The sequence below is a fragment of the Nicotiana sylvestris genome, chromosome 7 (genome assembly GCF_000393655.2).
Source record: "Nicotiana sylvestris chromosome 7, ASM39365v2, whole genome shotgun sequence".
Lineage (NCBI taxonomy): Eukaryota > Viridiplantae > Streptophyta > Magnoliopsida > Solanales > Solanaceae > Nicotiana > Nicotiana sylvestris.
The window spans coordinates 106,165,688-106,309,866 of NC_091063.1; the positions used below are offsets into that span (position 1 = coordinate 106,165,688).

General features: G+C 39.5%; 3 protein-coding genes across 7 annotated transcripts; 1 reads left to right on the plus strand and 2 right to left on the minus strand.

The window, feature by feature from the left end:
* Positions 1 to 17,886: 17,886 nt before the first annotated feature.
* On the minus strand, positions 17,887 to 43,857 carry LOC104221876 (DExH-box ATP-dependent RNA helicase DExH1). 5 transcript variants are annotated; one of them, XM_009773013.2, is made up of 16 exons: positions 43,542 to 43,857; positions 43,138 to 43,283; positions 41,683 to 41,782; positions 41,315 to 41,530; positions 41,114 to 41,209; positions 24,315 to 24,590; positions 23,453 to 23,656; positions 23,209 to 23,364; positions 21,973 to 22,065; positions 21,586 to 21,800; positions 20,047 to 20,206; positions 19,653 to 19,926; positions 19,379 to 19,571; positions 19,082 to 19,268; positions 18,440 to 18,808; positions 17,887 to 18,342 (listed from the first exon to the last, which is right to left on the minus strand). In XM_009773013.2, the coding sequence occupies exons 1-16, from the start codon at positions 43,821 to 43,823 to the stop codon at positions 18,211 to 18,213; spliced, it is 3,099 nt and encodes a 1,032-aa protein (XP_009771315.1). In that variant the 5' UTR covers positions 43,824 to 43,857; the 3' UTR covers positions 17,887 to 18,210. The 5 variants fall into 5 exon arrangements, with proteins under 5 accessions (XP_009771315.1, XP_070006547.1, XP_009771318.1 ...); XM_070150446.1 differs by having other exon boundaries at positions 41,624 to 41,782; positions 43,542 to 43,801; XM_009773016.2 differs by lacking the exon at positions 43,542 to 43,857 and having other exon boundaries at positions 41,683 to 41,786; positions 43,138 to 43,260.
* An 852-nt stretch (positions 43,858 to 44,709) lies between these two features.
* LOC138873575 (uncharacterized) lies at positions 44,710 to 45,066 on the minus strand. The gene has a single exon (XM_070152047.1). The coding sequence runs from the start codon at positions 45,064 to 45,066 to the stop codon at positions 44,710 to 44,712; it is 357 nt and encodes a 118-aa protein (XP_070008148.1).
* Positions 45,067 to 108,708: 63,642 nt separating this feature from the next.
* Positions 108,709 to 115,524, plus strand: LOC104236987 (ribonuclease 2-like). The gene is made up of 9 exons (XM_009791044.2): positions 108,709 to 109,178; positions 109,872 to 109,900; positions 109,994 to 110,067; positions 110,865 to 110,966; positions 111,080 to 111,083; positions 111,946 to 112,037; positions 112,650 to 112,811; positions 113,604 to 113,688; positions 115,187 to 115,524. The coding sequence occupies exons 1-9, from the start codon at positions 108,931 to 108,933 to the stop codon at positions 115,219 to 115,221; spliced, it is 831 nt and encodes a 276-aa protein (XP_009789346.1). The 5' UTR covers positions 108,709 to 108,930; the 3' UTR covers positions 115,222 to 115,524.
* The last annotated feature ends 28,655 nt before the right edge of the window (positions 115,525 to 144,179 follow it).

Here is a 144,179-nt window from a genome sequence, read left to right on the forward strand (position 1 = left end):
TGAAACTTTAATGATTTCAAACTAGGAAGTGCGTCTCCTATGCGTGAACCATTTCCTTCTTCCTGAATTATTTACTTACCTGTGTTGTCTTCCCTCGAAACTGCTGGGGATTATTTTGATGGGGATGACTTTTCCTTTTCTTCCTTACCCACTCTGGGTTGCCCGAAACTCTGTCGAGGATGCTTCTACATCTCGATGATCCGCTGGGGATAACACTGCTGAGGATAACTCTGCTAAGTAAATATATTATCTTACTCCTTCCAGAATTACTTCCTTTTGAGTTGGATGTTTCATTCCTCTGCAAATTACTTCCCTCTTTTTTTTTCTTTTTTTTTTCTTTTTTTTTCTTTTTTTTAGCTTCTTCCTTCGAAGACTAACTCCCTTAAGACTCGTTTTTCCTTTCCTCAGAAGGAACCGCTGAGGATACCGATTTTCACCAAACTTATGTTGGACTCCTCGAAACTGCTGGGGATACCACTGTTGGGGAATTATTTACTTACCTGTTGGGGGATAAAATGTTATCAGCTGTGGATAACGCTGTCGAGGATAACACTGCTGGGGGATTCTGATTCTTTCAGAACTAGGGCTTCACTCTTCAAAAGGCTGTTGGGAATAATGCTGGCCTCCTGCTTTTTCTGAGCTCAAGTTTCATCCCTTTGCCGGGGAACAACTTCCTCCTGAAACTTATTATGTTGGTGGCAACATTGGTTCTTAAGACCACTTCCCTTGAGACTGGTGTTATCTTTATTCTTCCGCGAATAGGTACCTGACTTCCAGAAAATTTTCTAAATGAAAGGAAAATTTTCTGCCCCAGTTTGACAATATCCCTTGTGGCATGCATTTTTGTCATCAATGCCATTTCCTTTACCTGTTTCAAATCAAACAAAATTTGTTAGTTTAAAACGCGGTGGTTGGTTGTGATACTCCTGCTGGGATGGTTTTCCCTTTCTCCTTCCTTGCTCTGTGTTCCACAACTTGTTGGGGATGATATTATTTGCTGGGATAATCCCTTTCTGCTGGGGATATCCCTTTTCTTTTGTGACATAGCCTGGAAACTTGCACTTCACCGATCTTTTAGTATCGTATGAATTTCCCAAATCATGCTCATTTCTCTCCTTTCTTTGTCCACGGGCCTTGGTCTTGAGGTTTAACAACCTTTGATTTCGGCTGGGATATCCCTCTTGACACTCGTCAATCCTTTTGTCAACTCCCTTTTGCTGGGGATAATTTTTCTTGACACTGCCCTCGCGCTTGTTCCTTGCTGACTATACCACTTGGATGTACTAGTCAGATCTCATCTTGCATGATTGGAGAGTTGATGGCCCATTTTGAAGTCATTTCCCACTGGTTTTGACCAAACAGGCTCTACTGGGGAATTTTTCTATGAAAGGAAAAAGATAAAAGGAACAGAATAAAAGACAAAGGAAAACGATGACTCTTTAACAAAAGAAACTATAAATAAAAACCTATCAAACGCAGATACCGACTCTAATGGTCATGACATGCACATGTGGCCTATCCTCCACCGTCAATCGTCTTTCAAGACCTTCAATTGGCAATTCCTCATCTGGTTCTCAATCTTATTCGACTTGTAGTGCCCGAAGGGTTTTCACTATCAAGCCTCTCTCATTTTGGTTTTTCTCTCAGCTTTCATCGCCTTATGGTGCCTGTGAAGGTTTTCACCGATAAGACTCTCATTTGTATCACTTTCCATCTGGGGATTTGGAGTGTTGCCGGTATGACTTTCTCTGCTGGAGATTAGAGTCCTTTCTATTGTGGAACAGAGTGTTATGTTCACCGGTAAGACTCTCATTTGTCTGACTTGGCATCCTTTGAAAACTGATCAGAAGGTCTTTCTTTGGACCGTAATGTGGTTTTTTGGATAGGCTTAGAAAGAAAGGGTATTAAAGGCTCAAAAACAAATCAATTTGGGGTTCAAAATTACAACCTTCGAAATCATATTTGTTTACAACAAGCGCAACCCTTGCCCCAGTTTCTTGCTTGGGGATTATTTATTATTATTATTTTTCTTTTTAATTTTTTGTTACACTATGCACACCATGCACACTATGCACACTATGCACCCTATGACCGAGCCGTGAAGCGCCTACGTATCCTCTTTGAGGAATCAGGTCAAACGTAGTTCCCAATTCCTCTGTTTTCTTCTGACTTTCTTTTGTTTTTTTGTTATCATTTTTCTTTTCTTTTCTCTTTTTTCTTCTTTTGTCGTTTTGTTGATTTTTTTTTCTTTCTTCTTTTTTTTCTTTTTCTTTACCTGTCATGCTTGTGTTTTCTAGTCGTTGCTAATGATTCCGAACGAGGGGTATGAAAGAAAAATAAATAAGGCTCAAAAGAGGTAACGAAGGATAAAGTGTTTAGGTAGCAGAACAAAATGCCTTCGTCATTCTAGTCTTCAAAACATGCCAAATGCAAACAACATAGTTAAACGAAGATTTGTAGCCTCTTCTGATGGTGCTGGACTTGACAATTATATTCAACATCTGTTTGTTCATTTGTCACTTCTAAAGCACCGTTGGGCGACACTCTTACTCTCATTATCATGAAAGGTGAATCTTGCTTTTAATGGTTTTCTTTATGTTTTACTTGCCCCAGTTCCATATGACTCGAGCTATGAATAATCTCAAACCGTCCTTATTTTCTTTAAATGTTCTGATCACCTTTTCGGGATTTTACGACTAACTTTTAAGATTAGGCCCAAACTATGTGCGCATATCATGTCACTCGAATCGGCGCTGAACAAAAAAATGATAAAAGGACTAAACCAAAAGATGACTGGAAATAATAAAAAACCGGATTTGCATTATATTACCGGTGAAATGGTTTGAATAACAAGACAAACAAAACAAACCAGAATAAAATCCTAAAACAAACTGGACAAAACTTAAACAGACCGCTATGACAAAATGGAAAGATAAGAAGGTTTGACACAAGACAATATCCGGATTACAACCTTAAGAATTATCCGGACAACAGAAATAACAACAAAATAAGCCACCAAAAGCTTCTCTCTTGCTAACCAAGGAACGGAGCGTCCTCCCATTTTATCAAAACCGGCATCTCAGCTACTGAGTTTTGTATCAGTATTGCCTAGACCATTGCCAACTTCAATATCATCGACCTTAGTCAACAAGTCCCAAAAGGATTCGAGTGCTTCTGTTATCAGGCCTGATCCCCGCAGAGTGTGTATCATGAGGTGCAAACAAAGGATTCTGGGTGTCATTGTCCGGCTTACCACAAACCAACCACCTTAACTTTCTTTGCAAAACAAACAGGTCAGAATGGACTCAGTCGGTCCTCATTATTAACAACATTTTTTCATTTTCTTTTTTTTTCTTTTTTTCCAATTTTTTTTCATTTTTTCATTTTTTCTTTTCTCTTTTTTTCATTTTTCTTTTCTTTTTTTTTTGTTGTGGTCGAATCTTATAGAGACTGCCTACATATCATGACCCCGCATGAATCAGACCTTGCGTAGTTCGGACAAAATGAAAGGTAAAAGCAATGAAACATTTTTTTCTTTATCAATTTTCATAATAAAACAAACTGGGTTTCAAAGGTTGAAAGATGACCAACACTCAAAAAATCAAACAACCCACATATTCTAGTCAAAAGATTTACAAACGGCCAGTTTCTTTCCCCGTTTGACAAATGCAACCAAACGGCTATTTTGCAAATGTGGCCCCTTCTAAATCTCACATGAATTTTGAGGTCGGGGAGGATTATTTTGACACTTTACAAACTTGTCCGTTCTTTTACGAAAATAGCCTTTCAACAACTGAAAGATACTCTAAGGCTATTTCGGCAAGAACGGTTTAAGACGTGGCCGGAGCTGGCTCGGCTTATTATGACAAAATTCAAACGGTATTCACCTGACGGTCGACTCTTTGTTTTTTTTCTTTTCAAATTACAATAAAACCCTGGTGTTGCAAACACGGCCCTTTCAGCGCCTCGGGGACGAAGATTTTTAAGGCTGTGTGGGTCAACTAGACCAAAATCCTAACATGACCCAAAAGTGGCTGTTTTATGCAAGGTCAACCTTCCGGCGTCCCTTTCGGGAACATTCGGCTATTTATGACAAAACAGCATCACCTGACTTATTTATGACTCTTTTTATCTTTTTCAAATTAGAAAACTCAATATTGCAAACACGGCCTTTCAACGTCTCGGGGACGAAGATTTTTAAGGCTGTGCGGGTCAACTGGACCAAATCTTAAAAAATGACCTAAAGGTGGTTGTTTATGCAAATTCAGCCTTCCGGCGTCCCTTTTGGGAACATTTGGCTATTTATGACAAAACAACGTCACCCGACTTCTTTATGACAGAATTAAAATTTTGACATGTTTTTATTTTTTTTTTATTTATTTGCTTTTGGCTATTTTAGCAAAAGGTGGGGTTGGACCCGATGAGGGTTGCCTACGTATCTCACATCCGGTGAGAATCAAACCCGCGTAGTTCGGGCAGATTGGATACGGGTGAGAATAAAAATAAAAATAAAAATAATTCAGAGAAAACATATCTTTTTTTTTTCTTTTGCTTTTTCTTAAAAGGTGATGAAACATGTAAAATCTTTTGGATTTTCTTTTTCCCTTTTTTTTATTTTTGATTTTTCAAAAATGATAAAAAGTGCAAAGATTTTTTTTTTTGAATTTTTCATTTTTTTTTAAAAATTTGTTTTTTTAAAATAAAAATGTAACAAAACATAACCGCGCCCTATTTGCTTTATCTTCGCACTTCACCCTCTCTTTTTTCTTTTTTCCTTTTCATTCACTCTCAATTATCATTGGTCCGCCAAATGACTCTTTTACCCTTGAAAGAATGCAACATGTAACACATACGATGCATCAAGATGGTCTTTTTCATTTCAGGTTGCTAGCCCTAGACAGACCCAACCACTGTATTGAGTCCCCTAAGTCAAATGCAACATGATGCAAATAATCGTTCCTACTAGGGATCCAACATGAAGTCATGTTATTTTATGTTCAAAACCTGAGACGGTGTTCTAGACTGTGTACCCGAGCGGACAACTCAAGTCGAGGTTGGGGCAACTTACCGGGAACCAAAAGGCCATCCGGCTTCGTAACTTGTCCGAGCCTCTTTTTTATTTCAGGGTATGACACTAACAGAATAGGGAGTCTCAACCAGTAAGCACATCCCCGGAGGTGAAGAGAGAAGGGTTCGGCACAGTTTATATATACAGTCAAATAATATCAAAGCGGTAAAAGCAGCATTTAGCACATTAGGCTCAAACATGTAAAAATCAGATAAAGCCAAATATAACAATTTATCTAAGCTCGAATTTCTAACCCTAAACCAGTAGTTCTGAAGGAATTAAAATTCCCCAGCAGAGTCGCCAGAGCTGTCGCACCTCCTTTTTCCGCCCCCGCGGGGGTCCGAATGAGTTTTTTCCAATTAAAGAACAATCAAAACGGGATTGGTTTATTTATTTCAGAGTCGCCACTTGGGAGATTTAGGGTGTCCTAAGTCACCAATTTTAATCCTGACTCGAGGAAAAAAATGACTCTGTATTATAGTCCGCGAACCAGAAATCCGGATAAGGAATTCTGTTAACCCGGGAGAAGGTGTTAGGCATTCCCGAGTTCCGTGGTTCTAGCACGGTCGCTCAACTATAATATTCGGCTTGATTATCTGATTTTTATACAAATATGAACTTATGTGCAAGTTTTATCTTTTTACCGCTTTTATCATTATTTATTTTATTTTTACAAGAATGTGAACATTGTTTAAAACATGTCTTTGGATTACGTCACATGAAATGCACCCGCAATCCGGAACACATTTTATTCAATGTTTTGGGATTTGGATTTGGGTCGCATGAATGCGCACCCGTGCTTAAGAATGTATTATTGTTAAAATCGTGCCTAAAGCGATTAGCGTATTATTATTTATGGGTAAGACCGTGGAATTCACTAAACAGTCTATCCCGAATTCTAAATACTCAATTAAACATTTATCGAGGACCCCGCAATTGGTGCATTTTATTGGGCGAGGCTTATCTCATTTTATTTTATTTTTTAAAAAGTCAGTCCTAAAATGCCTACATTTTTTATTTGAAATTTGTCTCTACAAAATAAAAGAGAAAATATCTTAATTTATTTACATGTTATTACCTAGTTACATTATACTAGCATGTTCTCAGTTTGTCAAATTAAAAAAAACATAGCAATCTAATTTTAATCCTAGACCATTTACATGCTGAAATTAACCAATATTATTTAACTAAACAATATTTCTGCCAAGTTCCTACTAGATGGCCTATTCGTTTGATTTTGACTCGACGGAGTTACTACACCATTTATTTATTTTTAGGCAATATATGTAGATAGTTCATCTGTTAGACTATCGTCGGATGTTCCACTATATGTATTAAATAGCTACATGATTCTGATTTTTGCAAGCTAAATAATTTGTACATACAAATAAAATTCAGAATATAATTAAATATAATTCAGAATTTCAATTCTTCATTTTTCGTATTCATGCTTCATATTCGGATTACAATAACCTGTGTGTCAGTTGTGTACCTGATATTGGAAGCAAAAGAAAATGAAGATGAGAATCAGCAGCAGTAATAACAGTACAACACAGCAACAACAGCCCAGCAACAGTAACAACCCAGGAAAAGAGTTTGCAAACCGGTGGAATAGTAATCCCAAAACAAAAGCTTCAGACTTCGATCAAACAACAACAATTAATGCTGATTTCAAACAATGAAAGAAAGCAGAAGATTTTTTCTTTCATTTTTTTTTTTTTTTGAAAGTTTAAGTATTTTTTGGAATTTTCTTTCTCTCTTAAATATTCAGCCTTTTTTTTTCTCTATCTTATTCTCCCTGTCCGTTTTTTCTGTTCTCTTATTCTCTCCTCTTGTTATCCCCCTCTTATTCTGATTCAAGACTTCTATATATATCTCATCCCAGAATCCTTTAATCAATTCAAATCAACCCATTTTCTCCTACCAAACCCATTATCTTCCCACTCATCCCCCACTATATTAAACTAACATATCAAACCAACCCATCATATTTTGTCCCCCATGCCTAACATAAATAATTACCATATTCCCCTCCACTACATTTTGCCTTGTCCCCCATTCAATTAAACAATAATATCAAAACCCACCCCATTACATTTTGTCCCACATGCTTAACATAAAGAATTACAAAATGTTCAATTACCAAACTACCCCTCCGACCTTATTGCAATTATCAAACAACCCATGAACGTACTGCAAATTACCAAACTACCCCCATCAGCTATAACAATCAATTAATCATAACTTAACCAAAATATAGCCAAGATGACCAATTTCTCAACAATCTTCAACAACAAATCACATGAACACGATGAACAACACAACTCAAAATTAATGGAAATAAATTAACCATATTGGGAACCAATCCTGGTTAATTTAGACCATCAATGGATGAGCAAGGATACAACAATACAAACAACAAAATACATGATTCAAACTAAATCAACAAATCAAAAACAAACATAAACTCACATTAAATCACTGGATTAAACATGAACTTCAAACAAAGATGAACATGAACTAAATCTGTTTTTAAGCAACAAACATGACGGATTCACATGATTAAAACAACATTAATAATTTCTGGAAAATACATAACAACATGAAACAAATTGAAGAAATAATCAATTAAATTTCAATTTGAATCTACCAAACATTAAACTAACAAATTTTTACCTAAACAACAAAACAAACATGAAAGAAACATGAAAAACAACTAATTAAATTTCCATTTGAAATCTGAAAATTAATTCAACAAAACATATGAACAAACTAAAAAAAATCAATTCAAACGATAGACATGAACAAAACAAACATTTGTCGACTTTAGATTCGAGAATATCAAAACAAAATACGGACAAAATAAAACTCAAAATCTACTAACCGGATCGAAACGACGAACAAACGACTAAACAAACGACGAACTTGACTAGCCTCGACCAAAGCTCGAACCAACGACGACGAACACGAATTTAGGAAGTAACTGAAGCAACGCCGAAGCAGTAGCAATGGCGCGGGCAGCAGCCATGTTACGTGAAGAAACTGGGGTGCGTTTGGTTCGTTTGAAGAAGATGAAAGCAGCCACAACAGTGTGGCCTGCTTGGTTGATGACGACGCAGCGGCGACGGGGGATTAGGAGCTCAACGGTGGACAAGACAAGAGCAGAAACGTGGTCGATGCAGCAGGGCTTGGGAGCTCAACGGTGGACAAGACAAGAGCAGAAACGTGGTCGACGCAGCAAGCAGAAAGCTCAACTGGTCAAGCAGCGTCAATGGCGGGAAGGTAGTGCCGCCATGGACGATGATGGCAAAGCTCAGAGACGACGGAGCAACAGCAGTAACGCTGCTGGAGCAGGCTGAAGAAGATGAAGCAGTAGCAACATACCAAACATGGCATCCATGGCGATGGGTTGACGCGCGACGGAGAGGAGCCATTGACGTCGAACGCAGCAGTGATGTTTGACGCAGCAAAAGCAACTTGGTTTTGGAGTGACGAGGTCTGTTTGGACGTAACAGAAGTAATCAAGAAGCAGAAACTAGAGCAGTAGTTGCTCGTCGAGGAAGGAGATGAAGCAAGCAGCGATTGGGTTTTCCTTCCATTTTGGCCGAGGGTTTTCCGGCGAAGCAGATGGGGAGGTCGACGTGGATAGTGGTGACGTTGGTTGTTCTGAGTGGACGAAGAAGAAGGTAAGGGCAGCCATGGGAGGTCATTATTTTGGAGATGGAGAAGAAGAAGCCAAGGTTGGGGGGCGGATGGTATTTTGTGTTTTTAGGGTTTTTTGGAAAAATAAAAAAATGAAGAATAGGAAGTGTTAGGTCATTTTGGGGTTAATGGGGCGGACCGGGTCATGGGGAAGGTTGGGCAATTATTTGGGCCTGCGGTTTGAAATTGAAGAAGTGGCCCAATTCGATTTTTCTTTGTATTTTTGCTCTCTTTTCTTCTTTTATTTTTCTAAACCTAAATTATAAAAATACTTAAATTATTATTAAGAACTAAATTAAGTTATAAAAGCGCAAATTAACTACCAATAACAATTAACGCATAATTAAGTAATAATTAAGCATAAAATTGTATATTTGGACATTAAATGCTAAAAATGCAAAAGATGCCTATTTTTGTAATTTTTTAATTTTTGTAAAACAAACTTAATTACTAACAATTGTAGGACCAAATCCTAAATGCAAATGCGACATATGTTTTGTAGTTTTTATATTAATTTAACAAATAAACATGCACAAACAAATACAAATAATTATCCAAAAATGTCACAAAAATACTCAAAATTGCACACCAAGAAAAATCATTTTATTTTGAATTTTTTGGGAGTAATTCTCATATAGGGCAAAATCACGTGCTTACAAACTTGACCTTCCTCAGTACCAAGTCCCCGATATTAAAATATCGAAGGTTGGCCCTTCGATTGTAATGCCTTTTGATCCGTTGTTTCTGGGCAACCAATCGAACAAAGGCAGTTTCACGTTGTTCATCTAATAGCTTCAGGCTCATATTCATGGCCTCATCATTCAATTCCTTCGTCGAATATTAGAATTTGATGCTTGGCTCCCCAACTTCGACCAGTATTAAAGTTTTGGCGCCATAAACCAAAGAGAACGGGGTAGCCCCGATACTGGACTTCGAAGTTGTACGATACGTCCAAAGAACTTCGGGTAGGATTTCTCTCCATTTTCCTTTGGTGTCGGTCAACCTTTTCTTGAGGTTTTGTATTATGGTTTTCTTGGTCGATTCGGCTTGCCCATTCCCACTAGGGTGATAAGGTGTTGATAAGATCCTTTTGATCTTGAGGACTTCGAGAAATATAGTCACCTTGCTACCGACAAATTGTTTTCCGTTGTCACATGCAATTTCGGATGGTATTCTAAATCGACATATGATGTGGTCCCAAATGAAGTCGATGACTTCTTTCTCCCCTAACTTTTTAGTAGGCATGTGCTTCAATTCACATAAAGAAATAGTGAGTCATAAATAAAATAAATTGAGCCTTACCTGGTGACGGTGGAAGAGGGCCGACGATGTCCATCCCACACTTCATGAACGGCCATGGGGATAAAACCGAATGCAGTAGTTCCCCGGGATGATGAATCATCAGAGCATGTCTTTGAAATTTATCAAATTTTTGCACAAATTCCTTCGCATCTTCTTCCATATCAACCCAGTAATAGGCAGCTCTGACTACCTTTCAAACCAGTGATTCGTCGCCTTAGTAGTTCTCGTAGGTGCCTTTGTGGACTTCCCTCAAAACATACTTGGTATCTCCTGGTCCCATACATATTGCTAGCGGACCGTCAAACATCCTTCTAAGTGAGGTTCCATCTTCGAACAGGTTAAATTGGGTTGCCTTATGGCGTAGGGCCCTCGATTCCTTTAGATATGAGGGAAGTTTTCCATTCTTCAAATACTCTATGTATTTGTTTCTCCAATCCTAGGGCAAGCTTGTAGAGCTTATCTCAGCGTGGCCTTCTTCGACCACTGACCTCATGAGTTGTATGACAGCCCCCGAATTGAGTTTGTTGTCTTTGACCGATGACCCTAGGTTTGCGAGGGCATCAGCTTTGCTATTTTGATCTCGAGGCACATGTTTCTAAGTCCATTCCTTGAATCGGTGTAGAGTTACTTGTAGCTTATCTAGGTATCTTTGCATTCGTTCCTCCCGAACTTCAAAGGTTCCGTTAACATGATTCACAACGAGGAGGGAGTCGCATTTGGCTTCGATCACCTATGCTCCCAAGCCTTTGGCTAGTTCGAGAACTGTAATCATGGCCTCATATTCGACCTCATTGTTAGTCAATTTTACAGTTTTAATAGATTGTCTAACCACGTTACTTGTGGGTGGTTTTAGCACGAGACCGAGTCCGGAACCCTTTACGTTTGAAGCACCATCCGTAAATAAGGTCCAGATCCCCGAAGATGTACCCGAGTTGACTAATAATTCTTTTTCAACCTCGGGCACTAGGGCCAGTGTGAATTCATCCACGAAGTCTGCCAAGATTTGAGACTTGATAGCTGTTCGGGGTCGATACTTAATATCGTACCCGCTGAGTTCTACGTCCCATTTGGCCAATCGTCCTGAAAGCTCGGGTTTATGTAAAATATTTCGAAGAGGATAAGTTGTTACAACACATATGGGATGACATTGAAAGTATGGTTTTAGTTTCCTAGAGGCGCTTATCAAAGCAAGTGCTAACTTTTCTAGATGAAGATATCTAGTTTCGGCTTCACCTAGGGTCCGACTAACATAATAGATAGGGAATTATGTACTTTGTTCTTCTCGGACTAGGACTCCACTTACCGCTATCTCCGATACTGCTAGATATAAGTAAAGTTGTTCGTCTGTCCTCGGCGTGTGAATCAGCGGCGGGCTTAATAAGTACTATTTAAGCTCTTCCAAGGCTTGTTGGCATTTTGGAGTCCATGTGAAGTTATTCTTCTTCTTTAGCAACGAAAAAAATGATGGCTCTTATCGGAGGACCTCGAGATGAATCATCCCAGGGCGGCTACGCGCCCTATTAACCTTTGTACGGCCTTTACGTTGTCTACTACCGTGATGTCCTTGATAGTTTTAATTTTGTCGGGGTTGATCTCGATTCCTCGATTGGATACAATGAAGCCGAGAAATTTGCCAGAGCCGACCCCGAATGCGCATTTTTCTGGGTTGAGCTTCATGTTGTATTTATTTAGTATACTGAAAGTTTCCTGTAAATGCTTCAAATGGACCTCTGCTCGTAGGGACTAACTAGCATGTCATCAATATAAACTTCCATATATTTCCCTGTTTGTTCTTCGAACATTCGATTTACTAGGCGTTGATAGGTTGCACCAGCATTTTTTAATCAGAAGGGCATTACATTATAGCAGTAGGTACCATACTTAGTAATGAACGAAGTCTTTTCCTGGTCTTCTGGGTTCATCCGTATTTGGTTGTACCAGGAATAGGCATCGAGAAAACTGAGGATCTCGTGGCCGGTCGTGGCATCGCTCATGCGATCGATATTAGGCAAAGGAAAAGAATCCTTGGGGCATGCTTTATTTAGGTCTTTGTAATCTACACACATTCTAGGTTTGTTTCCCTTTTTAGGGACTACTACTACATTCGCTAACCATTCGGGATATTTTACTTCCCGGATGGACCCTATTTTGAGAAGTTTGGTTAGCTCTTCTTTGATGAAAGCATGTTTGACCTCAGACTGGGACCTTCTTTTTTGCTTCACCGGACGGAATTTCGGGTCCAAGCTCAGTTTATGGGTGGTAATTCCGGTGGGATCCCTGTCATATAGAAATGGGACCAAGCAAAGCAATCCATGTTAATTTTAAGGAATTGAATAAGTTTTCTCCTGAGCTTGGGGGCTAGCCCCGTGCCTAGATATACCTTTCGCTCAGGCTGATGTTCGGCCAGTATGATTTGTTTCAGCTCTTCGACCATTGGATTGGTGGCATTGGAATCATCGAGGACTATGAAGGATCGAGGAACCCCATAGTCATCATCCTCGTCAGTCCCCTATTTCTCTGATTGGGTCGAGGCTAGTATCTGTGGTTGCTATTTTGGCCTCCTGTTTTCCCTTCAAATTCAACCCTTTCATTAATGAGAGCGCCAATATCGGTATCACTTCGTCGACGGCAAACATTTCCTTGGTGGTAGGTTGCTCCCCTTAGAATTTTTTGACTCCCTCTAGTATCAGGAACTTTAGAACCTGGTGAAGGGTCGAAGGCACTGCCCTCAAGTTGTGGATCCACGGTCTCCCGAATAGGGCATTATACCTCATATCGCCCTCGATCACATGGAACTTCATTTCTTGGATGGTCCCAGCCACATTTATTGGAAAAGTTATCTCGCATTTGATAGTTTTACATGCCATATTGAAGTCGTTTAGTACTCGGCCCGCGGGCACAACCTGATACTGTAGGCCAAGCTGTTCTACGACCCTCGATCGAATAATGTTGGTCGAGCTACCTGGATCAATTAAAATAAGTTTAACATGAGTTTTATTCATAAGTGCAAATATTACCAATGCATCGTTGTGGGTTTGTACGATCCCTTCTGCATTCTCGTCATTGAAAGACAAGGTTCCTTCTGGTACATAATCCCGAGTTCGTTTCTCCCTTGTGATCGACACCATGGTGCTTTTAAACGCTAGTCCTTGAGGAATATCGACCCCTCCAACGATCATATGAATCATGTGTTATGGCTCCTCTTGCTCGTTCTGTTTATTTGAATCTATGTTTTTAAAGTGATTCTTAGCCCGATTGCTTAAGAACTCCCGAAGGTGTCCTTCGTTGAACAATCGAGCTACTTCCTCCCTTAGTTGCCTGCAATCTTCTATTTTATGGCCATGAGTTCCATGATACTTGCACATTTGGATGGGGTTTCTCTGGGCCAAATCGGTCTATAGAGGTCAAGGTCATCTAGTATCCTTGATACGTTTGATGGCTGATATGATAGCTGATGCATCTATGTTGAAGTTATATTCCGACAATCACGGTGCTTCTTTAGGCTCGGCATCCCTGTCGAAGCCGCTCTTTCTCATAAGCCCCACTGAATTTTAACCTCGATCATTTCTCCTCTCATTCCGTGCAAAGTTTTGCCCAGATCCGCTGCCTCTACGGTCTCTATTATACAGTTGATATCGATCTCTATTCGACATTGGTTCTTGGTCGATATCCCTCTTGATTCTATCTACAGGACTTTTAAGATAAATGAATCCGGAGGGAGCCCCCCCTTGATCATCCTCGACCCTAATCTTTGATTGATACCGATTGTGTACACGGCCCAAGTTACAACTGGATATTCGATCAAATTTTGCTTCAACTACTGTGAAGCTATGGAACTCCGAACGTTGAGACCTTGAGTGAAAGCTTGAATAGCCCAATTGTCGGTGACTGGTGGCAAATCCATTCCTTCTATTTGAAATCGAGATACGAATTCCCTGAGCATCTCGTTGTCCTTCTGTCTTACATTAAAAAGGTCTGACTTTCTTGTTGTAACCTTAATGGATCCGGCGTGTGCCTTTACAAAAGAATCTTCAAGCATAGCAAACGAGTTAATAGAATTAGGCGGTAAATTATAATACCATATTATAGCACCCTTCGGTAGAGTCTCCCCGAATTTCTTCAGCAATACGGATTCAATCTTGTCATCTTCCAAGTCATTTCCTTTGATGGCGCACGTGTATGAGGTGACGTGTTCGTTTGGATCAGTCGTCCTGTTATACTTAGGAATCTCGGGCATACAGAACTTCTTGGGGATTGGCTTCGAAGCCGCACTTGGGGGGAAGGTTTTTGTACAAACTTTTTAAAATCTAGTTCTTTCAATATCGGTGGTGCCCCCGGGATTTGGTTGACCCTAGAGTTATAAGTTTCTACCTTCTTATCATTTTCCTCGATCTTCCTTTCCCTTGTCTCGATTCGCTTTATTAGTTCCTCGAGCATCTTTAAGATAGCAGGATCGGTCTCCGACTCCTTCTCATTCGATTTTTTTGAAGCCGATTCGACCTTGTATACAACTTCCTGGGACGGCTCGAGTTCGATCCTGCCTGGCGTGTGGTTCTGATTTTGGAGTTGAGCTATTGCTGCCTGTTGGGCCTGCAACATTTCGAAGATCACCCGCAGGCTGATCCCGCCATCTTCACCGCCATGTGCGTTCTGAGTAGCTGATCGGGTACCCTCACGAATGCTGCTTTCAGGATCGATGGCCAAATTTCTATTGATGGCTACATGCGAACTGACGTCGATTGGATCTACAGCCAGAATTCCATCGAGGCCAGCAGGGGTACAACGTTTCCTAGTGCAATTTTCTCATTTTAATTGTGGTTGCTGTGATTATTGTCAATGTGTTGAGGTGCTGACTGAGAGTTTGACATTTTTAAATCCTATAATCAAAGACACTTCAAAGAACAAGTGTAAAATAGTGTGTGTTACGAAAATTTGTACCAGGCAATCACTATTATCCTTAGCCCCACGGTGGGCGCCAAACTGTTTACCCTAAAAACAGATAACAATTGAATTTATATTGTGATTTTAAGGATACATGATTTTACTTGGTACAAATTGAGCAAAGCCGTGAATTGATATTGAAATTGACAGTAAATAAGAATTAATGCAAACCAAATGAATCAAGTAGCTTTGGCCCTCTAATTTTATCACCCTTGAACCAAGTGAAGATTCAGTTTATACAAGAACAAAGTAACAGAGTATTGAAAGCTTAAAAGAAAAGTAGTATATTTCTTTATATAATGTGAATATGATGTCCTTTACAAATGATCAGACCCCCTTTATATAGTAGGTGAGTCCTACCCTTAATACAATCCTAAATATGGTAAGAAATCTCATGATTAGCTGATTAATCGGTCTCTTCTTGATACGTGCCGAGATTTCCGCCGTGATCCTCGCCCGATCGCGGATATCTTGGCTTTTCGTTATTCGGCTCGGCAGGCTTCCCTTGATCTTGCTCGATCTCTATCTCGCTCGGTCTTGATGGCTGGTCTCGATCTCGATCGGTCCCTGAGTCACGAGCTTAGCCATCTAACTTCTTGTCTTGGTCCGATATAACATGGGGTCGAACCCTGGCCTGTCACACCCCGATTTCGATTAATCATAAAAAGAAGTAAGACCGTACACAGAAGTAAAGAATGAGAGTTGTGGTAAATTAAGGATCACCAAAATAACTAGTCAATATATAATGAATCTTACATTATTGAATACGTCTGGAGATATTTTCCTAGACACGTCTTACATTGATACTTCGGCGTGACGAAAAATAAACAAAAGGTTTCATCACGTTGATGTCTCAGACATATGGGTAGATATAGTTATTGTTTAGCTAATAATTACTTTGAAAAGAGGAAAGGGATTTCTTGATAGCTTCTGAGAATGGAGGTAACTATAACCGATTAAACTTCATTGTACCTAAAGATGTGACAAGACCACACGTTAGGATTGCAAGCTTATACAAGGGGAAGCACTAACTACTCAACATTGACTAATAGTCCTGGTGAAGTAAAAGATTTGAGCAAAAAAGGAGAAAAGTTGCGTGCAGTGGAATCTGATTATGTACATTAACCGGAGCAAGCCAAATAACATTTCCGACAAGCTATCGAATGAGTACATACCTAACGAATGGAAATGACAACTAGGGGTGGCATAATACCGACCGAACCGAAAAAACCGGCCGAACCAAAAATTTCGGTTTATCCGGTTTCAATTTTTCGGTTTATTCGATCGATTTGCAGTTTATAATTTTAAAAACGGTGTTACGTTCGGTGATCGGTTTTTGGTTTAACTGAAAAACCAAATTTTTTTACCAGCTTTTTGACTCTAGTTTAACATATAACTCCACACACTTACTTCTCATTGTATTTAACATTTCCGTACATAATTGATATATTAATTGGCCTCTCATATCATTCCGTATCTAAAGTCTAAAAACCATTAGAAGAGAAAACGAACTCATGCTATAAGAGAAACCTTTACTTTAGCAGCTAGAGAGAAGATAGTAAGAGGATAAGTTGGTAAGTAGAGGCAAAAGCAAATTACAGTAATATGTATAGCTCCACCCCAGAACCTGTATCTAATTATCTTGACGAAGGAATAAATGGATTTGTCTTATGCTAAGGAAAAGACCAAAAAAAAAAGGAAGAACATTCATAAAGCATGGCATCAGTTGTTGATTAATCACATTACTTCGTGAATGAAGTATATATATTGCCGCAAACTTTTAAATTCTTTATATGGACAAACATAAATGAAGTTTACTTTATATTGGATCATTCATAATAAATAAAATTAATTAGTAACCCCAAAAAATAAATCATGTCTCAAACTCTTTAGTTAAGTTGGGCTTCCATAACTCTTGCATAAAGATTCTTATCATTTGTGTATTTGATGGGATTTCTTATTTTTTTTATCTTTTTCTGTCAACAGGTAATCTATTTTCGTTATTTCTTGAAACCGAAAAATCGAACTGATTAAACCGAATCGAACATGAATAAAGCAAACCAAAGTTATTATGGTTCGATTTTGGTTATTAAAATCACAAACCGAAAACCGAATCGAAATTATATAAAATCGAACCGAACCGATCGATGCCCACCACTAATGACAACCTGCACTAAAAATGTAGCAAACAGTTTCCTAAGTGTGTCTAAAGGCCTAGGACCTCGACCGTGAAAATCATGGTGATAGAATAGGAAGATGCAATAAGCTAGTTAAGCAAAGCAGTAGCTACACAGGACGAAGCTACCAAAAGCTGAAGATATGGAGAAGCCTTTGAAAGGAGACGAGAAAGCTAATAGTAAAATCCAAGGTAAGTAAGCCTCAGATGCCCTATACAGATAGTGATAGTTAAGCAAAAAGGGAAGAAAGAAATGTACAAACAAACATGACTAAGAGATAAGATGGGTAAATACTACTTGAGGTTAAAGTGTACTAAAGAACATTCCTAACAAGTTTTGGTAAGAGAGTCAGATCAAAGAGAGAACAATGGCCTCTTTTGATCAATCGCTCTAACCACACGAACTATTTTATAGATATCCTTACTTTCTACAGTACACAAACTTCTGTTGTCGAATTAGATCTGCAGAAGTAAAAGATGCCATGAAAATATGAAGGTTAGAAAGGCACCTTTAATATAGTATTCCATGTATAAGGAGTAAAAGAAGCCAAACGAGTAGAGTGCAAAATGGTAACCAGAACCACGATATACCTAGCAATAGAATTCTGAAACCAGGCTTTCGATATTAAAGTGACAAAATAACTATGTGGGAGAATGTGAGCATATTGTCTCAGCAAAAAGTCATCTACTCTTCGACTCATCCACCAAGAAATAACTCTTAATACATTACTGCGATTGTTGTACAAGAAATACACAATTGCACCCTTCCTTCGAATGTAACAGCTACATCATTTTTGCTACTGTGAGAGCTATGGGTGATATTTCACAGCCAGAACTATGGACTTATGGCGAATCAAAGAGTGAACTCATTGAAATAAATACTCTATCTTTCTATGCTAACACTTCTACAACAAAATGGGCCTCAAACTGTTGTCAGATTCTTGCTGCAATCAAAGCCAGAATCATCTACATATGGTTGGTCACTACTAGTTATACGATAAATAAACGGGTAATGTCCCTATTAGTATCGTATGTCTTGACTATGAAGTAACTCAACCACAGCACCAACTACACCCTTTCCCTCGACCGAAATGTCAAAGCCGGGCTCTTCGATTTTCCTTTTTAAGATTTTATCCAGTTCCCCTCGAAGTTTCTGCAAAATTTGGTTGCACGAGGAAATAAGTTTATTTTTGAAAAAATAAAAAATGTACACCGCAAAGATGAAAATGTTGCCCAACCGAATGTCAAACCTTTATCAAATCTAACACACTTTTTGATGCAGAAAAATGAAGATAGCCTCCTAGCATTTCAATGCCCTCTCCACTTTTGCTTGGACTGAGATTACCCCCAAACATAAGGAGAGCATAATCTGATATGTTTGTTGAATCTCTGATATAAATGCTTGTAGTCTTGACTTTCTCACTGTAAACCAAGTATGGAAGAGGGAAAAGATGAACACCAGCATTAACAGATGCAGGGTGAATATCAACTTTTCCAACTTCTTTCGTGTAAAATGCAGTACGCTTTCCTCTTCTTTTACACTGCACAACATTTGGGTAGAGACCCGCACAAAGGATAGCGCATACCATCTCTAAATCGTTGCTATACTCATTGTATGCCTGCAAAATCAGATTACTATCTTTCAATCTTGCTAATGAATGGGTGCAGTACTGCTATATGGACTTAAATCAGGAGCTAAATCTTATTTGCTTCTTCCACATCATGATATATATGCTTTCTGTATTTGTGTTCCCACTCTCCCTCCCAAGGGCCACTCATATGAATAGTACCCCCTACGAATAATAAACATTTATGACAAGACATGGTTAAATTAGACTGAAACAGCATTAGAGCAGAGAGATCTTCAAGGAGAAGAAATTTGGAGACATCACCTTAGCTCCTCGTGATTTATCCACAAAACCGATATCTGACAGTAGGTCTACAAACTGATTTCTCATGTCTTCCAACATCTGCAACGTTACAGGAGACAAGAAATTTTCCCAACAGAATGCTCTTTCTTTTCTATAATGTTTAGCATCTTTCCATCCTTCAAATGCTTTAAGAAGTGCAATATGGTCACTGCATCAAAGAGAATAGTGTTTTCACATGAATAAAGAAATATTTCATTTCACAAAATGATGCCCTCTTGGAAGCCAGAGAGTCATATAAACCATTTTTTCGGGTTTAACCTGCAAGAATCACCAGCAAATGATCTTTTGGCAGCATCTGCTTCCTCTTTCCTGTTTATTGGAAGGACAAAAGGATCACGGTGCGCAAGAGCAGCAGCAATAGTCAGTGCAGGGTTTAGACATTGGAAGATGGACCCCATCAGAAGCATCTTTCCAATATTTGGGTCCACAGGTAGAGTGCAAAGATGGCGGCCTGTAAAGCAACATTCAAAGTAAACGCTCCCATCTGGAAAATACAGAGAAAGATAGATGCAGTATACAGCAGTATACAAACCAAGATGAGTAAGCTCTTCTGTATCATCCAGAGCTCCAATAGTTTTGAGAAGTTCAATGGCATTGTGGACAGAGAGAGGATCTGGAGGTTGAAGTGCCTTGGCCAGAAAGGATTCAATAGCGCCAAACTGCAAGCTCTTAATTTGGAGACAAAGCTCCTGTAATGGTGTTCGAAGAATCTCAGGTAGTTGATATTGAGGCATTGCATCATATATTAGTTTCGGATACAACCTATAACAAACTCCAGGTTGCACACGCCCTGCACGACCACGTCTCTGCAGAAAATAAAAAAATCACCAGTAAGGCAGAAAACTAAGCCAAATGAAATTGAAAGAATTGGGATGGCAATGTGCTCCAAAAATATCAATCTAATTTCATTTTGCACTTTTAATTACCTGATGTGCCGAGGCCTGTGAAATCCATGATGGTAATAAACAAGCTAGCTTGTTAAGAGCATCGTAACTAGTCTCTTTCGCCTTTCCACAGTCTATGACGTACACGACATCATCTATAGTTATACTGCTCTCAGCTATGTTGGTTGCAAGCACAATTTTCCTGCATGATCAGACAAAGATGTTAATTTGCAAAAAAAAATACTCTGACTGATTCATCATAAATTGGCTAATTTACATTGGCTGCCAGCCTACCGCAACCCGCCTTTATCCGAACTTGGGACCAGCATGGTGGAATTACTTGAGGTCCCATGGTGTATGGTATTTGTTGACGACATTGTGCTCATTGACTGCAAGGGTGTGAACCAAAAGCTTAAACTATGGAGGAGCACTCTAGAGTGTGAGGGTTTTCGATAAGTAGAAGTAAGAGTGAATATATGCTCGTATTCCAACAGAATCGAATAATAGATGAAGATATTACACAGAATCAAATGCGGATGATTGAAATGGAGAAGCGCTACCAGGGTGTGATAGGAGGATGCCTACAAAGTGAAAGATAAGTTCTAGAAAACAATTATAAACTTATATTACCAGCACTGTTATATGAGAATGAATGTTGAGCTGCTAAAGTCCAACATATCCACAAGATGAAATTCGCAGAGATACAAATGCTAAGATGGATGTGCGGTCATATAGGTTAGAAAAGATTAAAAATGACCACAATCGTCAGAAGGTGCATGAAGCACAATTGAAGATAAAATGAGAGGTCGCTTGAGATAGCTTGGCCATGTCCTATGTTGACCTCCACATGAACCGGGCAATAGGTGCAAAACCATGATAAGCGAAGGTGTTAAAAAGAAACGATGTAGATCTGAAACCGCATGATAGTTGTCTCGAAATGCCTACAATCTCTTGGAATCACTAGAGACTTAACGAAAGATTTGGCACAATGGAAGAAAAATATTTATAATAGGATATACCAATTAGTTGGGAATATGGTTTAGTGATTTTTTTTTAGAAGTTATATTTTAGTTATGTTAATACGTATACTTTAGTTCCTATGTTTTATTGTAGTCTTTTAGCTCTATTAGAGGTTCTTATGCCAGTAGAAAATATAGAGAATTTCTAGTATTCTTCATTTAAATTCATTTTATATAATAATTAATATTAGCTTGAGATGAATTAATTAGGGAACGTGGTCAGTGAGGATTCATATAGCCGACCCAATTGTTTAGAACTGAGGCATAGTTATACTATGACTAATGAACTATTAGGTTAAACTATTATTCTTAGCAGCTCTTTAACTACAGCTGAAATATGAGTTCTTTGATTCAAATGAAGCAAGGATCATCCTGATGTATTAGTTTATTCAATTGACATTGAAAGTCCACCATAAGGTTACAAGAAATAAAAGAAAAAGTAATGCTACACCCGAAATATTGAATGCTTGAGTAATGGTACTATTGCTAAAAGGTAGTTTTAGCTAAAAGATTAAAGTACGCGAATTCTTGGACATCCACCTTTGCTCAACAAAGAACGCACCTCATGTTAGCAGATGGGCGATCAAATATTTCTCGCTGATTTATTGTTGCCATTGAACCATGAAGAGGGAGGATCAAAAACTTCCTGGTGTCTCCAAGAAAGTTGTTAGCCTTAATTTTATCAAGCAGCTTAGAAATGTCATCCCAACCAGTCAGGAACACAAGAATTGCACCTTCACCTTCACGACGACAAATATACTCAATCGTTGCTTCCACCTACTCAACGATAAAAGGAATAAAAAATTTCAAAGTTAGGAAACACGAAAACCTGTGCAACCAATGCAACAAATGTGGCTTCGATAAGACCCCACGGTCAATAAGGAGCTATAAATCAAAATGATCTGCCTGAACAAAACTCCTTTCATCTGTGAACATGTAAAGTACGTACAAGACCCAAATCAAGCAGTGAACCAGACCATGCTTCAAGAGATTGCCTTGTAGTCATGCTGTAGCCTTTAAAATGGTAACCAATGTCCACATCCTACAAAACAGACATCTTCAATAAGCGCCTACTTGGTAAAAGAATAAACATATCATGTAAAGGAGTAATTGTCGTTTTCAAATTGCAGTTACAATAAATAACTCACTAACTAGTCACACATTTCGCTTGAAACGATCAGATAACTAAAGGATGAAGAACATACAAGTTCTGACACAACACAATTTTCACAGTACAGAGTCAAATGAATGGCTCAAACCTAATTAATTTGTTCTTAGAATTGGCTACTCAGTTCGAGAAAATAGATGCCCTCCCAAAACCTGAACCTTCTAATTTAAAAGGGTCAGTCAAGCATAATGCTGGCAACAATTCTCCCCTCAATGTGAACCACCTGACACACAGCCTCACATCCCCCAAACAGCAATTTTCTATTAGGAGGGCAATCTTTATAGAAATTAAGTTCAATAAAAGCAGCTTCTAACTGGCTAAGAGATACCAGCATTTTACTCAAGTTACGAGGCTATTCAAGGCATCCATAGGAGAGGAAGCTCTAATGATTGACTCGAATTCATATCTTGCATCAAAATAAAATGTTTCCTACCATTAAGGAGGTAAAGCATACAAGGAAACACAATCTGTGTTAGTCATTCACCATTTCATCAAGACAATAAATATCTCTTCAGTTCATTTACTTATCCTTGTCAAAATTTTAACCTTCTGAAATGCAAGCAATAGCACCTGCTTTTAAAAGTGAAATTACATGGCAAATTCTTATATTTGCTCCTCGGTTGACGAATAAGATGACCACGTATGAAATAATATAGCAAGTATGCAACAGTTCATTTCTCTCTCATTCACTCTCAAGTCTCCCCCAGACAGGACAAAGTTCAGCAAATCTGGCTAGATAAGCATGTTTTAGAGCAATGAAGGTTTGATAAGCAGATCGACCTATAGATACTAAATGCTTGTATGTCACAATTTACAAATATTACGCAACTGCAAAGATAAAGATTTCTCAAGCATTAATATAGCAAAAACAAGCTGAATTAAATCAATTTTAACTCAACAGGCAAGTCCATTTTCAACTGCATTAATTATAACAGCAAGAACAAGCTGAATTAAATCAATTTTAACTCAACAGGAAATAATTCATCAACATGCAATAATTCAAGGCAGAAACCATGCCTCGAAAAGCTCAGTCAGAGGATCTCTTTTAGAATCTTGTTGCCTCTGCCTTCTCCTTGAGCTTCCCTGGAAACTGTCTGCTTCGGATTTTATAAGGTAACGAGTCTTCTCTAACACGTCTTCAAGAAACAGCTCTGCCACTGGATATGTCAAGCCCTGGAAAAATAAACCTAAAAAAATTAGATGCACAACATCATATTTGAACTTGTCTAATAACATGGAGATACACAAGCTTCCACAATACCGGTATATGAATTTTGGGTGCATTTCTGAAGTATTTGGAGAACAACTCAGCGTTAATAGTAGCACTCATCAGAATGAGACGCAAATCAGGTCGTCGAGGAAGGAGGTCACGTAAAATTATTAAGAGAAAGTCTTCATTCATGCCTCTTTCATGGATTTCATCAACAAGCAGATGGCTAACACCAGTCAAATCAGGGTCCTGAACCTACATTGAAAAGGAACGGAACGAAAAAATCATCTTTCGTTCAAATAGATGTAAAAACTTTCATTTGTAGTTTCGTACTAATCCAAGATAACTACTAGATAATTTTATAATCTCACTGGGTTGTTGTTGTTGTAGTATCACACCCATCTTAAGCAAACAATATATTAAGTTTTTTTTATGAAGTAGATTCATTGAAGGCATCAAAAAGATGCGAAATAACAGAAGTTACAAAAGTGATTCTGTTAGCTCCAATACATGAGAATTAGACTAGGGCTAGGGAGCACACAAAATCCAAAAAGATGATCAGTGCTATTTACAGAAGAGAGTTTACACCAGCTAAACAGACTCATAGACATCTAGACTTTAAGGAGTGATTTGAAGTTGAGATACCATCAAAGCATCTAAGGTTCCTCTCTGTCCAGATATATTAAGACAATACATTAAGTTTCCTTCATCTTCCATTGTTGAGCTTATATCGGAGAACATAGAAGCCGTGTTAATTGACTCTCTGAATACACAGCAGCTTAGTGCTAAAGATGTGAAGAGACAAAAAAATAATATGTATATGAAGCATTGCAAGTAGCAATCTGCCCTGTGCTATTTCAATTAAACAAGAATTACAAAAGTCTTGGCAGAAAAGAGTTGCAGAGCATAATACCAGCTGCCGCAGTAACACTCCTGTTGTGCAGAATAGCAACCGCGTTTGAGCAGAGCGCTTTGACTCCAGTCGGATCTGGTAACCAACAGTATCAGCAAGATTCTCTCCTCTTTCAGAGCATATTCTAGCTGCAACTGATATGGCAGATATACGGCGAGGCTGAGCGCATATAATGTTACAGTCAGCACCACGGAGGGATGATATCTCCTCTTCTAGAATGAATTGAGGGAGCTGAGTGGTTTTGCCACAACCAGTTTCTCCAGAAACTACCAAAACCTGTATTGACCACATAGTGAGTATACTCTCCCTGGAAAAGCCCTAATATGCTAGTAATGCGTTTCAAAAGCATGGAAGCACCAGAAAGACCAGGAAATTGAATTAGAATCCAACGATAAGAAAGATTATTGCAAACATGCCAATTGACCTGCAAACAGAGATTCCTAACAATGAATGCTTTTCTAGCATGGGAAAAGTTTTCGGCAAAATTTCAAAGTGACCCCGAGAAAATAAAACAAAGTGGAAAGTATGAAGCATAACGAACGGAAGAACATAAAACAATTATGCCGGAAGAGGTAGTCTTGACAGAGCTGCTTCTGGGACTCTTCCTTACCATTTTATGACAGATTCTCTCCAGTGTGGTTACAAATTCTAGCATTTGAAAACCACAAAAATCGCCATAGTTCTAGGTTAAACAAAATTCACACATCTCTGACCAAAATTGACAGATGGTTAGATCAGTTGGTTGTGCAGGGTTCCTCATACTAAACTTCGTGCACTTCAGGGGATGAAGCATTGGTATCCTAAATTGATTGCGTTAATTGATGGGGAGGACAAGATGGAGATTGAGTACCCATTCTGTGATATTATAACTAGAAAACTCACTGGCAATTAGAGTTGGCAATGTTAATATTGTTATTGATGCTTCTCTATGGCGGTTATAGTCTACAAATTAATTACCTTTTGTAATCCATTAAGCATTCAATAGTAAGAAAAATTGAGACATTAGACATTGCATACTCGGATTATTTTGGCAGGCTGCTTAATTCTATAAAGTAATAACGTTGCAGTTAGTGTTGATGTCTTTTTAATGGTGGTTACAGTATATAAATTTGTTCCCTTTATAATTCATTGATTGTGCAGTAACAAAAATAGGTGAGATGTTAGTATCATTGCATGCTCAGAACATTATTGCGAGTTGTTTAGTTCTGTATGAGTTGCACGACGAACTGCTTTTTATTACGGTGTGTGCACTTGAACATTGAAGGTTTAAAATCTCAAAAATCTTTTTGAGAAATGGTAAGAGTATTATTAAAAAATAGCACCATGGAGGTGCAGTAAAAGTATTTACACGTTACACAAAAGAAAATCCCTTCCTATTCTTAAAAGGATCCTATGTGACCACGCGATCGGTCGTTTTGAGCTTTAGCGTTCTGTTCGGTAGTTTGAGACTTTGAGTAGCTTCATATGATGTATTATGACTTGCAAGTATGGTCGGTTTTAGTTTTCGAGTGGTTCGGGATTGCTTTGGAAGAATGACTCTCGATTTGGAAGCTTTAAGTTGGAAGAGTTGACTTTTAAGTAAACGTACTCGGAATCGAGTTTTTATGGTTCCAATAGGTTCGTATGATGATGTTGGACTTGTACGTATGTTCGGATTCTATTTTGGAGGTTCCTAGAAGGATTCGGCACTATTTGTTGAAAGTTGGCAATTTGAAGAACTTAAGAGTTCATAAGTTTGACCAAGAGTTGACTTTGATGTTATTTGACTCCAATTGGTGTTCCAAGACTTTGGATAGGTCTAAATAGTTGAATTGAACTTGTGTGTAAAGTTTGAAAGTAATCCGAAGTGTGTAAGAGTGATTCGGACACTCTTTCGAAGGAATGAAGATTTAACAACTTAACTAAAATTCTATTCGGTTTGAGCCTCGGTTGTGATGTTCTCGGGGTGTTTTGAGCCTTTGGATAATGTATTTGTACTTGATGGTATGATTGGATGGGTCCCGAGGGACTCGGGTGTGTTTTGGATCATTGGTCGAGAGACTAGATAAGTTAAGGATTTAGAGTTTGACCACGGTCAATATCAGGTCAAGACGACTTCGTTTCGGTGTTTTGAGTGCGCGAGCAGGTTCGTAGTCTATTTTATGATTGAAATGCATATATGGTTTGCGTCCGGGAGAATCCGAATGAGAATTGGGTGCTAAAACGAAGTTTGCCGTTGCTGATTTTTCTGGTGTAAACAATTCCAAAAATACCGATTATGTCCCTGAAATTTGCAGACTTCCTTCAAAAATTCAAAACATCACATCTCCCTCATTTTAAGGCCAAATTGGGTGATTCAAAAGGCTATCTTGGGTGTAATCTCGCAAGGATTATGTTGGGCTTATCAAATGTGAATTCCGGGGTCACCTAGGATCTGATTCGAGCTGAAACAGCTGCCGCATTTTTTTTACTTGTTCCGAAATTTAGTCACATTTTCTCGCAAGGTTTTGGAGCTAGGATTTTGGGCAATTTAAGAGGGGATTTTCACAATTTGGACTAGGGTAAGTAATTTTTACTCTGATTTGTTTATATTTCATGATTCCAACCTTGAATTTAGCGATTGTTTGATGAAGCAAATTGAAGAAATTGCGGATTTTAGTAAAAACTTTTCCAAAACATAATTGTTGATTTGAGGGTTGATTTGAGGCCGGGTTTGGATGAAACACATATTTGGACTCGTATTGGAATGGGTGTTCGGAATTTGTGAGTTTTGTCGGGTTCCAGTGTGCAGGCCCGGGGTTGTTTTTATTAAAAATCGAAACTTTATTATTCGGAATCATTTTCTATGGCTTTTATTTATGATATTAAGTTATTTTGACTAGATTCGAGCCGTCCGGAGGTTGATTTAGGCGGGAAGGTTTCCTTAGGGTCGTTTGGTTGGGAAACAAATTATCCCATGATGAATTATCCCCCGAATTAGTTATCCCACCCTCCCATGGGGATTAAAAAAAACTACAATCCTGGGACAACTAATCCCGGGATTAGTTATACCACGATTTTATTCCAACCAAACGTGAGATAAATTCATCTCAAATTTAATCTCGGGATTAATTATCCCTTATCCCTCGTACCAAAGGAGCCCTTAGAGTGTTGATTTTGCTTATTTAAGGTAAGTGTATTACCTAGCTTTGTTGGGGGAATTTTTCCTACTAAATGATATTGTTTGCTACATGCGGGAGTGATGCATATACGAGGTGACAAGCATATAGGCATGTGCCTAGGGTTTCTATGCTCGAGAGGGGGAATTATATGCTTCTTTGTGCTTCGTTGAACTTGGTGATCCCTTGACTTATGCTTTATTTAATTCTATGACTAATAAACTCAATTATTTGTGTTAGAAATCATGCTAGAATATATGACATCTTAAAAGGATTCAAATGTGTTGTTTTTCGAGACGGTTTACATACTTGTATGATCGTAGCATCATGAACACTCATTTATACATGTTATTGTCATGTTACTTGAGCTTTTTTATCCGTAATAGGAGATTATGATTGGGGCCTTAGGGCTATGTTTGGCACGATGAGTATTTCCGTGCAGTTGATAAGATGTTGGCACGATGAGTATTGCCATGCAGTGTGAAATAAGACTGGTCGATTGGTTGTTACCATGTGAGAGGAATGGGAGTTAGAATCTTGTTATGATTACTCGCTCGTTAAACACTTACATGCCATCTACTTTGATTTCCATTAATGTTTTGTTGTTTTGTATATTACTTTCCCTTTTGTGTTCCTTATGTTGTTACCTCTGTGTGTTCCTATTTGGCAATGTTACTATTATATCTATGTTTCTACTTTGCCTGTTACCATTACTCCAATGCTTGTACTTGACTTACTTTTGCTACATGTCCTTTCGAATTCATACTTTTACTTGTTACTAGCCCAAACATGACACATGTCGCTATTTGTTACGTGATTTACTTATTAGATGTCTTGAATTATTACCTGCCTTCATTTACTACCTGCCTTCACTTGCTATATGCCCTTACTTGCCACATGCATCCACTTGTTACATGATTTCACTTATTACATACCTCTACTTGATGCATGTTTTTACTTGACGTACATCTTTCCCCGTTTCATGTTCTACACTTATTTGCTTAGCCGGATTGGGTTACTTTTGGATTGATTGTGTATTTGTGCTTTGTGGAAGCCTTGTCTTTAATCTTTATATGTGGGAGACTAACTCTTGGATATTGTGTTGCTCATCTTACTTTGTTGAGTTTGTATTTCCTAGTTGAATTTCGCGTGTTAGTTTTCTTGGCATTACGTTGTAAATTTCCCCGTGTTTGGTTGTTGTAGAATAGTTATGTATAAATTTATTATATATGGGATCGGGTTGCATGCCGCAATGATATTGATATTATATGTGGGATCGGGTTGCACGCCGCAACGGAGAAAAAATTATATATGGGATGGGGTTGCACACCGCAACGGAAAAGATGTATTATGGTTATTCTTGTCTATTTATTTTTGTTATCATATTGTGTTGTGAAACTAAAAAGTGGTGATATTCTGGGGGCCTCTGTCGGTTGTATTTTTGTTTCATCTATACGTGATTATTTCGTGTCTCTTTCTCGTATGCTCTCTCTGCTTATCATCTGCACAGGTAAAATATTGGGTGAGTATCTTTTAACTTAAAACCTCGCCATTATTTCACCAAAGTTAGTCAAGATACATACTGAGTACATGGAGTCGATTATACTCATACTACACTTCTGCACCTTGTGAGCAGATCTTGGAGTTGCGTAGCTGTGGAAGACGAAGCCTAGCATTGAAGACGTTCCCGCATTCGAGATTCAAGCTACCTTTTGTTCATGGTAGTTCAGAATTTTAGAATTTTAAATTATGTTTATGTAAACTGCAAACAAATATTGTATTTATTCTTCATACCAATTTGTAAATCTAAATCATAGTGGCTCATGACTTGTACTACCAATCCTTGGGAAGTTGTATAGAATTCAGTTATTATCATTCTTGTTGTTTTGATCGTTCACTTGGGTTATCTATTTCTATGTTAGGCTTAGCTAGCACTAGTTAGATGCCATCACGACTAAGTGGATTTTGGGTCGAAAACATATATGAGTTCTATTACAGCTTCAGCATCATTTACGTAATTTTGTTTACCTCAAGAGTGAAACAAAAGTAAACAGTTCATCTTGATCTTCTGATCTTCTGAATGGAGCTTTCTTTATCTTCATAATACCTAGAATTTCTCTCCCTCTAGACTGTCCCACCATATGCTAGCTGGGATAGTTTGCCACCATTTCCTTTGATTGGTTTCTTGCCTCTAATGTTCCACAAGTGGCTTACAGGTACGTCCTGGCGTGCTGCATTTTGGTCCCAGCATATAAAAGTTGCCATAGCTGATTCGTTACTTGACAGTGCAAATAACAGGTTGATGCTCTCTCAGGCTTGTCTCCACATTGATAACATTAAGAGCACAGCTGATTCCTCTTTTCTGGAGGTTGCCACGTGTTAAACAAACCTCTCGGGAAACCAACCAAGCAAAGAAAGCCGCTTTGTACAGTGCATTTGTTTTACAGATTTGCTTCCATGGCCACAAATTCCTTTGTTGCCCACCAGAATTCAAATGGGAGCTACATGACTTTACTATGAGGCTGCCCTTACTATCATTCTTCCAAATATCTTGTCATGTTTATTGTTCAGTCTTTGAAATGGCTCTAGTATACCCAAAAATTCAGAAAACCTTCCCATTTCCCAATCATTAAGAAGTCTTCTAAAATCAAAATTCCACCCTTCTTGTTCTCTGTTGGTTGCCAAACTTGACCCAGGAAGCAAGGTGAGTCTGTATAGGTCCGTTAATGAGTCTTTTAGGGGGGCATGGCCTATCCAATTGTCTTCCCAAAAAGCAATTTTCCTTCCATCTCCCACTGTAAACCCAAGATTACTTGCAAACTCATGCCATAACGATCTTATTTCCACACGCCCACTCCAGCTGAACTAGTTGTTGGCTTTGTATACAGCAGCCTTGAAGACCAAATTTCATGCTGATAATATTTTTCCACAATGATTGTTCTTATGATGGAAACCTCCATAGCCATATCATCATTAAGCTGCTGTTGTGGTGGCTCAGTTTCTTGATGCCAAGTTCTCCAAACTTCTTGTTGTCTGTTAGAGTATTCCATCTCACCAAATAAAAAGATCTTTTTTCTTTGTTGCCCCGCCACAGAAAATCTCTTCTCAATTTACCTAACCTCTTCTCCACTTTAACAGGAAGGGGAAAAAAGACATTATATATGTTGGGAGTGAATGTAGAACATTGTTAATCAATACTAATCTACCCCCCAAAGATAGATATGGCTTTTCCATCTAGCCAAGCTCGTCTCACTTCTCTCTACTACCTCCTGCAAGATTTCTTGAGATTTAGGTTTTGCTTTCAATGGTAACCCCAGGTAAGTAGTTGAAACCTCACAGCCCAGGACAGAAGATAAACCTTCAATATTTGTTACTTTTTTTACTGGAAAATGCTCTTTCACTAATTAACATGAAGATCAGACACTACTTCAAAAAAAGTGAAAATTAGTCTCAAGTGTTTGCTCTAATGTTTCTGTGAGAAGGCACGGGAGAAAATATGATATATATTGATATTGTGTGTAATGCAATACAAGAGGTGCTATTTATAGCTACTCTATACAAAGGGGATACTACTCTTATTCCAATGTGGGACAATTACATAGCTATCTCTAATACTCCCCCTCAAGCCGGAGCATACAAATCATATGTACCGAGCTTGTTACATATATAATCAATGCGAGGACCAGTGAGGGACTTGGTGAAAATATCTACAAGTTGATCATTCGATCTCACAAACTTCGTAGTAATATCTCCTGAAAGTATCTTTTCTTTGACGAAGTGACAATCAATCTCAATGTGTTTAGTTCTCTCATGAAACACCGGATTTGATGCAATATGAAGTGCAGCTTGATTATCGCACACAAGTTCCATCCGACTGATTTCACCAAATTTCAACTCCTTGAGCAATTGTTTGGTCCAGACTAGTTCACATGTTGCCATAGCCATTGCTCGGTATTCTGCTTCTGCACTAGACCGAGCAACTACATTCTGTTTCTTACTTTTCCAGGACACCAAATTTCCTCCTACTAAAACACAATATCCAGACGTAGAACGTCTATCAGAAGGTGATCCTGCCCAATCAGCATCCGAGTACCCAACGATCTGCTCATGACCTCGATCCTCAAACAGTAATCCTTTACCTGGAGCCGATTTTATATACCGGATAATGCGGACAACTGCATCCCAATGACTATCACAAGGAGAATTCATAAACTGACTTACAACACTCACAGGATAAGAAATGTCGGGTCTAGTCACTGTGAGATAATTTAATTTACCAACCAGCCGCCTATAGCTTGCAGGATCGCTAAGCGGCTCCCCTGTCCAGGCAGAAGTTTAGAATTCAGATCCATCGGCGTGTCAACAGGTTTGCAACCTGTCATCCCTGTTTCCTCAAGAATGTCTAAAACATATTTCCTTTGAGAAATAACAATACCTGAGCTAGATTGAGCAACCTCAATACCTAGAAAGTACTTCAATCTGCCTAGATCCTTAGTTTGAAAGTGCTGGAAGAGATGTTGCTTCAGATTAGTAATACCATCCTGATCATTGCCCGTAATAACAATATCATCAACATAGACTACCAGATAAATACATAGACTTGAAGCAGAGTGGCAATAAAACACAGAGTGATCAGCTTCACTACGAGTCATGCCAAACTCCTGGATAACCGTGCTGAACTTACCAAACCAGGCTCGAGGAGACTGCTTTAGACCATAAAGTGACCGACGCAAGCGACATACAAGGCCACGAGACTCCCCCTGAGCAATAAAACCAGGTGGTTGCTCCATATAAACCTCATCCTCAAGATCACCATGAAGAAAGGCATTCCTAATGTCCAACGGATAGAGGGGCCAATGACGAATCGCATCCATGGATAGAAAAAGGCGAACTGATGCCACTTTAGCCACTGGAGAGAAGGTATCACTGTAATCTAGCCCAAATATCTGAGTGTATCCTTTGGCAACAAGACGTGCCTTAAGTCGATCAATCTGGCCATCGGGACCAACTTTGACTGCATAAACCCAACGACAACCTACGGTAGATTTGCCTGAAGGAAGAGGAACAAGCTCCCATGTACCACTTGCATGTAAAGCAGACATCTCGTCACTCATAGCCTGTTGCCATCTTGGATGAGACAACGCTTCACCTGTAGACTTAGGGATGGAAACCGAGGACAATGAAGATATAAAAGCATAATGGGGAGATGACACACGATGATAAGTCAAACCAACATAATGCGGATTAGGGTTTAGTGTGGTCCGTATACCTTTCCGAAGTGCAATCGGTGTACTAGGAGCAGGATCCGCAGTAGGAGCCGTGTCAGGTGCAGGACGAGAACCAGATGGGCCTGATGTAGGGCGCGAACGACGATGATAAGTCAAGAGTGGTGTTCCCGTGGCTGGGGAACTAGGAGGGATAACACTGCACTCCTCAAAAGTTGGCATGGGTGAAACCTCAGTGGTCGAAGGTAGAGGAGGATTGATACTAAACTCCTCAAAAGTCGGTATAGATAAGACCTCAGATATGTCATGGTGGTCAGCAAAAGTGACGTCAGTTGTGAAGAAAGGTTTAGACTCAAAAAATGTGAGGTCAGCTGACATAAGGTACCTACGAAGATCAGGTGAATAACAATGATATCCCTTCTAAACACGAGAATAACCAAGGAAGACACACTTGAGAGCACGAGGAGCTAACTTATCTTTCCCCAGGGCTAAGTTATGAACAAAACATGTGCTCCCAAAAACCCGAGGTGGAAGAGGGTATAAGGCTGACTGGGGAAATAATATTGAATGTGGAATCTGATCCTTGATGGGAGATGAAGGCATCCTATTAATCAAATAACAAGCTGTGAGAATTGCATCGCCCCCCAAAAACGCAGCGGAACACGAGACTCAATTAGAAGTGTGCGAGCAGTCTCAATAAGGTGCCTATTCTTTCTTTCTGCAACCCCATTTTGCTGAGGGGTATAAGGACAAGATGTCTGATGAATAATTCCATGAGAAGACATAAACTGCTGAAACTGAGAAGATACATATTCTAAGGCATTATCACTGCGAAAAATGCGGATAGAGACACCAAATTGGTTTTTGATTTCAGCACAAAAACTCTGGAATATAGAGAATAACTCAGAACGATCTTTCATTAAGAAAAGCCAAGTACATCTTGAGTAATCATCAATAAAGCTAACAAAATAACGAAATCCCAAGGTTGAACTGACTCTACTAGGACCCCATATATCAGAATGAACCAAGGAGAAAACAGACTCTGCATGACTCTCAACACTACGCGTAAAGGAAGCTCGGGTATGTTTCCCAAGCTGACACGACTCACAATCTAATCTAGACAAACTGGATAAACTAGGCACCATCTTTTGAAGTTTGGATAAACTCGGATGTCCTAAACGTCTGTGGATTAGATCTGGAGGATCTGTAACTAGACATGTTGTGGAAGGACTGAGCGAGTTAAGGTAGTAAAGACCTTCTGATTCACGACCTGTACCAATTGTCCGTCCCGTACTGCGGTCCTGCATAATAAAAGAATCATCAATAAAATATATACCACAATTGAGGGCACGAGTCAAACGACTAACAGATGCAAGACTAAAAGGACAACCAGGAACATGAAGAACGAAATCTAGGGTGATAGAAGACAATGGGTTGGCTTGTCCAACTCCTTGTGCCTTAGTTTGACATACATTGGCTAAAGTAACAGTAGGAAGAGACTGTGAATATACATTATTCGACAAAAGTGATTTATTACCAGAGATGTGATCAGAAGCGCCTGAGTCCATGACCCATGGTCCAAGAGTACTAGACTGGGAAACACAAGCAAAAGAATTACCAGCAACAGGAGTATCAATCTGGGCAACTGAGGCTACTTGTGGAGATGTCTGCTTACTTGCTCGATACTGAAGGAGCTCATTATATTCTTCTTTAGATACAGAAAAGTCCTGGTTACCTGTAGTCTCGCTCTGAGCAACGTAGGCATTTTTAGGTGGACGGCCATGTAGGGAATAACACATTTCACGAGTGTGTCCTAGTTTGTGACAATAAGAACACTTGGGTCTAGATCTCCCAAAATGACCTCCTCCTCGTCTATTCTCCATAGCTTGAGATGCCCGAACATCCACTGTCTGGGATGCAAGAACAGAGGAATCAAGTATCTGTGATGAAATCACTGGGTGACTTGGTGCTGCAGCAAGGCGAAGTAATCGAGAGAATAATTCATCAACTGTAGGGACAGTCGGACTCGCCAAAATCTGGTCTCGTACTGAATCAAGATCATGAGGAAGTCCAGCGAGTGTAAGAACTAGAAACATTTTCTGTCGCTGCTCTTGTTGTTTTGACACACTAGCAGAAACTGGCATCAATGTCTCAAATTCCTCCATGACTGCATGTACCTGACCCAAGTAAGTAGACATCTAATTCTTGCTTCTTTAAGTTTGTCATCCGTGATATAACATCATAGAAGCAAGATATGTCATTAGTGTATAAGGTACGAGCCTTTGCCCAAACCAAATAACATGTCTAGAATGGCCGAAACAAAGGCATCAACTTAGAATCAATAGAACGCCACAAGATGCTACATAATTGAGCATCAATTTTTGCCCAAAGCGCTATCGCCTTTTCATCTCCTTCGCTAGAATGTTTAATTAGATGTTGCATACCTTGACCTTTACACCACAACTCGACAGATGAAGCCCAAGCTAAGTAGTTTGAACCTCCCATTAAAGGTTCCGAGGTAATCATAACATTAGAGTTTCCAAAACTCATGCTTTTAGACCCAAAAACATCAATTCCCAAAGACATTTGTAAATTATTACCAAATAAGAGAGTAGAGTAAGGAACACTGAACCAGAATAGGAAACTACTGTAGCAGTTGGAAAGTTACTGTAGCAGCCGGAAAGTTACTGTAGCTGCCGGAAAATATTCAAAGTGGTCAGAATGAAATAAAAACAGTAGGGATAGGATCGGAATTACCAGAAGACCCAACTGTTCTGAAGGAACTTTTTCAAAAAATGGCCGGAAGTCTACTTTTGAAATCACTGTTCACGCCGGGAAAATATAAAAATGGTCGGAATTTGGTGCAACATGGATGGGTAGGCTCGGAATTGCAAGGGAAACAATCTGTCCTAAAGAGTCGTTGCCAAAAAATGGCCGGAAGATGGCCCACGCGACGTCGGAACTTCGCCAGAAAATTTTCTTGGGATAGCTACAGTACCGCCGGAGATTTTCACTAGGGTTTGGTCGCCGGCAGTGACTACTCTTGTGTTACTGTTGGATTTTTTTGCACAACACTCACGGAGACAAAGCAGACGCAAAATAACTTTGAAAGTCGCCGGAAAAAGGGTTCCGGTGACTGATTTCACTTCCCGGAATCGCTGGAATTTATGCGCAACGATAAATCTCTCACGATAGCTCTAATACCATGTGAGAAGGCACGGGAGAAAATATGATATATATTGATATTGTGCATAATGCAATACAAGAGGTGCTATTTATAGCTACTCTATACAAAGGGGATACTACTCTTATCCCAATGTGGGACAATTACATAGCTATCTCTAACAGTTTCATCACAAAATACGAGAGTGTCATCTGTATAAAGGAGATGTGAAATTATTAAGCTGTTATTCCTTCTTTGGACACCCTGAAGCCTTTACTAAAGTCACTTTGCTTGGCAATCTTCAACGTATGGCTAAACCCTTCCATTGCTAGAATGAACAAAAAAGGAGGTATCGGATCACCTTGCCTCAATCCCTTTATGCAGGGAAAAAACCCGCAAGAGATACCATTCACTAAAACAGAGTATCTAACAATGCTAATGCAATAGAAAATTCAACTTCTCCATCTTCTGTTGCTATACATATGAAAATGATGTCCATTCTTCACATCCAACAAAGTCGAACACATTGTCCTCGTCATGTGCTCACCATACGCTGAAATTGAACGCACCACTAGGTGTTTCATATCCCCGTCCAAAATCCATGAGATTTAACATAACAGGCTACAATAAATTAAGAGAAGTCACATACGATAATTTACCCTGCCAATTTACGCAAATCAAATAGTAAGAGATTAATGTGTTCAAATCTGAAAATATGCTTGTTAACTAATCCAAGCAGATTTTCAGATTTGAACACATTAATCTCTTACTATTTGATTTGCGTAAATTGGCAGGGTAAACTGTCGTATGTGACTTCTCTTAATTTATTGTTCTGAGTGTGCCCCCCTTCCCCCCCCCCCAAAACCAAACTCTCTTTATTTCTATCTCTGAAGGCAGAATAGCTTATTGTGCCCGTTCTTTAACACTTCCGAATGGCTTTTAGAGAGAGAGACAACATACCCCAAAAGCGTCAAATCCTCATGAAAGAAATGTTTAATGATATTGAGAAAGAGAAATTACAAGCCCAACAACAACCAAAAAAAAAACCAGTGTAATCTCACAAGTGGTGTCTATGGAGGATAGTATGTACGCAAACCTCACCCCTACCTTGTGGAGGTAGAGAGGTTATTTCCGATAGACCCTCGGCTCTGGAAAAATTACAAGTCCAAGTTAGCAAATTAAAGCACAAAGCTCTATATCAATTGTTTATAACTCAAATCAATATGGTTTACTCCTCAAGGCTTAAGGCCTTTATTTAGCTAACCTGAAGGTCTTATAAAAATGATTGTGAGACAAAACATCCCACAAAAGATAAAGATAGACAAGTTGATGCATCATAGATGACACGTTATTGCATCAAATATGACAAGCTACTGCATCATAAATGACAACCTCCTTGTCAAAGCCATATGCTCTCGTCGAAGTAAAAGTCAGGAATATGAGACGCACCATCAAACTTGTGACAAAATGAGCCACTGTTTAAGAATCTATCGATGATCACAATTACAAAGTCATGCTTTCATTGAATCTTTGGCAATCCCAAAATGAAATCCATGTTCACTTCTTCCCAAAGAGCTTCATGATTTCCCACCCCATGGAATATCCTACCATTGTACCAAACAACCCCTGAGGCCTTTATATAGGTGGAGAAAAACATCCCATTGAAAGACAAAAATGACAAGCTACTACATCATAGATGACAAGCTACTGTATCATTCTTCCGAGGTTGGAAGAGGCTCACTTTTAAGTATCTCAACCTGCAACATAAGCTCAATCATCGTCATGCAACTTGGAATGAGTTTCTTCAAACCTTCCCGTTCTTCTCAAGCATAAATCTAGTATACAGAATTAGGTAGTTGATGCCTTAAGTCACCTGTCTACTTTGCTTTCTATCTTACAAGTAAAAGTTATTGTATTTGAAGTTGTGAAAGATCTATAGGAAGAAGATCATGAATTTGGTGAGATATGAGAGTCTAGGTCTTAGCATCCCTAAAAGCAATTCAGTCAACAAGAAACATATCTTTTTAAAGGTATCTAGTTATGTATGCCCGAAAGTTTTTTATGTCAAATATATTATTTGGAAAGCTCATAATGGAGGATCAGCTGGATACCTTGTAAGAGACAAGACCTTAGCTCTTACAAAAGGGATTGGCCCAAGATGGAACGAGATGTCATTCCACACATATAGAGGTGTTGTACTTACCATTTAGCAAAGATTGGAAATCAAAACATCGGTGTGTAAAAGTTATCCCTGAATTAACTAATATCCCAAACCAAATATAGGATAAAGTTAATCCAAAACTTTATCCCGGGATTATTATCCTTATCCCATGTACCAAACGACCCCTTAAGCCTTAATAGTAACCATTTTAATTTTAGTACGGTTGATATAAAAGCTTTGTGCTTTAACGTGTTTCTTTCAAAAGTGTTTATTTTTAAGAAGTAGGTGAATTATCCCCGGAAATAGCCAACCAAGGTGGCCTTTTTCCGGCTATCGTGTCATAGTGGTGTTCCTAACCTCGCCAATATTGGTACACCTCGACGTTCCGGCGTCAACCTGCAACATCCAACCTGATAATAATCCAACAATTTTGGTAAAAACCATGGTGAATCCATTCGAGCTGGGTGCCTCGTCACTGTTGTGAATTCTTGATTGCCCCAAAAAAATCATCCTCAAAGGGTCTATGTAGCCAATTTTTCTCTTCATAGGTGATTGTTAAGAGGTTTTCATGTGACCAAGTATGTCTTCTTTCTTCGAATTCAGTGTACCGAGCTATGTACAAACCAAAAATCTCATTGCAGGTTGTTTTCTCATAACTCCTCCATGGCCCCATTAATCTCTTGGAGACAAATTTGATTAATATCATATGTGTGCATTTGTCATATTATGAAAGAGCTTAGTATTTTTATCCTCCTATTTGAGCCAAAGACATCTAGACTTTGTCTCCACAAAATTTCCTCCATTCTGGAAATTCTTTCTAGTTCTCAACAACAACTTGTCATCATTGAGGCTTCTTTCTTCTGTGATAATATCAAGAGCTTGAATATTATTGAGGATATCAGACTTGTCGCATTCCATATTAACAAAGGAGATCTGGTTCCATTCTTACAACTTAGCTTTTAACATCTTCAGCTTTTTTACATCATACCCCCTAGAAGTGTAGCCCTTCCTGGATCATGCATGCATGGGAATGCTTTGAGCACCGAGCTACCATTTTAGAATAAAATCTGGTTTGTCATGTAAATAAAAAGGAGGCCCTCCAATTCTTGGTTGTACCTTCAAAACCCTTTTTCTCAAGCCATATGTTTCTGAACTAGAAGTAAGGAAAGTGGTCAGAGCGATCTTTAGGAAGAAGGGGTTGTTTAATGTTGGAGAAAGTGCCATCCCAGCGTGTACAAAATGAAAACGGTCTAATCTTGAAGCGGCAGTACTATTGCCCCTCTAGACCAATTTTTTTAGGAAGGTAAGTATTCTAGATCAAGTTAATTTGACACTAGACAAAGATGGGTCTACAAGCTAAGGATACTCAATAAAATTAGAATATTCTTTCATGGAATTAGTTAATGTGTAGAGGCGATCTGATGTTGTTGAGATCACCGCAAATAGCTCGAAATTTTCAAAGAGACCCATAGTGGCAACAAGTTCGAGCCCATACTGATTCCGTGTCCGTTCTATCGGCTAGTACATACGTCATAATTAGTGAACGAGTGCAAACTTCGCTGCTCAATAGTATGTAGTATTGTTCACAAAGCAAGTTTAGGAATGAGTCTAATGGAAATTTAGGTCTCTATTAGCTTGGAAGATAAGTCTTTCCTCGAAAAAGGGTGTGTGAAAAAAATCAAAAACAATAGAAGATTTCATCCACCAAGTGGGACAGGTGGGACCCTTTACCTCTCTCACTTTGTTAGCTGAATTACATCCACCCTCTCCCTTTTGGGGAATGGCTGCAACCACACCTGAAAGTGAACCGTTAGTGAAAACTTATTTTTTGTCTAATTAATAGGAATTTCTTGCTTGATAAGGGATTAGTTTAAGCTGGACCGAAAAGTAAGAGTTTGTAATTAAAATGGGGAGCTGAGGAGTCTCAAACTTTCTATCTGAAGCAAATGTCGGAAGTCCAAGATGGTGGTTTAGAACATCCAAGAGGACACGCGATTTGTAATTGAAATGGGGGGCTGAGGATTCTCAAACTTTCTATCTGAAGCAAATGTCGAAGTCCAAGATGGTGGTTTGGAACATCCAAGAGGACACCCGATCCACGTTCTCTTCACTTGGTAAAGAGGAGAGACAATCAGAAGAGTTAACATAACATAAGAAATGATAGCAAGAGTTAATGTAACATTGAAGCTAATAAGATTATAATTACTGATGGTTGCTCCTGTACATATAGGATATAATTATTCTTTTAGTTATATGAATACCAGCAGCTGAGTGGCCGAAACACAAAAGCAATTCACCAGAACTTTCTAATTGATCTATTGTTATAATTGCCTGCTCCAAGACTTACATTCTGATATTCTGGTTTTGGGTAGGTTGTCTACGTTACACCTATTGGGGTAAGGCCCTTCCCCCGACCCCGCGTGAATGCGGTATGCTTTGTGCACCGGGTTGCCCTTTATTCTGCTTTTACGTCAGATATTATTGTACTTTTCTGCTTCAAGACTTGCACTCTGATAATCTGCTTCAGTACTCCAACCTTGCACTACATTACTAAACAAAGTTCTCTTTGAGTAAAATTCAGTATCAAGAAGTTGCGAGTCATTATAAATTCTAACTATGATCCCAAAGCCATAGTAGTCATGTGATAAAACATACTCAAAAGATTGTAATTTGAATTACCAGGCAAATTGCTAGAAATCTTGTGCATTCAGGTGTAGGTCCTTGTATACCTGATTCCTTTACTTCCAACCTTCCATAACTAATATCTCCATGACTCAAAAGCTAAGCAGATAACGATGTGGCATATTTTGCTCTCCTAGTCCAGCCAAATTTTCTATCAACTTCAACACCCACACACACACATATATATAATAGGGAGAAAGCAAGTGATGACTACTAAGACAGACCAATGCATCCGGTCCATGCACACTCTAAAACCACTTAAGATGAATATTGTACATTTAAACGCGTAAGTGTTTCTAAATACACATGGCAAGATCTAGAGTTTAGTAGAGTTGTATGTGAAACCATCTGCAAATTAGACAATTCGGAAATAAAATGAGCTGAAACAGCATACTTTCATGCAGCAAAAGTAATTATTACTGATATTGCACCTGATTACTTGCAACAGCTTCCAAAAATTCATATTTTACTTTAAATGCTGGAAGTTCTTCCCTGAATGAGATCATTGCCTTGACTTTTTCACTTTCCTACAAGCAGAATGATCTAAAAACAGTCAACTTCTGCAACTAAAAAGTACCATAAAAATAAGATTGAGGACAAATAAACCAGAGAGAGAAAGGTGTACGGTGTACCCTTGTCTTTTCCTGTTTCTGTTTAAGTTCATTATTAAGTCTCTGCTTGGCAGTATCATTCTCTACAGTCAACTTAGGTCTTGCTGTTTCTAGAGCTTTGGATGATAATTTGGCAGAACTACCAGATGTTGAAGAGGAAGTCCCACCAGATACAGTATCTTGTGAACTACTCAATAGATTTCCGACTCTTTCCTCAATCTCCGTAGACATCCTTATCTGTGACATAGTTACAGAGTAATTATATTTTTTATTAGTGTGGTTACAGTTAACTTACAAGTTAACAAATACCAAAGAACACAAGCAACCCACCAATGATGATAAGTGAAAGAACATTCTCACCAGCTAACACCAAGATGCCAGTATTATACCTCTTTCTGTGTAGATCCATGACGCTCGTCAAGGTCAACACGATAGCTTGGCAATGGGACTTTGCTTGCAACAAGTGCCTTTCCTTTGTTATAAGCATGGCTTTCTTCCAGCAAATACAAAAGGCATGGAAAGAACAATTAGGTAAATGCTTTACTTCACTATGACATAAAATGGTGCTTTTAATGGTGAATCCACAAGGAAAACCAACTTTTTCTTAAAACCACAAAGGAGGCCAACTTATTTTTCAAATGAGCGGATGGAGCCAATTTATTTACCAGGTTTAGTTTCTTCTTCCATTAATTTAGACATAAACACACAGGAAATGTCATATATCACACATGTAAGTTCCCGCAATTACCATACATTGGAAAGTGTAAGTAACACGTCTGCTTTATTGAGAATGAAACTTTTTTTTGGAGAATGAACATGTCTGCTTTTCATCTTCTAAGTTTGAATTACTTATAAAAAAGTAAAAAACTTATTAATTTGAGTTAGAGTAGAGAATATGTATACATTACATAATTTAAAATAACAACTACACTTCAATCCTCAGTTAGTTGGTACCTGCCATATGCATCCTCACCATACATTTTGCTCAATATTCAATTACATAGATTCTCTAACAATAGAAATTCCGTACACTTTCTACTTGCATACAAATCTCTAATAAGATTACAAGACTCCTAGAGAATAATGGACCAAAAGTAAGCTACCAATATGTCTAAGCCTTAATCCAACTAATTGACATCACCTATGTAGATCTTTTCTTTCTGTCATTTTTAATAGCAATTAACAAGATCTTTTCTTTTTTCCATTATACGCTGTTTTCCACTAAGTTCGCATGGGTTCTGAGAAATTGTACGCCTTTTGAGATAACTTCCTTCCATGTAATTTTAAATGAATTAATAAACAAAATTAAATGGTTTACATCTTAAATAAATTGTGCAACTACTACATTCTCTGTACGTTTGCAACTTATCTGAAGATTAACAGGTCACAAATACAAAAGTCATATTTAAGTAAGTTCATTTCCTGTCTCACAACCATATCTAATATACGGGTAATGTAACAATTCCTTTTCTCAAATTCCACGATGCACTTTTCTCAAATCTTCTTTTTACGAGTTTACATATAAATAAGAAATAGAGAATGTATGCAATGTTCGCAATTCTCAGTTCGCAAAGTTTTAGGACATGCATGGAGGAGAGAGGTAAATTTGTTTTGACACAGTAGAAGCATGTTTTAAGAATTTTTTCTTTTTGTGTAAATTCTCATTTCTCTGCATTTAAAAAGCAAGATTACTCGCATCTTCAATTACATTTGGTCTTTGCAATCTATGTTTAATTATAAATGTAAGTTCATAATGATGGAAATGGCAGCACATGCTCAAACCAAAATAAATCAAAATCCTAGTAGTGATAACCGCAGTTTTTCCTCATGATCAAACCACTTACAAGTAAAGCTCTAATTGATACGCCATATCAGCCAACTTCTGCTGGTCATCCCTACTAAAATTCCGCCTTATTACCAATTCCTGCTCGCCTCCTCTCTTAAACTGCTCCATCTTCCCCCACCACTCATTTTCATTCATCACCTCCATCTACAACCAAAGTTCACACTGTTAACTTAGAACACGCCATCAATCACTCGAATGTTATTCACAATTGCATAAACATACACATCACGAGTTCATATAAACAGTCAAAATAAAGGGTATTTGTTCGTCTGCAGCCGTACATCTACATTTCTAACAAAAGCACAAACAATGAACCAAAAAGCAGATTATGTATTATACATAAGAAGCCTTCATTTCTGCAAAAAGGAAAAAATGTGTGTAAGCTTGGCACAGGAACAGTACCTGAGCGGCTTGTTGCCGAAGGCGTTCGGCACGCCAAACAGGGTCCCACCATCTCTGTTCACCACCGCGTCCTCCTCCTCCACGACCACCGCCACCGCGGCCTCCGCCGCCGCCGCCGCCGCCACGACGGCCGCCTCGGCTGTTCGGACGATAAGACATAGCGGATGATTTTAACCTAAAATGTGAGGGAACGTAACTCCTTGGGGCTGATGAAGAAAGGGAGTTGCGGAAGTGAAAATGGAGAAGGGCGGAGGAGTAGGGGTTCAGAAGGCGCATTGACATCAGCGCGTGTACCAACTGAGAGTGGGGGTTTTATTTCGTGAACCCCATATTAATGAATACACCACTCTAAAAAAATACTATAAATATTTAAACAATGTATTTTTTTAAAGTTAAAAAATAAAAATAGGAAAATGCCACCAAAAAAAATATTGATCCTTTTAGCTAGCTCAATAATGACGAAATCTTGGCCAACTAAGTCCATAGATATCTTATTGTGATTTCTCAGGAACTTCTGCTGGAATATCTTATAAAAATTATTGTTATTTTTTTGACCTAAAATAAAAATACTTCAACCAAAATTTATCAAGTATAACAAACTGAAAACTAATTCTTAAAAGAAATATTTTACAAAATATAATTTAATATATAGGGAACGGTCGTTTGTTTAAATATTTGGGGAAAGAGTTAATGACAATTTGTTTAGAATAGATTTTATCAAAATTTAAATATGTTTTCTATTAAAATTAGGACATAAACGATGATATCAAGCAAATTACGACATTACCAAACCTTAAGTTTCCATTTTCTCATAAAAGGAAATACTTTGTTTGGATTCTTTATGCTCATACCATGTGTGAGTCCTATATATAAGGATTAGTTACATAAAATTAATTGAATACCCCGATCCGAGATAATAGATACAAGCACACCATGAAGGCGAACAATCTCGCGAATGTAAATCCGAGCCAGCTGCTTTAAAGAGTAGTTAGTCATGACTGGAATAAAATGTGCATACTTGGTTCGTTTGTCCACAGTAACCCATAGTGCATCAAATTTCTTCAAGGTCCATGGAAGCCAACTACAAAATTCATTGTGATACGCTCCCACTTCCACTCCAGAATGTCAAGCCTCTATAGCAACCCACCAGGTCTCTGATGCTCGTACTTCAGTTTAAACACCGAGCAACGTACTCAACAATATCTTTCTTCATCCTCCGCAACCAATAGTGCTGCCTCAAAGCTTGATACATCTTCGCAGAACTCAGATGAATGGAATATCGCGAACTATGGGTCTCCTCAAGAATCAACGCATGAAACCCATACACATTTGGAACACAGATCCGACCCTGTATCCTCAATATCCCATCATCTTCAACAGTAACCTCCTTAGCATCACCGTGTTGCATCGTGTCCTTCGGGACAAGCAAATGGGGATCATCATACTGACACGCTTTGATGCGCTCAAACAAAGAAGACCTTGAAACCACACAAGAAAGAACCCGGCTAGGCTCCGAAATATCCATCCTCACAAGTCGATTGGCCAAAGCCTGAATATCTGATCTAACGGTTTCTCCCCAACTGGACTATCAACAAGACTCCACATGCTCTCGGCTTTCCTACACAAGGCAGCGGCTAGCACATTGGTCTTTTTCGAGCGATAAAGAATGGTAATATCATAGACCTTTAGTAGCTTTAACCACCTCCTTTGCCTCAAGTTCAGATCCCTTTGCTTGAATAAGTGTTGGAGACTCCTATGATCCGTTAATACCTCACATGAAAAATCGTAAAGATATGCCTCCAAATCTTCAATGTGTGACCAATGGCTGCCAACTCAAAATCATGAACATGGTAGTTCTTCTCGTGGGGCTTCAACTAACGTAAAGCATAAGCAATGACTCTACGTTCCTACATCAATTGACATCCAATGCCAATACGTGAAGCAATACAATAAACTGTATAAGAACCCGATCTTAAAGGTAAAACCATAATTAGAGATGGAGCCAAATCAGTATTGAGCTTTTAAAATCTCTCCTCATACTGACCATTTGAATGAGGCACCCTTCTGGGTCAATCTAGTCAAAGGTGTAGCAATGGATTAGAAACCCTCCACAAAACAACAATAATAACCAGCCAAATCAAGGAAACTCTGGATCTTAATAACAGAAGACAGTCTGGGCCAACTCTAAATTGTCTCAATCTTCTTTGTATCCACCTTAATCCCCTCACTGGATACTACATGACCCAAGAACGCCACTAAATAAAGCCAAAACTAATACTTGGAGAATTTAGCATATAGCTTCTTCTCTCTCAAAGTCTAGAACACGATCATCTGATGTTACTCATGATCCTCCCGACTGCGATAACATACCAATATGTCTTCAATGAACACGATGACAAAAGAATCAAGATACGGCTGAAACACATTATTCATCAAGTGCATAAAGGCTGTTGGGGCATTGGTCAGCCCAAAAGACATCACCAAAAACTAATAATGACTATAATAGGTCCTGAAAGCTGCCTTCGAAATGTTTGAATCCCGGATCTTCAACTAATGATACCATCGACCTCAAATCAATCTTCAAGAATACTCTAGCACCTTGAAGCTGATCAAGAAGTCATCAATACGCGGTAATGTGTACTTGTTCTTAACTGTAACCTTGTTCACCTGCTTATAATTAATACACATCATCATAGTACCATCCATCATATTCACAAATGGAACCGGTTCACCCCAAGGCGAGACACTGGGCCAAATGAAGCCCTTATCAAGCAACTCCTGACGATGTTCCTCCAACTCCTTCAGCTCTAATAGTGCCCTGCGATACGTGGGAATGGAGATGGGATGAGTGCCCAGCACCAAGTCAATACCAAAATCAATATCCCTGTTGGGTGGCATACACGGTAGGTCTGCAGGAAACACATCTCGGAAATCTCTCACTACCAGAACTGACTCAACGATAGGAGTATCAACACTAACATCCCTCACAAAGGCCAAATAAGCCAGGCATCCCTTATCAACCATCCGTTGAGCCTTCAAGTATGAAATCACCTTACTCGGAACATAATCTAGGGAACCTCTCCACTCAACCCTTGGCAACCCCGGCATCAGGACCGTCACGGTTTTAGCATGACAATCAAGAATGGCGTAACATGGCGACAACCAATACATACCCAAAATTATGTAAAAATCAACCATGTTATACAATAAAAGATCAACTCTCATCTCATAATCCCCAATAACCACCACATACGACTGATACACACAGTCCATAATAATAGACTCACATACTGGTATAGATACACGAATATGCATAACTAAAGAATCACGAGGCATATCCAAATAACGGTCAAAGTATGATAACACATATGAATAAGTGGAATTGTGGTCAAATAACACTAAAGCATCCCTGTGGTATACTAAAACATTACCTGTAATCATAGCGTCCGAAGCAACTGCCTCTAGCCTAGCAAGAAATGCATAGAAACGGGACTGACCACCGTCTGAATGACTTCCCCATCTAGGGCGACCTCGTGCTAAGTGAGCCCCACCCGAGCTGGCTATGCGGGTGGTGTAGTTGCTGGTGCTGACATCATATGCTGAGAGCTCTGATGCGGAACCCTACTCATCAATCTAGGGCAATCTCTCTTGAGATGACTCAAGTCACCACACTCATAACAACCCATCATGTAAGGCCGTTGACCCTGATAACCCGAAGAACTACCTATGGAAACCTGAGCAGATGGAGCACGGTAAGAACTCTTTGCTGGCAGCGCATTGTGTAGGAATTGTGGCCAACTAAAAAACTACAAGGAATATGACGAGTTGCCTGAACGAGTCTAGAAAGATGACCTCTTGGATCTTGGCCTCCCGCTCTTTATGCTCAAGCCTGCGAACCTACTCAAAAGATCTAGCAATCTCGACTGCCTGGTCAGACCTAGTATCCGTCGTAACCTCTCGAGCCATACTATAACGTAAACCATAGTTAAGGCTATCAATGAACCTCCTGATCTTTTCCCTCTCAATGGGTACCAACCATATAGCATGACATGCCAAATCTGCAAATCTCATCTCGTACTAGGTCACAGTCATACCCTCATGGCGTAGATGCTCAAAGTCCATACATAACTCCTCTCTGCGAGTTTGTGGAATAAACTTCTCTAAGAAGAGAAGTGAGAACTTATGCCATGTAAGCGGCGCTACGCCAGGTGGCATGCCTAACTCATAAGTCTGCCACCATAAAATGCCCCTGTCAGCTGAAAAGTAGTAAGTACAACCCCACTGGTGTAAATACCCATTGTATGAAGAATGCGTTGACACCTGTTTAAAAATCCTAAGCATCCTCTGACTCCCTTCACTGAACTCTGGAGGCTTAAGCCTCCCAAAACGCTCAAATCTCTTCTGCTCCTCATCACTCATAGGTGGACCAACCTCGGCCCGAGCAATAACAACCAGCTAAACTGGTAATACCATTGGTGTCTGATGACCCTGAGCTAGATACTCTAGAGTGCGGGCGACAGGAATCTGGGCACCTCCCCCATCCTGTGAGGTAGCTGGTGCAACTGGAACCGATACCACCTGAGCCAAGCTCGTGCACACAATCAAAATCTAAGCCAAGGCCAGGAATAACAATAGACACTGCTAGTGCCTGAGCTGGTCCCACCAGCTCAACGGTATTTGAAACTCGCTCCTCAGCTGGAGCAATTAGTGGCTCTGCAGGTGCTGCCCTAGTTGTAATGCAAGCCCCACCTCGACTTCTACCACTTCTCCGATCTCTCGAGGGCCTAACTGGTGGTACTAGTGCTTGTCCGCCTGATCCGGCTGCATGTGTCCCACCATCTATGAGAGAATAGAAGAGTCAAGGTTCAAGCTTCAAAATTAACAAATCCATACGATAAGAATGCAAGAAAGTGAAGTTTTTTCCTAACAGTTCGGTAGCCTCTCGAAGATAAGTGCAGACGTCTTTACTGATCCGCAAGACTCTACTAAGAGGGTGTTTGGATTAGCTTTTTTAAGTGCTTATTGACTTTTAAACACATTTCTAGTTTGTGAGATGGTTGGAAATGATAAAAAGTGTTTAAAAGCACTTACTTTTAGGCATAAAAAGTACAAAAATAAGCCAAAAGCCAAAAGTTGGGTATTACCAACTTATGGCTTTTAGCTTAAAAGCTATTTTTTGTAAGCCGATCCAAACACCCTCTAAACTTGCTCATGACCTATAATACCTATGAACCTGGGGCTCTGATACCAACTTTTCATAATTCAAAATCTCAATTAGTCGTGATGGCTCCTAACACACTTGCTAGGCAAGCCAGACATAACAATCATGATCAAAATAGCATAAATGACAGAATTAAAATCAGTCTAAAACATCGACATAACATAATGATACCAATACATGATAAATCCCCCAGAACTGGTAAATACAAAGTCATGAGCTCTAAAACAGAAAATACAAGTCTGAAAGCTAAATAGCTACACTGTCTAAAATAAAGACAATATTACAATATGGAAAGAGATGCCAAGACTGTGGTCGAGAATGCAACTCTACTTCGTCTCTCGATGATCAACTCATCTAGCAAACTTATCTACCGGTGACTGGGTCCGACACCTAGATCTACACAATTAAGTGCAGAGTGTAGCATAAGTACAACTGACCTCATGTACTCAGCAAGTATCATAACTAGCCTCAGCGAGGTAAAAACAACAACAATTATAAATAATACTTGCTATAACATGTACAATTCATAAATTCAACAAATACAGAACAATAACATGCTCAAGTCATAAAGCACACAGTTTATCAAGTACTCTGCTCAGTCAATAATCTAGCATGTAAAGATGATATACAAGTAAATCAGGTAAATAATTATGGAAATTGCAAGTAAAGATGAAATGAAATAACCAACAACACTGGCCAGATTTTCCTCCGAATTTCCAATACAGTACCAAACCACTTATCAGTGTTTCCTCAATCCGCGTGTACACCATCAAGAGAGAAACATGAGAGGGTGACCCTAGGGGATGGACCCATATCCACACACTTCACAGTGTGGTCACGTGCAATAATTATACTCTGTCTAGCATGGTCACAAACTATATATCATAATCCTCCTGGTGTGGTCACATGCTCAATTTCACGGATCCGCCTGACGTGGTCACAGGCATATCAACATAATTCGCTAGGCGTGGTCATTGGCATAACAAAAGAATCTGCCCGACTTGGACGCATGCATCCAATCCAAATCATATCATATAAAAGAAAATGTACAAGAACACATGTATATGATTAATGAATATCATATTTCATGTTCCTAGATTGGTATAAGTGACACGCTAAAGTGTATGCATGTGCGCAGTGTGCTATCATAGCTCAAATCGGCAATTTCATCACGAAAATAACAAATATCAAGTTCAATCAGGAGATTTGCCTCTATATAACCTCTAAATATGGATCAAATAGCTCACAATTGAGTTACAACTATGAGAAACATCACAATTTAAAGCTAACAATCAATTCAAGGTATGTCATAGCCTAAGCACTACCCCGAGCATAGATAAATACCCTGATGCTTGTACATGGGCTCAACCCCTGCACATATGCTCAACTATAACACGTAGCAATCACAAATAACTCAAGCAACTAGTGCCTCTACCAAGTTTAGGTAAGATACTTACTCAAGCAAGCCAAATCACTCCTCTAACAAGCCCTTCCTTCTTGAATCAACCTATGGACGGCTCGAATCGAGCCAAAATAACTTAACATAATCAATAAAAGCCATAGGAATCGATTCCAATTGATTAAACTAAAATCTTTAACCAAAATCAAAATGTGAACCCAAAAAGTCAACCTGGGCTCGCACCTCAGAATCCGACCAAATTCACAAATTTCGAACACTTATTCGATTATGAGTCCAATCATACTAATTTCATCCTATTCCGAACTTAAATCGACCTTCAACAAAATCCTCCAACTGCCAAAACCTCCTTCGCGAACGCAACATCCTGAACGCGAACACGATTCCCAACATCGCCATGCATACGCGAAGGCGTCCTCTCTTCTGCAAATGTGAAGGCTTACACTGACTTACCCCCTCTAGGCTCACCTTCTACGTGAACGCAGAGCCTTTTATGCGATCGCGATGCACTTTAGCGAGACTCGCTAAAGCTCTGCGAACGCATAAATAAAAAATGCCTACCACCAAAATTCCCTTCGCGAACACGTCCCTAGTGTTGCGATCGTGATGAAGAAGACACCATACATCAAATCAGCAATCCAACATATAGAGAAATGATCTGAAGCCCTTCTGAAACACACCAGAGGCCCCAGGACCTTGTCCAATTAAATCAACCAATCTCAAAATAGAACACGGACCTACTCGAGACCTCAAATCACACAAAACAATATCAAAACCACGAATCGCACTCCAATTCAAGCCTAATGAACTAATGAACTTCCAACTTCTAAAACTCATGCCGAATCATATCAAACCAACCCAGAATGACTTCAAATTTTTCATAAAAGTCTCAAACAACACAAAAATCCTATTCCAACTTTCGGAACCAAAATCCAAACAAGATATCAACAAAGTCAACTCTCGGTCAAACTTCTAAACCTTCCAAGTCTTCAACTTTCCAGTTTTACCAAAAAGCTTCAAATCAACCTACGGACCTCAAAATCCAAATTCGGACATATGCCTAAGTCCAAAATCATCGTACGAAGCTATTGAAACCATCAAAACTCCATTCTGGAGTCGTCTGTACAAAAGTCAAACTCCAATCAACTCTTTCAACTTAAGGATCCAATCTTGGGACTAAGTGTCCCAATTCACTCCACAACCTCCCGAAGCCAAACCAACCACCCCAGCAATTCACGAAACCTCAAATACACATAAGTAAAGTATCAAATAGAGGAAACATGGCTAAATACTCAAAATAACCGGTCGGGTCGTTACAGAATCTTAGTTGAAAGCTCATTATTTTGAAAAGAGTTGTGTGTTTACTTTGAAAAGAAGGCTATTATTTGTTTGTAACTTTGAAGAATAAGAGACTACTTTGAAAATATACTTTTAAGTTGGAAATGAATATACCTTATTTGAAGCAAACTTGGTTGTGTGTTGTTTTTACTTTTTGAAAATAACTTTTGCATTATTTGCAATTCAGGTGACGATTTTCCAAAGAGGATTCGTTTTCTTTTTTGAATCTACCAAAGCTAAAAATTTATTTAAATCGTTAGTGATAACATAGATAAAACTATTCATTTGTTGAAAATATCAGTTTAAAATTAATAGTAATCAAATGTCAGAGTAACTAAGGTAAGCAAAATTGCTAATTTAACTTTTACCTACAAGTCTTGGTTTGCCTATGTTCTTAGACAATAAAAGTATAAAAATATTCTAATAAAACTATTTGTCTTTCAAATATACATATATAGAATGGCAAATAACAACAAATATTATTTAAGGTAAAAGAGAAGAGGGTTGGACTCTTTGATAATTGGGCTGGTAAGCATGCCTAGTAGGATTTAGATCAATAGCGGCAGACTCCTCTGTGCAGGGAAAAACAGCCCAAGTCTGGATGCAAAGAGAACAAGGGATTAGTATATAGAAATAACATCACGACAAGCAATAATAAAGAGCTGAGGAATATAGTAAAGTTAGTTCTTATTTGTGTTAATCTTATGGGTATTAATAAAAGTTAATGACCAAAGGCTTAAAGTAAATTTTGTTTATGTATAAAATCTCCCTTCTGGACCCTTGGCACTTTAGAGTTCAAGAGGGTCTCACGGACCCCGAGCAGTGCTTGTGTTAGGGAAGAGTACATTAACCATATACCAAATCAACCATAAATGCTCTTAGCCATCTACTCTTACTCTTCTTCAAGGGTTTAGACACAAATAAATATCAAGTTAAAAGTTTCACATTATCAGAACTAAACATAGAGGTTCAGACAGAAGTCCAACAAACAATTATAGAGAATATTAGCCTTGTCATTAAAGTACAAAGAGATGAACAATTCAAAACCAATCATAATATTGACCTTGGGGTCCCCTACTAGAACACTAAGTATAAAGGCAAACTACTGCAAATAGACTAATAGGGTCTAGTAATATCAATGGCCTTAAGTTGATCATAACATGCATCATAACAATTAGGAAGATTATTACTAAGAACACAGATATAAAACAAGGAAAGCTAGTGGCATATTATGAGAAGATGAATGCTATTCCTAACCAATTCAAACCTAGAAATGCCTGGTTAAATGATCTGAGCATTAGTAAGTGACAAGGAAGGACATGTACATTAATTTTATTAGCCCTAATGAAGGTTTAACACTTCAGGTTCATTAAACAAGTTCATAACACCTAGGATAAGTCAACAAACATTTAAGTAATCTTCAAAACAGTCCAGAGCTAACATTCACATGACTGAGACCTTACTTCGTTGAACAACTACACTAACAACTGATTCAAACTTCCCTAAGATGATAGCAAACAATAGAGACATCCATGTAAGCAGAAAAGTCAGTTTTTCCTAATATCATGATATCTAGTAGTAACAATGTACAATTTAATAGGTTTTCAAACTGTTACAGCCAAATAACACTCCAGTTCATGATCAGGTTCTCCTATACACAGTAGTATTAAATAGACATGGAGCAGTAGGAAGAGGTGTCCATTCTTAATTGATTAGAACAAAACAAACATGCCATAGTAATTCCATTTAAATAGGTAAGTGAGTTCATTAACACGTTACACAAATAGAGTTCAATTTATGATCTTCATGTACACATGTTATCTTGATAAGCAATCTCATGGCAACATAATCAAGTCTAGAGTTATTTAAATAAAATAGATTAACATGAGAAAATAGGAGCAAGCCTCTTAATGTGGATTGTTCATTTGAGTGCAACATAACACTATGGGAGGGTCAAGATTGCATATGATTGTAAGTATAAATCTTAGCAGGCAACACAGTGATCCAAGCATACAATTATCTTAAGCTAAGGGCATAAGAAGGGTTCATAAACATCATTGGACTAGCAGAAGTAGCATGATGAGTGTGAGCACAAGCATAACAGTCAATAAGAGTCATTCAACCATCATAACAATAAAGATTTTAGATAACCACTCCCACAATGTTCATGGTCATGAGATAGCAGAGGGACATGACAAGTGGGAAATAAGGGATAGCTCTGCTAACAGGTTCAGCACATGATTTCAAACTACAATGATTGACTTGCATGGATCACTAAGTGTACAGAATAGGCATGGTTTCAATAACAAAACTGCCAACCAAGGTCATTAAACAGACAGATCAATTAAAAGACAAAAACTGCATTAAGAACCACTCTTTATTGAATTAAATAATGGGCCACAACATCACAAACATGAGGATCAATAAGGCATAGTGCGACATACGTAAAGTTTTAACAGAACATCAGAGGAAGCTTACCATCATGACTCGATCGATTTAGCTGGTATGATAGCTATCACTTAACTAACAGAGATGGAACACACATAGTATCAACATAAGGTTTAATCTATTTAATCATGAAGCTTAACAGGATTTGGCCATGAGGATGGCGTAGAACCATCTTAAATAACTAAACCAGAAGAGTTAAGGTTCAATAATCATCACAGATCAAATAACAACACAAAGCAATATAACTACCAAGAAACATTATCATCCTTAAAAGAAAACAAAATAATATGAACAATAAGACATAGTAAAAGTCATACACTATCATGCTCAGCAGGTGATTATCAGTATAAACAACATCACATAACCAATTTAGGGAATAACTAAAGAGAAGAAGTCAGTCTGTACTAACCTTTCATGGAGCAACAAACCAATCAAATGCAAACAACCATCTATGATATCCAAACTTACTAAGATCAACTCACAGTAGATTGAATTCGAGCAGGATAAAAGGAAGAAAAGAGGAAATTAGATAACTACTACTGGAAACTCAGACTTAGCAGAAAAACTTTAAATGTAATGTTCTTCTTCGTATTTTTCTGCATCTCTTGGTATTTCTGATCATATTGGGTGTGTTGGTGTGAACATTGAATGCCCTCTTTATAGAGGCATTCAAGCCAGTTAGGGTTCCGATAATTTGAACAAATAGTGGATGGTGATTATATATGCATGAAGATAGCAATAGAGGTGAAAATAGAAGCAAAATAGGGGGAAAACAGTGTAGAATTTACCTGGGCATGAGGAAGAAGGAGGAAGAACGTTGAAGCCATTTGTCCATCGGTCAATTCCTAATGTCCCGAGGTCACTGCGTTTGACCTCTGGACAATGAATAATAATGATAAAATTAGAGATAATCTCCATAAATTCTTTGATTTGATGGAACAGAGGAAGGCTTGATGGATTTTAAATTATTTAAACTATATTTTGTTAGAATTGATTGGTTTGGGGGCTAATTATAAAGGAACGACCGTGTTTGAGTGTTGATTTGATTGCAGAAAGAGGTAAGTGTCGTGTCTAACTTTGACTTGAGGGAATTAGGAGTTGATTGTATTATTTGTTATTTGATTTATGTGTGGGGATGACGTATATGCAAGGTGACGAGTGCATATATGTAGTCACAGGTTAAGTATGCGGGTTGAGATATTTATTTATTATTTTCAATTATTTCATGCCTTCATTTAATCCATGTCATTATTTGTTAAATGTTTTAATTGTTACTTGCCTTTACTTGTTAAAAATATGCCTTATTCCATTACATGCCTTAGTCGCTAATTGTTTCCATGTGTCTGTGTCTTTATTTATTGACTATCCTTGCTTGCTCTTGACTTTGTGTATTAATAAATATCTATTCTTATCTGCTTTATGTCTTAACTATGAAATTCTTTTATTGCATTTTATTTGAGTGTCACCGTAGTTGGTTGTAGATGTTCATTTATATTATTATTGTGTGGGATCGAGTTACACGCCGCAATAGTTATTAGTATTATTGAGTGGGATTGGGTAGTGTGAGCACGTGATTTTTGTTTTACGCGACAATCGCTCCAAAAAGAATTAAAAATGTATGTGTCATGCGTAATTTAAACCATGACCCGTTTGTTAGATGGAAAATTACAAAAAATACGCATTTTTTCTTTTGTCCTGATTTGTTGCCGTGTTTAATTTTGCCTACTTTTAACATTTTATCCGCGTGAAATAAATATGTTAAGTGTTAATTAGTGGTGCTTGGTTTTATTTAATTAGTTTGTGTATTTAGGAAATTAGAAATAAAGAAAAAGAAGACAAAATTTGTTATAAAATGAATTTGGGCCGTGCCCATTTCAAAAATCTGGAGCCCAATTGAACAGCCCAAACCCCCAGTCCGAACAGCCCACCCCCAGGACACAAAACGACGTAGTTTAACACCAAAACTACGTCGTTTCAAGGCCGATCCATCTCAACCATTCAAACCAAACTGATCCAACGGCCAAGATCTCACACCCCGTACCCACTAACTAACCCGACCCGTCTTATCCAAACCGACCCTCAAGCTCTGAATGAGAAACGACGCCGTTTCCTCATCAAAAGAAAGATCTGAGCCTTCTATCTCGCCTTATCCAACGGCTAAGATCAACCCCTTCCAGCTATATATAAGCCCGTAACATACCCTGCCCCCTATCCTAACCCCAGCCTCCGTCTTCAACCTCATTCCCCATCAAACCCTAGAGCCGCCCCTGTATCCTTCACCATGGAAGCCGGCGGCACGGATGCCGGTGACCTCGCCCCTAACACCGTAGAACCCCCTTGACATCCTGAACCCAAATCTATCAACCACACACCTCGAATCCTATCTCACCTTCTCGAATCTTCGAATTCTCGAATCTTCATTCGAAGATTCGAGTCGGAACCTAATCTACACCAATCTGCCCTAAATTCATACCAGACACTCCCCAGACCCCCCTCGTGACCAAACCATACTTGGTTTGGTCCGAATCTGACCAGGGGAGTATGAATCCCGGATCTGAGTTTGGAACTTTGTAGTTCTTCATCACTGGCCTATGTCCGTCCAAACCAAAGAGATTAAGGTCTAATGGACCTTAATCGAAGTGTTTCTCATCCGAGAAACACTTCGATTAAAGTCCGTTCACCCTTAAGAAAGTCTGTCCAAGTCCGAGTCAAGGTTTTTGATTTTTCAAGACTTGAGGTGAGTCTTGCTTGCTTTCTTTATTTCTGTTTGGTCCATGTGAGTGATTGAATGGCTGTTCATGTTTTGTTTCAATTTGTATCTTTGAATTTTTACCAACTTCTGTTTGTCCACTTTGCTTGAACCACGGTGTTTGTTTGAACCCCTCCTATTCTGATAAGGCATGTGTACTGGTCGTGTTCCAAATTTGTATTCATTAACTGATTCCTTGAAGTATAATTTTGTTTAGCCAGTACAATTCAAGTCATGTGCCCTATACTTTGAATGTCTGATTTTTGGCTACGATTGTGTATGTTAATGCTAATATAGTCGAGTCGACATGAGTCGTCAATTAGTTTCAACTGCCTGAACAAAATAAATCGATTTGCTTCTGTTGAACATTTGCCTGAATCAATTAAGAACCAAGTTCAGTTACTTATAGTTGTTAATATGATTTCAGAAACCTAAGGCTTGATCTGTAATTGAAATCTGAGTTGATAGCATGTGCACTTGTGCACAGCATGTGCATTGTGCACAGCCTGGTCCCTGTACAAAGGGCTTTTGATTTAGAAATGGTTTGACAGCATATGCTGTCAGATATATTCTACTACCCATGCTTGCTTTTAGTTAATAAAATAGGAAAGGAAAGCCTGCCAGGGAATATTGATGGGGTTATATACTTAAATAACTAATTGGGATCTGAAAAGGTAAAAGACACATGGGAGGGGTACTGTGACATTTGGAAAAGAGGCTGTTAAAAGAGATGGTGTCGAGGCTTATAAAAGGAGACAGAATTAGAGGCAGAAGGGGAGGAAGATATACATACACTGTGAGAATAAAAAAAAAAAAAAAGAGATACAGAGAGAGGATCAGACCTGAAAAGAAAATATACACACACAGTGAGGGGATTGGGAACTTTAAGAGCTGAAAAGGAAAAACAAAAACACAGATAGAGAGAGGTTAAGGGATAGAAGCTATACAACCAACAATCAGAAGCTTTTTCCTCCTATTATTACTGGGTTTCAGTTGTTAAACCTGGTTTCAAATCAATTCTGATTCTTTGAAATTCCAGTTGTGTCTATTAGTCGAGTGTTTTCATTGGTTTACTACTGGTCTGGTCTGTTTGGATTTCTGTTTCTATTCCACTGGGTGTTGCTGCTATTTGGCTATTACTTTCTATTGGCCATATTTGCATCTCTGCACTCGAGCCTGTTTCTTGCTATTTGTTTTGCCTGCTGCTATTCTGCCCTGTTGCTGTTGGTGCTGTTACTGCTGCTGCATTTGTTCATTGTTACTCTACTGATTGCCCTTTTTCTTCAATTGCAAATATTCCCAGGTACACAACCTTTGAACCTTGTATTGTTGAAAGTTTGAAGTTGAAGCAGAAATAAAGGAATGAACGCCAGTTTATGTTATAGCATTGGTGTAAAAAGATAGTTCGAATGTTGTTTGGGCCTGTATTCTTACTGTGAACTGCAAATATTCTGTAGGAACTAGCATACATTTTGTTTAAGATGAACTGTTAGATAGCATGGCTCAATAGTAATGACAGTATGACATGGACAGCATGTTTTGATTTAGTATACATTCAGTTCAAGTATAACACTTGTTTGATTTAGTATGACTGTATAACATAGAGTCATGGTAAGCATTGTATGTATTTTGCCTAGACCACTGAATTGACAAAACTGCGATACTGGGGTCCGGGATAAATGTATCCCCAAACAAACTCCCATACAGTCACACTAAGAGTATGGCTATGAATGCCAGTTCTCTTGTCAGTTCATTCGTTCCAATACAGGTTCGATACTGGGTTTCGTTACAGATTTTTATTTCGAAATGATGTAATGATTGTTGAGAAAAACTGATAATCATTTTTGAGTTCAATTAGTAGTAATTTTTCCTAATAAAACAGCCGATTTCTTTATCAATTTCGAATAGGTTAGAGTGTTAAGAATAGAACTTGGAGGTCGTTAAAACATAACTCAATATATGTTGTTAGTTTGTTTGCAATCTCACTTAGCGAATTAATAAGCATATTCACTTGTTGAAGACAAAGCATGCCGTAGCTCTCACCTCATGAACAATCAATCAAGTAATCAAACAAGTTTAGGTTCGGCAAACATAATAAGGATTCAGTCCGTATTTGTCTAAACCAGCAAAATTCGGCATCATCCTTCCCTTAAAAGATAAATGTAGTAAAATGTAGTTCTTGTAGGGTACCCTTCTAAAATAATGAGACGAGCCTCGCCAAATCAAAAGGCAAATTGCGGGGCCCTCAATAATTGGTCATAATAAATACTTAGAATTTGGGACGGGCTGTTTAGTGAATTCCACTGCCCTCCCCGAAGACAATAACGCGTTAGATTCTTTAGGCGCGACTTAATCAAATCACATTCTTAAATTCGGGTGCGCATTTATGTGACCCAATTTCAAATCTCAACGGAGTCGAAATGTGTTAACAACTACGGGTGCATTGATTGTGACGTGGTTCGAGATACATTTTCACGACGTTGCAATTCTATAAAAGTAAATGATAATAATAAAAGCGGTTAAAACTTAATAAAAGCACATAAGTCACAACATGTATTTAAATCAGATATTTAGCCATTATAACAATTTAAGCGACCGTGCTAGAACCACGGGATTCGAGGGTGCCTAACACCTTCCCTCGGGTCAACAGAATTCCTTACTTAGAATTTCTGGTTCGCAGACTTCATTTGGAAAAGTCGAAAATTTCCTCGATTTGGGATTCAAGATAAACCGGTGACTTGGGACACCAAAAGCCAAACCTTTCCCAAGTGGCGACTCTGAATTAAATAAATAATCCCATTTCGAATATTGTCACTTAAATTGGAAAAACTCCACCCGCGCATCTTACCCCTCGGGGCGGGGCGCGCAAAAAGGAGGTGTGACAGCTCTGGCAACTCCGCTGGGGAATGTATACCCAGAACCTCCGGTTCAGGGTTCAAGAATTCGAGCTTAGAATAATTGTTATATTTGGCTTTATTATCTGATATTTATTACATGTTTTGACATAACGTGCTGCAATGTTTTTTTTACTGCTTTGATATTATCTGAACTGTATATAAACTGTGCCGAAACCCTTCTCTCTTCACCTCCGGGGAGAAGCTCGCTGGTCGAGACTCCCTATTCTGTTAGTGTCAATACCCGAAATAAGAAAGAGGACGGATAAGTTACGAAGCCGGACGGCCTTTTGGTTCCCGGTAAGTTGCCCCTCCTCGACTCGAGTTGTCCGCTCGGGTACACAGTCTAGAACAAATACCAAGGTTTAAACCTAGTATAACTCGACTTCATGCCGGATCCCTAGTAGGAACGCTTATTTGCATCATGTTGCATTTGACTTAGGGGGCTCAACACAGGGGTTGGGTCCGTCTAGGACAAGCAACCAGAAATGAAAAGGCCACCCTGCTGCATCTTATTTGTTTTGCGCATTTATCTGCTTCGGTTCCGCATGTTGATCGGTTTCTAAAAAAAAAAAAATAGCAGCGTAGGGAGATAATTACTTATTTTGGAAAAATAAAACCAATGTCCAAGTAGTGTCGAAACCTCGTCGGAATTTTTCTAAAAAAAAAAGAAAAGAATAAAACCAAAAGTTGCCTTTTAGTCTGATTAAAAAAAAACATATAAAAATTGTTTCTTTTCTTTTAAGAAAAAAAGAGGGTATTTATTTCAAAAAAATAAAAAAAAATGGAAAACTCATAATTCAAAAATGTGTTGTTTCTTTTGTAATACCCTTTTATAAATTCGGACTAATAGTCCAAATATTGCAAAAAAAAAAACAAAAAAAAATATTTTAGTATTTATCTTTCTCCAAAAACAATAAAAATGCTTATTCTTGATTACTAGGTTTATTTGATTTTCTCTATTCGCGATAGGACCGAACTACGCCGGTTTGATTCTCGCACGGGGTGAGATACGTAGGCAACCCTCGACGGGTCCAACCTCCCGTTTTCAAAAAAATCTAGATAATTTTAATTTTTTGAGTCTAATAAAGTTTATCGCCTTAAATAAATGTGCAGGATGAGCACGATACAAAATGAATCGTTTTCAATAATGACCAAGATCCCTTTTGAGTTGCGATTATGGTGGAACGACTTAGGCAAAGAGGGGCAAGGCAAAGTGAGGAAATATCTGAAAAATCTCCCGGATTTACTAGACATTCAGCCTCGGGGTGATATTATCAGATCATTGGTCACTTACTGGGACTCGGCGCACAATGTATTCCATTTTTCAGACTTCGAACTCACCCCGACGCTGGAGGAAATAGCGGGATACATTGGGGGTGATGAAGCTCCGTTAAGGTTCAAGTACTTGATTGCACCTAGAGCCGTCACGGTACACCGATTTTTGGACTTTCTGAAAATACCCCGAACATTTCACCATCCAGATCTTGCCAAAGGCTTCTGCAGTCTCCATCTCATGTATGCTAGATACGGTCATGAGGGTGGGTTCAATAAGCCGGATTTCAAACTATGTAGTAAAGGCAACCGGCAAAAATGGGACGAACACAGGCAATTGGCTTTCATGACGGCTTTCTTAGGTCTTATAGTGTTCCCAAGGAAGGACGGCAACATCGATCTAAGAATAACTGGGGTTGTCAGTACTTTGCTTACCCAAGATAAAAGTACTCTGGCGCCTATGATTATGGCTGACATTTTCCAGGCTCTCACTGTTTGTCGAGCCAGGGGTGACTTCTTCGAAGGATGTAACCTACTGTTGCAAGTATGGATGACCGATCATTTATGTCATCGCTCCTCACTTGTGGGTTATGGTTCGCCAGAGAAAACTTGTATTGGAGAATTCTACACGAGAATCAAAGGGCTCAATTTACCTGAGGGAGTCACATCATGGACCTCATTTCTCCGAACTCTCACTGCCAGCCAAATCCAATGGACGCTCGGATGGTCACCTATCGAGGAAATCATATACATGCCGGCAACCCGGCCTCACTTTCTGTTGATGGGACTGAAAAGTATCCAACCCTATGCACCGTATCGGGTTTTGAGGCAACTTGGGAGGTACCAAGTGGTACCGAAAGACGAAGATTTGAGTACCCAAGTGATTGAAATCAGTCCGCACGGTCATTTCCCTGAAGAAGAAGTTCGCCAAATCTGGAGTGAATGCCAACATCTGACAGCAAACACTTGTGTGATCGATACGGCAAAAGGGGAAGTCGCCCCAGGATATCACGCTTGGTTTAGAGGTAGCCTGTCTTACGAAAGACCGGCTAAGAGGCCGCATCTCAAAGATTTCGTAGAATCATCCCAAGGGCAATGGAACTGGTTAGCAAAAGAGAAGGGTTATCGAGCAGAGATTGGCGATTTGAAGCTACAAATAGATAGTTTGAAATTCGATAACAGCGTACAAATCGCGGCGGATCGAAGCGAAAAGAATAGGTTGATCCAAGAGAATGAAGAACTTAAGGCCCAAGTCCAAAAATTGAGATTGTCTCTTGATGAGCAACCCAGAAGTCAATCAGACCAGCGGTTGATAAAGGGTTTGAAAAGAGAGATCACGGAATGGCGAGACAGGTTAGAAGAATCCGAAAAGGTCATGACAGAATTCAAGGCACGGTGGGAAACAAGAGTAGATAAGCATCGCCGATGTTTGAACCAATTGAAACGTGATCACGAGAAGGCTGTTTCCAAAATAAAAAGGGAGATGGCTACACTTGAGTTTAAAGCAGTTAAGCAGGCCAGGGATTTCCAAGTGGAGAATAGATACTGTTACGACTTGTTGGCCCAAATGAAGGAAGAAGTGCGACAGTTGAGGGATCAGCACATACAGGACTCACAGGTATTCAAGACGAGCAGTGATCAGATAAGGCACCTACTCATAGAGAAGAAGCAAACCAGAGATAGGATCAAGGCCATTGCCCATGCCATCACCAGACGATGTCTACGATGTGAGAACATGTCCAGCGTTACCGTCCTCTCGGCAGTAATGGGTTATGTCAAGCAGACTATGCACGAGCTGGAGCAACTTGAGAGGGATCTCACGCCTAGGACCGCGGCAAGGCCGAACGATGCCCCGCGGAAACCAATTTTTAAAACCATAATGCATTCATAGGTCAAATCTGTATTTAGCATCTTCTGCCTGTTTTTTTCATCAAGGTGATTTTCAGTCTATTTTGAGTCTAGGTTCATTTTCCAAGTTTGCTTTTTCTTTTGCAGAATGTAGCTTGTAATAGAACATTTCAACAATGAAGAGGTTGTTTCTTTTACGTCCATTTGTGTTTTTCGAACTACGTAATGATCTGATTCACGTAGGCATCGTGATACGTAGGCAATCCTCATCGGATCCGGTCGCATTTCTTTTACTACAAAAATAAAATATATATATATATATATATATAATAAAATAAAAGGAAAACAAAAGAAAAGGGGGAAAAACTAATAAGAGAAAAAATGCCGGAATGACGCATGCTCTCGTAGCAAACATATAGTAATCCACTTAACTGTATAGGTGCATCATGCCCAACGTGAGATTAACTATCTATTTATTTGCTGCAGAATTAACCGTGCGTTTGTCATTGAGCATTTTTCCCAGGGTTTTTGAAAAGACGGTTGGTTTGGTGAAAGTCTGGCCTCGCACTCATACTTCACGAGGTCAAGGAGAGGTGTTCAACTACCTATTGTTAGGACCAGAAGCAGTACTCACACTTACTTCACCAGGTCAAAAGGAAGTGTGGAAATGTCTTCGGAAATTCCATTGCAAACAGTCCCCGTCTCTGAGGAGAGCTCAATCTCAGCCGTCCTCACACCTGAATCCGCAACTGCGGAGGAAAATAGGATCCTACGGCTCCGCATGTTGGAAATGCTGGATGACTGGAACAATGGGAAAGAGCCGCCAAGTGTCGTCCCCGGATTCCCTGAACTATTCTCCAGGTCAAGTGGGACTTCTAATGTCCCCATAAATTACCCTGCCACCCCATTTGGGTACCCAGCCACCTCCGCCTTCTCTGCAGGATCACCTTCTGAGCCTCATCCCCGAATGTCGGCCAGTGATGCAAGCATGAACATCTTTACTGCATCGCCTTGCCCAGCTACGGCACAGCCTGCCACATACAAGCCAAGCCTTGACTCATCCTCTTTTACATTCCAAGCACCGTCGTTCTCAATGGAACCAAATAGGTTCGCTACCAGTACTAATCCTCTACCACCTCAATGCGAGCTCGTACCAGGGCAGGATCAGAACCCCAGAGTTGTAGAACAAAATGAGATGGCCAAAAGGATGAGAAGCCTTGAGCAAAGTCTGAAAAATATGCAAGGATTGAGCGGGCAAAAGAGCGTCTCTTACGCCGACCTATGCATGTTTCCTCACATACACCTGCCAACGGGTTTCAAGACCCCCAAGTTTGAAAAGTACGATGGGCACGGTGACCCCATCGCACATCTTAAGAAATACTGCAACCAATTGCGGGGAGCCGGCGGAAAAGAAGAACTACTAATGGCATACTTTGGGGAAAGTTTAGTAGGGATAGCTTCGGAATGGTATATGGATCAGGAAATGTCCCGATGTCATATATGGGATGATCTCGCCAGAGATTTTGTAAAACAATTCCAGTATAACATCGACATTGCGCCAGATCGAAACTCTCTTTCAAATTTGAAGAAGAAGCCTTCGGAAAGCTTTAGAGAGTATGCTATTAAGTGGCGTGAACAGGTATCGAGAGTGAAGCCTCCCATGGATGAAGTGGAAATGGTCACTACCTTTCTCCAGGCTCAAGAGTCTGACTATTTCCAGAACATGATGTCAGCCATGGGTAAACCATTCGCGGAAGCGATCAAGATTGGAGAGATGGTGGAGAACGGTTTGAAAACGGGAAGGATTTTGAGTCAAGCAGCCATAAGGGCAACCTCCCAGGCCGTCCAAACTGGGTCTGGAGGAACAACAAGGGGGAAGAAGAAAGAAGAAACGACTATGGCAGCCTCTGAAGCAAGGGAGTATCATCATCCCAGGCCCCATTTTCCGGGAAGAGCCCCACAACACTATTACCCCCATTCAAATTCGGCATATGCTCATCAACCTTATATGGTCATGAATGCCCAACCTTATAACCATCCACCACAACAAGCCAACCGAGGCCCAGCTCCACCTCCCAGAAATCAGCCTCACTACCGCAACCACTATAACCCACAACCCCCGCAGAATAACTACCGCCCCCAAGAGCCACCTCGACGGCGGACTTTCACGCCCATCGGTGAGCCATACTCAACTTTGTTCCCAAAGTTGGTCCAGTTGGGTTTCTTGCAACCCATCCCTCAAACAAGGCAAAACCCGACATCTCCTTCTTACAAAGCCGGAGTCAGATGCGCCTATCATTCAGGGGCCGAGGGACATGATACAAACGACTGCTGGTCATTGAAAAGAGTGGTCGAAAATTTGATAGAGCAGGGGAAAATAGTGCTAAGGGACGAGGAGATCCCGAATGTAACAAACAATCCATTGCCCGCTCACAATAATGGGCCGTTGATCGGCATGATTTGTGAAGACAAAGAGTTCGACCCTGCTTTGAAAGCCATAATTGCCATTGTCGACACGGGGAAGAGGCCTGAAATAGACCAAAAATCAGAAAAAGGGGAAGGAGGCCAAGGTCGCAGAGAGCAAGTCTGAAAAGAAGGTGGAAAAGAAAGTGGTACCAGCAAAGGGCGGAGTTCTTTACGTACCGCGAGGTCAAGCTGAGAAGACGCAGAGATCCGGGATCAAAAAGACAAAACCTATGTACGTGCCAAAAGGGGCCTATGTGGTCCGGGGGACGATTCAACCACCTCGGCTGAATGAGCCAGTGGTTATCGGACGCGTGCCACAAAAGCCAATGACCAACCCGACCACAGTGCCGTGGAATTATAAAAAGACTTTGGTGATGTACAAAGGGAAAGAGGTCGTGGGAGAACTTCCAGAAAGTACTTTCATTAGAGGGTACTCAAATACCCAAGAACTGAACAACGCCACACAAAGGCGCTTTCCTCCAAAGAAGCCTGTGAGTGTTGAAGAGGCGGAAGTGTTCTTCCAACAAATGAAGATGCCGGATTACGAAGTGATAGATCAGTTGCGCAAGCACCCTGAGCAGGTGTCCATGCTATCATTATTGACAAGGTCGGCCGAGCATCAAAAGATCTTACTGAAGACCCTGAATGAGGCATATGTGCCGGTTGAAACCTCGGTGGAGCAATTAGAGCGGATGACAGAAAGATTCTTCGCCGTCAACCAAATCTCCTTCAGCAAGAACGATCTACCCCCGGAAGGAGCAGCACACAACAAGGCATTGCATTTAACAGTCAAATGTGAGGACTACTATGTCAAGCGGGTAATGCTGGATGGGGGATCAGGTGTTGACATTTGCCCGCTCTCCACGCTGCAAAGAATGGAAATTGAGACCGGAAGAATCCGACCCAACAACGTCTGCGTAAGAGCTTTCGATGGTATCAAGAGAGACACCATGGGAGAAATAGACCTGCTGCTGGTCATAGGACCAGTCGAATTTCGAGTCACTTTCCAAGTGATCGACATGGACACATCTTACAATTTCCTCCTTGGCAGGCCTTGGATCCATGCGGCAGGAGCCGTGCCTTCTACTCTTCACCAGATGGTGAAGTTCGAGTATGAAGACCAAGAGATCGTGGTCCATGGAGAAGACGAACATGCCATTTATCGGGACCCATCTATCCCGTATCTTGAACCAAGAGAAGGGAGCGAGCATACGGTCTATCAAGCTTTCGAGGTGGTATTGGCAGAGCAGCACGAAGAGGGAGTACCTTGCCCCCAGCCCTTCTTGTCTAACGCTTCGGTTATGGTGGCCAAAGAGATGATCCGACACGGATTTAGGCCAGGGAAGGGGCTTGGACGAACCCTTCAGGGAATGACGGAACCCATTACTTTACCAGTCATCAAGAAACCTTTTGGACTAGGTTTCAAACCTACTCCAGCAGACGAAAAATGGGCAAAGAAAAGGAGAAATGAGGGCTGGAAGTTGCCTCAACCACTGCCGGATTTACATGCGACTTTTGTCAGGCCAAGGTACACTGAAGAAGAAGAAGATGAGGTCTTCACAGTTGAGGAAATCGAGGAAATATGTGGGGCAATGAGGGAAATGCTCTACGAGGTCCACATGGTTCAACCAGGCGAAGGCACGAGCACTGCTGAGATGATGTACATGGGGCCAAACGCCAAGCTCCAAAACTGGGAGATCACGCCATTCCCAACTAGACGGAAGTCCGGGTAGACCTGTCCTGCCACCTTTCCTGTATCACAAGTTATCTCCGGGACATAACTTGAACGTTTTCTTCTTTTCAATTGTTGTTCCGAATTCCTAGTTGTAAACGTTGTTGTCTTCCAATTTTCCAAAGAAAATAAAAAAAAAAAAAATCATCATTGCTTTCCTATTCTTTCTCTGTTCTGATCTTTATTAGTTTTCCTTTCATCTTCCTTTTCAGTCCTAATAATGCGGCTTTAAATATGACATGCTTGCGGACTTCACGCCCAGATCACAATGATCTGTTTAACTGCGAATTAATGAACCCAGAACCAGAATATGATGCGGAAGAGGCTTTTAGGGAGATAAACCGAGAGTTGGAATATTTTGAGAATAAACCTAAGCCGAATCTAAATGACACTGAACCGGTAAATTTAGGAACCCCGGAAGAAATCCGGGAGACCAAGATAAGCATTCACACGGACAAGAAAACGAGAGAGGCGATAATTCAACTTCTTTTCGAATTCAAAGACGTGTTTGCTTGGTCATATGATGACATGCCGGGACTAGGTGTCGATCTAGTGGTTCACAAATTGCCGATTCATCCTGATTGTCCTCCGGTTCAACAAAAGCAACGAAAGTTCAAAACCGAGGTCAGTGACAAAATTAAAGAGGAGATCACCAAGCAACTGAAAACAGGAGTGATCCGGGTAGTCCAATATACAACATGGTTGGCGAATGTGGTTCCAGTACCGAAAAAGGACGGGAAAACTCGGGTATGTGTAGATTACCGAGATCTGAACAGAGCAAGTCCCAAAGATAATTTCCCGCTGCCCAACATCCACATCCTCGTTGATAATTGTGCCAAACACGAGATACAGTCTTTTGTAGATTGTTATGCTGGGTATCATCAGGTACTGATGGATGAAGAGGACGCCGAGAAAACCGCTTTCACCACGCCTTGGGGCACCTACTGTTATCGGGTCATGCCATTTGGTCTAAAGAATGCTGGGGCTACTTACATGAGGGCCATGACCGCCATTTTCCATGACATGATGCATCAGGAAATAGAGGTGTACGTGGACGATGTAATAGTCAAGTCCAGGACGCAGGATAATCACATCCAAGACTTGAGGAAATTCTTCGAGAGGCTAAGGAAGTATGACTTGAAGCTAAATCCAGCCAAATGCGCTTTCGGAGTTCCGTCAGGTAAACTTTTGGGCTTCATCGTAAGCAGGAGAGGTATCGAGCTAGACCCGACTAAGATAAAATCTATCAAAGATCTACCTCCCCCGAGAACGAAGAAAGACGTGATGAGTCTTTTGGGCAGGCTGAACTACATCAGTCGATTTATTGCCCAGCTGACAAGCACGTGTGAGCCCATATTCAAGTTGTTAAGAAAAGATGCGGCGATTAAGTGGACAACGGAGTGTCAAGAAGCCTTTGATAAAGTCAAAGAGTACCTTTCGAATCCCCCAGTCTTGGTCCCTCCAGAACCAGGGAGGCCACTTTTCTTGTATCTGACAGTCTTGGAGAACTCTTTTGGCTGCGTCCTCGGGCAACACGACGTAACCGAGAAAAGGGAGCAGGCGATCTACTACCTGAGCAAGAAATTCACCAGCTACGAGGCCAAATACACTCTGTTGGAAAAGACATGTTGCGCTCTCACATGGGTTGCTCAAAAGCTGAGGCATTATCTCCAAGCCCACACTACATTCCTCATAAGCAGGTTGGATCCCTTGAAATATATATTTCAGAAACCAATGCCTACTGGGAGACTGGCTAAATGGCAAATCTTGCTTACGGAATTCGACATAGTTTATGTCACTCGCACGGCAATGAAAGCCCAGGCGTTAGCAGATCATTTGGCCGAAAACCCGGTCGATGAGGAATACCAGCCATTAGATACCTACTTTCCAGATGAAGAGGTAAACACCGTAGAAGTGATCTCGGAGGAAGCTCATGTTTGGAAGATGTTCTTTGACGGAGCCGTGAACGCCAAGGGTATAGGGATTGGGGCAATTTTGATCTCACCTGCCGGTCAGCATTATCCCGCCACAGCTAGACTTCGTTTCTTCTGCACAAATAATACAGCTGAATATGAAGCCTGCATTATGGGCATACATATGGCAATCGATCAGGATGTCAAAGACTTACTGATTATGGGAGATTCTGACCTGATCATCCGGCAAGTTCAAGGCGAGTGGGAAACTCGGGATGTCAAGCTTATCCCATACCGACAACATGTAGAGGACCTCAGCAAGCGCTTTACCTCAATAGAGTTCAGGTATATTCCGAGGTGTCACAATGAACTGGCAGATGCACTTGCTACTCTGGCTTCTATGCTACCCTACCCGGGCAACGCCCACGTCGATCCTTTGGAAATCCAAATCAAGGAAAGACACGGTTACTGCAGTGTAATCGAGGCGGGATCAAATACGCAGCCTTGGTACCATGACATCAAGAGGTTCCTGAAGACGCAAGAATACCCCGAGCACGCTACTGGAGATCAAAAGAGGACCATTAGGCGACATGCAAGTGGTTTCTTTTTGAGCGGTGAATTGTTATATAAGAGGACTCCGGACCTCAATCTCTTAAGATGTGTCGATATCGAGGAAGCGAGAAAGATCATGCACGAAGTACACGCAGGTGTGTGCGGACCTCACATGAACGGGTATGTCTTAGCGAAGAAAATCCTCCGAGCAGGTTATTACTGGATGACCATGGAAAAGGATTGCTTTAGTTTCGTTCGGAAGTGTCATCAGTGTCAGGTGCACGGTGATTTGATTCATGCACCTCCCACGGAACTGCATCCCATGTCCGCACCATGGCCATTTGTCGCCTGGGGCATGGACGTCATTGGACCGATTGAACCAAAGGCCTCAAACGGACACAGGTTTATACTAGTTGCCATAGACTACTTTACGAAATGGGTAGAGGCTGTCACTCTCAAGTCGGTCACCAAGAAAGCTGTAGTGGATTTTGTACACTCAAATCTTATCTGTCGCTTCGGTATTCCTGCGACTATCATTACAGATAATGCGGCAAACTTGAACAGTCACTTGATGGGAGATGTGTGCGAGCAATTCAAGATAACACACAGGAATTCCACTCCTTATCGGCCAAAAGCCAATGGTGCTGTGGAAGCTGCAAATAAAAACATCAAGAAGATTTTGAGGAAGACAATACAAAGTTCCCGACAGTGGCATGAGCAGTTACCTTTTGCATTATTGGGGTACCGCACTACGGTACGCACATCGGTGGGAGCGACTCCTTATCTTTTGGTTTATGGGACCGAGGCTGTAATACCGGCAGAAGTAGAAATTCCTTCGCTTCGAATCATTGTCGAAGCAGAAATCGAGGACAGCGAGTGGGTTAAGACTCGGTTAGAGCAATTGACGTTGATTGATGAAAAGCGGATGGCTGCAGTTTGTCACGGACAGTTATACCAACAAAGGATGGCCCGTGCTTACAACAAGAAAGTCCGACCCCGGAATTTCGAAGTAGGTCAGCTGGTACTGAGGCGTATTCTGCCGCATCATGAAGAAGCAAAAGGAAAGTTTGCCCCAAATTGGAAAGGCCCATACATCGTAAGGAAAATATTGCCAAGAGGAGCATTGTATTTAGGTGATCTCGAAGGAAATGACCCCGACACAGCAGTAAATGCAGATGCGGTCAAGAGGTACTACGTCTAAATCATACTCCAATAGTCCTGACACGTTGAAAATGGCGAAGATGTTTATTCCCTACTACTCCCCAAAAAGAAAAACTACCCAATTCTCTCTACCAACTTTTTGAGCCGCTTACAAAACAAAAAAAAAGGGAGAAAACAAAACAAAACAAAAAAAAAAAGAAAAAAAAGAAAAACAAAACAAAACATTGATTGAGGCCTGAACTACGTTTGACTTGATTCCGAAAGGATACGTAGGCAGCCTCTCCCTGAGGTTCAGTCACACCAACAATAAAATCCCATTCACCCTGAAATTGAAACTGGGGCACGTCGAGCAGTTTAGGAGTTAGTATCATCTACCTCTCTTTACCAAGCACAAACCTTCAAATCAATTACCAAATATGATGGGGAATCAATAAGCGTCACAAACAAAGACCATCACACTCTGAATTGAGAGAGATAAAATGAGAGAGTCTCGGCGGTGAAAACCTTCGGGCACCACGAGGCGACGGGAGTAGAGAAACCAAAATGAGAGAGCTTGTTTAGTAAAAACTCGCAAAGAGTGCTATCAAGCGATGACAGGAAGAGAAATGAGAGAGGTCAGCCAGCGAAAACCCGCAAAGGGCGTTGTTGGCCGAAAAGGAATGACGCCACCCCAAGAAGGTCTCGGCAAAGTTCCACCGGTTTTGGAATCACAAATCTGTTCTGGTTCAGGAAAACGCAAGTTCATGGAAGGTCGGACGTCCAGTCCAAAGAGCATGTCATGTCATTTAAAGCCAGCGTTATCTTCCTCAGATAAGTCTTTCTCGTCCCGGAAAGGGTATTCTTTTTCTGATTTGTTTTCCCCTTCTTTGTTTCTTTTCGAATCCCTTTTGCATTTTAACCCCGAGTTCAGGACACACCGGAAAGAGCAGGTGGCAGGTTTGTTTGCACGGAATCCCGTCTCATGAAGGAAAGCACCTCATCTCGTTGATATGATTACCCAAGCATGATGAATCATGACGTCCCGGAGTAGAGGAAAAAGAGAGAAATCTTGAAATCTTCCCCAGCAAGTCCACCTTCGGACAAATCCCCACAGAGTCTCCCCCTGTACAAAACCCCACAGAGTCTCTCTTTTTGTACAATCTCCCACAAAGTATCTCAAGCAAAAAAATAAATAAATAAATAAATAAATAAATAAAAAAATCCCTGTTGGAATTTCATCAGCACATCCCCAGCGAGTTCTTTTGTAAATATTCCCCAACAAGCTTACCCCAACAAACCCTGGGAAACCCGTTTTGAAACCAAAACCCAGCATACCCCATTGTACAGAATCCGCACAAAGAATCCACTTTGTAAATATTTCCCCCACATAGCTTCCTCTTGTACAAGTTCCCACAGAACACCTCCAATAAAATCCCCGTTGAAGACCTTCAATTAAAACGGGACAAAAAGAAAAAAAAGGGCCTTACGAGGCAAATCCTCACAGAATCTGGAAATACAAGCCTGAGCAGTCTAAAGGTTTCGCCGTTCAATTCGAATCAATGGCGGGACTTCGCAACAGAAGTAAAGACGCAACGAAGCAATTGGGAACGATCAAGGTCACCAAACCGACCGTCATTTTCGAACTAACAATTGTTCTTTGTCTGAGAAATTGAAACAGGTGTTAATCCAAGACAACCGTGCAAGAAGCAGGTGTCGCCCAAAGAAGAAGGTACACGGGTACAAGAAACATTTTGGCAATAAGGAATTCACTCGAAAGGTAGGTTTCCACGAAACTCCCTTTTATCTTCTACTAAAACAAGAAAATTCAAAAAAAAACTCTAAACTGAGCTTTTCCATGCAATCAGCATTAGGGTTTTAAACCCTAAACTGAATTTTCCTTTTAGTCAGCATTGGGGTTTTAAACCCTAAACTGAACTTTTCCCTTTCAGCCAGCATTAGAGTTTTAAACTCTAAACTGAGCTTTCCCATGAAATCAGCATTAGGGTTTTAAACCCTAAACTGAACTTTTTCCTTTCAGCCAGCATTAGAGTTTTAAACTCTAAACTGAGCTTTTCCATGCAATCAGCATTAGGGTTTTAAACCCTAAACTGAATTTTCCTTTTAGTCAGCATTAGGGTTTTAAACCCTAAACTGAACTTTTCCCTTTCAGCCAGCATTAGAGTTTTAAACTCTAAACTGAGCTTTTCCATGCAATCAGCATTAGGGTTTTAAACCCTAAACTGAATTTTCCTTTTAGTCAGCATTAGGGTTTTAAACCCTAAACTGAACTTTTCCCTTTCAGCCAGCATTAGAGTTTTAAACTCTAAACTGAGCTTTTTCATGCAATCAGCATTAGGGTTTTAAACCCTAAACTGAACTTTTTCCTTTCAGCCAGCATTAGAGTTTTAAACTCTAAACTGAGTTTTCCCATGCAGTCAGCATTAGGGTTTTAAACCCTAAACTGAACTTTTTCCTTTCAGCCAGCATTAGAGTTTTAAACCCTAAACTGAATTTTCCTTTTAGTCAGCATTGGGGTTTTAAACCCTAAACTGAACTTTTCCCTTTCAGCCAGCATTAGAGTTTTAAACTCTAAACTGAGCTTTTCCATGCAATCAGCATTAGGGTTTTAAACCCTAAACTGAATTTTCCTTTTAGTCAGCATTGGGGTTTTAAACCCTAAACTGAACTTTTCCCTTTCAGCCAGCATTAGAGTTTTAAACTCTAAACTGAGCTTTTCCATGCAATCAGCATTAGGGTTTTAAACCCTAAACTGAATTTTCCTTTTAGTCAGCATTGGGGTTTTAAACCCTAAACTGAACTTTTCCCTTTCAGCCAGCATTAGAGTTTTAAACTCTAAACTGAGCTTTCCCATGAAATCAGCATTAGGGTTTTAAACCCTAAACTGAACTTTTTCCTTTCAGCCAGCATTAGAGTTTTAAACTCTAAACTGAGCTTTTCCATGCAATCAGCATTAGGGTTTTAAACCCTAAACTGAATTTTCCTTTTAGTCAGCATTGGGGTTTTAAACCCTAAACTGAACTTTTCCCTTTCAGCCAGCATTAGAGTTTTAAACTCTAAACTGAGCTTTTCCATGCAATCAGCATTAGGGTTTTAAACCCTAAACTGAATTTTCCTTTTAGTCAGCATTGGGGTTTTAAACCCTAAACTGAACTTTTCCCTTTCAGCCAGCATTAGAGTTTTAAACTCTAAACTGAGCTTTTCCATGCAATCAGCATTAGGGTTTTAAACCCTAAACTGAATTTTCCTTTTAGTCAGCATTGGGGTTTTAAACCCTAAACTGAACTTTTCCCTTTCAGCCAGCATTAGAGTTTTAAACTCTAAACTGAGCTTTCCCATGAAATCAGCATTAGGGTTTTAAACCCTAAACTGAACTTTTTCCTTTCAGCCAGCATTAGAGTTTTAAACTCTAAACTGAGCTTTTCCATGAAATCAGCATTAGGGTTTTAAACCCTAAACTGAATTTTCCTTTTAGTCAGCATTAGGGTTTTAAACCCTAAACTGAACTTTTCCCTTTCAGCCAGCATTAGAGTTTTAAACTCTAAACTGAGCTTTTCCATGCAATCAGCATTAGGGTTTTAAACCCTAAACTGAATTTTCCTTTTAGTCAGCATTAGGGTTTTAAACCCTAAACTGAACTTTTCCCTTTCAGCCAGCATTAGAGTTTTAAACTCTGAACTGAGCTTTTCCATGCAATCAGCATTAGGGTTTTAAACCCTAAACTGAATTTTCCATTTAGTCAGCATTAGGGTTTTAAACCCTAAACTGAACTTTTCCCTTTCAGCCAACATTAGAGTTTTAAACTCTGAACTGAGCTTTTCCATGCAATCAGCATTAGGGTTTTAAACCCTAAACTGAATTTTCCATTTAGTCAGCATTAGGGTTTTAAACCCTAAACTGAACTTTTCCCTTTCAGCCAACATTAGAGTTTTAAACTCTAAACTGAGCTTTTCCATGCAATCAGCATTAGGGTTTTAAACCCTAAACTGAATTTTCCTTCTAGTCAGCATTAGGGTTTTAAACCCTAAACTGAACTTTTTCCCTTCAGCCAGCATTAGAGTTTTAAACTCTAAACTGAGCTTTCCCATGAAATCAGCATTAGGGTTTTAAACCCTAAACTGAACTTTTTCCTTTCAGCCAGCATTAGAGTTTTAAACTCTAAACTGAGCTTTTCCATGAAATCAGCATTAGGGTTTTAAACCCTAAACTGAGTTCTTCCTTTGATCGGCGTTAGGATTTTAAACCCCAAACCGAACCTTTCCCCAGCTAGCCGGTGTTAGGGCTCCAACCCTGAACCGAGCATGCATATCCTCTTTCATCAATTTTATGAACTTCCTGGTGAATAATTAACGAAATTTTCCTAGTGAAACTGGGGCAGAAAATTTTGTTCGTTTGTCTGTTTTTTCCCGCAGGTCTAACCTCGAGCCACACGGATCGAAATGACCTACGAGATGAGTCTCAACTCAGAATCAAAGAAGAAAAGACAAAAGAAGACATTCCGAGATATCAGAGTGAATGGAGAGCGGATTGACTCCAACGTTTAATTAGGGTCTTGAACCTTGCCAATCGCGTCTCACTCAGTATCCCAGAGGTTACACAAGTCGCCGCAACTCGCAAGCATCAAGATTCAGATCGGAGTCTACAAGCAGAATCAGCTAAGACCCAAGATCAAGTCGTAAAAGAATCATAGATAGGAATCTTGTAACTAGCAGTTGACATACATATAAGTAGTCAGTTCAGTTTCTAATTTTCGTTTGGTTGTAATAAGGCGGTCAGTGACGTAGCAGTGACAACAGCAGCAGCAGTAGCAGCAAGCATTGCAATCCCATGGTAGTCCCAGCTACCAAAACTTCCCGAACTACATTGACCTGATTCCTGTTTAGCCCAGGATATGTAGGAAATCTTTGAAGCAAGATTCGGTCAGATCTTTCAAAAAAAAACATGCTTCATACGGAGTAGTCCATAGGCAAAAATCGCTCATACACGCTCATTTTATCTTTGCACGAAAACTCTTCGTGTTTCCGAACAAAGAGGGGCAGCTGTGAGCACGTGATTTTTGTTTTACGCGACAATCGCTCCAAAAAGAATTAAAAATGTATGTGTCATGCGTAATTTAAACCATGACCCGTTTGTTAGATGGAAAATTACAAAAAATACGCATTTTTTCTTTTGTCCTGATTTGTTGCCGTGTTTAATTTTGCCTACTTTTAACATTTTATCCGCGTGAAATAAATATGTTAAGTGTTAATTAGTGGTGCTTGGTTTTATTTAATTAGTTTGTGTATTTAGGAAATTAGAAATAAAGAAAAAGAAGACAAAATTTGTTATAAAATGAATTTGGGCCGTGCCCATTTCAAAAATCTGGAGCCCAATTGAACAGCCCAAACCCCCAGTCCGAACAGCCCACCCCCAGGACACAAAACGACGTAGTTTAACACCAAAACTACGTCGTTTCAAGGCCGATCCATCTCAACCATTCAAACCAAACTGATCCAACGGCCAAGATCTCACACCCCGTACCCACTAACTAACCCGACCCGTCTTATCCAAACCGACCCCCAAGCTCTGAATGAGAAACGACGCCGTTTCCTCATCAAAAGAAAGATCTGAGCCTTCCATCTCGCCTCATCCAACGGCTAAGATCAACCCCTTCCAGCCATATATAAGCCCGTAACATACCCTGCCCCCTATCCTAACCCCAGCCTCCGTCTTCAACCTCATTCCCCATCAAACCCTAGAGCCGCCCCTGTATCCTTCACCATGGAAGCCGGCGGCATGGACGCCGGTGACCTCGCCCCTAACACCGTAGAACCCCTTTGACATCCTGAACCCAAATCTATCAACCACACACCTCGAATCCTATCTCACCTTCTCAAATCTTCATTCGAAGATTCGAGTCGGAACCTAATCTACACCAATCTGCCCTAAATTCATACCAGACACTCCCCAGACCCCCCTCGTGACCAAACCATACTTGGTTTGGTCCGAATCTGACCAGGGGAGTATGAATCCCGGATCTGAGTTTGGAACTTTGTAGTTCTTCATCACTGGCCTATGTCCGTCCAAACCAAAGAGATTAAGGTCTAATGGACCTTAATCGAAGTGTTTCTCATCTGAGAAACACTTCGATTAAAGTCCGTTCACCCTTAAGAAAGTCTGTCCAAGTCCGAGTCAAGGTTTTTGATTTTTCAAGACTTGAGGTGAGTCTTGCTTGCTTTCTTTATTTCTGTTTGGTCCATGTGAGTGATTGAATGGCTGTTCATGTTTTGTTTCAATTTGTATCTTTGAATTTTTACCAACTTCTGTTTGTCCACTTTGCTTGAACCACGGTGTTTGTTTGAACCCCTCCTATTCTGATAAGGCATGTGTACTGGTCGTGTTCCAAATTTGTATTCATTAACTGATTCCTTGAAGTATAATTTTGTTTAGCCAGTACAATTCAAGTCATGTGCCCTATACTTTGAATGTCTGATTTTTGGCTACGATTGTGTATGTTAATGCTAATATAGTCGAGTCGACATGAGTCGTCAATTAGTTTCAACTGCCTGAACAAAATAAATCGATTTGCTTCTGTTGAACATTTGCCTGAATCAATTAAGAACCAAGTTCAGTTACTTATAGTTGTTAATATGATTTCAGAAACCTAAGGCTTGATCTGTAATTGAAATCTGAGTTGATAGCATGTGCACTTGTGCACAGCATGTGCATTGTGCACAGCCTGGTCCCTGTACAAAGGGCTTTTGATTTAGAAATGGTTTGACAGCATATGCTGTCAGATATATTCTACTACCCATGCTTGCTTTTAGTTAATAAAATAGGAAAGGAAAGCCTGCCAGGGAATATTGATGGGGTTATATACTTAAATAACTAATTGGGATCTGAAAAGGTAAAAGACACATGGGAGGGGTACTGTGACATTTGGAAAAGAGGCTGTTAAAAGAGATGGTGTCGAGGCTTATAAAAGGAGACAGAATTAGAGGCAGAGGGGGAGGAAGATATACATACACTGTGAGAATAAAAAAAAAAAGAGATACAGAGAGAGGATCAGACCTGAAAAGAAAATATACACACACAGTGAGGGGATTGGGAACTTTAAGAGCTGAAAAGGAAAAACAAAAACACAGATAGAGAGAGGTTAAGGGATAGAAGCTATACAACCAACAATCAGAAGCTTTTTCCTCCTATTATTACTGGGTTTCAGTTGTTAAACCTGGTTTCAAATCAATTCTGATTCTTTGAAATTCCAGTTGTGTCTATTAGTCGAGTGTTTTCATTGGTTTACTACTGGTCTGGTCTGTTTGGATTTCTGTTTCTATTCCACTGGGTGTTGCTGCTATTTGGCTATTACTTTCTATTGGCCATATTTGCATCTCTGCACTCGAGCCTGTTTCTTGCTATTTGTTTTGCCTGCTGCTATTCTGCCCTGTTGCTGTTGGTGCTGTTACTGCTGCTGCATTTGTTCATTGTTACTCTACTGATTGCCCTTTTTCTTCAATTGCAAATATTCCCAGGTACACAACCTTTGAACCTTGTATTGTTGAAAGTTTGAAGTTGAAGCAGAAATAAAGGAATGAACGCCAGTTTATGTTATAGCATTGGTGTAAAAAGATAGTTCGAATGTTGTTTGGGCCTGTATTCTTACTGTGAACTGCAAATATTCTGTAGGAACTAGCATACATTTTGTTTAAGATGAACTGTTAGATAGCATGGCTCAATAGTAATGACAGTATGACATGGACAACATGTTTTGATTTAGTATACATTCAGTTCAAGTATAACACTTGTTTGATTTAGTATGACTGTATAACATAGAGTCATGGTAAGCATTGTATGTATTTTGCCTAGACCACTGAATTGACAAAACTGCGATACTGGGGTCCGGGATAAATGTATCCCCAAACAAACTCCCATACAGTCACACTAAGAGTATGGCTATGAATGCCAGTTCTCTTGTCAGTTCATTCGTTCCAATACAGGTTCGATACTGGGTTTCGTTACAGATTTTTATTTCGAAATGATGTAATGATTGTTGAGAAAAACTGATAATCATTTTTGAGTTCAATTAGTAGTAATTTTTCCTAATAAAACAGCCGATTTCTTTATCAATTTCGAATAGGTTAGAGTGTTAAGAATAGAACTTGGAGGTCGTTAAAACATAACTCAATATATGTTGTTAGTTTGTTTGCAATCTCACTTAGCGAATTAATAAGCATATTCACTTGTTGAAGACAAAGCATGCCGTAGCTCTCACCTCATGAACAATCAATCAAGTAATCAAACAAGTTTAGGTTCGGCAAACATAATAAGGATTCAGTCCGTATTTGTCTAAACCAGCAAAATTCGGCATCATCCTTCCCTTAAAAGATAAATGTAGTAAAATGTAGTTCTTGTAGGGTACCCTTCTAAAATAATGAGACGAGCCTCGCCAAATCAAAAGGCAAATTGCGGGGCCCTCAATAATTGGTCATAATAAATACTTAGAATTTGGGACGGGCTGTTTAGTTGAATTCCACTGCCCTCCCCGAAGACAATAACGCGTTAGATTCTTTAGGCGCGACTTAATCAAATCACATTCTTAAATTCGGGTGCGCATTTATGTGACCCAATTTCAAATCTCAACGGAGTCGAAATGTGTTAACAACTACGGGTGCATTGATTGTGACGTGGTTCGAGATACATTTTCACGACGTTGCAATTCTATAAAAGTAAATGATAATAATAAAAGCGGTTAAAACTTAATAAAAGCACATAAGTCACAACATGTATTTAAATCAGATATTTAGCCATTATAACAATTTAAGCGACCGTGCTAGAACCACGGGATTCGAGGGTGCCTAACACCTTCCCTCGGGTCAACAGAATTCCTTACTTAGAATTTCTGGTTCGCAGACTTCATTTGGAAAAGTCGAAAATTTCCTCGATTTGGGATTCAAGATAAACCGGTGACTTGGGACACCAAAAGCCAAACCTTTCCCAAGTGGCGACTCTGAATTAAATAAATAATCCCATTTCGAATATTGTCACTTAAATTGGAAAAACTCCACCCGCGCATCTTACCCCTCGGGGCGGGGCGCGCAAAAAGGAGGTGTGACAGGTAGCATACCGCAATGGTAATTGTATATATTTGTGGATCGTGTTGTGAGCCGCAACGGAGAAGACTTGTTATTAATAACACATATGCTTAACTCCTCATATTCAGTACTGATACAGTAACAATAGTTAAACATAGTAATAAATGTCTTCTTCGTTGCGGTGCGCAACTTGATCCCTCCCCACCCACCCACTTACACACACACACCCGTATGGAAAGTAAGATAAATCAGATGATACAACAACATGAAAAGTTTCATTAGCACCAAATAAGTATAGTGAAGGTGAGAGGGTAAGGGTTTAAACTCCAGTTTGTAGCTTCTTCGGTAGACGGCTTGGGTAGGGTCCCGGTGGGTCTATCTAGAGGCTCAAACTTTATCACCCCTCTAATTTATATATATATATATATATATATATATATATATACATAATAGTTTACTTCCCTGTTGGCCTGCTCACCTATAGTCAACTCCCCACAAAGTAACAATAGTTAAACATAGTAATAAATGTCTTCTTCGTTGCGGTGCGCAACTTGATCCCTCCCCACCCACCCACTTACACACACACACCCGTATGGAAAGTAAGATAAATCAGATGATACAACAACATGAAAAGTTTCATTAGCACCAAATAAGTATAGTGAAGGTGAGAGGGTAAGGGTTTAAACTCCAGTTTGTAGCTTCTTCGGTAGACGGCTTGGGTAGGGTCCCGGTGGGTCTATCTAGAGGCTCAAACTTTATCACCCCTCTAATTTAAGAGCATGCATTTCACCATCTCCTGGACTTCCTTGTCCAAGTCAATGCTGTCAAACAACATGAATGCTTTTTTTAGAGGATCATCTAGTTATACACCCAATTCACTTCTCTCATCTTTCTCTACCATAGATATCATGGGAAGATCCTCATAATGGCTCAGAAGCTAGATTGCCTTATACATATTGAAAACTGCTTCCACATTGTCGATTCTTATGATAATTTTGCATTCTTGAGCTTTGATGACCACATCAGTTGTGGCTAAGAGAGGCCTCTCCAATATAATTGGGACCCACTGCGTTTTAGCCAGGTCAGTCCAAGACCGCACGAGATACGTGAATGAGGTATCCAATTGCCTAATCCATCCCGACAGATCCTGAACCGCTTCAGGATACCAAAGGGTAGATGTAAAAACCAAGAGGAGATCATTTTTCGGGATAAAAGTAAGAAGACCATAAAGCACGTTCGAAGGAGATGTACTTATGTTGTGTATTCCACTCCTCTGGGAAGAGCATCCTTTCAGCAGGGATGATGTCCGAGGTCCTCACTCAGACAAATCTGCTCATCCACCCTCGATCCTTGTCCTCATCGATGCTCGAGAAAAATGGCTTTTTAGACCGATGGTGAAGCTTAATCAAGCCTCGATAAAATTGAAGGCTATACAATCTAATCAAATGGTCAAGGGTAAAGGTCGCACCCTCGGCCTTGTTGGAGAAGTGACGGAGCATGTAGACTATTCTCTAGAAAGATGGATAGATTTGGTCGAGCGTCACTCGATACTTATCACAGAAGTCAAGAATGACTGGATCTATCGCCAGGGAAGAAGGGTACAAAGAATCCACCAGACCCAAAGTGAATGGTATGTATATACATAAAGGAAGCCAACCTTGTGGTTCATTATGCTCTCGTTAGAACGGGGGATCTCAACTAGCACTGACTCCCTCCACTGGTAGTCTTCCTTCACTTTTCCTATATCGGTCACGACGCTAATATACTGGGACACGTGTTCGCATTGGCCCAGTGTAGACGAGGGTCTGTCGACGGAAAAATCCTTCGCCGTGTTGAATTCGGTGGGGGTAAACTGCCCAACGGTGTGTATCACTTTGGGCTTTCATTTGGATGTTCAAGATGAAGAGGTAGCCTCGTCTTTCTAATGAGATGTCTTGAAAGTTCTAGCCATAATGGTGAAAAGGCTCTTCTGAGAAAGTAGGCAGATAATCGAGAACATAAGAAGAAAGAGTGTGAAAGGGGATGGATTTGGCTTTGAAAACTATAAGATGTTGTAAAAATCTGGATTAGCAAACGACTAATGCATTTATAGAAGCCATATGGGCAGCGGAAAGGACGAACCAATAGCGGTTCGTAGGCTTCTCGATAGGCGTATTTGACGGCGATCCTTGCGCGGCTTTTGAATTATGGCATTTAATGCTCTGATGGGCTGACATCATGATGATGATGCTTAAGGAGTAGGAGTTCAAAATCGTTTCCTTTCACTTTGATCTAAGAAACGCGGGGACTATCTGTATACGGTAATATCGACGGTTCGGTTTTATGATCATCAAGGCATCTCGAGGATTTTTAGTAATCGACTCCGAGGGTGCTCGGTGATCGACTCCGAGGTAGTGTAAGTAACAACCGGCCTCGAGGAAATGTAAATTAACGGTCTCGGTGGATCAGGGTGAAGTTCCCAAAGCGCGTGAATAGAGCTGACAAAGCCTGGTTGACTAGCCCAGACAACGAATCAAGACATTAAATGGATGTACCAGCCCCATATCTTTGTAATTAATGCATCTGTACTATGTTGGGATTCCCCCTCATATATAAAGGGGATCCTTGTCATTTTGTAGATACTTGTTGCTCAATACTAAATACAGAAGAACATTCTCTCTGCTCTCTAACATATTCCCTTGATCTTATTGCTTCCACTTATTGCTTACATTCATTGTGTTTTATTTATTGTTCTTCATTTATTGCTTATTATTGGCCATAAAGAGCGGCCATTGACTTTATTATAACTCTTAGTCGTCCATCGACTACCCTCGACAAGCATCAGACTTGACCCTGAGGCCCCGAATAAGCAAGCTCGAGGCCCCGATCAACAACCATTCGGCTTGGTTAACATCTTGTTTTTAAGCTCTTATCTTGATTCCAAGTACCTCACTTAGCATCTATTGCCCAAATAACTAGCATAAAAATAGATCACGTATTTTTAGAACCGCAAAATCAAATTTAATTGTTATTACCATTTTCACGGTAAACAACCCTATTCTCGCCCAAAAGTACATGTTACAACATTCCGAACTTGTCGACTTTCGACGAAACTTATTTTCTTCAATTCATTTAGTTTCGAAGCCTTCAAACCCTCTTGGTACTTGGTATTCATGATCTTAAATATTTGTAACCTCTATTGTAACATGATTAACTTACTTTATGTACTTTCAAAGTTGATCTCATTTCTGAGCTTACATCAATTGACCTACGAATACTCTCACGTACGAAAACATGGGGTGTAAAAGGACGAATGTTCCAAAGGGGGAATGATGTTACACCCCATGTTTTCGTACGTGAAAGTAGTAAATTGATGAAAGCTCGAAAATGAGATGTTACATCCCGCATTTTTTGTACGTTAACATTTCGTCGTAAGTTAATAGACGTAAGTTCGGGAATGAGATTATTCTAAGATTATAAGCATTTTATGCCATTTCAAACAAGTAATGAGTAAATTCGTGAAGGTGAGAAGGTAAGCAAATTAAAGAAAATGAATTTCGTCAAAGTTTGACATTTTGGAATAAAATACGGTCCGAGCTAAAATATCCGGTATTTATGGACTAGTACCATACAAGGTACCATATGACCGTGATAGTATGATGTATAAAATATATTAAAAATGAGTTAAATTTTAAGTAATTTGAGACAATTTTTAATTATGTGATAATTGATTAATTACCGGGTAACGGAACACTATCTAATTACTTAATAAGTAGTTAAAGATTAAAATTTCCCACCCCCATCCCCACGTGGCAGCAAGCCAATTCTTGGACAATGACTCTTATTCTTTTTGGTTAGGTGGCAAAATGACTACAAAACACTTTATTTTTTTATATCTTGAATACAAGACACTACAACTAAAATTCCTACAATTCCTTGTCCACACTACAATTAGAAGTGAGAAGTTAGCAATTCTTATAAGATTTGAACAAATTTCATTCTCAAACCGCTTCAATCAGATTCTAAACATTACATTGACAACGTGATTTATTCAACCAAAGTCCAAAGAAGTTTCTTAGCACAATTTGCAACGCAAAATTTTGGGGTTCTGAAGGAGTACGGTGCAACCTTTTCCAAGAACATCGTACGGATTTTTCCCTACTCCAGGTATGTTAAGGCTATCTCTTATTTCTTTTGGCATGATCTATACGACACAAATGAAACGAGCAAATGCGCAATTTTCATAAATGACTCTATTCATAGAAATACTAGAGATGCTTATGTTCTTGATTCCCCACGTGTCATATTATTCTATCATCTGTTCATGGGTCTCAAAAGTACATAAGTTGGTAAAGTTTATTTTATAATATTAATCAGAGGCATAATAGTCTTATGACGTACCGAGAGATTTTATTAACGTATTTCATATACATTTCATGCATTTATACATGCACATTGACCCATGACAATATATATATATATATATATATATATATATATATATATATATATATGGCGTTATATACGCCCACCACCTGATCAGCTTGTATACGTTGATAATTTGCCCCGATCGAGATGATATGATGGTATGCCCTCAAAGGCTTGATGATGTTATGAACGCATATACCCATGCATGTTATGCCTTTTATATGCATATGCATGATTTTAAATATTAAAAGATTCATAAAGTTGTTCAGACTTACATGTCGAGTCTTTTACTCCATGTTTCTCTCATGTCTATTGTAAGCACGTGATTTTTGCCCTATATGAGAATTACTCCCAAAAAATTCAAAAATAAAATGATTTTCCTTGGTGTGCAATTTTGTGATATTTTTGAATAATTATTTGTATTTGTCTATGCATGTTTATTTGTTAAATTAATAAAAATACAAAAATATGTCGCATTTTGCATGTAGGATTTAATTCTACAATTGTTAGTAATTAAGTTTGTTTTACAAAAAAATGAAAATTACAAAAATAGGTATCTTTTGCATTTTTAGCATTTAATGTCCAAATATACAATTTTATGCTTAATTATTACTTAATTGTGCGTTAATTGTTATTGGGAGTTAATTTGCGCTTTTATAACTTACTTTAGTTCTTAATAATAATTTAAGGATTTTTAGAATTTAGTTTTAGAAAAATAAAAGAAGCAAAGAGAGCAAAAATACAAAGAAAAATCGGATTGGGCCACTTCTTCAAATTTTAACCCCAGGCCCAAAAATTGCCCAACCTTCCCCATGACCTGGTCCATCTCCACACGGGTTGACCCGGTCTGTCCCATAACCCCAATACCTAACCCCTCTTCATTTTTTCATTTTTCTCCCAAATACAAAAAAAATAAAGAAAACCCTAAAGAACCTACCCGCCCCCCTCCCTCTTCTTCTTCTCCAAAACCAACTCCCCAAGCTCCCCAACCATGGAAGCTGCCCTTTCCTCCTCACGCCTCACTCACACTCACCACAGCCACTCGCAGAAGCTTCCCGTCACCTGTTGTTTCGTCCAACGAACAACAGTCCAAACACTGCCTTCTTCTTCGTGTTTCGTCGTCAACCCGTCGCCATGGCTTCCATGGCTAAGCTGCTACTGCTTCACCAACGTTCATGGCTGGTCATCCTCCTTCGTTCTTCGTCCAAACAACCAAACGACCCTCGACGAGCTGCTTCACTGCTGCGTCGTCTGCTTCAAGCTCGCGCTGCTGCTCCATTTTTTTTTCCATAGCTGCTGCGTCGTCTGCTTCAGCTTTCTTCATCGTCGTCTTCCTCCTCGACGACCATAGCTGCTGAACGCAGCAACAGTCGACGACCATAGCTGCTTCACCCTTTTGCTGCTGCTCACATTTTTGCTGCTGCTGCTCACGTTTCTGTTTCTGCTCCCCGTTGCTTCTGTTGTTGCTTCATCTTCTTCGTTTCGTCGAGCTCGAGTTGAGTGGTCGAGCTCCCGAGCTCCAGCCATGGACGTGAGGCTTCGCTTCACTTGTCTCCATCCAAATGACCAGCTGCTACTGCTTCTTATTCACTACATACCCCATCGTTGTTGCTTCATGTTTGCTTCACCTCCTTCAGTTGCTTCTTAGGATCATCTTCATCGTCGTTTGTGCGAGTTTTGGTTGGGGTCGTCAATACAGTCCATATGAGTTCGTCGTTGGTCAATCATTGTTCGTCGTTTCGATCCGGTTAGTGGGTTTTGAGTTTTATTTTTGTCCGTATTTCATTTTGATATTCTCGAATCTAAAATCGGTAAATTTTTGTTTTGTTCGTGTTCATTGTTTTGTTAATTTTTCAGTTGTTCATGTGAAATTGTTAGTTTAATGTTTGTTAGATTCAAATTGAAATTTAATTAATTATTTCTTCAATTTGTTTCATGTGTTTTATGTATTTTTCAGAAATTGTTAATATTGTTAGATTCAAGTTTAAGTTCATAATTGTTTCTTCTTCGATCTTGTTATTTGTCTAAAAGAATTTAGTTGTAATAGGGAAATATGTTGGTTTAATCATGTGAATCCGTCATATTTTGTTGTTTAAAATGGATTTAATTCATGTTCATCTTGGTTTGAAGTTCATTTTAATCCAGTGATTTAATGTGAGTTTATGTTTTGGTTTTTGATTCGTTGATGAATCATGTATTGTGTTGTTAATATTGTTGTTTCATTGCTCATCCATTTTTGGTCTAAGTTAACCAGGATTGGTTCCCAATATGGTTGATTTATTCACATTAATTTGATGTTGTTCATCTGTGTTCATATGAGTTGTTGTTGAATTTGTTTAGAAATTAGTCATATTGGCTATATTTGGTTAAGTTTGATTAATTGATTGGTTATAGCTGATGAGGTAGTTTGGTAAATCGCAGTACGTTCAGGAGTAAAATGGTAATTGCAATAAGGTCGGAGGGGTAGTTTGGTAATTGAACATTTTGTAATTCTTTATGTTAAGCATGAGGGACAAAATGTAATGGGGAGTGGGTGATATAATTGTTTAATATAAATGGGGGACAAGACATAATGTAGTGGAGGGAAATATGGTAATTGTTTATGTTAGGCATGGGGGACAAGATGTAATGGGGTGAAGTTGATATATTTGTTTAATATAGTGGGGGATGAGTGGGAAGATAATGGGTTTGGTAGGAGAAAGTGGTTGTTTTGTTAATTGATTAAAGGGTTTGGGATGAGAAATAAAGAAGAGGGGACTTGAATCAGATTTGGAGGAGAACGGAGAGAATAAAGGGGAAAAAGAATACAAAAGAGGAGAGAGGACAGAAGAAAAGAAGAAAGAGGAAATTCCGAAAAATACTAAGACTTCGGAAAATAAAAAGAAAAACATTCTGGAAATTCAAAAGAAGAATAGTATACACCTGATTACAATCCAAATATTCTGATATACGGATTCAGAAATTAAGGGTTAAACACTAACTAGTCTTTCAAAATCTGAAAAGATTCCCTTTGCTTCTGTCCGTTGATTGTTGTTGGTGTTTCTGGATTTTTGTCTTGATTTTAAAATCTGTCACTAAGTTTCTCGTTGCTGGTTGTTACTGGTTGCTGGGGTTGCTGTTGTTTTATGCTACTGAATTTCTGCTGATCTCCCTTTTCTTTTGCTTCCAATATCAGGTACACAACTGACACGCTGGTTATTGTAAACCGAAATATGAAGCATGAATACGAAAATGAAGAGTTGAAATTCTAAATTTAATTTAATTATATTCTGAATTTTATTTGTATGTATAAATTATTTAGCTTGCAAAAATCAGAATCATGTAGCTATTTAATATATATAGTGGAACATCCGACGATAGCTTAACGGATGAACTATCTATATATTGCCTAAAAATAAATAAATGGTGTAGTAACTCCGTCTAGTCAAAAAATCAAACGAATAGGCCATTTAGGAACTTGGTAGGAATATTGTTTAGTTAAATAATATTGGTTAATTTCAGCATGTAAATGGTCTAGGATTAAAATTAGATTGCTAAGTTTTTTTTTAATTTGACAAACTGAGAACATGCCTAGTATAATGTAACTAGGTAGTAACATGTGAATAAGACGGCCCAGGTCTAGTTTTATGTCATACACGTTGGGCCTGGGCCCGCAGTGGCAACGGACTGTCCTGTTTGCATCATTTTCAGATTTTATGAATCATATTCGAAACCCATCTATAACAACTCAAGCATGTAAATAAATTAAGACATTTTCTCTTTTATTTTGTAGAGACAAATTTAATAAGAGAAAAATGTAGGCATTTTAGGACTGTCCTTTAAAAATAAAATGAGATGAGCCTCGCCCAATAAAATGCACCAATTGCGGGGCCCTCAATAAATGTTTAATTGAATATTTAGAATTCGGGATGGACTGTTTAGTGAATTCCACGGTCTTACCCAGAAATAATAATACGCTAATCGCTTTAGGCACGATTTTAATAATAATACATTCCTAAACACGGGTGCGCATTTATGCGACCCAAATCCAAATCCCAAAACATTGAATAAAAATACGTTCCGGATCGCGGGTGCATTTTATGTGACGCAATCCAAAGACATGTTTTTAAACGATGTTCACATTCTTTTAAAAATATAATAATAAAAGCGGTAAAGAGTTAAAAATTTGCACATGAGCTCATAATTGTATAAAAATCAGATATTTAAGCCAAATATAACAGTTGAGCGACCGTGCTAGAACCACGGAACTCGGGAATGCCTAACACCTTCTCCCGGGTTAACATAATTCCTTATCCGGATTTCTGGTACGCAGACTGTAATATGGAGTCATTCTTTTCCTCGATTCGGGATTAAAATTGGTGACTTGGGACACCCTAAATCTCCCAAGTGGCGACTCTGAAATAAACAAACAAATCCCGTTTCGATTGTCCTTTAATTGGAAAAAACTCCTTGTACCCTCGCGGGGCGAAAAAAGGAGGTGTGACAGCTCTGGCGACTACGCTGGGGATGGCTTAACCCAGAACCACTGGTTCAGGGTTAGAAATTCGAGCTTAGATAAATTGTTATATTTGGCTTAATCTAATTTTTACATGTTTTGAGCCCAATGTGCTAAATGATGCTTTTACTGCTTTGATATTATCTAAACTGTATATAAACTGTGCCGAAACCTTTCTCTTCTTACCTCCGGGGATGTGATTACTGGTTAAGACTCCCTATTCTGTTAGTGTCATACCTTGAAATAAAAGAGGCTCGGAAAGTTTCTAAGCCGGCTGACCTTTTGGTTCCCGGAAAGGAGCTCCTTCCTCAACTCGAGTTGTCCGCTCGGGTACACTGTCTAGAACACTGACCCAGGTTTTGAACATAGAATAACGTGACTTCATGACGGATCCCTAGTAGGAACGCTTATTTGCATCACGTTGCATTTGACTTAGGGGACTCAACACAGGGGTTGAGTCCGTCTAGGACTAGCAACCTGATATGAAAAGACCATCCTGATGCATCCTATTTGTTTTCCGTGCATTTATTTGTCTCGCGCCCGCATGCTGACCGACTTTCGAATATCTGGAATATTGTGAAATTAAATTAAAAAGGAAAAAAGAAAAAAAAAAGAAATAGCAGTTAGGGAATTAATTATTTATTTTTGAAAAAACCCAATGCCCAAATACTGTCAAAACTCTGCCGAAATTTTGAGAAAATGAAAAAATGGCTTATTAGTTTGTTTTATTAAAACCAAAGGAAAAATAGAAAAAAGAGTCGTTGTTCTGTCTTGTTTTTCAAACAAAAAAAATAGAAAAGGAAAATAGTTTGTTTTGCCATGAAAATGAAAATGAAAAAGAGTCTTGTTTTTAAAATGGCTTTTTTTTTATTTTGTTTGCCAAAAATAAAAAATAAAAAGAGTCGTGCGTTGAACGTGGTTTTATTATTTGTTGCACACACACACACATATATATATATATATATATATATATATATATATATATATATATATATATATCTTTATTTGTTGCAAAAAATATTTGTCTTGCCAAAAAGTCTAGAAAAGTTTTTTAGACCCCCAATTTTCAAAACAAAAAATCCAAAAATATTTTCCATTATTGACTTCTTTAGAAAGTTTTTTTTTTAATTATTTTTTTTAAAATAATAATAATAATAAAATAAAAAATCCGAAAATATTTTCCTTCTTCTTTCAAAATTAAAAAGTAAATTCAAAATTCAAAAAATACTTTTAGAAGCATTTCTTTCACTGAAAGTAAAATTCCAAAAATATTTTCTTAGAAATCCTTCTTTGCAAAAATGCTCACTTTCTTCTTTATAAGTCTTTCCATTCAAAAAATAAAATAAAAAAAAAAAGTTAGTTCATTTACTTATTCATGATCACCCGAACTACGCGGGTTTGATTCTCACCGGATGTGAGATACGTAGGCAACCCTCATCGGGTCCAACCTCCCCTTTTTGCTAAAATAACCAAAAAAAATAAAAAAAAAATATGTCAAAATTTTAATTTTGTTATAAAGAAGTCGGGTGACGCTGTTTTGTCAAAACATAGCCGAATGTTCCCGAAAGGAACGCCGAAGGGCGACTTTGCATAAACAGCCACCTTTGGGTCATTTTTTAGTATTTTTTGTCCAGTTGACCCACAGAGCCATAAAAATATTCGTCCCCGAGGCGCTGAAGGGCTGTTTTTTGCAACACCAGGTTTTATTGTAATTTGAAAAGAAAAAAAAACAAAGAGTCAGCGGTCAGGTGAATACCGTTTGGGCTTTTGGTCAAAATAAGCCGAGCCAGCTTCGGCCGCGTCTTAAACCGTTCTTGCCGAAATAGCCTTAGAGTATCTTTCAGTTGTCGAAAGGCTATTTTTGTAAAAAAATGAACAAGTTTGTAAAGTGTCATAAAATAATCCTCTTCGACCTCAAAATTTGGAAGGGGCCACGTTTGCAAAAATAACCGTTCGGTTGCATTTGTCAAACGGAGAAAGGAAGCTGGCCATTTGTTTTTGGAGTTTGTAAATCTTTTGATTAGAATATGTGGGTTGTTTGATTTTCGAGTTTGTAGGTCATCTTCAAACCATTGAAACCCAGTTTGTTTTAATATGAAAATTGATAAAAAATGTTTATTGTTTATCTTTTATTGGTCCGAACTACGCAAGGTCTGATTCATGCGGGGTCATGATACGTAGGCAATCTCCATAAGATTCGACCACCACTGAAAAAGAAAAAAAAAAAGAAAAATAAAGGAAAGCGCGAGTGCATCGCATCTCTGATAGAACGGTTTAACTGCTTAGGTACATTGCATCTCTGATATATGATTATCTGTCAAATGCCCTAACACCGTGATGGCTTCCCTTTGCTGTGTTCATATATAGAAAAGTGGTTGGTTGTGGTAACTCCTCCCTGCAAAGCAAAATCAAAGGACAATGGCTCAGAACCGCAGAACCGAGTGGGTCGGTACTGATGACCGACAACAATTGGTCGAACGGAACAACGGGTTGGTAGAAGAAGTGAAAATGCTGAGACAGCATGTGGCAGACATGTATCAGGCATGGATAACTGGGAAAACACCGCCCCCTCCACCGCCAAGCCTCTTGAACTCTGTCATTTCCCAAGCACCCAACACCATAACGGAAGATCCCCCATACTCTCCATCCCAACCCACTTATGGCAGCTTTCCCAGCTACCCGAGTAGCTCCATCACTCGTCAACACTACTCCCCTCCCCAATGCTACTATTCTCCATGAGATTCCCAAGGACGGACTTCACTGTCCAAATACCCAGCTCCACAGAAGGCCTATCCACCCTCACAAGCCTACCGGAAGCCCCCTGGATCAGGTTTCTGGCCCAATCAAGCATTTAGGAACGAGAGGTTGCTGAAACGAGGAAAGGCTCTCACCCCTATCGGAGTATCTTATGCCAGTCTGTTTGAAAGGCTAAGGCATGCTGGCTTGATTGAGCCACTCCCCGCATGTACTCCAGATCCACGTGCAAGAAACTTTGATCCGGCAGCACGATGCGCATACCACTCCAATGTCAGAGGACATAACATTGAAGACTGCCGTTCCTTGAAAAAGGTAATAGAAAGAATGATTCAGGAAGGGGCAATTGTGATCAATGACAATGACAGGGAGCACGCGAATCCTCTTGAGAGCTCGCTGACCAAGGTTGATGATGTTGAAGCTAGTAATGGTCTTGGCAGTATTGACGCAAAGCTTAGTGGCTAAGATGCCAGGTTTGATAATTGGGAGGGCGCTTCGTTCCTTGGTTATCAAAAGAGAAGTTTTTTGATGGTTTATTTTGTTGTCATTTCTGTTTACCGGATTATTCTTAGGGTTGTGTCAAACTTTCTTATCTTTCCATTTGTCATAGCAGTTTGTTTAAGTTTTGTCCAGATTGTTTTTTGGGTTTTGTTCTAGTTTGTTTTGTTTTGTTATTCAAACCATTTCACCGGTAGTCTAATGCAAAATCCGGTCTTTTATTATTTCTAGTCATCTTTTTGTTTAGTCCTTTTATCATTTTTGTTCAATGTCGATTCTAGTGACATGACATGCGCACACAGTTCGGGCCTAATCTTAAAAGTTAATCATAAAACCCTGGAGAGGTGATCAGAACATTTATAGAAAATAAGGATGGTTTGAGATTATTCAGAGCTCGAGTCATATGGAACTGGGGCAAGTAAAACATAAAGAAAATCGTTAAAAGCAAGATTTGCCAAATTGACATAAGGGTCTTCATGATAATGAGAAGTGAGAGTGTCGCCCAACGGTGCTTTAGAAATGACAAATGAAAAAGCAAACGTGTGAATATAATTGTCAAGTCCAGCACCATCAGAATAGGCTATAAATCTTTGTTTAATTGTATTGTTTGCACTTGACATGTTTTGAAGACTGGAATGACGAAGGCATTTTGTTCTGCTACCTAAACACTTTATCCTTCGTTAACCCCTTTTGAGCCTTATTGTTTTTCTTTCGTACCCCTCGTTCAGAATCAGTAGAAACGACTAGAAAACACAAGCATGACAGGTAAAGAAAAAGAAGAAAAAAAGAAGAAAGAAAAGAAAACAACAAAACGGAAAAAAAGAGAAAAGAAAAGAAAAATGATTACAAAAAACAAAAGAAAGTCAGAAGAAAACGAAGGAATTGGGAACTACGTTTGACCTGATTCCTCAAAGAGGATACGTAGGCGCTTCACGGCTCGGTCATAGGCTGCATAATGTGCATAGTGTGCATAGTGTAACATGATAATAATAAATAAATAATCCCCAAGCAAGAAACTGGGGCAAGGGTTGCGCTTGTTGCAAACAAATACGATTTCGAAGGTTGTAATTTTGAACCCCAAATTTATTTTGTTTTTTGTCGAGCCTTTAATACCCTTTCTTTCTAGCCCTATCCAAAAACCCACATTACAGTCCAAAGAAAGACCTTCTGATCAGTCTTCAAAAGATGCCAAGTCATACAAATGAGAGTCTTACCGATGAACATAACACTCTGTTCCACAACAGAAAGGACTCTAATCCCCAGCAGAAAGAGTCATACCGGCAACACTCCAAATCCCCAGCTGAAAAGTGATACAAATGAGAGAGTCTTATCGGTGAAAATCTTTACGGACACCGTAAGGCGATGAAAGCTGAGAGAAGAACCAAAATGAGAGAGACTTGATAGTGAAAACCCTTCGGGCACTACAAGTCGAATAAGATTGAGAATCAGATGGGGAATCGCCAAATGAAGATCTTGAAAGATGATTGACGGTAGAGGATAGGCCACATGTGCATGTCATAACCATTAGAATCGGTATCTGCGTTTGATAGGGTTTTTTTTCTTTTGTTAAAGAGTCATCTTTTCCTTTGTCTTTTTATTCTGTTCCCTTTTATCTTTTCCTTTCATAGAAAAATTCCCTAGTAGAGTCTGTTTGGTCAGAACAAGTGAGAATTGACTTCAAAATAGGCCATCAACTTTCCAATCATGCAAGATGAAATCTGACTAGTACATCCAAATGGTATAGTAAGCAAGGAACAAGCGCGAGGCCAGTGTCAAAAAAGATATCCCCAGCAAAAGGGAATTGACAAAAGGATTGACGAGTGTCAAGAGGGATATCCTTGCCAAAACCAAGGTTATAAACCTCAAGGCCAAGGCCCATGAACAAAGCAAGGAAAGCAGTGGGCATGATTTGGGAAATTCATGCTAGACTAAAAGGTCGGGAAAATGCCAGTTTCCGAGCTATGCCACAAAAGAAGAGGGATATCCCCAGCAGAAAGGGATTATCCCCAGCAAATAATATCATCCCCAACAAGTTGTGGAACGCAGAGCAAGGAAGGAGAAAGGGAAAACCATCCCAGTAGGAGTATCACAACCAACCACCGCATTTTAAACTAACAAATTTTGTTTGATTTGAAACAGGTAAAGAAAATGGCATTGATAACGGAAATGCATGCCACAAGAAAGATTATCAAACTGGGGCAGAAAATTTTCCTTCCATTTAGAAAATTTTCTGGAAGTTAGGTACCCATTCAGGGAAGAATAAAGATAATGCCAGTCCAAGGGAAGTGGTCTTTGAACCAGTGTTGCCCCAACATAATAAGTTTCAATGGAGGAAGTTGTTCCCCAGCGGACAGAACAAAGGAATGACACTTGTGCTCAGAAAAGCAAAAGGCCATTATCATTCCCAACAGCCTTCCGAAGAGTGAAGCACTAGTTCTGAAGGAGTCAGAATCCCCCAGCAGTGTTATCCTCGACAGCGTTATCCCCAGCTGATAACATTTTATCCCCCAACAGGTAAGTAAATAATTCCTCAACAGTGTTATCCCCAGCAGTTTCGAGGAGTCCGACACAAGTTTGGTGAAAGTCGGTATCCTCAGCGGTTCCTTTCGGGGAAAGGCAAAACAAGTCTTAAGGGAGGTAGTCTTCGAAGGAAGAAGCTAGCAAAAAAAAAGGGAAGTAGTTTGCAGAGGAATGAAACATCCTACTTAAAAGGAGGTAATTTTGGAAGGAGTAAGATAACATATTTACTCAGCAGAGTTATCCTCAGCAGTGTTATCCCCAGCAGGGTTACTCAGCAGTTCGCAGTGTTATCCCCAGCGGATCATCGAGATGTAGAAGCATCCTCGACAGAGTTTCGACCAAGTTTCAAGAGGGTCGGACAACCCAGAGTGGGTAAGGAAGAAAAGGAAAATTCATCCCCAGCAAAATAATCCCCAGCAGTTTCGAGGGGAGACAACACAGGTAAGTAAATAATTCAGGAAGAAGGAAATGGTTCACGCATAGGAGACGCACCTCCTAAGTTTATTTTTACCCATAGGAGAGGCATTTCCTCCTAAGTTTAGTTTTACCCATAGGAGAGGCATTTCCTCCTAAGTTTTTTTTACCCATAGGAGATGCATTTCCTCCTAAGTTTGTTTTACCCATAGGAGAGGCATTTCCTCCTAAGTTTGTTTTTTTACCCATAGGAGATGCATTTCCTCCTAAGTTTTTTTTTACCCATAGGAGAGGCATTTCCTCCTAAGTTTAGTTTTACCCATAGGAGAGACATTACCTCCTAAGTTTGTTTTACCCATAGGAGAGACATTTCCTCCTAAGTTTAGTTTTACCCATAGGAGAAGCATTTCCTCCTAAGTTTAGCTTTACCCATAGGAGAGACATTTCCTCCTAAGTTTGTTTTACCTATAGGAGAGGCATTTCCTCCTAAGTTTAGTTTTACCCATAGGAGAGGCATTTCCTCCTAAGTTTGTTTTACCCATAGGAGAGGCATTTCCTCATAAGTTTAGTTTTACCCATAGGAGAGGCATTTCCTCCTAAAGTTTGAAATCAGGAGCCCGCCTGAAGAGAGGAATGACGTTTTTATTTTTCAAAGTTGTTGTTGAAGTCAGGAGCCCACCTGTAGAATGGCATTTTATTTTCAGAGTTGTTTGTTGAAGTCAGGAGCCAGCCTGAAGAGAGGAATGACGTTTATTTTCAAAGTTGTTATTGAAGTCAGGAGCCCGCCTAAAGAAAGGAATGACATTTTATTTTTAAAATTGTTTGTTGAAGTCAGGAGCCCGCCTGAAGAGAGGAATGGCTTTTATTTTCAAAGTTGTTGTTGAAATCAGGAGCCCGCCTGAAGAGAGGAAAGGCGTTTTATTTTAAAGTTGTTTAAATCTCGCCAACCTAAAGAAAGGAATGGCATTTTATTTTCAAAGTTGTTGAAGTCAGGAGCCCGCCTGAAGAGAGGAAAGGCGTTTTATTTTAAAGTTGTTTAAATCTCGCCAACCTAAAGAAAAGAATGACATTTTATTTTCAAAGTTGTTGAAGTCAGGAGCCCGCCTGAAGAGAGGAAAGACGTTTTATTTTTAAAGTTGTTGTTGAAATCAGGAGCCCGCCTGAAGAGAGGAATGACGTTTTATTTTTAAAAGTTGTTGAAATCTCGCCAGCCTAAAGAAAGGAATGACATTTTATTTTTAAAATTGTTTGTTGAAGTCAGGAGCCCGCCTGAAGAGAGGAATGACGTTTATTTTTAAAGTTGTTGTTGAAATCAGGAGCCCGCCTGAAGAGAGGAAAGGCGTTTTATTTTTAAAAGTTTTTAAAGTTGTTGTTGAAGTCATGAGCCCGCCTGAAGAAAGGAATGGCATTTTATTTTCAAAGTTGTTAAAGTCAGGAGCCCACCTGAAGAGAGGAAAGGCGTTTTATTTTTAAAGTTGTTGTTGAAATCAGGAGCCCGCCTGAAGAGAGGAATGACGTTTTATTTTTAAAAGTTGTTGAAATCTCGCCAGCCTAAAGAAAGGAATGACATTTTATTTTTAAAATTGTTTGTTGAAGTCAGGAGCCCGCCTGAAGAGAGGAATGACGTTTATTTTTAAAGTTGTTGTTGAAATCAGGAGCCCGCCTGAAGAGAGGAAAGGCGTTTTATTTTTAAAAGTTTTTAAAGTTGTTGTTGAAGTCAGGAGCCCGCCTGAAGAGAGGAATGACGTTTATTTTAAAAGTTGTTTGTTTGAAGTTGGGAGCCCGCCCATATAACAGAGGAATACATTTCAGTATTACATTTCAAGCGTTGAAGTTGGGAGCCCGCCCATAGAACAGAGGAATACATTTCAGTCTTTTCATTTCAAGTGTTGAAGTTGGGAGCCGGCCCATATAACAGAGGAATACATTTCAATCTTTTCATTTCAAGTGTTGAAGTTGGGAGCCCGCCCATATAACAGAGGAATATATTTCAGTCTTTTCATTTCAAGTGTTGAAGTTGGGATCCCGCCCATAGAACAGAGGAATACATTTCAGTATTACTTTTCAAGTATTGAAGTTGGGAGCCCGCCCATAAGAACAGAGGAATACATTTAGTCTTTTCATTTCGAGTGTTGAAGTTGGGAGCCCGCCCATATAACAGAGGAATACATTTCAGTCTTTTCATTTCAAGTGTTGAAGTTGGGAGCCCGCCCATAAGAACAGAGGAATACATTTCAGTCTTTACTTTTCAAGTGTTGAAGTTGGGAGCCCGTCCATACAACAGAGGAATACATTTCAAGATCAAGTCAGAAGGCAGTAAAGCAGAAGGTTACAACAAGAATCCCCAGCAGGAAACAATAAAAATCCCCAGCACCGGGAAGCAGAAGGTTGCAACAAGAGGTCCCAGCACAAATTCAAGCGCGTGAGTCAAAAGGAAGAAAAGACGCGTCTTGAAAGAAGCGGCATGTGAACATTAAATTATGCCCGGCATAACAAATCTGATGAAGAAAGTCATATCCCCAGAGGAACCACCAAAAAGCTTAATGAAGGAAGCCATGTCCCCAGCGGACCGAACAAAATGATGAAAAATTGGCATTCAAAAAAGCAAAAGGCCAGTGTCATCCCCAAATTCGCGGAAGAAAAGCACCGGAGGAAACACAAGCCGACAAGAAAGCAAGGCAACAAGAACAAGTTGCAGTCTAGCCTAGCTTCTTGTTTTATTTTTAGCACGGTGTAACAAGGAGATCGGTAAACAGTGGTAATAGCATGCAACAGCAGTAACCTTGCAGTCCCACGGTAGTCCCAGCTACCAAAACTTCCCGAACTACATTGACCTGATTCCTGTTTAGCCCAGGATATGTAGGAAACCTTTGAAGCAAAGGTTCGGTTAAATCTTTTTCAAAAAAATGCTTCACACGGAATACTCGGATGGGCAAAAATCGCTCGCTTTATCTTTGCACGAAAACCCTTCGTGTCTTCGGGCAAAGAGGGGCAGCTGTAAGCACGTGATTTTTGCTCTATATGAGAATTACTCCCAAAAAATTCAAAAATAAAATGATTTTCCTTGGTGTGCAATTTTGTGATATTTTGTGATATTTTTGAATAATTATTTGTATTTGTCTGTGCATGTTTATTTGTTAAATTAATAAAAATACAAAAATATGTCGCATTTTGCATGTAGGATTTAATTCTACAATTGTTAGTAATTAAGTTTGTTTTACAAAAAATGAAAATTACAAAAATAGGCATCTTTTGCATTTTTAGCATTTAATGTCCAAATATACAATTTTATGCTTAATTATTACTTAATTGTGCGTTAATTGTTATTGGGAGTTAATTTGCGCTTTTATAACTTACTTTAGTTCTTAATAATAATTTAAGGATTTTTAGAATTTAGTTTTAGAAAAATAAAAGAAGCAAAGAGAGAAAAAATACAAAGAAAAATCGGATTGGGCCACTTCTTCAAATTTCAACCCCAGGCCCAAAAATTGCCCAACCTTCCCCATGACCTGGTCCATCTCCACACGGATCGACCCGGTCCGCCCCATAACCCCAATACCTAACCCCGCTTCATTTTTTCATTTTTCTCCGAAACACAAAAAAAAAACAAAAAAAAAACAAAGAAAACCCTAAAGAACCTACCCGCCCCCTCCCTCTTCTTCTTCTCCAAAACCAACTCCCCGAGCTCCCCAACCATGGAAGCTGCCCTTTCCTCCTCACGCCTCACTCACACTCACCACAGCCACTCGCAGAAGCTCCCCATCACCTGTTGTTTCGTCCAACGAACAACAGTCCAAATGCTGCCTTCTTTTTCGTGTTTCGTCGTCAACCCGTCGCCATGGATGCCATGGCTAAGCTGCTACTGGTTCACCAACGTTCATGGCTCCTCCTCCTCCTTCGTTCTTCGTCCAAACAACCAAACGACCCTCGACGAGCTGCTTCACTGCTGCGTCGTTTGCTTCAAGCTCGCGCTGCTGCTCTATTTTTTTTCCATAGCTGCTGCGTCGTCTGCTTCAGCTTTCTTCATTGCCGTCTTCCTCCTCGACGACCATAGCTGTTGAACGCAGCAACAGTCGACGACCATAGCTGCTTCACCCTTTTGTTGATGCTCACGTTTCTGCTGCTGCTGCTCACGTTTCTGTTTCTGCTCCCCGCTGCTTCTGCTGTTGCTTCATCTTCTTCGTTTCGTCGAGCTCGAGTTGAGTGGTCGAGCTCTCGAGCTCCAGCCATGGACGTGAGGCTTCGCTTCACTTGTCTCCATCCAAATGACCAGCTGCTACTGCTTCTTATTCACTACATACCCCATCGTTGTTGCTTCACGTTTGCTTCACCTCCTTCAGTTGCTTCTTAGGATCGTCTTCATCGTCGTTTGTGCGAGTTTTGGTTGGGGTCGTCAAAACAGTCCATATGAGTTCGTCGTTGGTCAATCATTGTTCGTCGTTTCGATCCGGTTAGTGGGTTTTGAGTTTTATTTTTGTCCGTATTTCGTTTTGATATTCTCGAATCTAAAATCGGTAAATTTTTGTTTTGTTCGTGTTCATTGTTTTGTTAATTTTTCAGTTGTTCATGTGAAATTGTTAGTTTAATGTTTGTTAGATTCAAATTGAAATTTAATTAATTATTTCTTCAATTTGTTTCATGTGTTTTATGTATTTTTCAGAAATTGTTAATATTGTTAGATTCAAGTTTAAGTTCATAATTGTTTCTTCTTCGATCTTGTTATTTGTCTAAAAGAATTTAGTTGTAATAGAGAAATATGTTGGTTTAATCATGTGAATCTGTCATATTTTGTTGTTAAAATGGATTTAATTCATGTTCATCTTGGTTTGAAGTTCATTTTAATCCAGTGATTTAATGTGAGTTTATGTTTTGGTTTTTGATTCGTTGATGAATCATGTATTGTGTTGTTAATATTGTTGTTTCATTGCTCATCCATTTTTGGTCTAAGTTAACCAGGATTGGTTCCCAATATGGTTGATTTATTCACATTAATTTGATGTTGTTCATCTGTGTTCATATGAGTTGTTGTTGAATTTGTTTAGAAATTAGTCATATTGGCTATATTTTGGTTAAGTTTGATTAATTGATTGGTTATAGATGATGGGGTAGTTTGGTAAACCGCAGTACGTTCAGGGGTAAAATGGTAATTGCAATAAGGTCGGAGGTAGTTTGGTAATTGAACATTTTGTAATTCTTTATGTTAAGCATGGGGGACAAAATGTAATGGAGAGTGGGTGATATAATTGTTTAATATAAATGGGGGATAAGACATAATGTAGTGGAGGGGAATATGGTAATTGTTTATGTTAGGTATGGGGGACAAGATGTAATGAGGTGAAGTTGATATATTTGTTTAATATAGTGGGGGATGAGTGGGAAGATAATGGGTTTGGTAGGAGAAAGTGATTGTTTTGTCAATTGATTAAAGGGTTTGGGATGGGAAATAAAGAAGAGGGGACTTGAATCAGATTTGGAGGAGAACGGAGAGAACAGAGGGAAAAAAGAATACAAAAGAGGAGAGAGGACAGAAAAAAAGAAGAGAGAGGAAATTCTGAAAAATACTAAGACTTCAGAAAATAAAAAGAAAAACATTCTGGAAATTCAAAAGAAGAATAGTATACACCTGATTACAATCCAAATATTCTGATATACGGATTCAGAAATTAAGGGTTAAACACTAACTAGTCTTTCAAAATCTGAAAAGATTCTCTTTGCTTCTGTCCGTTGATTGATGTTGGTGTTTCCGGATTTTTGTCTTGATTTTAAAATCTGTCACTAAGTTTCTCGTTGCTGGTTGTTACTGGTTGCTGAGGTTGCTGTTGTTTTATGCTACTGAATTTCTGCTGATCTCCCTTTTCTTTTGCTTCCAATATCAGGTACACAACTGACACGCTGGTTATTGTAAACCGAAATATGAAGCATGAATACGAAAATGAAGAGTTGAAATTCTAAATTTAATTTAATTATATTCTGAATTTTATTTGTATGTATAAATTATTTAGCTTGCAAAAATCAGAATCATGTAGCTATTTAATATATATAGTGGAACATCCGACGATAGCTTAACGGATGAACTATCTATATATTGCCTAAAAATAAATAAATGGTGTAGTAACTCCGTCTAGTCAAAAAATCAAACGAATAGGCCATTTAGGAACTTGGTAGAAATATTGTTTAGTTAAATAATATTGGTTAATTTCAGCATGTAAATGGTCTAGGATTAAAATTAGATTGCTAATTTTTTTTTAATTTGACAAACTAAGAACATGCTTAGTATAATGTAACTAGGTAGTAACATGTGAATAAGACGGCCCAGGTCTAGTTTTATGTCATACACGTTGGGCCTGGGCCCGCAGTGGCAACGGACTGTCCTGTTTGCATCATTTTCAGATTTTATGAATCATATTCGAAACCCATCTATAACAACTCAAGCATGTAAATAAATTAAGACATTTTCTCTTTTATTTTGTAGAGACAAATTTAATAAGAGAAAAATGTAGGCATTTTAGGACTGTCCTTTAAAAATAAAATGAGACGAGCCTCGCCAAATAAAACGTATAGATTGCGGGGCCCTCACAAAATGTATGGTTTAATTAGAATTCGGAAGGACCGTTTAGCGAATTTCACGGTCTTCCCCAAAATAATAACGCGATAGTCTCTTTAGGCGCGTGTTTAATATTTTACTTTCTTAAGCCTGGGTGTGCATTTCATGCGACCCGAATCCAAATCCCAAAACATCAAATAAAACGTGTTCCGGATTGTGGGTGCATTTCATGTAACGCAGTCCAAAGACGTGTTTTAAGCGATGTTCATATTTCTTTTAAAAACAATAATAATAAAGCGGTTAAAAGATAAAATTTGCACATAAGTTCATATTTGTATAAAATCAGACAATCAAGCCGAATATAACAGTTGAGCGACCGTGCTAGAACCACGGAACTCGGGAATGCCTAACACCTTCTCCCGGGTTAACAGAATTCCTTATCCGGATTTCTGGTACGCAGACTGTAATATGGAGTCATTCTTTTCCTCGATTCGGGATTAAAATTGGTGACTTGGGACACCCTAAATCTCCCAAGTGGCGACTCTGAAATAAACAAACAAATCCCGTTTCGATTGTCCTTTAATTGGAAAAAACTCCTTGTACCCTCGCGGGGCGGAAAAAGGAGGTGTGACATCTATTATTTACTGTCACGACCCAAAATTCCCACATTTGGGGCCATGATGGCGCCTAACATTTCACTTGCTAGGCAAGCCAATGTTAGAATAATATTAGCCATTTTATACCAATTTAATTTAATTAATAACAACTAAACAATGCGAAATTTAAAATCTAAGTAAAGTGATTATCCCATCATAATAGTGATGTCTAAAAACCATCCCAGAACTAGTGTCACAAGTGCACGAGCTACTAAAATAACGGTCTGTAAGAAATAAATACAACACTATCTCTGAAAATACATAAAAGAAACATGAATAGTAGATAGAAGGAGACGCCAAGGCCTGCGGACGCCTGCAGGACTACTTCGGGTCGCCTGATGAACAAGGAGCAACAATCTCACTACGGTCCGAAGTCTACAGCACTGAGATCTGCACAAAAGACTGTAGAATGTAGTATCAGCACAACCGACCTCATGTGCTGGTAAGTGCCTAGCCTAACCTCGGCGAAGTAGTGACGAGGCTAGGACCATACTATCAAATAAACCTGTGCAGTTAAATCACATACAACGGAAAAAAGAACAATAATGTGCAGTTAAGTATGGGAGGGGGTAACATGTTACAGGGACATCGAATAATAACAGAAGAACAACAAATAAATATGAGGATCACCACAGTTCAATTAAAAATAAGAAGGGGGAATCATGTTGTGGGGTACAACAAGTATCAACAGGAAACCAACAACTAAATGTATAGAAATCATAACTCAGTTATCAATAAAAATCAAGAAATCAAAGACAAGTGCACGACATCACCCTTCGTGCTTTAACACTCTCTCACCAAAATAATACACGACATCACCCTTCGTGCTTTAACACTCTCTCACCAAAACAATACACAACATCACCCCTTCATGCTTTACACTTTTCCTCACCCAAGCAACAATTACAAGGCAAATAGGGTAAGGGAATCTATAACATCAAAATAAAATCAAGTAACAACAGAAAATCAGTAAATAAACGTAAAGGACAACATAACTCAATTATCAGCAAGAATCAGAAAAATCAAGGACAAGTGTACAGCATCACCCTTCGTATTTTTACTCTCGTCTTCACCATAAGAATCAATATAAACTGTACGGCATTACCCTTCGTGCTTTTACTCTCATCCTCACCATAAAATCAATATAATTGGCACGGAATTGTACATCATTCGGCAAGGCATCACCCTTCATGCTTTATACTCTTCCTCACAAAATCATACACGACATCACCCTTCGTGCTTTAACACTCTTCCTCACCCAAACAACAATTACAAGAAATAAGGGCAAGGAAATAAATGAAATCACAATAAAATCCCGACAAGGGAACAATAGTACATCAATCAAATCCCGGCAAGGGAAACAATATCAAAACAATAACATCCCGGCAAGGGAGACAATATCATGATTCTCTCTCTTCTTTCTTCTTTCATATTTACTTCACAACTCGATTCACAACTTGAGTCAATGCTCTATAATGTTCAACAATTCTATTCTTAACTTGAGTCAATGCTCTACAATGTTCAACAATTCAATTCTCAACTTGAGCCAACGACCATGTTCAACAATTAATTTCTCAACTTGAGCCAATGCTCTACCATGTTCAATTAACAATAATACTTCCACAAGTTATATTCCTCAATAGAAATTATCATATAGAGCATGAACAATATGAAATGGAGTCACATTAATCATAGTATAAGACTCATGGGCATGCTTGACACCAACGTATAGATACTCGTCACCATGCCTATACGTCGTACTCAACAAATAACACATAGCAAATAGGCCACAACTCCTAATCCCTCAAGTTAAGGTTAGACCAAACACTTACCTCGCTTTGCAACCAATTCAAGATTCCAATAAACCTTTGCCTTGCAAATTCGTGTCCGAAAGCTTCAAATCTAGTCATAATAATTCAGTATACTCAATACAAATCGTAGGGATTAATTCCATATGAATTTACTATTTTTTTCGGATAAAATCTGAAATATATTTTAAAATTCAACAGTGGGACCCATGTCATGAATCCCGGAAAAACTTACGAAATCCGAATACTCGTTCTGATACGAGTTCAACCATATAAAAATTATTGAATTCCAACATCGGATTGCCTTTCAAATGCTCAATTAAAGTTTTGAAGATTTCTACCATTTTTAACCCAATCTTTACCTATTTGAACACAACAATCTTCCCATAACCTTTTTGTTACAAGCATGTATAACTAATACTCAAACATCCATGAATCATCTTACTAATTACCCATTTCTAGTTAGATTTCGAAATTGATTAATTGGGGAAAAGAAATTCTTACCTCTTTGAAGCCTTAGCAACCCTTTGATGCGATTTCAAGGCTTGGACAAGATTTTTGATGAACAAGGAACTTGAGCTTCTTCCTCTCTCTAGAATTTCTCTTCCCTCTCTCTAAAAGCACCACAAAAATCCCAAAATAACAAATCCCAAACGAGTTAAATGAAATGGGGTTCGGGTCTTAAAAATCCGTTTTTGTACTGCCGCGGCACATGGGGCGCCGCAGGGGACGGGGCGGCTGTGCAAAATGTGCTCAGAAAATATTTTCTAATTCTCTCTGAATTCCCCCACAGACGCGCCGCACGGGGCGCCGCATGGGGCATCGCGGTAGTGCAAGTTTCTGCCAACCTTTGGTAATTTGATCATAACTTCTTGTAGGAGTGTTCAAATGACGAACAGATGCTCTAGAAACTAGACTCAAAGATATTTAATTTGATAGGTTGTGCATCACACAACTCGTTATATCCATGTAGATATGCTCGTACAAAGTGAGGTCTTGCGCGTACTCATTTGCAACTTTAGTCTATTATGATTTTTCAACTTGGCTTAGACTTAGAACCTTCCTTAGACCTCATATCACTTATAGTATGTTTCGTACACTTGCTATCATATCCAATTGGTATCCATCATGTTAATAGGTCGTCAGATGAGAAGTAGAGTCCACCCCCAAATGCATAACATAACTTACCTCTTCTTTCGCATGTTTCAATTGTCCCGAATTTTTACTAACTCCCAAAATTTCCAAAAATTTCGCTAGAGTTTCCTTTGTAACTGAGCCTATTCACCTGTCAGAGAATCCCAGAAACCAATCCTAACAACATATACATAATCCAATCAACGTAACACAACATGAAAATAATACCAACATTGGCCTCATAAGTAATATATTACTAGAGAAGGAACGCCATTCACATCAATTATTCAGGTGATACTTAACTCATAGCGGGTAAGCTCTTAACATTTTCATAAAATATAGAATTTTAATGTTTAAATTAAAGATTTCATTTCTGGGTCATCATATTTACTTATTTTCATTCCTTACATACTCGGTACATTATTTGTACTGACGTCCCTTTTGCTTGGGGACGCTGCGTTTCATGCCCGCAGGTCCCGATAGATAAGTCGAGCGCCTTCCAAGTAGGCTATCAGCTCGGCGGAAGATGTTGGTGCACTTCATTTGCTTCAGAGTTACTTGTTTGGTTAGTATTATTTAGACGTGTATTGTTTGATATGACAGAACTCTGTCCCGACCTTTATTAAAATTATGTATTCTTAGAGGCTTGTAGACAGATGTCATGTACATAAAAGATTGTATGGCCTTGTCAGCCTATGTTCAGTGTACAAGTGGTTATTTTGGTCTTATAGGCCTATATATCTTATGTATAAGTTGGTATCACATGTTGCATTCTAGTTATCTCACGGCAGCCTTCCGGCTCAGTTATCTATGATAGTATGACATGAAAAGATACGCTATGTTGATACTCGGTTGAGTAAGGTACCGGGTGCCCGTCGCGGCCCATCGGTTTGGGTCGTGACAATTGATTCCAATTTTTTGTTATCAGTTCTTAGTTATTAGCTCAATTTTAGTTTCAGTATTTACAGTTCTTTCTTTTAGTTGTTTTATATAGCGGTGCAATTCAAATGTACTGACATCCCTTTCGCCTGAGGTATGCATCTCACGATGCAAGTAACGATTTTCAGGTTGACGATTCAGAGCGCTAGGATTCTCGTACCAGCTAAGTGGTGAGCCCTAGTTCTTTAAGAGCATTATCATTACTTTACAATCTTTCAGTATTTACAGACATGTTTTCAGTACTTCATTAGAGGATTAATAGATTAGAGTAACAATTAGAAAGAGTCACAAGCTTTTCATGTTAAGCAATATTGACTACAGATACGTTTCAGACTTGTATTAGTTTTTAAACGCTTTGATTTATATCATTCAGACTTTCAGTATATCAGCATGCGTTAGTTTATCTTCTGCATTCAGTATATTATGATATCACATGTTGATTCAGTCAGCCAGTTGGTTTGCTCGGCCACATGTAGTCAGGCACCGGGTACCGTGTTACGTCCAGGTCCAGGTTCGGGGCGTGACAAAGTTTACCCGGACATAATCAGGAATTCTAGCATACACACAGATACTCCTCACCTCATACGTGCTTAGCACTCATAAAAGTAGCACATAACAAATATAGCACCCACGAGGTAAATTCCCTCTCACAAGGTTAGATAGGAGTCTTACCTCGCCCCGAAACTCGATAATCGACTCCAACGCCTCTCTAGCACCTCAAACCAATGCCAAACGATCCGAAACTAGTTAAACAACGTGCAAACCAATCAAAATATGCCCAAATACTTGTAATTTAACAATTAGAAACAATTTCCAATTCTACACGAAAAGTCAACAATATCAACCCTCGGGCCTACGCGCCCGAATTTCGAAAATTCTTGAAGATAAACATTACCCATAGCACCACAAACTCAAATATATAATTTATTTCCAATTCCATATTCAATTTCGTGGTCAAAATCCAATAATACAATTTTTAGGTTTTCTTCCAAACTTTTACAATTTCTACCAATTTTCATGTTAAAATCTATATATAGTCCATGTATTTAACTCACAATGAGTATGAATCACATACCTCATGATAGATTATGAAAATTTCCCCTCAAAGAGCTCGAAAAATCGTCCTACCCAGGTAAAAGTAAGGAAAGTTGGTCTAACCCCCAAAATAAAATACATTTTGCCCAGACCTTTCCTCTTCGCGATCGCGAAGGCAAAATTGCAGCTGCCCAAAAAGTCCTCTCCACGATAGCGAAAGCACCCTTGCGATCGCGAAGGCCAAACTATCCTCGCCTAGGATTCCTTCTTCACGAATGCGAGATCCTCTCGCGATGGTGTTCCACAACCTACCAAGCTTTCACGAACGCGAGCCTAGCTCTGTGAACGCGAAGGCCAATCTTTCAGCTCCAGTAATGCAATCGCAAACTCCCCACCGCGATCGCGATTAACAATTCCTTCCCAGCTCCAGTCACTCTTCGCGAACACGACTCACCCTCCGTGATCGCGATGCACACCAAGAACACCAGAAACTAGCAGTTGCAAAACAACGACAAATGGTCTGAAACCACACCGAAACACACCCGAGGCTCCCGGGACCCCGTCCAATCATACCAACCAGTCGCAATACCTTATCCAAACTTATCCAAAGGCTCGAAACGCCGTGAATAACCTCAAAATCACAAATCGACAATCAAAACCCTCCATTTTAACTTTCAAACCTTCGAACTTCGTTGAATGCGTTCGAATCACACTTAGACATTTCGGAATACGACCAACTTCACACACAAGTTCCAACCAACTAATGAACCTATCCAAAGTCCCATAACACCGCCCGAAGTCCGATAGCATCAAAGTCCACTCTAAGTCAAACTTAGTAAGTTTCCAAACCTCCAGGGCTCGTTTGGTATGAGTGATAAGGAATAATTAATCCCGGGACCAAATTTAATAAGAGTTTATCCCATATTTTATTGGTAGAAAATTGCGGTATAATTAATCCCGAGATTAGTTATCCCGGAATTATAGTGTTTTTTTTTTATCCCCATTGAGAGATGAAATAATTAATTCCGAGATAACTAATCCCAAGATAATGAATATTGGGATAACTTTTTTCCAACTAAACGTCCCCTCAAAATGCAAACTAATGATGAAAAGTTCCAAGTCATACATAAGTTAAAACAGAGGCGGACCCAGGATTTGAGCAAGATGGGGGCACCACTGTATGCTAATCACCAGCGATAAAAATAAATATATATATATATATATATATATATATATATATATATATGAGAGAGAGAGAGAGAGAGAGAGAGATATTTCTTTGCAAAATGGGTACTATAAGAAGAGAAGGAATAAAATTAATTAAGTTGACTATTGTGTATTAGTACTAAACTATAAATGAAATAAAAAAAAAGATAAAAGTAAAAAAAAGCAATTTGTTATTAAATATAAATTATATTTTATTCAAAGAACTAAAATATTAATAAAGTTGACTATTATATATTAGTACTAAATTATAATTGAATTTAAAAAAAAAGAGATACAAATAAAAGATAAAGCAATTTGCTATTAAATATAAATTACATTGTAGTCAAAGAATAAAAATAAAAGGAGGAGAAAAAAGATAAAGGGGGGTTTTGAACCAACATCCTCAACACAGTTGGGAATTAAAGGGCCCAAAGCAAACACTTCTTCCGTTCACATCTTTGGTATACTTAAAATATTTAAAAGATCTCATATATATATACAAATATATATAATATGTATATACAGAATTTATGACGAGGTAAGGGGGTCACGTGACCCCTCAAGCCATCACGTAGGTCCCCTCTGAGTTAAAATCATGAAACCGAAAGAGTACTAAATGCTCATCAAACATGAACGCAAAGATTCTTCAAGTCCGCCAGCAAATTAAAAGTGCCAAATTCTACTTTGTCCGTTAACTAACCCTCACGCCATTTATCTTCTTCATTTTTCTTTTTGTTCACAATAATAAATCCAAAACTGCCGTCTGCCACCAGCCTTCTCCCTTATTTATAATAAAACTGTTTCACAACTCATGGGCATATCCATAAGAACGAAAACCAAAAAAAAAGAAAAAGAAAACTGAAAAACTATTAGGAATAGAACAGTAGGGGTAGAGCCATGACTTTCCTTCCGGTCCACGCTATTGTGAATCTACGAATGCTATTTCTGTTGATCGGAGCATGTTGTATTCTGGTTGGAGTCAACGGTGGATGGGATGAGGAAGTAGGATTACTGAGAAGAGGAGGCGGTGGCGCAGGAGGAGGATATCAGCGAGAGTTCAATTACTTCAAGCTATCTCTCCAATGGCCAGGCACCTATTGCCGAAGAACTCGCCGTTGTTGTTCTTCCAACGCCTGTTGCAGCCGGTATATCTCCTTTTTCTTTTTTTTTTTTTTTGGAAAATTTGGCTTGTAGTCCTCAAATATGGACAAATTTCTAATTTTGGTCTTTGTTTAGTGGATACGTGCACCTTTGATCCCTCTGCACGTGAATCTTCACAAATGTAACAAATTTTATTAAGTGCTAAACCATCTGAATACTGATGCGAGGGTAATATAGTTCTAAAAATAGTCTAATATCACTTATTCATATATGAAAGGACCAAATACACATGTTTTAGTTAATTGAAAGTTAAATGTACTATTCAATGCAATTACCGCTATATTTTCCATCATAGATCTTATGCTTCTTTATGTGCCTTTTTTTTTCTCTTTTTTTTTTTTTTTTTTGTTAGGATTAAATTAAAGTATGGTCCAAATGGTGCTAAATGGATATTGAAGATTCATACGACAGACTTCAATTAGTTTGTGATTGAGGCTTAGTTGTTGTAGTTGTTGTTAGATTAGAGTTTATGGGCCTCCATGGCTTTGGTCTGATGGCTACTGAACCAAATCTAGTACTACTACTATCTTTAAGTGGAGAAGCGCAAAGTGGATCAATTATTTACCGATTATTATAGCAAGAAAAAGAATAAGAAATTTAGATATATTTGTTTTGCGGCAATTTCATTATATAACATGCGTTATAGGAGCTTACTTGTGATTTTTGTATTTTTGCAGCTCGAACTCGCCACCTGTATTCACAATTCGTAAGTCCTACTCCATTTCAGAAGGGTGTTTAATTAATTTTGTATGTGATGAAAAGTGAAAGATAGAATTGAATAAGGTTTCTTGTGCTATAGATGGACTTTGGACAGAGTACAATGATGGAACTTGGCCTTCCTGCTGTTCTGGTAAAGCATTTGATGAGAGAGAGGTATGTTTGCTTATTGTATTTTCTTGCCCTTTTTCTATGAGAGAGCAGCCTGGAATGTGAGAATTGATTGGTGGAACTACTTGCATTGCTTGTGAACAGTTTATAACTGGAATGCCAATGTCTTCTGATGACAGGACTAAATCCACAAGAGTTCATGGAGATTTTTTTTATTGTGATAACAGTGGTGTCGGGGTAGAAATCGCCTAGCTTTTTTTTTGGCCTCTACTGGGATTCAAAACTTTCTTCCCCGTGATCCTCATTCCAGTTATCACTAGGCCACATCCTTGGGTGCAACTTCTTACCAAGATCAAGCACTCAAGAACGGATTCCTAAATCTTCACCTTCATATTGAGCAGTTCTTTTTGTGTGAACACTTACACGTTTGTCTATTTTCTATCTTAACTTTTAATCATGAAGTTTGCATTATAAGACCTTTTGTCTGCTTAATTTTTCAGATCTGAATTCTGTTAAATAATTTGTTCATATTTGTAACGTAGACTATGGCTATGAAATTGTGTCAAGGTGCCAATTATTTATGCAAATACAGATAGAGAGTTAAGCCATCAAACATCTTTTGCTGTAAATTGGCTTCAAGCGATTTTATTTCATATTAGCGCTGCAAGCTTCTGTGAACTTCGTTGGTTAGCTAGGATATTTGGAAACTCCACTATGAGGTCATTGAGAAGCTTAGTTAATCTCAGTGGTGCTTCCCTTTTTTCCATTTCATAGATATGCTTACTCCTCATCACCAAGGTCAAATTTATTTTTTTGAGCCAAAGTACTATTTGTCATCTCAGATTTCAACATTGCTCGAGCCCTTGAGGAAGTATTGGCCTTCTTTAAGTTGTGGTTCCCCCAGATCTTGCCATCACAGAAAAGGACCATTCTGGGCACATGAGGTGGTTTCACTATTATTTTTTCTCATTGATTGTTTGAATTCGATACAATTTAAGGAACTGACACATCCTCCTTGCATTTCCTCTATGCTGACTCTGGAGATACTCAAGCACAGTGGGGTAATTACCTTGTCTTATTCGATATTTTATGTTAAATTAATCTTGCAAGCTTGCTATTTCTTAGAACTTAGTTGAGAAGCAAGGTTTATATGTACATAAAGGAGCCAGTGATGTAAAAACCTAGAAAGTAATTTGACTGTTGACATGTCTTAACAAATTAAGTGTAGCTCCCTTCTTCTCCTTGGATGCTGACAAGTGATTAGGCATGTACTTCCTCGTGTACAGTAAATTTATTTATTTATTATCCTTCTAAAACTGAGGTAGAAGGTAGTTATTTCCTTCTGCTTTGTCATGGAATCAATGAGATGTCTTGTCTCTTGTGTGCGCTTAAGCCTGTGCACACCATCAATATGCTGTAATCTCCCTTTGGTATGATGATGTTGTGCCAACAAAGGGCTAAAAGACACATTTTTGTTATTGGGGAGAATTAATCCCTCTAAGTTACTCTGAGAATCCCGCCCCTACTCCCAGTGGTTGTTATATCGCTTTGCAGTGCAATGTGTAAAAGAACTCATGTTTGTTCTTTTTACAAATACCTCATAGTATTATGATGGGGCGTACATCTTCTGGTTACCAAACAAAACACCTGGTTTTCAATAGGGAGTTATATGGAGGCAGGGCATTTTTTCACTACAAAATCCAACCTGATTATAGTACAGAATGTCTGGTATACTTATATGCAACAACACCAACAACAACAATAACATACCCAGTGTAATCCCACAAGTGGGGTCTGGAAGGGTAGTGTGTACGGACCTTACCCCTACTTGTATGCGGTTTAAATTTTTTATAGGGACAAAAGCCAGATAGGATATTCTTTAAGTATCATTTGTGACTATATTTTCATGTTTATTGATTGCAGAAAAACATGGGACATGTGCTTATCCAGTTGTCCATGATGAATATGAGTTCTTTTTGACTACGTTGAATGTTTACTTCAAGTATAATGTTACAGTAAGTGACTTTTCATGCTATGTATTATAGTCCTGGTATACTATCCTTGGAAGAGTAAAATACCTTTTTTTCTTAGAAATTTTATGTCCTTTTCTTCTTGTTGCTTGTACAGTTTTGTAGTTTTTGTTTTTATCTTTTTGTGCTTGGGTATTTTCATTCTATGAAATTTTTTGATGACCTCAAATAGTGAAGAAGTTGTTGCATCTTGAATAATATGATTATATCTCAAAACTTTCTCCTGGGTGTTTATTAATACCTAGTTCCCCTTGATGCAAAATATACCAAGAGGAAATCAGTTGCAACTCGGTAATCAACAGAGGATATATATATATATTTTTTTGGGGGGGTGGGTGGGTATCAATTAATCAACTGAATCAAAACATTCTTGATATTGTTTATGCACTAAAAACTGTTTTTATATAGATATCAATTTATCCATGTGAAAATGGTTCTCTTGTTGATACAGTTTCATTTTGTTTTCAGTTGAATATTAACAAGTTATTCTTCAATCTCAGTTGACTAACCATATAGTGGTTATGCATGACAATTGGATATGAATAGTAATTACTCCTGGTACATGACTAACATTAATGCATTCAAACACAACTCCAGGAAGTTCTGTTTGAAGCTGGATATGTACCATCAGATTCCGAAAAGTATCCATTAGGAGGCATCATTTCATCAATTGAAAATGCTTTCCATGCAACCCCCGAGTTAACATGCTCAGGCGATGCCCTGGAGGAACTTCGTATATGCTTCTATAAGAATTTTGAGGTTTGTTGTCTCTCTAATCCTCTAACAGATACTGGAATAGATGCTTTATGACTCACATTTACTGTAATGTAATGATGATGTTGACGGCATAAAATGAAAATTTTCAGATAGTATGTTGCGTCTGTAGAACTCTTTGCCAGTGCCTGTTCAAAGAAAACGAAAAAAAGAAATCTTTGTCAGCATCAACGAAGTACCTTTCATTCTGTAAACTTCCTTGCCATCCAGGATAGTCTCACTCTCACCAGTAGATTTCACAGGACCATAATGCAGAAAAGTTCATGACTTGATCGTTAAGAACCAGTTTTCTTGTTCATATGTAGACGGCTACTAAGGTTTGCATGTCGCCGAAAAGCCAACTGATGAGAAAACGAACAGAAGACAATGACCGACCTTCTTTTATCATCCAGTACCCCCTCGTTGTCACTTTAATCAATATCCTATATGTTAAGAACAGTGGGGTTAGGAAGAATACAGGCTTTGTTTCGGTATTCTGATTTCATGCATTTAATTTGTATTTTGAAGGGGAGCCTTGGAGGAATGGTAAAGTTGTCTCCGTGTGACCTTTAGGTCACGGGTTCGAGCCGTGGAATTAGCCATTGATGCTTAGGGTAGGTTGCCTATGTTACACCCCATTGTGGTGCGGCCCTTCCCCTGACCCTGCGTAAACATGGGATACTTCATGCGCTGGGCTGCCCTTTAATTTGTATTTTATTTTGAATCTCTATTATTAGCAAACTGTCATTCCATAATCCTCCCCACTAATATAGGATTCAATCCCTGTCCTTTCTATAGCCTCGTGACTGTGCACGTGATACTAGCGCCTTATCAAGAGGGTCATGTCCTCAGTATGTCAGCTTGCCAGCCCATGGATCATGGGGTAAGTTCTTTTTTTGTTAACTTTTTTTCTCTTTTGGCTGGCTTTTTGTTAAGCTTAATTGATCTACAACAACAACAACAACGGCCCAATATGTTATAAAAGTATTCTCCCACTTAACAAATATGAAGGTTTGAGAGCCATTCTTACCGGTGTTCCAAGCTATGTTGCTCGGACTCTCCGAAAATGTTGCCGGATGCGTGTCGGATCCTCCAAAATTAGTGCATTTTTGGAGAATCCGACACGGGTGCAGCAGCATTTCGGAGAGTCCGCAACATAGGTTCCAAGTACCATACATAAGAAAAATATGACATGGTAAATGATGTACGTACTGAGTTAAGTGCAGCGGATAATGGAGTAGCTCCCTCCTCTCTGATTGCCCTATGTTGAAATAGGTGTGAATACACCTAGGCATTAATGGCATAGTTCACTTTCATGTGAAACAATGGCCCTCATTTTGTTTTGAAATAAGAACATGCCCAATAGTAGGATGCCTCTTTCCTGTAAATATTTTATGCATACTTTTTGGTTGCTTGGTACAATAAATAATTTTTTAAAATGGAATATATTCAAAAATTGTGTTGCATTACTAGTCAAGCAACTTTTATATACAAGGAGCAATGAAATGCCCATACTTGTGAAATTTCAATTCCTTCATAAATCATACACGAGTGCGCGGATGATGAATTTAATCCGTCTTCGACTAACCAGGCCTATTAACATTTTTTATGACAGTAAACCAAACAATAAAAAGGAAAATTGTGAAAATTGACCCCTTAACATACTCTAGAAATCCACTCAAATTTAGAAAAAAAAAAAATCTATCTCCTTACACATCTGCACATGTATTTGGTGGGTATTTGCAGATTCTTTACTTGTGATATCTCAGATTAATAGGAGACACTATGATTAAATAAGTAGTAAATAAACGTAACACATTAATTTCTTGTTTCATCTCATTTGTTTCCTTTTGGCTCTTGATGGCATAGCTCATTTTCATGTCAGTTTTGAGCTCTCTGAGAAGGTTTTCTCTTGCAACTTAGGGAGATAATAAACATTCTGCTTGGATCAGCTTAAAGCTTTGGTTTCTCGTCTACCTACTACTAATTTGTCTCTACTCTCTCCGTAAAGTAGTTGAACATGCTTACTTGCTTTCACAAAAGCTCAACTAAAGAATATTTCAGGATAACTGGATTACATTACTGCAGTTCTTAGTGTTTCCACCATGAGACTGAATGACCAGGACCAGGCAAGGAATGTGAAAGTTGGTGTGCCACACCTGTTTGCACTTTGGACAAATGTGTGTATATATATATGTGTGTAATACTGTCTGTCCTGTGGCTTTTTATGTATCCACTATCCATTGTCATAGTGCATTCTCAATCTTCCTTTTTGTTCATTCGCTAGGTCGGAGTACTATAGAGATATTTACCTGCCATGATAGGGACATAGTGGAGCCTCATTGTGATAAGTTTTTTCTTTTGACTTTTTGGTTTTACAGAGATTAGAAGCAGCAATACAACAGCAGCTTCTTAGTCTACAGAATAGTCTCTGGTTGGTTCAGCTAATTTGACAAGGATGCCAAATGACCTTGGTTTATTACTTTGTGGTGAAGCTCTGTGACAATACAAGTTTCTGCCTTGGATAGATTAATACTTTCAACACATGCAAATGTACAAGTGGACGAATAGTATTTGCTTGTGAACTTTCCAGTCTATAATCATTGTAACTTTTAAGCAGATTAATATGTTCCCTTTTATGCTATTCCAGTCTACTAAGATAACTTTTCGACATGGTTTATCTTTGCTTGTGCATAAATATAAAGAACAGTTGGTGGAATTTTGCTAATTTCAGTATTTACCAATTATGGACCACTAAGTGTTAGTCCATTGGTTCCCTTGAAGCTATGGTCATTTCAATTTTTCGTACAAACCAACGGTCATTTCATGGCAATACTTGTTCACTGCCCAAGCATGTAATAGGGGCAGGCTGGAGGTGATGTTTCATTTCAGAAGTAAACAAAGCACAAGCTGCGAGTCACACCACTAAGGTGCTTAGAGTAGGGATGGTAAACGATGTTAAGCGGTTGCAGAGACTATGATAAGTTTTTTCTTTTGACTTTTTGGTTTTACAGAGATTATGGTCTTTAAGTTTGTCACAGACCTTGCACATGTCTTGCCGGATAATTTTTAGAATATACAATAGGCCAAAACCAGAAAACTTGTGTAAATTCGTGTAAACCCACAACCCGCGCCCGCATCGCACCGCATCAATCTTTTAAAAGATTATTTCAACCCGCTCCATACCGCATAGATTTAAACCCGTACCGCCCCAGATACCCTGAAACCCGCAACCCACCCGCACCGCCCCGCTTCCATCCCTAGATTAGAGGTTGCAATGCCTAATGAAACATCTCAAATAAACATTCATATGTATTTGTGCTTTGCTTAATGAGGACGAGGTTATATTCATGGGAGAGGTAAAGCATTGCAAACTATGTTCATTTTTTAACAACTAATGTTGTGACTATGTTCTCGGGAGACAAGGGTCTATCAAAAATAGTTTCTCTACCTTCACAAGATAGGGGTAAGGTTGCGCATACACAAACCTTTTCAAACCCTATTTGTGGGATTAGACTGTATTTGTTTTGTTCTTGTCGTTAATTTCGTTTAAGTCCATTGTCCAAATCCATGGCAGGACTCTATGTTGATGTTCTATCTATGTAACAATCCGATCAGTTATATTGATTTCTAGCGCTTCGTTTTGCGATCTGAGACTTTGAGTAGATTCTTTTGAACAAGTTTTAGGAATTGCGCGTGTAGTTGATTTTGATTTCTTAGAGGTTCTGGAGTGTTTTGGAAAAAGAGTTTTCTTTTTGGAAGCTTTAAGTTGTTGGAGTCGACCAATATTTAATTTTTGAGTAAAAGACCCCTGATTGATGATTTGATGATTTCGTTGCTTTGTACAGTGATTTTGGACTTGTACATATGTTTGATTTGGGTCTCGAGAGACCCGAGGCCGTTTCGGCGCGTTTAATCGAAAGTTAGAAATTTGAACATTAGAACTTTTGAAATTCTTGGTTTGATACGTGATTCTTTGTTTTAATGTTATGTTTGGTGTTTTGAGCCTTCGAGCAGGTCCCTGCTAGATATATAGACTTGATAGGATAATTGGACCAGGGTTCGAATGATTTTGACTATTTTTGTTCATGTTTCATTTGCTGGTTTCTGGTGTGATTTTAGTGCTTCGCGAATGTGGAGCTAGTCTCGAACACGAAGCTCTGGGGGAGTAGCTTATACGAACACGAGGTTGGCATCGTGAGTGCGATGGTCACTGATCATTGGCCTTCACGAACGCGATAGGTCCTTTGCGAACGGGAAGATGAATTTCGCCCAGGGATATTTTTAAACCATAAATCGGGATTAGACTATTTTTAACCATTTTTAAGATGTAGAGCTAGGGTTAGGCGATATTGAGATAGATTTTCATCTCAACTTATAACGTTGATATTTTAAGGTTAGTATTGATTATATATCATGATTCCTCATAGATTTTTGCCCTAAATCTAGGATTTTATAGTGTAAAATTGAATTTTTGGGTTTGAACTTGAGAGAGCTAATTTTGGGGATTTAGACCTTAATTTGAGGTCGAATTTTCTTGAAACTAATTATATATTTGGACTCGTGGGGTTATGAGTCATCAAGATTTGGTCTTGATTTTGAAGTTTGACCATGTGGGTCCGGGTTTATTTTTTTGTTGACTATTGAAATTTCATCAAAGATTGAACCGTTATTGGTTGAGGATGTTTTCTTTTGCATTATTTGACTTTCTTAGATTATATTTGACTAGTTTTTGATCGTTTTAAGGAGTATTTCTAAGAAAAATGGTATTAGGTTGCTGAACTTGTTATGGTATGAGGTAAGTGTCTTACCTATCTTTAGTTTGAGAGAATTTTTCTTAATAAATAATATTGTTTGCTTCATACAGAGTTGATGCATATGCGAGGTGACGAGCGTATATGCATGTGTCAGGATTATCCATACTCGGGATAGATTATATGGTTCTTTGTGCCTTGTTGAACTTTTTGATCCTTTTGACTTATGTTTTGTTTGTTTCTACGACTAAATGAGTATAATTATCCATGCTAGAAATTATGAATAAACATATGACATCTTAAATGAAATGATGGGCTATTCTTGAAGTTGTGATATACTGGATTTGATCGCAGACATGCTTGTATTACGAACACTTATCTATACATGTCATATTTGTGTTACTTGAGCCTTCTTAATCATGTTAAAGATCATGTGATATTTGGATAAGACAGCTCTTGAAATGTTGGCTTGCTTATTTGTGCGATAGTTATGATTATTTCTCAGGAATCATATTACACTTACTAATCCCTCTCAATAGTATTTATGCATCCTACCTTGCTTGTACCGATATACATATGCTTGGTGAGGATAAGTAAAATTGCACGAAGGGTATTTCTGTGCAGTGAGGATGAGTGATATATGCATGAAGGGTATTCCCATGCAATTTGATATGATATTGGCACGAAGGGTGTTTATGTTCAAGTGAGAATGAGAGTTCATGGCACGAAGTGTGTTCCTGTGAAAGTAAGGATGAGAGACATGCATAGTATCATGTTTATCTTTCCCTCATATACATGCATATATATTCTGCCCTTACCTTGTTGTTGTTGTTGTTGTTGTTGTTGTTGTTGTTGTTGTTGTTGTTGTTGTTGTTGTTGTTGTTGTTGTTGTTGTTGTTGTTGTTGTTGTTGTTGTTGTTGTTGTTGTTGTTGTTGTTGTTGTTGTTGTTGTTGTTGTTGTTGTTGTTGTTGTTGTTGTTGTTGTTGTTGTTATTACTTACCACCTTCTTGGTCTGTTGTTGTTACTTAGGTACATCATGTCTTATCTATTACCGTTACTTATGTGCATTCTATCTTATCTGTCACTGTTGCCTATAGGCCTCCTACTTTGTTTGCTATTGTACATTTATCTCTTCTATGTTGTTTGTTACTTGATATGCTCAAATTACACCTATATAAATGGTGTAAGGCGACCAATGTCAAATATAATAATCCTATTAGGTTGGGGTCGAATCCCACATGGAATAGGTGTGAAAATGTCACTTGAATAGTGTGCCACTTGACTAAAGGTGTAATTCTACTCCGTTAGTTTGGAAAAAGTTTGGTAATTGTGATTTGTTAAGAGAAGCTATTTTGTTAAGGGAATTGATGAAAAGGATTAAGAAAACAAGGTTGTGTCCCCGTGTATAGAATGTAATGCTATCAGTGTGAATATGATATATTTCTAATGGGAGGTCCTTTGAAATGGAAATTCCTCCTAAATAACTATCCAATATTTTTCAATAATTAGGTAGTATTTTCTCTTTATGATTTTTTCAAATGTAAAAGAGTTACAATTAAGAGCAACCAATTTATGCCAAGTAGAACCCATTTAGTCCTAAGAGATTCTATTAAACAAGGTTTAACGCCTTTCTTGCTATTCAATTCTACCACACTTTAACCCACTTTTCCAAGTGAAAGACAAAAGTAAATTGGCACTAGTTAATGTTTGCAACCACCAACCATAAATGAAACATAAGAAATGAATAGAAATCAATCACCCATTATATATATATAAACAATGGTAAACACCCATTAACATTGCACCCACTTAGGGTCCACAACCTTAGTATTTAAAGTTAGCTACTCATACTAGAATACAAGAATAAACAAAGTCTTGGAATCTCTCCCAAAAAGCTCCAAAACAAGTGGTGTATTTAATGCTCTAAGTGTAGGACCTTTTTCAGACTAGATGACCCACAAAACTCTAGTTATTCTATTTATAATGTCCCAAAACTCGAGGACAAAATGTAACAAAAATAGCCCTTCAGATTAGTTTGCAATCGCAAAATGAACCGCGGAACTGATCCGCGATCCACACATAAGTAGAAATGCTACAAATTTGATCTCCAAGATTTCCAGATTTCCATCTCATTATGGTTATGCGGTTCACATAATAATTTCGTGGCCGTATAGTGGATAGCTGATTCGTCTTCACTGGAATTCCTCTTGTATTTGTGCGACAATTTTGCGGTCTACACATGAATTATGAGACCTCATATTAAATCGCATATTTGACTCTTGAAACTAAGATGGGATGGTTACATCTGCGATAGGTTTCCGGTTCACACATCACTTCTGCGGTCGCATATCTGTCGCAAATCTGCCTTCTTCATGTTGTTTTGTCATCTTTTTCATGTTCTTGGCTCTTCATGTCTGGTTTCCTGTAAAACATCAAAACTTCATAAGAAATAACTTGCAATGCTTTAAGAGATAAGCTAAAGTCTATGAAATTAGTATCAAAAGTGCCGCATTTCTACGACACATCAATACCCCAACTTAAAATCTTGCTCGTCCTCGAGCAACTATAAGTTACCCTACTAGGAAACTAATCTACTTCCAACTGATCAAGAAACATCAATGAATATGAATGGTGCTAACTGTTAGTTAACAAGTATGTAACTTCCTTTATTTACCCTTCAATAGAGACAAAAATCGATTAATTGTTCAAATAATCAGTTTGTGAGCTTCGAGCCTCAAAAGCAATGACAGAGTGATACTAATAGCTAGATATGAACTTGCATCCTACTTCAAGTAACCTAACTTCTGCTAACTCTTGCAATTCATGCGTCCTCGGAGCAAAGAAAATCTCCAACTCAACAAATACAAATATGTGCAAGGGATACAATTAAACACTCTTGCACTTAGAAAGAAAGCTAAGTGCTACAAGTATCAATCTATATTCTTGCCCTTATTTTAACTCGTTGCTAGCTCATGAATAATTGGTTGTTGATCAAAAAGAACTTTTCACGGTTTGTAGTGTAGGCTTGGGGATGAGTTGGATGAATATTTGGGAAATTAGTGACTATACCCTCCTTGAACGCTACTCGAATTCTTACTCGAATACCACATATTGCCCCTGTTGACATCTAATTGCTATTATCAACCCACCTTGCAGTTCATGACCATCCCCTAGTTGTTTGCCTTACCATATTTTCTTAATCTCTCTCTCTCTCTCTCTCTCTCTCTCTCTCTCTTTCTCTCTCTTTGGAAGTTAGAGTATTTCATAGTTTAGAATGACATGAAGCTTTTGGTTTAAAGTACGTCGGCTCTTAACTTAGCTGCTCACTTCACAAAATATAACCTCAAAAGATTAGCCTTTACACAATACATTTCTCTATCGTTTCCCAATTGATACCAACACCCCCAACTTAGGCTTAAAGCCTCATTCATAATATTCAAGGAGGGGCGAGTTCAAAAGAGGAAATAATTTCACAGAAAGGTGTAAAGGTTTGTAGTGTGGTAGCCAAAGGAAAGGTTAAAGGCTTAACAAGGGACAACTAGGGTAATAAGTGCACAAGAGAGGTCAATTTGGCCAAAAATTAGTTAGCAATCACAAGGAAGGCCTAATATCATTTTGACAATCAATCATCAACCTAAGATTTGCATTGAGGAATCAAACAGGCAAGTTCTAGATATTACAAGCTAAGCACATGCATTATTCGCAAATTCTCACCACTCATGATGCATGGAATGCTCGAATCGGCATATTTTCAGCCCTCAAATGAAGACAAGACAATAAAAAGCTTCGTTACTTGAAGTTGAGATTCTAAGTAAGCACAAAGTCAAAGAACGAGCCTCAATTTCACAAAAATAACTATTTATTCACGAAATTTGAAGGGTACAATTAATTTCACAAAAAACTTATCACATGCTTGAATCTAGAACAAAATCACCAAATAAGTCTAAATGTTTCATGACTGCGGCCATGGTTCTACTATTATCCTCTTGGAAATGAACCCGGCCAAGAAAAACCAAGTGAAATTCTTTACCATATACATATCTACACTGTCAACACTAATATTTATATACAAGTTGCAAAAGTTTTCTTTCTATCCCATCCCCCAACATAGAAGCATGCATTGTACCCAATGCATTGAAAAAGTAAGAGCAAAGGTTAGAGTCTTCTTGGGGTGCACTAAGTGCTTTGAAGGGTTGGACTGTCTGATATGGCCGTGGGGGCGGGAACTGAGATAGGGTAGGTAGTGGGTGGAACCTTAGACTGGATAGTGGTGTCCGGGACCAAAGTAGGAGGCTCCGCAAGTTGTGGAGCCGGGTCCTGGACTTGGGAGTTGTTGGCCTCACCTGATGATGGTTTTATGGTCGTAGTTGTAGCCATGGCAGCCATATCCTTAAGAGAATGTGCGATAGCCTTCTGCAAGTTTGCCTCCTCATCACCCTGTTCCTCTATAGAAGCAATCTGTTTACCTTTGTTAGTCCTCTGATCATCAACCTCCTCAACAACTTGTTGTTCGTCCATCTCCTCATGAGACTCTACGGATTCCGCATCTCACTAGTCATCGGTGTGTGCAGGAGGTCCCAGAGCTTGTAGGAGGCCAGTACCATGTTCCTCCTCTACTGAGAGGAGGTTTGTGAAGTCCAAATCAAAGTCCGGTACTTGGGAGGTGCCAATGCCATGTTCCTCCTCTACCAGGAGAAGGGTTGTGAGGTCAAACTCCAACATCTACATTTGTGCATCTCCGACTTGAGCTCGGCAACATCCTTTTTGAGTTGAGGCACGTACCCATTTCTACCTCGTTCAACCTTCTCAAGGCGAGCTTCAAAGTTTTGGAGTCGATCTTCATATGATAGATGTTTCTTTTGAAGATCACTCACCGAGGCTTGGAATAGTGCCAATGCTTGCCTGATGAGCAGTTGAAGGTCTTTTGCAAGCTTGTCTACGTTGAAATTAGCATGTGATGCCAGTAGACCAAGCTTGGATATAGCAGGAAGTGAAACATGTGGTGTAGCAATGGACAGCCTAGGAGTGGATGTGGAGGTGGCAAGTGCTGAAGAGGTGGCTGGTGCTGAAGAGGTGGTAGGTGCTGCTGAAGTGGATGAGGCCAGTAGGAAGATGAGTGGTTGCTCTGTGGGCACATTCTCTGAAGTAGTGTTGTGCCTAGTGATGCCAATATCGTGAGGAGATTCTACCATGCGGTCATATTTGAAAAGTGGGGGAGCCTCTGCATCTTCACACAAAGCATTGATGAGGCATGGAAAGGGAAGCGAAGTTTCCTTCTGGAGTGCCTGGACCTCAATCTCAGGGAATATAAGCTGCCCCAAATCAATCCTGAAACCCGACATGATTGAAGCAATGAGGATTACCTTCTCTAGACTGATGTTAGTCTCATTTCTTATTGGTTGTATGCTTAGAACAAATAAAGCTTAGCCAAAACCGACTTTCTTGGGTGAGATCCCTCTTGTGAATCTTCTGGCCCGACGCAATTTAGGCTGGAGTCCCCTGAGCTATGACAGAGGCTACACAAGCACGTTCATTTTCCTTATTTGCCATCTTTGCATCATATTCTGTCGTGCCTGGCGTGAGCACGTGATTTTTGCTTCACGGAAACTACTCCAAAAGAAATCAAAAAAATAAAACAAATGTCCTTTAGGTACATTTTTAAGAATTTGCGTGGCATCTTTGGATAATTGTTTGTATTGTTGTCTGTAAATGTTTATCTTGTTTTAATTAATTAAAAATACAAAAATATATGTTGCATGCACATTTAGGATTTAATTGTGCACTTAGGAATTAACTGAACCATGTTTTGTTTCTAAAAGAAAGAAAATCACAAAATATGTATTTGTTGCATTTTTGTCGTTTTATTATCCAATTGTGTGATTTTGTTTTTTTATTAATATTTAATCTTGTGTGTCAATTATTATTTAGGTTTAATTAATATTTTTAATTTAATTTTGGTTTTACAACTTATTTTAGAATTTTTGGTAATTAGGAATTAAAAAGGAAAAAGAAAAACAAGTGAAATAAGAAACACATTCGGAACTGGGCCATTTTTTGGACCCAAAATCAGGCCCAAAACACCCCATTTACCCGGACCAATATGCCTGATCTCTCAGAGGACTCAAACGACGCCGTTTACGCATCTCAAATCTGAACCGTTGATCAAACAGATCAAACGATCCAGTTCAGCCCCAGCATTGGTTCAAATGACACCGTTTCAGGTGATTAAATCTGAACCATTCGTTCCTTTTGATCTAACGGTCCCAGGCTTCCCCCATAACCCGGTCCATTTCACCCCGGGTCGACCCAGTCTCGCAGCATGGCCAAACGATGTCGTTTCCTATTAGTAAAATGATCCAGGCCGTTGATCGTGATTGATCCAACGACCAAGATCAAACGCCCCTTCCATATATAACCCTAATCCCTTACCCCACGCCCCCAAACCAAATCCCCCCTCGGCCCATCGTCTCTCTCAAACCCTTCAGAGACGCCCCCCCAAACCTTAGCCGCCCTCGTTCCCTTTGCCTGAAACCCGGCGGCAACAACGCCGCCGGTCACCAAATTAACACCCCTAAGCCATCTGACCACCCTCGTTACGAATCCGTTAACCATTTTCCTTGAATCAACCTCTAGCTTCTCGAATCTTCAATTGAAGATTCGAGCGAAACCTAAACCTACCCCAACCAGTCCCAAACTCACACCACGGCACCCCCTGACCTCCCTCGTGCCCAAAATACCTTTGGCCTGGTTTGAATCTTGCTAGAACCATTCGAACCCCAAATGGAACCAAGACCCCTATGAAGACCAAACCTGGGTTTTGTCCGAAATTAAAGGAATTTGGGCGTCTAATCGACCTTAGTCGAAGTGTTCTCCGTTGCGAACACTCGATTAAGGTCCGTTCGACCTCAAAAAGTTCGAGTCAAGAGTTCGACCTGGGTTCGTCTAGTTTCTGTTTTGTTAAGGTACCTTTTTCTCCTTTCTTGTTCTATTTTTGTTACGGTTAATTGTGTTTAGTTTAGTTATAATCCAGTTTTTGTACATTGCTTCTTCTTCTTCTCCAATCAGACCTTTTTATTTGGTCGAGTCTGCTTCTGTTCATGGTCGAATATATGCTATTAGCCATGTAATTTGTTAGTTTATAAGTTCCCTGTCTTTGTCAATACCACTCGAATCACTTGTTGGTCTATTTATTCTGATTGTTTGTTGTTAACTGCTAAATGTTACAGCCTGTGTAATCAATAAGCATCGTCGATTAGTCTTTTAGGCTTGAATGTTATGTTAACATGATAATAGTTCAACCTTTGGTTCATACCAGTATGTTTACCATCCTGCATCTTGTATGTACTTGAATTAGAGTTGTGTTTGCTCATTCCCTGTATTTGGTTTGACCTCCTGCTCTTTATAGTTGTTCACATGAACCTCCTTCCTTGATTCATACTGCTTCAATTTTGGCTTGTATTATTGAATCCCTGCTCAATCACTGGGTCTGAGTTGATCAGGATTAGTTCCCAATATGATCAACTCATTCCCTTTGATTGATGCCATGTTTGAAATGATCTGGTCTTCTGCTCTGAATCACTGTGTGAATTTGATAGTGGAAATTGGTTTATAGCTGTAGTAATTTAGTGATCAATTAGAAATTAGTTGTTAGGGTTACAACTCATAGAGTTTTAATAACAGACCAATGAAGCTTAGGGCAGGGCAGTAATACACAAGGGTTAAGGGGGTAATTTTGGGATTTAGCAGGTCTGCAAGTGGACTAACTTAAGGGTCTGTTCAGTGGATAATAGATACCATTAGTTTAATATCAATGGGGAACATAACATGATAGTATGGGAGTTAATAGGAATACTATAATAACCCATAGTTTTGATTGAAACAATAGAGAATAAGGCATGCAAGTGTGGGGAACAAAATAACTTCAAACAAGAAGACATCAAGTAATGGGATTCAAAGGGGGTGGGCAGTTAGAATCTGATCGTTTCAAGGCAGAGATAGCAGGCCTGTTTTGGGTTATAAATAGAGACATTTAAGACAGATTGAGGGGTTGGTTTTTTTTAGAGAAGAAAAAATCAGTTTTCTTTCAGTTTTTTTCAGAGAGTCTAGGCTGGATTTTTAACATTTAAGAGTTCAGTAATTTGAGAAAAAAACCGGCTGGTTTTTAATCCTAAAAGGTTCAGTGTTTGAGAGCTAAGAAACTGAAAAGTGAGGTCTTTTCTTTTACTGCTGAATATCAGAACTAGTACTATTACTATTTCATTGGTGTCGCTGGTTGGTATTTTTGGGGTTTCAATTGGTTTTTCCTGAGTTTGCTATTGGTTATTTGCTACTGTTTCATTGGGTGCTGCTGGAATTCTGCTGGTTGTTTTCTTTCTAATCTGTTACTGGGTTGTTCTGTTACTGTATTGCTGGGTATTGCTGTTGCTGTTTGCTACTGCTCTGCTGATCCTCCTCTTCTTCTATTGTCTATTACCAGGTACACTTTCGAATCACACTGTGATGTAGCTGTGAGATGTAAAAGTGAAAAGAAAATGCTCGAGTAGTGGAGTACTTAGTGCATCTGTAATTTAGTAGATAAATGATAAGTTGTATAGTCTATCTTTATAACCCAATGAAGAATGTGGGCTGTGGAGTTTGTATCTGATATGGATTGTATTGGACCATTAATTTGCCTTTCTTAGTTGCAAATTTAGTAGTTTAATTACCAACTTTAGTAGCATAGAATTAAAAAATCAAACTTCCAAGTTAACTGTGCTTTTCTCGAATAGTTAAGCATGCCCATTATTGTCAAGTTGTTTAGTTAAATAAGTGGAGTAAGATGAAGATAGCATGAGTTTGTTCTATTGAACCTGCCTGTTCAAACTTGTTAGTTTCACTAGCTATGAAGGTTTTAATATTGTCAATAGTAGGTAGATAATGATTGTTGGCAGCCCATTTGCTCAAAAGTTGAAATATATCGGGTTTGGCTTCATCATGTAAAGCAATTGGCAATAGCCTGTGTATGTTAAATCAGACTGGAATCCGCTTCTGTGAGTCGAACACTGAACTTGGCCCGAATAACGCATGAAATCTGGGCGTAGGAAACGAGCTCTATCACAAGACCATCCTTAAAAATCATACAATAGAGTTAAGTAACAATTGGTTGGGACCTTCATTTTGTGTTTAGAGACGAACTTAATAGAAAAAATGTAGTCACTTTAGGATCGTCCTTTTAAAATAAACTAGATGAGCCTCGCCAAATAAAACGCACAGATTGCAGGCCCTCACAAATGTATGTATTAATTACTTAGAACTCGGGATCGGCCGCTTAGCGAACTTCACGGCTTTTTCCCAAAATAACCACGCATTAGTCTCTTTAGGCGCGTACTTTAAGTAACCTTACCTTCTTAAACCCGGGTGCACATTTATGTGACCCAAATCCAAATCTCAACGAAGTCGAAATGCGTCGCTAATCACGGGTACATTGATTGTGGTGTGGTTCGAGATGCATTTCCACGACATTGCAAATTCCTTTTTTAAATATAATGAATGAGACGAGCCTCGACAAACAAAAATACACAAGCTGCGGGGCCCTCTATACGTGTTGGTAAAATTACTTAGACTTCGGGATGGGCCGTTTAGCAAAATTTCTCGGCCTTACCCAAAATAATGATATGCTAGTCGCTTTAGGCGCGCCTTTACTAATTTACTTTCTTAAGCTCGGGTGCACATTTATGTGACCCAAATCCAAATCTCAACGGAGTTGAAATGTGTCGATAACCACGTGTACATTGATATGACATGGTTCGAGATACGTTCTCACAACGTTGCAATTCTCTGTTAAAATAATAATAATAATAATAATAATAATAATAATAATAATAATAATAATAATAATAATAATAATAATAATAATAATAATAATAAAATCGGTAAAGAGTTAAAACTTGCATATAAGCTCATAATTGTTAAAATCAGATAAATAAGCCGAATGTGACAATTGAGCGACCGTGCCAGAACCACGGAACTCGGGAATGCCTAATACCTTCTCCCGGGTTAACAGAATTCCTTATCCGGACTTCTGGATCGCGGAATGTAATACAGAGTCATTCTTTTCCTCGATTCAGGATTAAACTGGTGACTTGGGACACCCTAAATCTCCCAATTGGCGACTCTAAAATAAATAAACAAATCCCGTTTCAATTGTCCTTTAATTGGAAAAACTCCATCTGCGTCCCTTGCGGGCGCGGGTAAAAAGGAGGTGTGACAGCTCTGGCGACTCTGCTGGGGATCAGAGAACCCAGAATCTCTGGTTCACGGTTTAAGAATTCGAGCTTAGAATAATTGTTATGTTTGGCTTTATCTGATTTTTCTACATATTTCGCGCTAAATGTGCTAAATGCTTTACCGCTTTGATATTATCTGAACTGTATATAAACTGTGCCGAAACCCTTCTCTTCTCACCTCCGGGGATGTGCTTACTGGTTGAGACTCCCTATTCTGTTAGTGTCATACCCTGAAATAAGAAAGAGGCCGGACAACTTACAAAGCCGGACGATCTCGCGGGTCCCCGGTACGTTGCCCCCTCCTCGACTCGAGTTGTCTGCTCGGGTACACAGTCTATAACAAATACCTAGGCTTTGAACCTAGAATAACGTGACTTCATGCCGGATCCCTAATAGGAACGTTTGTTTGCATCACATGCATTTGACTTTGGAGACTCAACACAGGGGTTGGGTCTGTCTAGGACAGGTGTACCAAAAATGAAGAAGACCATCCTGATGCATCTTACTTGCTACTTGTGCATTTATTTGCTTCGGACTTGCATGCCGACCGACTTTTGAATATTTTGAGGAAAAAGAAATAGCAGTATGAGGGTTAAAGAGAATTAATCGCCTGTTTTGAAAAAACCAATGTCCAAATAGTGTCGAAACTCTGCCGAATTTTTGAAAAAAAAAGAAAAGTAAAAAGTCTGGTTTTCAAAAGAAGTTTGTTTTAGCGTCCCGAACTACGCCGGTTTGATTCTCACAGGGTGCGGGATACGTAGGCAACCCTCATCGGGTCCAACCTCCCTTTTACAAAAATGTCAAATTTTTGTCATAAATAAGTCGGGTGACGCCATTCTTGCTTAAAATAAACTGAATGTCCCCAAAAGGGCACCGGAAGGCTGTTTTCGCAAGAACGGCCACCCTGAGTCATTTTAAATGGTTTGCGGGCACAACCTTAAAATCTTCCTCACGAAAGCGCTGAAAGGCCGTGTTTTCAACCGGGTCCTTTATTTCAATTTGAGAAAAAAAAGAGTCAATAATAAATCGAGTAATGCCGTTTTTGGCAAAAATAGCCGAATGTTCCCGAAAGAGACACAGGAAGGCTGACTTTGCATAAACGGCCACTTTTAGTCATTTTTGGATTTTTGACCGGTTGACTCACCCAACTTTAAAATCTTCATTCCCGAAGTGCTGAAAAGCCGTGTTCGGAACCAGATCTTCCTTTTAATCTGTGGAAAATTAAAAATAGTCAATTTGTTGGGTCAAATAAATTTTATTTTCTTAATCACCTTAATAAATGTGCAGGATGAGCACGATGCAAAATGAACCTTTTTCAATAATGACTAAAATCCCTTTCGAGTTGCGGCTATGGTGGGATGATTTAGGTGGTAAGGGGCAAGATGAGGTCAAGAAATATCTAAAAGGTCTTACGGGTTTATTGGAAATCCAGCCTCGGGGGGATATCATAAGAGCTTTGGTCACCTGCTGGGACCCGGCACACAATGTCTTCCACTTCCCCGATTTTGAACTCACCCCGACCTTGGAGGAAATAGCCGGGTACATCGAAAATGCTGAAGTTCTGATAAGGCAAAAATACCTGGTTGCTCCAAGAGCTGTCACCGTGCATCGGTTTTTAGATTCATTAAAGATACCCAGGGCGGTCCATAACCCAGATTTGGCCGCGGGTTTTTGTAATCCGCGCTTCATATACGACAGATATGGTCATGTCGGAGGATTCAACAATCAAGGTAACAAGTATGCAGCAAAAGTAGCCGTCAGAAATGGGATGAGCATAGACGAGTGACTTTTATGATAACCTTTTTGGCCTTTGGGTGTTTCCAAGGAAAGACGGAAACATTGATTTAAAAATAGCTGGGTCGTCAGTACCTTGCTCACTCAAGATGAAAGCACTCTTGCACCTATGATAGTATCTGATATCTTTCGAGCTCTCACAGCCTGCAAAGCCAGAGGGAACTTTTTCGAGGGGTGTAACTTGTTGCTACAAATATGGATGACTGAGCATCTCTGCCACCATTCCCAGCTCTTGAGTTATGGTTCCTCGAAGAAAACTTGCATAAAAGAGTTCTACACAAGAATCAAGGGGGTCAGTCTACCCGAGGGAGTTACAGCGTGGACATCATTCTTTCGGACCCTCACCACCAGCCAAATACAGTGGATGCTAGGATGGCTGCCCGTTGATGAGGTCATATATATGCCGACAACTAGGACCCACTTTATACTGATGGGGCTCAAGAGCATTCAGCCCTACACGTCATATCGGGTTTCGAGACAACTCGGGAGATGCCAAACAGTGCCACAGGAGGAAGATCTTAGTGCTCAAGTAATTGAGATTAGCCCTGATAGACAGTTTCCTAAAGCAAGAGTCCGTCAGATCTGGAGTAAATGCCAATATTTAAAAGCAGATACTTGCGTGCAGGATCGGGCCAAAGGCGAAGTGGCGCCAGGATACCTTGCTTGGTACAAGAGAGAACTTGAGCATGAAAGGCCGGCTAAAAGACCCCATCTCCAGGAGTTCGTCAAGGCGTCGCAAGAACAGTGGGATTGGTTGGCTAAAGAACATGAGTACAGGATGACAATAGGCAAGTTGAAGAAGCAAGTTATGGATTTGATATTTGAGAAAGATTTGCATATCGCTGCAGATGAGGGAGAAAGGAGAAAACTAGCTCAGGAAAATGAGGTCCTCAAAACTCAAATCCAGAAAATGAAAATAGCTGCCAAAAGCCAGGAGAGAAGCCTTGCTGATAAAAGGCTCATAAACGGTCTGAAGAAGAAAGTCCTCGAATATCAAGAAGACTTGGAAAAATCTAAAGTTGGTCTAGCGAGAATCCAGGGGAAATGGATAAAGAAGACAGAAGAGCAAGTACGGTTCACGCAACAAATGAAGAGGGACTACGAAGAGCGGATCTTCAGACAAGCCCGAGATGCCAGAACAGATAGGAAGCGCTACTATGATTTGATGGCCCAAATGAAGAAACAGATGAATGAGTTTCAGGATCAACTCTTTTACAACGCTCAAGTGTTGGGGACACAGAATCAACAAATAGAGCGATTGCTTATGGAGAGGGACAAAATAAAGTGAAGAATCGACGATATCGGGCACTACATCACCATAAAGTGCCTAGCTTGTGAGGATATGTACCGTACCACCTTATTTGCTTCAATAATGATTTATGTCCACCAGATCATGGAAGATTTGAAAGATCTGCAAAGGGGCCTTGCACCAAAGCCCGCGGCGAGGCCGAACGACGCCCCGCGGGCGCCAAAATTCAAAACTTTGAAACATTCATAATTTGAGTATGTATTTTCCTTGTCTTTAGAGTCTATTGTCCGTTTGAGTTTGTATTTCCCTTTTGCATAGAGTCTGTAGTCTGTATCAAGCATGTCAGTTTCCTTTCAAAAATGTTTTTCCTTGTAATAAAACGTTTTGCTAGTGAAGATTGACAAATCCAAAAATGGTGTCTTCATTTTCCGCACTCGGGGCAGAACTATGCACGGTCTGATTCATGTGGGAACATGATACGTAGGCAATCTCTATAGGATTCGACCACCACTAAAAAAAGGGGAAAAAGGGGGAAAATGAAAAATAAATAAAGAAGGATAGAATAAAGGAAGCTTAAAAAGGGGCACAATTATGAGAGGCCGGAATGACGCACGCAACCGAAGTAAATGCATGATAGAAATGGTTAATTGCCTAGGTGCATTGCATCCCAACGTGTAATTGCATATGTGTTAAAACTCTAAAAACTAACAAGTTTGTTGATTTCCAGAGAATTCAAGCAATTAGTTTATTTAGAGGATACTGGCACATTACCATTACCAAACCAGATCAAAGGGACCAATACCGGAAATCATGTCTAGCCCAGATGTCGACACTAGTGTTGAGGTAGAGGAGTTGGACATCTATAAAATGAAAGAGGAGATGCTCAAACTTAAGCAACAGATGGCCGAAATGTACCAGGCCTGGTCCAAAGGGCAATCACCGCCAGCTTACCCAGCCAACCCAGCTTTTACCCCACCATTAGCTCAGTCTCAGGATCATCCCGCCACCGATCCAGGCTTTCCCATTTATCAACACTACCATGGCACTACTTCTCATACGCCACAAGCTCCACCACCAAAATCAATTCCATACCCTCCTCCGCCAATCACCACTGTCTTTGTGGCATCTCCACTAACTACACTCCATAAATCCTCGAGTGAACCTGTGTTCCAAACGCAGGACAACCAGTATTATCCCCCGGAGCTTACCTTCAAAGCACCTGAAGCCTATCCACAGGATCCACATTCTGACCTACCAGAGAAAGCAAAAATACCGGCCAGAAATCCTGAACAGGAAGAGATGTTCAGAAAAATGAAAAGCATAGAACAATCCTTCAGGGATATGAGAGGGTTAGGATGTCAGGTGAGTGTAGCTTACAAAAGACCTGTGTTTGTTCCCAAATGTACAACTACCGGCAGGGTTTAAAATGCCCAAATTCGACTTGTACAATGGACACGGTGATCCGGTGGCTCATTTGAGAGGTTTTTGCAGTAAGATGAGGGGAGCCAGAGGAAAGGATGAATTGCTAATGGCTTACTTCAGTCAGAGTTTAAGCGGAGCAGCATTGGAGTGGTACACCCGCCAAGATCACGGAAGATGATATACATGGGATGATCTGGCACAAGCATTCGCTTGTCACTTTCAATATAATCTTGAGATAATTCCGGACCGACTGTCCTTGACCAAACTGGAAAAAAAGCACAGTGAAAGCTTTAGAGAATATGGTTTCCGGTGGAGGGAGCAAGCAGCAAGGGTAGATCCCCCAGTGAAAGAGAGCGAGATGGTTGATTACTTTTTGCAGGCTTTGGAGCCGACTTACTTTGGTCATATTGTGTCCGAAATTGGCAAATCTTTTAATGAGGTTGTAAAAATGGGAGGCATGGTCGAGGAGGGGCTTAAGTCCAACAAATCATGAGCTATTCAGCGATCAAGGCAACCACTCAGGCCATCCAAAACGACACTGGGGGTGTACTTGGGAAGAAGAAGAAAGAAGATGTCACGACTGTTGAGTCCGGAGCCTGGTTCGGATCCAGAGGCCCGTCACCCTACTATAGCCAAACACGACCCTACCACCAAAATTACCCCCATACTCCATATATCCCTCCACAACATTACTATCCACCGCCAGATCCCCATTTTTCCGTCCATCATGCACAAACCTATACCCAAACTCCGACACACGTGTCATGGCGTGCGCCAGCTCCACAAAATCCATACCCAGCTCCACAAAACACATATCCACACCCAAGGGCCTACATAAATCCCCCCCGGGACGGGTTTCCGACCAAATCCAACCCTTAAGAATGAGAGGTCATAGAAGCAAAAGACTTTCACTCCACTGGGGGAATCATATACCAGTCTTTTCCACAGATTGAGGCAGTTGGGCATGTTGAATCTAATTGAGCCTAAAATACCAAACCCTCCCCCTAGAAATCTTGACTACTCGGTGAGTTGTGAGTACTGTTCAGGGGCCCCAAGGCATGATACAAAGAAATGTTGGAAGCTGAAAACAGCTTTGCAAGAGCTTATCGATACTCATCGGATCGAGGTCAAGCCCTAGAAGCACCAAATATTAATCAAAATCCACTGCCAGCTCACCATGAGACACACATGATTGAGTTGATACACAAAGAGGGGGAGCCCAGGAAGCCCTCACAGACGGTAATGATGATCCGTTCCAGCAAAATCAGCTCAAAGGAAAAAGTAACCAGTGGGAAGTCAGTGGTCCAGTTGAGAGGGGTAGATGATAAGCCAGCTGTGGTAGCCGAGAGAGGGTCGTCGAGCCTTGTTTCAGTGAAACCCGAGCAAGCTAAAGTGGTAGTGCCAGGGGTTGCAAGTAAACCTATTGTGGTCGTGAAGGGTGCTCGCACAGAGCCTGTTATTATAAGACCGGTAACTCAGCTTCCAATGATCAACAACAAGGCTGTTCCTTGGAATTATGAACGAGTGACGGTGGTTTAAAAAGGGAAAGGAGAAGTGTGTGAAACCCAAGGTCTAACTCGTTCGGGGAGGTGTTTTGCTCCCGCAGAGTTAAGAAGGGCCAATCCAGTAGCGACAAAGAATCCAGTCACCGAGGAAGAGGCGGAAGAATTTTTAAAGAAAATGAAGGCGCAAGATTACTCCATTATGGAGCAGTTGAGGAAGACCCCGACACAGATCTCATTGTTATCCTTGTTGATCCATTCAGATGAGCACCGCCGGGTATTGATGAAAATTCTGAACGAAGCCCATGTTTCGGATAAGATATCTGTGAACCATCTGGAGAAAATAGCAAACAAGATTTTCGAGGTCAATAGGGTCACTTTTTCAGACGATGAGTTGCCCGTGGAGGGTACAGAACATAATAGAGCCCTCTATTTGACCGTGAAGTGTGAAGACTCGGTAGTCACTCGAGTACTGATTGATAATGGGTCCAGTGCCAATATCTGTCCTTTGACCACGTTGAACAAATTGAAGGTCGATGGTGACAGAATTCACAAGAACATCATCTATGTTCGAGGGTTTGATGGAGGCGGTACAGACACAGTGGGTGACATCGTACTTGAATTAACAATTGGTCTGGTCAAGTTCACCATGGAGTTTCAAGTGTTGGACGTAGCAGTGTCATATAATCTGCTGTTGGGGCGACCCTGGATCCACGTCGCCAAAGCAGTGCCTTCTACATTACATCAGATGGTCAAATTCGAGTGGGATAGGCAAGAGATCGTAGTACATGGGGAAGACAATGTAAGCGCCATAAGTGATGCCATCGTACCCTTCATAGAGGCTGACAATGACAAGGGGCCCTGGGTTTACCAGGTCTTCGATACGGTTTCAGTGGAAAAAGTTCCCGAGGGTGAAAGCATCCCACTTCCCAAAATAGCAGCTGCAACTGTCATGGTAGCCTCGGAGATGTTGAAAAACGGGTTTGTGCCAGGCAAAAGTTTAGGGGCTGATCTTCAGGGTATTGTTCAACTGGTTTCTTTGCCCAAAAATCTGGATACCTTTGGGCTGGGGTTCAAGCCTACAGTGGCGGATTTGATACGGGCCCGCAAGTTGAACAAAAGAGTCTGGGTCCTTCCCAAGCCAATCCCGCGCCTGTCCAGATCTTTTGTCAGGCCGAGCATCAAAAAACAATTGCTGTCCAAGGTTACAGGGCCATTGATTGGTGCAGATGGAGACTTAAATGAGGGCTTTGAAAGATTATTCACCGAAATCAACATGGTAGAAGTCGGGGAGGGGTCCAGCAAGGTGGATCTGCAGTTTGTGGGGCCAAAGGCAAAAATCAAAAATTGGATGACTACTCCTTTTCCCATTCGGAGGGAGTCTTGGTAGTTGGCTCTAATTTTCCTTCCTGTTTTCTGGATTATTCCAGGGTTGTAGTCTGGATTTCTTTTATTTTTATTGTGTTCATCAAGTGTGAAACCTTGTTATCCCGTAATTTAATAAAATAAAAAAATTTCTTCTTCATTCCTTATTTTATTTTAATTTTGTTTTCTTCTTTTCGTTTTCTATACAGTTCTCTTTATACTGGTCTTAATGACATGGCGTGCATAAGGAATCCTCAGCCCAGTCTTAAAAATCAATCTGATTCCGAAATGATAGTTCAAGAAGTAGATTGTGATTACGAATTAGAATATGATGATGAGGATGAAGCCTTCGAAGAAATTAGTAAGGAGTTAATTCACTTCGAAGAAAAACCCAAACCCAATTTGAATGACACAAAAGCCGTCAATTTAGGAGACACAGACAATGTCCGAGAGACTAAGATAAGTGTCCACCTCGAGCCAGAAATCCGGGAGGAGTTAATCAAAGCACTCATTGAGTACAAAGATGTTTTTGCATGGTCATATGACGACATGCCAGGTTTAAGCACTGATTTAGTGGTCCACAAATTGCCCACTGATCCAGCGTTCCCACCCGTCAAGCAAAAGTTGAGGAAATTCAAAACTGATATGAGTGTGAAGATTAAAGAAGAAGTTACCAAGCAGTTGGATGCAAAGGTTATTCGGGTCACTCGATATCCTGTCTGGTTGGCTAATGTCGTGCCTATACCGAAGAAGGACGGCAAGATAAGAGTATGCATCGATTACCGCAATCTCAACAAAGCAAGTCCGAAGGATAACTTCCCACTACCCAATATCCACATTTTGATCGATAATTGTGCCAAGCGTGAGATAGGATCTTTTGTGGATTGCTATGCCGGGTATCATCAGATTCTAATAGATGAAGAAGATGCAGAAAAGACGGCCTTCATCACGCCGTGGGGAACTTATTGCTACCGTGTAATGCCATTTGGTTTGAAAAATGCTGGGGCAACGTATATGAGGGCAATGACTAATGTGTTTCATGATATGATACACAAGGAGATTGAGGTATACGTAGACAATGTGATCATAAAATCAAAGCATCAGGCCGACCACGTTGAAGATCTGAGGAAATTCTTTCAGAGGCTTCGCAGGTATAACCTCTAGCTTAACCCCGTCAAGTGTGCATTTGGTGTTCCATTCGGAAAGCTGTTAGGATTCGTAGTCAGTCGGCGAGGCATCGAGTTGGACCCATCAAAGATCAAAGCCATACAAGATTTTCCCCCTCCGAGGAACAAGACTGAAGTGATGAGTCTGTTAGGAAGGCTAAACTACATCAGCAGGTTTATTGCTCAGCTCACGACAACTTGTGAGCCTATTTTCAAGTTGTTGAGGAAGGACGCTGTGGTCAAGTGGACTGATGAGTGTCAAGAAGCATTTGACAAGATAAAAGGTTACTTGACAAACCCACCTGTGCTGGTTCCGCTAGAACCAGAGAGACCCTTGATTCTTTACTTGACAGTCTTGGAAAATTCATTTGGTTGTGTACTGGGGCAGCATGACGTCACCGGCAGGAAAGAACAAGCCATCTATTATCTTAGCAAAAAGTTCACAGCTTATGAGGTTAAGTACACTCACCTGGAAAGGACATGTTGCGCCCTAACTTGGGTGACACAGAAATTGAAACATTATTTGTCATCCTACACTACTTACCTCATTTCACGCTTGGATCCATTGAAGTATATCTTTCAAAAGCCTATGCCGACAGGAAGACTTGCAAAATGGCAGATTTTGCTCACAGAGTTTGACATAATCTATGTGACTCGGACTGCGATGAAAGCCCAAGCATTGGCTGATCATTTGGCCGAGAACCCGGTCGATGAAGAGTATGAGCCACTAAGGACTTATTTTCCTGATGAAGAGGTGATGCATATTGATGAACTAGAACAGGCCGAAAAACCAAGCTGGAAACTTTTCTTTGATGGGGCTGCTAACATGAAAGGAGTCGGAATAGGAGCTGTGCTTATTTCTGAAACAGGGCATCACTATCCTGTTACGGCTCAGCTTCGTTTTTATTGTACCAACAATATGGCTGAGTATGAAGCATGTATTTTGGGTTTAAGGTTAGCTGCAGACATGGATGTCCAGGAAGTCTTGGTCTTGGGAGACTCGGACCTTCTGGTACATCAAATTCAAGGAGAATGGGAAACGCGAGATCTGAAGCTCATACCATACCGACAATGCTTGCATGATCTTTGTCAACGGTTTAGATCAGTGGAGTTCAGGCATATTCCAAGGGTCCATATTGAGGTCGCCGATGCTTTGGCTACCCTAGCATCAATACTGCACCATCCAGACAAAGCTTATGTCGATCCTTTGCATATTTAAGTCCGAGATCAGCATGCTTATTGTAACATGATTGAAGAAGAACTGGATGGCGAACCATGGTTCCACGATATCAAGGAATACATCAGAATATAGATATACCCAGTGCAAGCCACGGGGGATCAAAAGAGAACAATTCGACGGTTGGCAAGTGGATTTTTCTTGAGTGGAGGAGTTTTGTATAAAAGAACACCAGACCTGGGATTGTTAAGATGCATAGATGCTAGACAGGCTATGACTGTCATGTCCAAAGTACATTCAGGAGTCTGCAGACCACATATGAGCGGATATGTGCTGGTGAAGAAAATTCTCCAAGCAGGTTATTATTGGCTCACCATGGAGCGATATTGTATTAGTTTTGTGCGCAAATGTCATCAATGCCAGATACACGGAGATTTGATTCATTCTCCGCTATCGAAATTACACACAATGTCATCGCCATGGCCCTTCGTCGCTTGGGGCATGGATACCATTGGACCAATTGAGCCAGCAGCATCCAATGGGCATAGATTCATTCTGGTAGCCATTGATTATTTCATCAAATGGGTTGAGGCCAAAACTTTCAAATCTGTGACCAAGAAAGTAGTGGTCGATTTTGTTCACTCAAATATCATCTGTCGATTTGGAATCCCGAAGGTGATCATCATAGATAATGGTGCTAATCTTAACAGTAAATTGATGGAAGAGGTATGCCAACAATTTAAGATTGCACACCGCAATTCTACCCCATATCGTCCCAAGGCGAATGGAGCAGTTGAGACAGCCAACAAAAACATAAAGAAGATACTTCGGAAAATGGTAGAAGGTTCGAGGAAATGACATGAAAAATTACCATTTGCATTGTTGGGTTATCGCACCACTGTCCGTACTTTAGTAGGTGCAACTCCTTATTTGTTGGTATATGGAACTGAAGCCGTAATACCTGCGGAAGTTGAAATTCCGTCCCTTCGGATTGTCGCTGAAGTTGGGATTGATGATGATGAATGGGTCAAAACTCGTCTGGAGCAGTTGAACTTGATTGATGAAAAATGATTGGCAGCTGTGTGTCATGGTTAGTTATATCAAAAGAGAATGGCAAGAGCATACAACAAAAAGGTGCGTCCCCGGAGGTTTGAAGTGGGCCAGCAAGTGCTGAAACGCATCCTTCCACATCAGGCTAAGGCAAAAGGCAAGTTCGCCCCGAATTGGCAAGGGCCATTCATTGTGACCAGAGTGTTGTCCAATGGTGCTTTATGTTTAACAGATATCGAAGGAAAATGCATCGACATGGCTATCAATTCTGACGCAGTTAAGAGATATTATGTATGGTTTCTTTTAATTGTAATTGTTGTTTGTTTGCATTTGGCATGATATCGGAGAATGAAATGACGGAGGCAATTTGTTCTTCCATCCAAACACTTCAACCTTTGCTTCCCCTTTTGAGCCTTATTTATTCTTTCATACCCCTCTTTTTGAATCAGTAATGAAAACGGAAAAAGGAAAAAAAAATAATGATAATAAAGACAAAAGAAAAGTCACAAGAAAAAAAAAGGAATTGGGAACTACGTTTGACCTAATTCTTCAAAAAAGGATACGTAGGCGCCTCACGGCTCGGTCATAGTGTAATAAGAATCAAAAATCCCCAAGCAAGAAAAATTGGGGCAGAAGTTGTGTTTATAATTTTGGGGAAAGAAAGTTGATTCCAAGAGTTGTAATGTTTTACCCATCAAAATTATTTTAAATATTTTAGCCATACACCAGAAACCCATATTGATGTCCAAAAAACATCCCGATCAGTATCCGAGAAGTGCCACATCGGGCAAATAGAAGTCTGGAGTAACACTCGGGCCCCCAGCAGAAAAGAAACGAAATGAGAGAATCCTCAGCAGAAAGGAAATGAAATGAGAGAATCTTATCAGTAACATCCCAATCCCCAGCTGAAAAGAAATAAAATGAGAGAGTCTTATTGGTGAAAACCTTTACGGGCACCATAAGGCGACAGAAGTTGAGAGAAATAAAATGAGAGAGTCTTATCGGTGAAAACCTTCACAGGCACCATAGGGTGACGAGAGTTGAGAGAAATGAGAAAGTCTTATTAGTGAAAACCCCTCGAAGGGCACTATAAGGCGACAAGGAATTGAAAGTGGACAAACGAGGTAAGGTTGACAGAAATGATCCGTCGAAGCATCAAGCAGAACACAAATGTTGATTCGCAAAAGAGTTGGGTTGCGGGACCTTTTGAAATGAAAAGTAAGGCCATCAGAAAGATTGATTGATGTAAATAGACCGGGTTGATTAATCCAAAAATGCACGACATGATCATTGAGATCAATTATACCATTCAGATGTGTCCTTTTCCTTTTTCTCTTCAAACAATTGTTCAGAAAGAATTTTCTTTTCGTCTTTGGAAGTCATCATCTTTCATTTTTTTTGGTTAAAGATTTTTTTTTTATATAGTAGTTTGTCTTTAAGAAGGATTTTCAAAGCCAACTACCAGTCGCCAACATGGGGCAAGGTAAATGGGGATAAGACAGGCCGGAGATAATGTGATGGGACAAGAAAGACGTCATTATAAGACCAAATGACGGATTGCTTTAAGATGTCGAGGAAAGTATGGAGTAAAAGTGGAAAACAACGGTTGAGAAGTTGGCAAATAACAGAAGCATCAAGAAGGTCGAAAGTTATCGGCTAAGTTTCAAGATGGTCGAACAACGCAGAGCGTGGGAAAAAGAAAAAGGGAAAACCATCCCCAGCAGGAACATCCCCCACGTTTTAAAACTAACAAATTTTCTTTGATTTGAAGCAGGGACAGGAAATGTTGTTGATGATGGAAAGACATGCCACAAGAAAGATTGTCAAACTGGGGCAGAAAATTTTCTTTCATTTCGAAAATTTTCTGGAAGTCTAACACAAGTTTGTTGAAAAGCGGTATCCCCAGCAGTTTTCGGGAGAAGACGAAACAAGTTTTAAAGAAAGCAATGTCAGGGGGGAAGATAACACAAGTCTTAAGGGAAGTAGTTTCAGAGGAAGGAAAACACCAGCTTTAAGGGAAATAGTCTTTGAAGGAGGAGAATAACATATTTTTGAATGAAACACCGGAGTTATCCCCAGCAGTTTTCAAAGGAATGAAACACCAGTTTTGAGGGAAGCAGTTCTGAAAGAAGATTATTCAAGTTAGAAGGAAAATGGTTCAGGAGGCAGGAAGGAACAACGACAATAGAACGTATTTTTAAGTAGTAGTTGAAGTCAGGAACCCGCCTAGAGAATGGAGGTGTTATATTAGTTAAAGTCAGGAGCCCGCCTGGAGAATGGAGGTGTTATATCTTTAAGTTATAGTAGAAGTCATGAGCCTGCCTGGAGAATAGAGGTGTTATATTTTTAAGTCGTCGCTAAAGTCAGGAGCCCGCCTGGAATGAAGGTGTTAAATTTTAAGTTGCTGTTGAAGTCAGGAGCCCGCCTGGAGAATGGAGGCTGTATTATCTTTAAATTGTTGTTGAAGTCAGGAGCCCGCCTGGAGAATGGAGGTGTTATATCTTTAAGTTGTAGTATAAGTCAGGAGCCCGCCTGGAGAATAGAGGTGTTATATTTTTAAGTCGTCGTTGAAGTCAAGAGCCCGCCTGGAGAATGGAGGTGTTAAATTTTAAGTTGCTGTTGAAGTCAGGAGCCCGCCTGGAGAATGGAGGCTGCATTATCTTTAAATTGCTGTTGGAGTCAGGAGCCCGCCTGGAGAATGGAGGATGTATTATCTTTTTAAGTCAAGTTGGAGTCAGGAGCCCGCCTGGAGAATGAAGGTGTTAAATTTTAAGTTGTTGTTGAAGTCAGGAGCCCGCCTGGAGAATGGAGGCTGCATTATCTTTAAATTGCTGTTGGAGTCAGGAGTCCGCCTGGAGAATGGAGGCTGTATTATCTTTTTAAGTCAAGTTGGAGTCAGGATCCCGCCTTTAGAACAGAGGACTACACTCAATTTCAAGTCAGAAGTCAGTAAAGCGGAGGGTTACAACAAAATATCCCCAGCATAAATTCCGTTGCAGAAATCAGAAGGAAGACTACAAGAGCAAGTTTGAAGATAGATGTAGGAAATAAGGAGGCCGGAAAGCAGTAGCAATATCCCCAGCAAGTTTGAACAGAGGACTAGCTTCTTGTTTTCTTTCAGCACGGTGTAGTAAGGAGGCCGGAAAGTAGTAGTAACAACATGCAGCAGTAGTAACAACAAAATTGCAGTCCCATGGTAGCCCCAGCCACCAAAACTTCCTGAACTACATTAACCTGATTCCCTTTTAGCCAGGGATATGTAGGAAACCTTCGAAGCAAAGGGTCGGTAAAATCTTTCAAAAAATGCTTCACACGGAGTAGTCCAACGGGCAAAAATCGCTCGTATCCGCTCACTTTATCTTTGCACGAAAACCCTTTGTGTTTTCAGACAAAGAGGGGCAGCTGTGAGCACGTGATTTTTGCTTCACGGAAACTACTCCAAAAGAAATCAAAAAATAAAACAAATATCCTTTAGGTACAGTTTTAAGAATTTGCGTGGCATCTTTGGATAATTGTTTGTATTGTTGTCTGTGAATGTTTATCTTGTTTTAATTAATTAAAAATATAAAAATATATGTTGCATGTACATTTAGGATTTAATTGTGCACTTAGAAATTAACTGAACCATGTTTTGTTTCTAAAAGAAAGAAAATCACAGAATATGTATTTGTTGCATTTTTGTCGTTTTATTGTCCAATTGTGTGATTTTGTTTTTTTTATTAATATTTAATATTGTGTGTCAATTATTATTTAGGTTTAATTAATATTTTTAATTTAATTTTGGTTTTACAACTTATTTTAGAATTTTTGGTAATCAGGAATTAAAAAGGAAAAAGAAAAACAAGTGAAATAAGAAACACATTCGGAACTGGGCCATTTTTTGGACCCAAAATCAGGCCCAAAACACCCCATTTACCCGGACCAATATGCCTGATCTCTCAGAGGACTCAAACGACGCCGTTTAGGCATCTCAAATCTGAACTGTTGATCAAACAGATCAAACGGTCCAGTTCAGCCCCAACATTGGTTAAAACGACACCGTTTTAGGTGATTAAATCTGAACCATCCGTTCCTTTTGATCTAACGGTCCCAGGCTTACCCCATAACTTGGTCCATTTCACCCAGGGTCGACCCAGTCTCGTAGCATGGCCAAACGATGTCGTTTCCTATTAGTAAAATGATCCAGGCCGTTGATCGTGATTGATCCAACGGCCAAGATCAAACGTCCCCTTCTGTATATAACCCTAATCCCTTACCCCACGCCCCTAAACCAAATCCCCCCTCGCCCCATCGTCTCTCTCAGACCCTTCCGAGACGCCCCCCAAACCCTAGCCGCACTTGTTCCCTTTGCCTGAAACCCGGCGGCAACAACGCCGCCGGTCACCAAATTAACACCCCTAAGCCATCTGACCACCCTCGTTACGAATTCGTTAACCGTTTGCCTTGAATCAACCTCTAGCTTCTCGAATCTTCAATCGAAGATTCGAGCGAAACCTAAACCTACCCCAACCAGTCCCAAACTCATACCACAGCACCCCCTGACCTCCCTCGTGCCCAAAATACCTTTGGCCTGGTTCGAATCTTGCTAGAACCATTCGAACCCCAAATGGAACCAAGACCCCTATGAAGACCAAACCTGGGTTTTGTCCGAAATTAAAGGAATTTGGGCGTCTAATCGACCTTAGTCGAAGTGTTCTCCGTTGCGAACACTCGATTAAGGTCCGTTCGACCTCAAAAAGTTCGAGTCAAGAGTTCGACCTGGGTTCGTCTAGTTTCTGTTTTGTTAAGGTACCTTTTTCTCCTTTCTTGTTCTATTTTTGTTACGGTTAATTGTGTTTAGTTTAGTTATAATCCAGTTTTTCTTCATTGCTTCTTCTTCTTCTCCAATAAGACCTTTTTATTTGGTCGAGTCTGCTTCTGTTCATGGTCGAATATATGTTATTAGCCATGTAATTTGTTAGTTTATAAGTTCCATGTCTTTGTCAATACCACTCGAATCACTTGTTGGTCTATTTATTCTGATTGTTTGTTGTTAACTGCTAAATGTTACAGCCTGTGTAATCAATAAGCGTCGTCGATTAGTCTTTTAGGTTTGAATGTTATGTTAACATGATAATAGTTCAACCTTTGGTTCATACCAGTATGTTTACCATCCTGCATCTTGTATGTACTTGAATTAGAGTTGTGTTTGCTCATTCCCTGTATTTGGTTTGACCTCCTGCTCTTTATAGTTGTTCGCATGAACCCCCTTCCTTGATTCATACTGCTTCAATTTTGGCTTGTATTTTTGAATCCCTGCTCAATCACTGGGTCTGAGTTGATCAGGATTGGTTCCCAATATGATCAACTCATTCCCTTTGATTGATGCCATGTTTGAAATGATCTGGTCTTCTGCTCTGAATCACTGTGTGAATTTGATAGTGGGAATTGGTTTATAGCTGTAGTAATTTAGTGATCAATTAGAAATTAGTTATTAGGGTTACAACTCATAGAGTTTTAATAACAGACCAATGAAGCTTAGGGCAGGGCAGTAATACACAGGGGTTAAGGGGGTAATTTTGGGATTTAGCAGGTCTGCAAGTGGACTAACTTAAGGGTCTGTTCAGTGGATAATAGATACCATTAGTTT

Excerpts from the sequence above, each read along its gene's own strand:
- LOC104221876 (XM_009773013.2), bottom strand. The coding sequence starts at position 43,823 with ATGTCAATGCGCCTTCTGAACCCCTACTCCTCCGCCCTTCTCCATTTT. Across the intron at positions 41,531-41,682 it reads ATGGATCTACACAGAAAGAG|ATAAGGATGTCTACGGAGAT; the intron begins GTATAATACTGG and ends ACTATGTCACAG. Across the intron at positions 22,066-23,208 it reads CTCTGACTGAGCTTTTCGAG|GATGTGGACATTGGTTACCA; the intron begins GCATGGTTTCTG and ends TCTGTTTTGTAG.
- LOC138873575 (XM_070152047.1), bottom strand. The coding sequence starts at position 45,066 with ATGGATATTTCGGAGCCTAGCCGGGTTCTTTCTTGTGTGGTTTCAAGG.
- LOC104236987 (XM_009791044.2), top strand. The coding sequence starts at position 108,931 with ATGACTTTCCTTCCGGTCCACGCTATTGTGAATCTACGAATGCTATTT. Across the intron at positions 110,068-110,864 it reads AAGCATTTGATGAGAGAGAG|ATTTCAACATTGCTCGAGCC; the intron begins GTATGTTTGCTT and ends TTGTCATCTCAG. Across the intron at positions 112,038-112,649 it reads ACTTCAAGTATAATGTTACA|GAAGTTCTGTTTGAAGCTGG; the intron begins GTAAGTGACTTT and ends ACACAACTCCAG.